Here is a 144,179-nt window from a genome sequence, read left to right on the forward strand (position 1 = left end):
GAAAAAACAAAAGTTGGATTCAAAATGGCCAACTTCAGAATGGCCGCCATGGTCACCACCAATCTTGAAAAGGTTCCCCCCCCCCCTCACATATACTAATGTGCCACAAACAGGAAGTTAATATCACCAACCATTCCCATTTTATTAAGGTGTATCCATATAAATGGACCACCCTGTAAATTAAAATTACCTACAGAACCACATGTGGGAAAGACTCCACAGGGGTCTTTTAGCTATTGAGGACCGCCCTGCCTATTTTTTCACTTTCCAGTTTATACTTTTATGGTCGCTTTGGGTATTAATGCCTCGTACTTGTCAACCAGAAGAAGCACGCAAGTGTGAAACGGTCGTTGTTGTTTTATGCGCACCTGCTTGTACCCTACTTGTGTGAATAAAGTCTGAAGCATTGGTGAGTAACCGCTCTATTCTCTCTCTTTGGATTGTGGATTTGCATGAACTGTGTCCTTCCGGAGCAGAGCACCCCCATTATCACACATTTCACACCACAGTAGTCACATACCCACCTCCACTAGAAGAATAGGAGCCCCCACCTTTTCTGGATACTGGTAGTGCCAGCAGAACTCTTTTTTTATAGCCTCGTACTGTTAACCTCCAGCTAATAAGTTGTGAGCGGCACATCCTACCACTTATTGCACATTAAGTTTTGCATTACTCTGATATTTGTATATACGGGCATCGGATTTTCATCCATCTCTTAGGAAATTGCCAGTTAGCAATTTATGAAGACGTCTTTGTAATATTCTAGTACATTAGTCATCACATTACACAGACAAGGAAACTGTCTAGATAAAAGCCACAACATGGACCGTCACACCTTCATATCACCTGTTACCTAACCGAATGCGTATCTAGGCTGGAATGTGTTGCCTCATATCAAAATCATCAAACCAACCTAAATGTAAATTCAAGAAATTAAAAGTTTTTTTTTTCTTCTTTTTTTTTTACATTGAGATGACAATGCAAAAATTCCAAAATATATAATGTTCCACACCTGAGGGTTTATCACCTTGCTGTTATAATTAGCAAAAAAAATTATTTAGTTTACAAAAAGGGACACTGATGGAAAATAAAATGCTTTTAAAATCAACTGGCCACAGAAAATTATACAGATTTGTAAATCACTTCAATTCAAAAATCTTAAAAGGGAAACTTCATGGAAATGATATAATATAGAAAGTATTAAAGGGGTACTCCGGCGCTAAAACATCTTATCCCCTGATTACTGGCGATCACGGGGGCCGGACGTACTCCGGGGACTGATTCTAACAGGGATAAGATGTCTTAGCGCTGGAGTACCCCTTTAAAATAGCTAAAAAGCCACCACACAACCTAGATGTTTCATGTAAACCATCCTGCCTAATATCCTGTGGCCCCTGTTGTCTTCTTTGCCATCCTTCTCTTCCCTTGCCCAGCAATCATTGCAGCTCTGCCATCTCCCATCCTCTGCAGCAGAGAGAGATTTAGGCCATGTTCACACAGGGGAATGTCCGCATGGAAAATCTCTGTGCAGACATTCCCCTGACAGCGGAGTGCAGGCAGAACAGGTTAGTGCTAGGACTGCTGGAAAATATGCAGTTTAATAGACGGCAATGCATTTCCGTGCAGAAAGAATAGACACGTCTACCGTGTTTATCCGAAAATAAGACCGGGTCTTATATTAATTTTAGTCCCAAAAAACACACTAGGGCTTATTTTCAGGGTAGGGCTTATTTATTTATGGGGGGGGGCTGCAGGAGTGTGGAGGATGCCGCACAGCTCCCATCTTCCACACTGCTACAGCCCCTCACCCTCCACACTCCTGCAGCCCCCCCCCCATCCATCCTCCCCTTCCCCCGTCGTCCTCCACACTCCTACAGTGCCCCTCCCACCCCTCTGAAATAATTAACTACGGTACCTTATACATTTCATCCCCAGCGGACACCAGCACTTCCCCACCTTCGTCCGTACCGTAGCGTCCGCAACTTGTACTGTGTTTGTACTGTATGGGATCTCCTGTTGCCCGTTGCTTAGCAGCCGGGGCAGGGACACCTCCGTGACGTCGGCCGCGCGGACGTTTTAAAGCGACAGCGTCCCTGTCCCAGCTCAATTACGGTACTGGACCGCCAGTTGATTACCCCTGGCCTAGGTCTTATTATCGGGGTAGGGCTTATATTGCAGCCCACCCTGATAATCCTGCTAGGGCTTACTTTCGGGGAAGCACGGTATTCTTTTTGTGGACATCGGTATTTGAATTTCCGAAGCAGATGTTTCTGATGCAGAAATACTGCTACGTGAACTGTGCAGCAGAATCCTTTTGAGATCAAATGGGACTCCTCTTCTGTGGAATCTCTGTGCCAAATAGCCTTAGTGTCTGATTAGCTGAGACCATACACACCTCCCATTTCTCAGAACTAAAGGGAACATAACTAATCAGTGGAGGGCAGAAACCCCATGGTCTGTCTCGCTCAGGAGGGTGGGGGCTGCTTTCAGAGAGGAATTTGGACAGAGACAAAGTGGATAATGTCATTCCCTCACTTCATGTATGTATGTAAGTGACAACCAAAGAGGGGAACTGCTCTATATAGTTAATGATTGATATTTAGACAATAGGTTGATTAGAGGGAAAGGATGGGCAAATTGTTTAGTTCTCCAGAGTACACACTTAAACCTTCCAGTACTTGGCTGACGTATGCTCCAAAGTTGTGTAGTTCTTTTCGGTCTGACCACAGTGCTCTTGGTTGCCACCTCTGTGTCAGGAACTGCCTGGAGCAGGAGAGGTTTGCTATGGGGATTTACTAATGCTGTGTAGTTCCTGATACATACAGAGGTGTCAGCAGAGAGCAGTGGTCAGACTGGAAAGAACTACAAGTTCCTCTGTAGTATACAGCAGCTGATAAGTACTGGAAAGATTAAGATTTTTATATAGAAGTAATTTACAAAACTATTTAACTTTCTGACTAGTGGATTTGAAAAAAAAAAAATCTACTTGGGAGTACCCCTTTAAAAGAAGTTCTCAATACTAAAAGTTATCCCCTATGCACAGGATAGGGCAGCATTTATGATTTCGCAACCAGGGTAACTGCAACAGCTGGAGGAGCCTAGTTGGGAAACATGGGATAGGGGGATAACTAGCTAATTGTTTTTTGGGTGATGGGACTCACCACTGGGATCTTCATAGATGAGACTGGAGGTCAAAGGGAATTAGGGGGATGGGGAGGGAATGAAGCTCCTAATAACCTTCCCCCCCGCCACAGGGGTGTCTGGATAAAACGTCCTACTATTCACTGCTTTGACTGGCAGAATCTACATGTCAATGAGAGAATAAAGACTGAAAAGTTGCACAAGTCCAGCAGGTATCTTCAGTCTTCCTCACCTTGACCCCGTTCCGTCCCGCCATCAGGCATTACCATTCACTAGCACATCCATCGCAATTCAAGGAAGATAACCACAGACGTAATTTGCCGCTATTTTTAAGCTCCAAGAAAATCTACATGATAACCTTTTGGAGATCAGCGGATGGAGTTTTATTATGATGCATAAATGTATCAAGGAAGACGAGTCTGATGCGGTCGCTGGATACACAGAGCGATGATGCTATGAATTTAAGATGTTCGGAGTGTTTCCATATACCTGGAGAGGTTTCTAATGAGACCCTGTCAGACTGCAGTTAATTCACCGGTGACAGTAAGTACCGGAATACTTAATACACCCTATATATATTAGTTAGGAATGACACCGAAAACTAATTGCTGTCTGAAGGGCATGCAAATAAGATGGGGTTTGGGTACAAAGTTTACATTTACAATCCCCCCCCCCTCCCCGTGTCAGCACAAGCCCATGAAGAATGGAAGAGAACACTACATCTCTTAAAGGCACTATGGGAGGTTGTCGTGTATGACTTGTATACAGCAGTCCCTCAAGTTACAATAAAATTTGGTTCCAGGATAACCATTGTATGTCAGGGCCAGAACTCTATAAAAACCTGGTAAATGGTTCTAAATCCACAAATGTGCCATCCAAAAAAATAATAAATAGTGAGGATTAAAAGAAAATAAGTAGATTAATACAGATAAAGCAAGTCCTTCCATATAAAAGTAAAGATAAAGATCTGCTGGGAGCTGTAATCACTGTCTATATAGAGGACAGGAGCTTCTTCAGGGTTAGGTACAGTACACACTGTCCAAAAAGGTAAAATGAAGCTGCCATCACCTGGTGTCCAAAGGAGCAGCTAATCCTGGCATAGGTAAAGAATGGTACAGAACATGTAATACCTCCCCTGTACTGTAGGAGGCGCTACCAGACAGCCAGCCAGAGACATGGAGGAGGCTGTAGGAGGGCAACAACCCAGCAGCAGGACCGCTACCTCCATCTTTGTGCAAGGAGGAGCACTGCCAGAGCCCTGTAAAATGACCTCCAGCAGGCCACAAATGAGCATGTGTCCACTCAAATGGTCAGAAACAGACTCCATTTGGGTGGTATGAAGGCCCAACATCCACAGGTGGGGGTTGAGCTTACAGCCCAACACTGTGCAGGACATTTGGCATTTGCCAGAGAACACAAAGATTGGCAAATTGGCCACTGGCACCCTGTGATCTTCACAGATGAAAGCAGGTTTACACTGAGCACATATGACAGACGTGACAGAGTCTGGAGACGCCGTGGAGAACGTTCTGCTGCTTGCAATATCCCCCAGCATGACCGGTTTGGCGGTTGGTCAGTAATGGTGTGGGGTGGCATTTCTTTGGGGGGGGGGGGCGCACAGCCCTCCATGTGCTTGCCAGAGGTAGCCTGACTACCGTTAGGTACCACAATGAAATCCTCAGACTACTTGTGAGACCATATGCTGGTGCGGTTGCCCTGGGTTCCTCCTAATGCAAGACAATGCTAGACCTCATGTGGCTGGAGTGTGTCAGCAGTTCCTGCAAGAGGAAGGCATTGATGCTATGGACTGGCCCGCCCGTTCCCCAGACCTGAATCCGATTGAGCACATCTGGGACATCATGTCTCGCTCCATCCACCAATGACACATGCTTTAGTCCAGGTCTGGGAGGACATCCCTCAGGAGACCATCCACCACCTCCTCAGGAGCATGCCCAGGCATTGTAGGGAGGTCATACAGGCACGTGGAGGCCACGCACACTACTGAGCCTCATTGTGACTTGTTTTAAGGACATTACATAAAGTTGGATCAGCCTGTAGTGCGGTTTTCCACTTTGATTTTGAGTGTGAGTCCATATCCAGACCTCCAGGGGTTGATAAATTTGATTTCCATTGATAATTTTTGTGTGATTTTGTTGTCAGCACATTCAACTATGTAAAGACGAAAGTATTTCCTACGATTAGTTCATTCATTCAGATCTAGGACGTGTTATCTTAGTGTTCCCTTTATTTTTTTGAGCAGTGTATTTTAGTTGATATATAATGAATGGGTTATCTGCCATCTAGATCCACTATTTTCTCTCTGATAAAGTTTCTTCATGTAGCTTACTTTGCCTATGATGCTTATGGCTTTGCAGAGACATAGGCCTCAGAGTCTCTTCACTTAAATATAAATTTGAAAGCAAGTACAGTGAAGTGATAGATTGGTGACACAGAACCTCCGTCCCCTCTCTCACACACTAGTCCCCTATGTAACAGCTGCAGGTTGTCTCCTTTTCTCCCTCTCAGCTCTTACACTCACAGGACAGTGAAAGTGCTGAAAGTCTCATAAGTGATCATGTAATCCTGCAGTTCACAGAAGAGGCTAACCTCCTATCTACACATTTTGTTTTGTCAGATTGGTGGTCACATGACCCAGTTGACTCACTCCCTGCCTCTAGTGAAAGCAAATGTGGGGGCAATCCACACAGGGCCGCTGCAGGCAGGCAAATCCTGTTAATCCCCAGCTGCTCCAGGCGTGACGTCACAAGAGGGGTGTGGGCATAGCAGACCCCAGGCCATGCCTCCCGGACACTTGGGGATCTCATAATAAAGCCATCAAATGCCCCTAAAAACAGTACACCTTGAAAGAGGCCACTAATCCCTTCCAGACTGTGATGGCGGTTTTACAGGTACCAATCAAGTGACAGAAGCTCTTTAACTATAAGGGTATGTTCACACTACAGAGTGTGAACGGAATCTCCGCGAGCGGAGATTCAGCCTGGCAGCCGACGGCGGCGGTAGGACCGCGCAGCACTGCACCGTCACCATTGACAGCTATGCAGTACTCGCGGACTTCCAAGCAAAGAATGAACATGTTCTTTCTTTGCGCGGAACAATTTCAGCGGCGGAATTGTCCGCCGCTGAAATTCCGCAGTGTTAACGGGTCTCGGAGACCCATTCACACCAATGTTAAATTCACACCGCGGAATTCCGTAGTGTGAACGAACCCCAACAGGGACGTGCCTGCTGTCAACCCCCCACCTAATGCCACAAAATCTATGCAGTGTGCACCGTGACCAGGTATAAAATATATAAATAGATAGTGTTTTAGACCTGCAGAGAAATCATAAAAAACAGATCGGCAACAAATGAACTCAAAGAAGGGGTTAAAAGGAATCGTAGCCAATTTTATTCTGAACACACTTGAACCTTACACCGAGGTGGGAATGTGTAAGACAATGGATATATATAATAGAGGAATCACAGTTATAAGTTATTAATAGAACCCGGAGTCCTGGGCCCCCCAGTTTGGCGTCTGCAAGAGAAAAAGAAAAAAAAAATTAATGACATTTTTGTAGGACGCATAATACAGAGAACACGGCTCAGGATCAGTGTGTTACATGTTTGGGAAATTGTACTGCCTGCTATCTACCTAACTGTGTTCAGAAAGAGTTGGTCTAGGGCAGTGGTCTCAAACTGTGGTCCTCCAGATGTTGCAAAACTTCAACCCCCAGCATGCCCGGACAGCCGTTGGCTGTCCGGGCATGCTGGGAGTTGAAGTTTTGCAACATCTGGAGGACCACAATTTGAGACTTATGGATAAAAAAAGATACAAAAATGAAGATCGCTCTTCTATACTATGCCCTGTGTGACCATCCCCTTTTGTCACAGGAAATATGATGCAATGCTTAAGTAGTCTGCTAACCAATTAGAATGCTTACACAATGTGCTATGCCCTACTGAAGGATATATCTTGTCTGTACGCAATACAATAAACCAGAGAACCATTTTGATTCAGTCCTGTGTCGATGTGTTTTTCTCTGTGCACGTATTCTCTAATTTGAAGCAGGACATCAACCTAGAGCGGTCACTTGGAACGCATCCAACACAAGACCACTGATCTAGATTATATATGAGAGTGTAAAATTTTTGTTCGTCTTAACAGAGGAAGGAGCTTTAACTAAATAGAAATGTTTCTTCGGTATTGGGAACCGGTCAGGTATACAGCCATGCTTTAACCTCTTTTCTTTTAGGCACATTGCCAATCCATCTTTGTGGCACCAATACACATGGGATAGCTGCTGGCTGTCTGCTCTCTTCCCTGATCCCTGCACACACATGAATGTTGGGGCTCAGCCAAGCGTTCTTGTGTTTTAAAGGGAACTGGTCATCAGATTTTACCAGATATAACGTGTGGAAACGTGTTATGTATGGTAAAATCTTCTTCCTTATTGGCCCCAGGAGATGTTCCTGCCCACAGGGATAGTGAGGATAGAATGTTTGAAAGTGGGCCCTGTCAGCCCTTTAAGTAGTCTTCTGTGTGGGGGAGCTATACTTACCTAGTCCTGTCTTCTCCGGCTGTAATGATGCCCTCTAAGCATAATTGCCAGCCAGGTCACAGCCCACATCATGGTTTTGCTTTGTCTGCTTAGGAAGCAGAGCAGTGTTAAGGCCTGTCAATCATGCTGAGGGGGTGTGATTACAGCTGGAGAAGACAGGACAAGGTAAGTATAGCACCCTGCCCAGGGGACTGCTAACAAGGCCAGCGAGGGACGGTAGTTTTAAACATCATATCCTGACCATCCCTGTGGGCAGGAATGTCTCCCATGGGATGGTGAGGAAGAAGATTTTTTTATTATATATAACGTGTTGCCATGCATTATATCTGGTAAAATCTGGTGACAGGTTCCCTTAAATGGACAGAGGAGGGGTAAGCCGAAGTCCCAACAGACTTATGACTGGTATTTACTGTACTGGAGACCACTGAAGTGGCAAAATTTGGATGGTGAAGAGGTGCAATACCAATCAAAGCCCATGGACAAAGGGGGCACTCTCATTTTAAGTCCGGACACTTTATAGTTTTTCTCACCTCAGCTCTGGTGCTCTGGTTCATCTTCTTTTCTATATTCATCGCCAGCATCTGACTGCGAAACGCCAGACTCTTTGTCTTCTCAATGACTTGCTGATAGGGCGATACAGCATTGTTTCCCATTACAACATGACCCTAAAATAAAAATGAGAGGCGCATTAATGCAGGGACAGACAGTATTTATGATCAGTCAGGAAGAACAGGCTGTTCAAGCCGATGGTAAATCACAGGACTGTCCTAAGGACGGGAACGGCTGGGGATTACTAAAATTATGCAGGGTGCGAGGCTTTAGAAAAAAAAAAAAAAAAGTGGCGGATGATGGCGTAATGGTGGGAGACGTTACGCAACAAGTTTAAAATAGAAAATCTGTAAGGAATGACGTGAACATTTGTGTGACAGAAGAGGAACGGCTCAAAGTTAAAAGGGTTATATACACCCCCCCCCCCCCCCCCACACGTCTATCTGGGCAGGAGACTGGATTGGGATGTTCTGTGTAGTAAAGGGCAGTGTAGGTCAGCAGAGCGCCATCACTTGACAGTCAACGTCTGAGCTGAAGTGTCCCGGCTGCAATACAAAATCAACTGTAGAAATAGAGCAAGTGCTTACCGCATCCAAGGACAAGCTGACTAAGAGCAGATCACCTACTGAAAGCACCTTAAAGGGGTACTCCGCTGCTCGGCGTTTGGAAAGAATTGTTCCGAACGCTAGAGCCGGGAGCTCGTGACGTCATAGCCCTGCCCCCTCAATGCAAGCCTATGGGAGGGGGCGTGACAGTCGTCACGCCCCCTCCCATAGACTTGCATTGAGGGGGCAGGGCGTGATGTCATGGGGGCGGGGCTATGACGTCACATGCTCCCAGTGCCGGCTCCAGCGTTCGGAACAGTTTGTTCCAAATGCTGAGCAGCGGAGTACCCCTTTAAGTGCACATTTACATCACATGACCCATTTGCTGCGAGTTAAAAAGTTTAAGGGTAAAAGAATAGGATTGGGATGGCAGCACAGCTGGCATCATACCACCCTACTTTTTAGTTCGATATAGAAAGGAATATTGAACACGGGTCCAAAATCGTTGGAGTCTTTCTGCAGCAATAAATCTGCACTGCAAACCTGCACCAAACAACGCAGATATGCCCGTCTGGATTCCATTAAAACGTAACAACATTTATACATTTAATTAAAACCCACAATTGCAGCTCTATGGATTTTGACTGCCAAAACCTGTGACACAAATTGACACGCTGAATCTGAAGCGCTGGCCAACACAGAACATTTCCGTGACATTGTGTACATTGGTTGGAATGTTCTCCACATGGCTTATACTGTAAGCATCTGTGCGCATATCTGCAGCATGAGTATTTATCATTAGGGGTCCATACATATTAAAGGAGTACTGCAGTGTAAGACACTCATCCCCAATCCGCAGGATATGGGATAAGTGTCTGATCGCATGCCGTCTGACCGCTGGGACCCCCAATCTCCTGTATTGCCTGTCATGCTGCAGCCATCACGCCTCCTGCATGGGGAGGGCCGCGACAGAATCGGGGCCCCGTACAGGAGATCGCAGGGGGGCCCAGAGTTCGGAGCCCCCGCGATCAGACACATCCCTTTTTCCTGTGGAGAGGGGATAAGGGTCTTAAAATGCAGATCTCCTTTAAAGTTCTCACCACTGGTTAAGTTGGCTGAGAAGTTTAAAAGAGATGTGGGATATAGGCCGCTCCAGTTCCAGACAGGTCCTTCAGGTTACATTCACGTCATGATTTTCCAAAAAAAAATAAAAATAAACTGACAAAACCGTATGAATTTTAGGCTTAAATGGGCACTGTCAGATACAAAAACTTTTGATATGTTGTAAAGCATGTATAACCAATAGGTTTTGCAATTGCTTTCATTAGAAAATTTTCAGTATTTCATAGTGAAAAAGTCAGTCAAACAACTGCCCCCCTGCCTGCTTGGACACATACTAGTCCTGCTGTGTCCATGCGTCATCACCTATGTCATGGACACACTTCCTTGATTGACAGCTGTGAGTGCAGGGCCCAGAGCTGGAGGAAAAATCCTCCCGCTGTCAGCTTGTGTCCCCCTACTGTCAGTGAGGACAAGCTGGGAGTTGTAGTTTTTCTAATGCTAGGGGAGCTGGGAGCAAACAGCATACTGAGGGAGGGGGCGGAGACCTGCACAGTGAGGCCACGCCCCCTCCCTTTGAGAGGAATTCAGACTAGTGAGTTAAATTAAAAGTAATAATAAAATAAATAAAGGTGCTAGACACAAAAATTAGATGTACATGGTCAGGGTTAGGTACTGAGTGATATATAAAAAAAATTATTTTGTTGGATCTGACGGGTACACTTTAATACGTTTTGCATTGACTAAAATGTTATAAAAACCGTATACGGGTGATATACAATTTTTATAAACCATTGTAGACTAAAAAAAAAAGAGGACAGAACTGGGAACAAAACCGTGGTTGACCAGTTTTGTGCACAGGAAAAAAAATGCAAAAAAATGCCTGGATGTGCGGAAAGTCAATGGGTACGGCAAGCAATACAGTTGTATACAGTCTTCAAATACAAAAACAGTATGGTAAAATTGTGATGCGAATGCCCCTCGACAAGGGAGGCCATGGCTTTAGCATTTGTAGAACTCTTAGGGTCAGTTTACACGGGCTGCAGATTTGCTTCAGCAGAAGTCAATGGGCAGCAAAATCTGCAGCAGCAAATCCGCAGCAAAAATACGTACGTGTGAACTGACCTTTAAAATGGATTGTCCAATTGGTTTTAAAAACAAAACGCAGGCAGATAAGGCAGTAAAGTATCTATGCCATCCTCCCCCCTCCTGGTTCAGTGCTGGGAATCCGTTCAGACTTCATCTCTTTATTTACTAACCATGACAATGCGCTGTCCAGCATCTCCTAGCCCATTCTGATCCCACAGCACAGGAGCGGAAAAGAGCCCCGACGCTGGACCGGGAGAAACTCGTATGACAAAGTTCATTATTTTACAGCCCTAGTTGGCTACCGCTCACTTACTTTACAAATCGGACCCTCCCTTTAGGCATATCAGTTTATCTAGATAAAATCTTACCAATTTGGAGTCGATCTTGGCGTCCAGTCTGGCGTTCCGAATTAAATTGACGATCCACCTCTCGGCTTCTTCAGGGCTCATATTCAGCTTATCGGCCAACATGCTGCAAAAATAAAAAATGTCCGCTATTACATGGAAGCTTCATTTAAATAGTTTATGGCTCACATTTCAGGGTATATCTGTATTAGGGTATGTTCACACTGCGGAACTCCGCACAGTGAACGTTACCATCAGTGTGAATGAGTCTTCCGCGAGACCTGTTCACACTGCAGAATTTCAGCGGGGGACTATTCTGCCACTGAAATTGTTCCACGCAAAGAAATAACATGTTTGCTCTTTGCGCGGAAGTCCGCGAGCTCTGCATAGCCGTCAATGGTGACGTTGCAGTGCCGCGCGGTCCTAACGCTGAAGTACTTTCTGCGCAGTGTGAACATACCCTTACACTAACATTGGGGTAAAAATGGAAAAATTGGGATTTCCAACCCAATTTATAAACAGCTCTGTGAATGAACAGCATCTCGCAAATTGGCGGCATCATTGACCTCCAACTTCTATACACGTCACAGGCACAAACAGCAGCTCCTTATTTACATTTGTCACCAGAGCAAAAATCACACACTTAGGGGTCTCCAGGCCGTGTTCACATATGTCCAGCAATGCAGAGCCGTCCTAGACGAGAAGGCCTAATGCAGAACGATGAATTCAACCCATCCGAACTGGGAGTTTTTTTTTATCTGGCCCAACAACACCGGATCGCAGCTTGTTTGGACCGCTCAACATAAGTGGTCTTGTAAAACATTTTTAAACTCTCACTAACCGGAACCGGGGTTTAGATAGATATTCTGTATTACAGTCGTGAAAAACAATATAAAAACTAACTTGTAAAGGTTACGTTTAGAGATGAGCGAACTTACAGTAAATTCGATTCGTCACGAACTTCTCGGCTCGGCAGTTGACGACTTTTCCTGCATAAATTAGTTCAGCTTTCAGGTGCTCCCGTGGGCTGTAAAAGGTGGATACAGTCCTAGGAGACTCTTTCCTAGGACTGTATCCACCTTTTCCAGCCCACCGGAGCACCTGAAAGCTGAACTAATTTACGCAGGATAATCATCAACTGCCGAGCCGAGAAGTTCGTGACGAATCGAATTTACTGTAAGTTCGCTCATCTCTAGTTACGTTCACACTCTTTTGGGGCCTTATTTTTGAGCCACAAAGGGCTGAAAAAAAAAAAACATAACAAAAGCAAAAAAAAAAAAAAAAAAAATTCAAACACATTTATTTCCTTTTTGGACCTTATTTTGGTCATTTACAACAAAAAAAAAAAAAAAAAAAATAACTGAATGAACTTAGCCTTACACCTTGTAAATTTTTTTAACGTGTTTTCATTAGTAAAAAAGATAAAAACAAATAAAATAAATAAAGTACAAAAAAATAATAAATTTTTTACTGAAAACGCTGCTTAATTTTACAAATTGTGAACCTGGCCTAGTGGTAGAGCAGCGTCTCAACCAGAGTGCCTCCAGCTGTTGCAAAACTACACCTCCCAGCATGCCCGGACAGCCGAAGGCTGATGTAGACACACAACTGAGAAGGGGAATGGTAACCGAAAGCTTTTAATGTATCCATACATTTCCAGGAGGAACAATGGGGCAACTGCACATCAATGGGGCAACTCCAGATTTTCTAACTTTCTGGGGCAAAGCAGTATTTAGTATCAGACAGTTAAAGACTGGGCATGCTGGGGGAGGGGGTTGTTGTTTTGCAACAGCTGGAGGCACCCTGGTCGGTAAACCCACTCTGGTTGGCAATAACCCCCAACTGTGGGGCTAAAATAGGCACCGACTAATGTATCGACACGATCATCCTCAAATCTGTAGCAAACTCCCCGCGATTCGGTGCGGATTTTTCCACGCCGTGCGGCCGTACCCATCAGTTTCCAATCCTGCCGGAGCTCTTTGCATAACCCCCCATCAGGCGTCCAAAGAATTAACCCCTTCAGTGCCGCCAGCCTTCCGACTATTTATTGCCGTCAGGGTTCACTTAAGATTCTGTCCAGACTAGAGAAGCCGGAGGGGGATAAGTGTTTCTCATTAAGTCACTTGGTAGGATAGTAGCGCCCAGCTGGGGACGTCGGCTTTGATGTGCTTCGTCACGACACTTGTTCCCAAAACATCACAAGCCGCCCCCCTCGTACATCAATGCGGCTCTAAAACCACCATCCGTCCCACGCGAGAGGGCTTACGTTTCCATATTCTTACCCCAGCCTCATCAGTCATTGAGGAAGCCTAAAAATACACCCAAGTGTTTCCTGACAGCTAATGCCACCGGCCTTGCGCAATTGTTTGATCAGTCGAGGACATGAATATGCAAATGACCCGGCGCACAGTCATCGCTTTCTCGCCTGTTTACCGCTTCCTGCTATATTTAATGTAAACTCTTTGCTGTCTAAAAAAACAAACAGTGAGTAAGATTAAGGCCGCAGCAGCAGACGGCTTCAGTCTCACGCTAGACATGTGAGTACATAAACTATAAAGCGGCCACACAACCCTGACTCACTCCGTGGTCTCCGGCCCCGATCAGGTTTCCTAAATAGAATTTTTTTCACCCCCCCCTCCCCTAATTTTCACTTGCATGAAAAAGGATACCATGACAGGCAGAGGGAAAACACTGGAGGGAGAGCGGAGATGTAGAGGGTCATTTGGGTATATGGAGGGGGATCGGAAGTGCTTAGAGGCGTATAGACTAATGTAAGGGAATGAAGAGAGAGATTGTACATGGGCTGAAGGCAGAGAATTCGACATGTCGAAAGTGACCTGGTGAGGTGAAATGGTCTTCATTTTTATTTTTTTATTTATTTAATCGGTCAAAGAAAAATAGGGAAAAAAATACACACTGGCTAAAAAAATATCTAGATTAAATGATAAAGACATAATATAGTGATAGACTCTTATATACTGGACATATTCAACAGAGAAAAGAGGGACCTAGCTACAGATAGAGAATGTAGGGGCCACCGCTCCTTGGTCACACTGCAGATAAACTTAAAACGTATTATAAAAACTTATTGGGGAGGAAAAATCCGGTCTGGGATTATGTATTAAATGGGAGAACAATTGGGACGACTGATGTGGAAAAGGACTTAGGAGTCTTCGTTAACAGTATATTTAGCTGTGGTGACCAGTGTTGGGCAGCTGCTGCCAAGGCAAATAAAATCATGGGGGACATCAATAGTGGCATAGATGCCCACGACAAGGAAATTATTCTACCGCTGTACAAATCACTAGTCAGACCACACATGGAATACTGTGTACAATACTGGGCACCAGTGTACAAGAAAGATATAGTGGAGCTGGAGAGGGTTCAAAGACGGGCAACCAGAGTAATACAGGGAATGGGAGGACTACAGTACCCAGAAAGATTATTAGGAATTAGGGTAATTTAGTTTAGAAAAATGAAGGTTTAGGGGGAGACCAAATAACTATGTATAAATATATCAGGGGACTGTACAGAGATCTCTCCCATGATCTATTTATACCCAGGACTGTATCTATAACAAGGGGGCCTCCTCTACATCTAGAGGAAAGAAGGTTCCTACACCAGCACAGACGGGGGTTCTTTACTGTAAGAGCAGTGAGACTGTGGAATTCTCTCCCGGAGGAGGTGGTCATGGGGAACTCTGTAAAATAGATCAAAAGGGTCATGGATGCATTTTTGGAGAGTAACAAAATCACTGGTTATGTATACTAGATTTATAGGGACAGAACCTTGATCCAGAGATTTATTCTGATGCCATATTTGGAGTCGGGAAGGATTTTTTTACCTCTAGTATGAGTTTTTTTTGCCTTCCTCTGGATCAACTCAGTAGGGACTCATTAGGGATATAGTATGAACTTGATGGACTCTGGTCCTTTTTCAACCTTATGAACTATGTTACTAAAGCTAAATGTTCAGATGTACCAGCAAAGGGCATGGCGAAATAAAGGCTTTTAAAAAGACACAAACCTCAGGCCAAAGCTGTGGCAAAACTACAACTCCCAGCATGCCTGGAAAGCACATGGCAGCTTTAAGCAGCTTAAAGGGGTACTCTGCCCCTAGACACCTTATCCCCTATGCAAAGGATAAGGGATAAGATCTCTGTACACAGGGGTCCTGCCGCTAGGGACCCCCCGCAATCTCCCTAAGAATTCACTTAGGTTTAGCGCCGGAGGCTCGTGATGTCACGGCTGTGCCCCCTCAATGCAAGTCTATGGGAGGGGGCGTGACTGCCGTCACACCCCCTCCCATAGACTTGCATTGAGGGGGCGTGGCAGTGACATCACGAGCCTCCGCCCTGCATCACCAGTAATCAGGCATGGAGCCAAGTTCGCTCCAGGCACTGGAAATCTGGGGTGCCGCAGCAGAGATTGCAGGGGTCCCCAGTGGCGAATCCCCCCCGAGATCATACATCTTATCCCCTGTCCTTTGGATAGGGGATAAGATGTCTAGGGACAAAGTACCCCATTAAGCATGATGTCCCCTTAAAGAAGCAAAGTATCTTCTCTTCCCAATACCAGGGCTCCGGGGCCAACTTCCCATGACCAGATGTTACATACTGGTAAACGTGACAAGCTGTGGTATGAACCCCTTCCCCTCCCATAGAATATCTGTGGTCATTACAGAAGACATTTCAGCCAACTTTAATGCAGATTACTAACCATTAAGCCGTCCCCTATCCTGAATACGGCACGGAACCCCCCGCAAGGCATTTCTGGGCAACAAATGTACATATAATACTCATATGTATAAAACACTTTGTGAAGAATTGTCTGTTTTACAAAGTAATTCCTGGAAAGAAGTAATGACAAGCGAGAGACGAGCGGCTATATATAATTAAAATAAGTGAGCGCCGCCCAACACCACCGCTCGCAGGAGAACACGGATTGGACCGCGATCATCGGGATGTGTCATGGGGAAAATATGAGACGCAGACAAAGGATGGAGAATGTAGTGTGTCAGATCTGCTGCTTTCTAATACAATCTATACATCACAAGAGAAAAGAAATGTAATTAAAGAGAAGCTACAGCGCAGGACATCAGAAGCCAGATGTGAAGGCACGCGGATCCATACTGGACACCACCGCAATGTACAGGGCACTCACATCTGGCCGCTACATATACATATGCATTATATTTACTGCCATAGCCAACGCTCCGATTTTATTAAAAACCGAACCACCAGCTGATTCTGACATGAGAACGCTCCATTACAGTGCGTCAGACCTCCTCCAGTCTAATAACTACTGGCATCGGGGGATGCTGCTCTTATGGCCTATTAGGACCATGATGCACCAGCTAGGCTGGGACAAGACTACTGACCAGGACAAAATGGCAGCACACCTTTACAAAACTCATCGCCTCATCCTAATCCACTAGTAAAAATCTTCTCTTAAAGGGGTACTCCACTGGAAAAAAATTATATTTTTTTTAAATCAACTGGTGCAAGAAAGTTAAACAGATTTGTAAATTACTTCTATTTAAAAATCTTAATCCTTTCCAGTACTTATCAGCTGCTGTATGCTCCACAGGAAGTTCATTTCTTTTTGAATTTCCTTTCAGTCTGACCACAGTGCTCTCTGAGGACACTTCTGTCCATGTCAGGAACTGTCCAGAGTAGGAGCAAATCCACATAGCAAACATCTCCTGCTCTGAACAGTTCCTGACATGGACAGAGGTGTCAGAAGACAGCACTGTGGTCAGACAGAACGGAAATTCAAAAAGAAAAAAACTTCCTCTGGAACATACAGCAGATCATAATTACTGGAAAGATTTTTAAACAGAAGCAATTTACAAATCTGTTTAACTTTCTGGCACCAGTTGAGTTAAAATATGTATTCCAGTGGAGTACCCCTTTAAGATGTGCAGCTTTTAGGTTTGCTGAGATCAGGTTACAACTGCTGCCTATAGAAGTCTATGGAGAGACAGAGCAGCTGCAGAGAGATGCACACTATACTGCTTTTAGGAAGTGTTCTATTGCTTCACATCAGTGTTTTCCAACCAGGGTGCCTCCAGATATTGCAAAACTACAACTCCCAGCATGCCTGGATAGCATGTGGAAACACTGCCTCACATGCACAGATGAAGTGTAAATCCAGTTCTGGGCTGAGGCAAGCAAATTTGCCTCCCTTTCTCTGCAGTAAAGCTTCAGTAAAGCTTAAAACTAATCTCTTCTCTGCCTTGTGTTCATTTTATCAATGAATTCTGGGTGAGGAGTAGGAGATAAGTATTCAGGTTTGTTGAGAGGTCAAGTTACATCTGCAGCCTATAGAAGTCTATGGAGAGAGGTAGTAAATAGCTGCAGAGAGAGAGAAAGACAAAAAAAAAACTACTTCTAGTCTTACACCAGCACTGGATTTCCAACACCACTACGTGTGTATGTGAGGTAATAGAACACTTACTAGAAGCAGCAGTGTGTGTGTGTGTGTGTGTATGTGTGTGTGTGTGTGTGTGTATGTGTATGTGTGTGTGTGTGTGTGTGTGTGTGTGTGTGTGTATATGTGTGTGTGTGTGTATATGTGTGTGTGTGTGTATGTGTGTGTGTGTGTGTGTGTGTGTGTGTGTGTGTGTGTGTGTGTCTCTCTCTCTGCAGCTGCTCCCTTCTCGTTCCTATAGACAACAGCTGTAACCTGATCCCTCAGTGTAGCTAAAAATCCATCTTATCTCTTAGTCATGTGCATAGGATTTCATCTGTGAATTCTGAGTAAGCGACCAGGACAGGAGGAGAGAAGTGAAGAAACAGGCATATGCACCAAGATTATATACAAAACTTTCTTATGACCACTTGTACTGTAAGGCTGTGGGAACTTACCTGATACTGATACACTGATGGATGCGGCAAAATGTCTCAAATATAAAAAGTCTGGCGTTTTCTATAAAATCTTCTAGACATGCCACAAGGAAGAAGTCGTTCACAAGCACCTAGGAATAAGAGAGGGTTAGGCAAAGATCTATGCAAAAAAGGGAAATCCTTTTTGACAAGAGTTGGGGCTTTATGTACACTGCTCAAAAAAATAAAGGGAACACCAAGATAACATCCTAGATCTGGATGAATTAACTAATCGTATGAAATACTTTCATCTTTACATAGTTGAATGTGCGGACAACAAAATCACACAAAAATTATCAATGGAAATCAAATTTATCAACCCATGGAGGTCTGGACATGGAGTCACACTCAAAATCACAGTGGAAAAACCACACTATAGGCTGATCCAACTTAGATGTAATGTCCTTAAAACAAGTCACAATGAGGCTCAGTAGTGTGTGTGTGTGTGTGTGTGTGTGTGTGTGTGTGTGTGTGTGGCCTCCACGTGCAACGTATGACCTCCCTACAACGCCTGGGCATGCTCCTGATGAGGTGGCAGATGGTCTCCTGAGGGATGTCCTCCCAGACCTGGACTAAAGCATCCGCCAACTCCTGGACAGTCTGTGGTGCAACGTGACGTTGGATGGATGGAGCGAGACAGGATGTCCCAGATGTGCTCAATCGGATTCAGGTCTGGGGAACGGGCGGGCCAGTCCATAGCATCAATGCCTTCCTCTTGCAGGAACTGCTGACAGACTGCAGCCACGAGGTCTAGCATTGTCTTGCATTAGGAGGAACCCAGGGCCAACCGCACCAGCATATGGTCTCACAAGGGGTCAGACTACCTCTGGCAAGCACATGGAGGGCTGTGCGGCCCCCCCCAAAGAAATGCCACCCCACACCATTACTGACCCACCACCAAATCGGTCATGCTGGAGGATGTTGCAGGCAGCAGAACGTTCTCCACGGTGTCTCCAGACTGTCACGTCTGTCACATGTGCTCAGTGTGAACTTGCTTTCATCTGTGAAGAGCACAGGGCGGCAGCGGCAAATTTGCCAATCTTTGTGTTCTCTGGCAAATGCCAAACGTCCTGCATGGTGTTGGGCTGTAAGCACAACCCCCACCTGTGGAGGTCGTGCCCTAATACCACCCTCATGGAGTCTGTTTCTGACCGTTTCAGTGGACACATGCACATGTGGCCTGCTAGAGGTCATTTTGCAGGGCTCTGGCAGTGCTCCTCCTTGCACAAAGGTGGAGGTGGCGGTCCTGCTGCTGGGTTGTTGGCCTCCTCCACATCTTCTGATGTACTGCCCTGTCTCCTGGTAGTGCCTCCATGCTCTGGACACTATGCTGACAAACATAGCAAACCTTTTTGCCACAACTCGCATTGATGTGCCATCCTGGATGAGCTGCACCACTTGAGCCACATGTGTGGGTTGTAGACTCCGTCTCATGCTACCACTAGAGTGAAAGCACTGCCAGCATTCAAAAGCATAGGAACCGAGAAGTGGTCTGTGGTCATCACCTGCAGATAAATTCCTTTATTGGGGTGTCTTGCTAATTGCCTATAATTTCCACCTGTTGTCTGTTCCATTTGCACAACAGCATGTGAAATTGATTGTCAATCAGTGTTGCTTCCTGAGTGGACAGTGTGATTTCACAGAAGTGTCATTGACTTGGAGTTACATTGTGTGGTTTCAGTGTTCCCTTTATATTTTTAAACAGTGTATATTTTGGCATTACAGCAAAAATAATTGATGCTACCCCCAACGTATTTTTCTAGCAAGGAAGAAGTGATTTGTAGCTTTAACAGTTTTGGATGAGCATACTACAGAGAAGAATCTTCCAATAGCGGACACTCACGAAGAATTAAAAAAGTTTTAGTTATTGAGAGATGGGGAAAAAAGGCTCTAAAATCTTTTTAAATGACAGAATACTGTTCTGTACTCACTGTAGAGTGTAATCACCTATAAAACATGATAAAAAGCCAATATTACAGTAGAATCTCCTAGTGCCGTTTTATCACCTCTTATAACCCCCCCTCTTGTACCATTTCATCCCCCTTTACACCCTGTGCCATATCAATCCCCCATTACTACTCTCTGTGTAATTAATCTCCCCCCCCCCCCCCCAACTGTTTAAACTTCGGTCTTTTGCTTCTGTGCGGGGGCCTGGGCCCCTTACTGGGGTATTGGCTGTGCCCCTCCTCATGGTGGTCCTGTGTGCAAGGTAGTGTCTATGCATAAGCTTGGTTTTCAACCATTGCGAGTGCTTCCGCCCCCCCCCCCCCCATTGCGAGTGCTTCCGTCGCCCCCCCCCCCACCATTGCGAGTGCTTCCGTCGCCCCCCCCCCCACCATTGCGAGTGCTTCCGTCGCCCCCCCCCACCATTTCGAGTGCTTCCGTCGCCCCAACCCCACACCATATCGAGTGCTTCTGTCGCCCCAACCCCACACCATTTCGAGTGCTTCCGTCGCCCCAACCCCACACCATTTCGAGTGCTTCCGTCGCCCCCTCCCCCATTGCGAGTGCTTCGTTGCCCCCCCCATTGCGATTCCTTCCGCCCCCCCCCCATTGCGAGTGCTTCCGCCCCCCCCCCCATTGCGAGTGCTTCCGCCCCCCCCCATTGCGAGTGCTTCCGCCCCCCCCATTGCGAGTGCTTCCGCCCCCCCCCATTGCGAGTGCTTCCGCCCCCCCCCATTGCGAGTGCTTCCGCCCCCCCCATTGCGAGTGCTTCCGCCCCCCCCATTGCGAGTGCTTCCGCCCCCCCATTGCGAGTGCTTCCGCCCCCCCCCATTGCGAGTGCTTCCGCCCCCCCCCATTGCGAGTGCTTCCGCCCCCCCCCATTGCGAGTGCTTCCGCCCCCGCCATAGCGAGTGCTTCCGCCCCCCCGCCATAGCGAGTGCTTCCGCCCCCCCGCCATAGCGAGTGCTTCCGCCCCCCCCGCCATAGCGAGTGCTTCCGCCCCCCCCGCCATAGCGAGTGCTTCCGCCCCCCCCCGCCATAGCGAGTGCTTCCGCCCCCCCCGCCATAGCGAGTGCTTCCGCCCCCCCATAGCGAGTGCTCCTGCCCCCCCATAGCGAGTGCTCCTGTCCCCCATTGCGAGTGTTTCTGTCCCCCCCATTGCGAGTGTTTCTGTCCCCCCCATTGCGAGTGCTTCCGCCCCCCCATTGCGAGTGCTCCTGTCCCCCATTGCGAGTGTTTCAGTCCCCCCCATTGCGAGTGCTTCCGCCCCCCGATTGCGAGTGCTTCCGCCCCCCCCCCGATTGCGAGTGCTTCCGCCCCCCCCCATTGCGAGTGCTTCCGCCCCCCCCCCCCCCCCCCCCATTGCGAGTTGTCCACTAAGGGAGATTGTACTATACATACATGGCCGTACTGCAGGTCTAATGAACTACCAGTATAAAGCTATTGGTCTGGGTGCCGCAGATGTTTTATAGATACAGAAATATGGTCAAATTACTCTCGCCTGAAACAGACCAAATCTTCACAAGACAACATGCTGGACTCCCAAAACATAAACCTTATACATCGAGCAAGGACTCTGCCGGCCGGCCTATCTACTAGCCGCTCTTCCCCAGTACTACACACAGCATGTAATGGCCGTCAGGGTTATGTATTCTCAGTGGAAGCTGCAAACTAGGAAGGTTCAAATCAATCATAACTTATGAGTAGAGATGAGCGAACTTACAGTAAATTTGATTCGTCACGAACTTCTCGGCTCGGTAGTTGATTGCTTTTCCTGCATAAATTAGTTCAGCTTTCTGCTGCACCAGTGGGCTGGAAAAGGTGGATACAGTCCTAGGAAAGAGTCTCCTAGGACTGTATCCACCTTTTCAAGCCCACGGGAGCACCGGAAAGCTGAACTAATTTATGCAGGAAAAGTCATCAACTGCCGAGCCGAGAAGTTTGTGACGAATCGAATTTACTGTAAGTTCGCTCATCTCTACTTATGAGAAGTCAATCGCATTTACTCCATGTTATTGAGGGAACAAGAAGCGGCACATTCATAAACGCAAAACACTTCCACATGTGACTTTCAGATAGTGTAGTGTTTTAGCTTCTCTGCATTGCTCTAAAGTGGTGTTTCCCAACCAGGGTGTCTCCAGCTGTTGCAAAACTACAACTCCCAGCATGCCTGGAGAGCCGAAGGCTGTCCAGGCATGCTGGGAGTTGTAGTTTTGCAACAGCTGGAGACACCCTGGGTGGGAAACGCTGCTCTACAAGGGATTACAGGCTGACATGAGTTACTAGGGCTGGACACAATCCAGCAGAGAACGGGATTGACAAGACAGCGACCCGGGACCGAGCTGCGCCCCTCCGCTGGATTCTTAGAAAAGTTAAGTAAACAATCTTGGTGTTTGTGACTAACTATTCGCAACGTATCTACCCAGATGAGTCACGAATCGCTGACATTAGTAAGTTCGTTACGAGTTCTCCACTTCAATAAAGGACTAATCTGTCAATATCATTGTGCCCTTTGTGCAGCTGATTTATAATGTTATTTTACCGCGTATATATGACTGGGAACGCTGAGCTGCTTCCTTCCGAGATTGGTCACTGTTATTTACACGACTGTAGCTAAATTGGTTTGTCAGCAACATCAAAGCAGCAATATTATATACACATACACATATATATATACACACACATATATATATACACACACACATATATATATATACACACACACATATATATATATACACACACACACACACACACATATACATATATATATATATATATATATATATATATATATATATATATATATATATATATATATATATGCACATACACATACATATTAACAGCTACCCGGGACCTCTATATACAAGGCTGGATGCACTCGTGTGACTGTACAGAGCGCAGCAGATGCTCGCCGGGCCTGAGAACGTATGCTTCTAATTACAGGACATTACTGCTACATGTGTACAGGCTCTTAGGCTGCGTTCACACCACGTTTTTGCCATACAGTTCTGTATACGTTTTCAATTTGAAAACCGTACGGAACCGTATTGAAATCTGTACGCATTGACTCTCCATTGAAAATCATATGCCAAGCGCAACATCCGCTTGTGTCCGTTTGGTTCCCGTACCCAAAACTCTAGCCAACCACTGTTTTTAATCCGGCTGAAAACTGTATTGACATCGTATGGGGGTCTACAGGAACGGTATGTGCGGTTTTTCAGTTTGCACATGCGCAAAACCGCCGGCAGTTGCCTCTGAGCGCCCCACGCAGATGTGTTGGCCACGTCCTCCGGTATCACCACTTTTGGAGTCGTCAGTCCAGCGGTGAGTGCAGGATTCGTGTTATCGCGCAGATCTTACGTGTATTAAGTTGTTGATTCGTATCATTCCTAGCACCTCCGGAGTACTTCACTATTGGATTAACCCCATTCACCTGCTGACCAAAGTCGTCGTTGTAGTGCCGCCCAACCTTCTTATAGTTACATACGTACAATGTTATAGTCTTTACTGATCTGACAGAGACATCAGCACGCTGGACAGGACAGATGTGTAGACAACAGTATGAATCCCAGCAGGTCCCATGCACGATACCCGAGATGGGTGTGTGATGTCCCAGTACGAGATATAGTCCTGTACAGTACTTAGGCCCTGTCAGGCTGAGTCCCTCTGTGTCCTAGTGGATCTCCTGCAGAGTCTCCCTCATAGTAATATATGAGTTATGTATAAAGGACCTTTGAGTTAGTCACATGATAATGTGGTCACATGTTCAATTCACGTTGGTTACCCAGAGAGCACCAGCTAACCAGGTGACCTGCAGCTTGACCTATGGGCTCCTTGCTCAGCCCCCTTTATAAGAGGGGGAGGTACTACCATCGCTCTCTTTGATCATTCATTGCTCTTAGATCCTGAGGTCAAGTCCAATCCACATGTCTCAGAGCCAGTGTCCAGCACATCTGGAGGCCTCAAGCCTAAATTACAGCCACAAGTCAGTAAGTCATCTCTGTCTCCTGTCACTATCTTCAGTCAAGTCTATTATAGTCAGCACGGCTGTGCTAAAAGTCTTCCAAGTCACTGCAAGCCCCAGCAAGCTGCAAGGTCCTTCTGTGTTACTGGTCCTCTCTCTGGGATCCTGGCCTAGCTGTAAAGACTAACATCTGTCTACCTCAGTAAAGCTACCGTTAACCCTGACCTGGCCTTAGACTCCTATTTGCCCTGTCTAACTAGGACTAAGAGTGCTCCAGTTTGGGTGGTTATCGGTAAAACCACACCCTGGCATCACGAACATTTAGGTGTTAATACCATCTGCCCCATACACCTCATCTTCACACCCCTGTGGCACACCACAGGTGCAGTATGGCTACCTCACTGAGCATGCAGATGTGTCTCTCCGCATCACAAGTAAGATCAATTATTAAATATTTTTTTTTTAAGTAAGGAAAGCAAAGCATATGTATTATATTCAATGGCAGGTTACGGGTTAATATTTTTAGCCAGAGTAACCATGCAAAACCATGTGCCTCTACTTACCGATTCGCACTCTCTTAATTTCTTCTGTGCTCCATCAAAGTCAAAATTAACGTATAAACACTCCACAAATTCAGTAATTGGGTCCTTGTAGGTATAGGATTCCTGTACAGGTCGAACAATGGTAAAATGTAAACAACGCTTTCACATAACACTTATCAGCAAGTCAGAGCCCACGGTAACTACACTGGTGTGTGGCATCAACCTCACCTGGAAGGAGTATGAATTTCTAATACACAGACATTTTGCCATCCCCACTAGAGATGAGCGAACTTACAGTAAATTCAATTCGTCACGAACTTCTCGGCTCGGCAGTTGTTGACTTTTCCTGCATAAATTAGTTCAGCCTTCAGGTGCTCCGGAAAAGGTGGATACAGTCCTAGGAAAGAGTCTCCTAGGACTGTATCCACCTTTTCCAGCCCACGGGAGCACCTGAAAGCTGAACTAATTTATGCAGGATAAGTCATCAACTGCCGAGCCGAGAAGTTCGTGACGAATCGAATTTACTGTAAGTTCGTTCATCTCTAATCCCCACCATTCAAATTTGTCACGTACAATCTGTATGATGATTTTACAGATAATTTAGACTAAGAGTAGCGTCACACACACCGCATATGCTATGAGAAAACAAAGGGTTGACATTTATCAAAACCTGTGCATAGGAAAAGTTGACCAGTTGCCCATAGCAACCAATCAGATAACTTCTTTCATTTTTCAGAGGGCTTTTAAAAAATTTAAAGAAGTTATCTGATTGGTTGCTATGGGCAACTTGTCAACTCTCCCCCAGCATACGTTTTGATAACTCTCCCCCACAGGGCTTTTCCCGTTGCAGCCCTGTGTGGGCAGGTTTGGGGGGCGGGCCTGGCGATGTAATGGATACACAACCCGCCTCCGAACCTTACTGCACACACAGGGCTGCGGCGGGGAAAGCCCTGCGTGTCCTAGCGCATAAGCAGTATATTTACCGCTGCCCTGCAGATGTGCTGTGTATACGCTGTGTGTGATCCTACCCTTAAAGTGATACTCTGCCAGGCGCTTGTATTAAAAATTACTATGGGGACGGAACTCTTAAGAGGATAAATTAAAAAAATATATAAAATATATACTAAATGGCATATACTTACCTTAGTTGGGATTCCCATGGCTCCTGTTAAACTCCCTAGATCTTCAGTCTTTTTCCTACTTCCAAAATGACTGCTTGCTGACCTACCCTCATCCAGCCACTGACCAAGATGGGACAACACAGTGGCCGAGCAGGCAGGTCCTACGCAGAGCATTTTGGAAGCAGGAAAAGGTTTTAAAATCGGAGGACTGAACAGAGCTTAACATGAGCTGCAGGGGACCAGGACCAGGTAAAGTTTGCATTTTTCTTTAACTTTATACAGACTTCAGCACCAGAATAACCCTTTAATGCAAATTAATTGCAGCAAGGTGTTCTCAGAGCCTCTGTTCTCTGAATGGGTAGAGCAGAGGGGCTGTACCAGTGTTTCCCAACCAGGGTGCCTCCAGGTGTTGCAAAACTACAACTCCCAGCATGCCCGGACAGCCGAAGGCTGTCCGGGCATGCTGGGAGTCGTAGCTTTGCAACATCTGGAGGCACCCTGGTTGGGAAACACTGGGCTGTACTGTGGTCATATACACACTTACCTGTTGAATCACTTTTACCAAATCTTTCAGGACTTGTCGTCTCTTCCTTACGTCTTTGTTGGTGATGACCGCTGTGGTCAGGTATCGGAGGATATGTGGGCACATGGTCTGAATGGAATTAAGGTATCTATAGGGGGGGGGGGGGAGAATAAAAATAAAAAATAAATAATAAGTTTAAACGACAAAGTGTTTACACAATACACTCTCTTTAAAGGGGGTACTCCGCTGCTCGGCGTTTGGAACAAACTGAACGCTGGAGCCAGGAGCTTTTGACGTCATAGCCCCGCCCCCTCATGACATCACTCCCCGCCCCCTCAATCCAAGTCTATGCATAGACTTGCATTGAGGGGCTGGACGTGACGCCATGAGGGGGCGGCTCCAGCGTTCAGTTTGTTCCAAACGCTGAGCAGCGGAGTACCCCCTTTAATGGTTCTGTGCATATAAGTGAAGTTTTGACATCTTGCACATGCAGTAGCCAGGGACATCTCGTGAGGAGGCTCCTTGACACATACCAAAGGTGCCATCTTGCAATAGGTGCCACTGTACTGAATACAATAGAATGGGTAGACTTTGCTTTATCTCTAGTGCCATTTCTGTACAGTATTTTTTACAAAGCCTATTTCTGCTTTAGTAAATACTTGTTCCCCATAAAGAATTCTAAGTTTCAGATATCTATATGGTGCCTGTCCGCTTCCTGTGATTCATCCTGAAGATGTATGAATACCCCGACAATAAGGTGCCAGCATTCTTGTCAATGGGGATTGTTACTACAAAGTCTTTAGGTGGCCGTACACCTCCAATAGCTGTCAACAGAACACTTGAAGGGGTTATCCAGGAAAACTTTCTCAACTGGCTGCAGAAAGTTAAACAGATTTGTAAATTACTTCTATTAAATCTTAATCCTTTTAGTACTTATGAGCTGCTGAAGTTGAGTTGTTATTTTTTTGTCTAAGTGCTCTCTGATGACATCTGTCTCGGGAAACGCCCAGTTTAGAAGCAAATCCCCATAGCAAACCTCTACTACTCTGTGCAGTTCCCGAGACAAGCAGAGATGTCAGCAGAGAGCACTGTTGTCAGACAGAAAAGAGAACAACTCCACTTCAGCAGCTAATTATTGAAAGGATTAAGATTTTTTTAATAGAAGTAATTTACAAATCTGTTTAACTTTCTAGAGCAAGTTGATAGATATATATATATATATAAAAAAAAATTTTCCTGGACTACCCCTTTATTTATTCAATCGTCCCCTACATACATGCATGCTTGGTTTGGCTGAGCGTGTACGTGTTCTCAAAGAGTACCTCTCATGATCTTGTTAAATGTTATAATCCTCCCAGTTTACTTCCCCAATCATGATAAACCACCCCCTGCCTTGATTTTTTTATTTTTCTACCTTGATATTGCTCTGTATTTTCTGCTCAGTCTCAGTCAGATTCACAGAATGAGAAGGGGCGTTCCCCAGCAGGCAGGTCATCATCTGAAGCCATACAGGGAGAACTTCCTCCCTCACTCTGCTACATACAGCCCAGGGCAGTTCAGTGTGTGAGATGAGCTATGATTGGCTAAGGCAGCACACACCCCCTTCAGCATTTCCTGATTTTGGACTTCTGCCAGGCTAGCAGGAGTCCAAAGTCTGTGATAGAGATTGGGGGGAAATATGCTCTGGACAAGTAGGGAGACACAGTGGCAGCTTTTTTTTTAAACACAAAACATAGAAAACTTCATTATTATGTAAACAAAGTACATTAGAAAGATGTTTTATTTACCATAAAGAGTGTAATAGCAAAAATAAATTTTAAAGACAGTGTCCATTTAAAGGTGCCCATACAAGTTATACTAAAGTTGGTCGAACACACCCACTGCAGTCAGTGGCCTCCCAACTAAGGTGATGTTGGGGGAGAGATGAGCTGGGTGTGATGGATTTTTGCCACCGGACCCTATTGTTCCCATCTTTCTGGGGAGAGAAATTAGAGCTGGGCGGTATGAGCAAAAACGTGCATCACTGTATTTTTGTAAGTGATAGCTAGAGATGAGCAAACTTACAGTAAATTCGATTCGTCACGAACTTCTCGGCTCAGCAGTTGATGACTTTTCCTGCATAAATTAGTTCAACTTTCAGGTGCTCCGATGGACTGGAAAAGGTGGATACAGTCCTAGGAGACTCTTTCCTAGGACTGTATCCACCTTTTCCAGCCCACGGGAGCACCGGAAAGCTGAACTAATTTATGTAGGAAAAGTCATCAACTGCCGAGCCGAGAAGTTCGTGATGAATCGAATTTACTGTAAGTTCGCTAATCTCTAGTGATAGCGTTTCCACGGTATTTAACGGTATTCCCCCCCCCCCCCCCACCAAACATATCCTGGGCGCCGCTTCTCTTAAAAATTTCGGTATGAACCGGTATACCGCCCAGCACTAAGAGAAATAAGCAGCTGCTAGGCTGGTGAGGGACTATGTCCCCTGAAATAGTCAGCCAGTAAAGAAATTCAGCTGCTTCGGCCATCTAGGTCTTAATCTGTACGGGCAGTATATAAAACTGTAAGCTTCTGGGATAGTGGCAGAATATGAAGATCATTGTTTTCCCAGCCAGTGTGCCGCCAGCTTTTGCAAAACTTCAACTCCCAGCATGCCCGGACAGCCAAAGGCTGCAGTGCATTGATTTTAAAGCATTGATTTAATGATCTGCAGCTGTGTCGAGGGGGGATAAATAGCCGATAACTTATACCGGAATATCGGTATAAGTTATCAGCTATCGGCCCTAACCTCCACCGATTATCGGTATCGGCCCTAAAAAACGATATCGGTCGATCCCTACTGCACATAGCAGGGTTCTAAAAGAGATCCTCCAGAATAGAATGTCTGTCTCTCTGGAGCACCGAAGTATTAAGTACCACAGACGTTTCAGGAGAGCCGACAGCTCCTAGTTAAGCTCCGGCTATTTACAGCAAAAATAAGGTGAAGATGACAATTTCACGCATAGTATAACATTTATCCTAAAAATAAAAGCCAAATGTGACCCCGGTGCATTTCAGTAGCACGTGGACATCTGTAGGCTCTCTCCTCGCTCTGACAAAAAAAAAAAAAAAAAAAAAAAAGGCATAATATATATATATATGCAAACAGATGTTTTGTAGAGCAGGGACTCCGAGCGGAGAGCTCAGACTTTGATGTATAGAGTACTGTAGAGGAACCTGTCCTACTGCATGATGGAAACTACAGAGAAGAATTAGTTGGTATAACACAAGGATAGGAATACAGCAAAGTTTATATGTATGTATAGTCAGGGCTGTCTGGGCATGCTGGGAGTTGTAGTTTTGCAACAGCTTAACCCCTTAAGGACCCAGCCAAGTTTTTTCGTGACATATTCTACTTTATGTTAGTGGTAAAATTTTCATCTATACTTGCATCATTTCTTTGTGAAAAATTCCAAAATGTTATGAAAAAATTTAAAATTTTACATTTTTTTTTTTTAGCTTTGAAGCTCTCTGCTTATAAGGAAAATGAATATTCCAAATAAATGACATATTGATCCACATATACACTATGTCTACATTATGTTTGCATCATAAAATTGACATGTTTTTACTTTTGGAAGACATCAGAGGGCTTCAAAGTTCAGCAGCAATTTTTAAATTAAAAAAAAAAAAAAAAAATTCTAAATCGAAATTTTTCAGGGACCAGTTCTGTTTTGAAGTGGATTTGAAGGGCCTTCATATTAGAAATACCCACAAATGACCCCATTATAAAAACTGCACCCCTCAAAGTATTCAAAATGACATTCAAAAGGTTTGCTAACCCTTTAGGTGTTTCACAGGAATAGCAGCAAATTGAAGGAGAAAATTCAAAATCTTCATTTTTTACACTCGCATGTTCTTGTAGACCCAGTTTTTGAATTTTTAAAGGGGTAAAAGGAGAGAAATCTTCCTAAAATATGTGTAACCCAATTTCTCTCGAGTAAGGAAATACCTCATATGTGTATGTCAAGTGTTCTGTGGGTGCAGTAGAGGGCTCAGAAGGGAAGGAGCGACAGTGTGATTTTGCAGAGTGAGTTTTTCTGAAATGGTTTTTGGGGGGCATGTTACATTTAGGAAGCCCCTATGGAGCCAGAACCACAAAAAAAAAAAAATAAACACATGGCATACTATTTTGGAAACTACACGTCTCAAGGCACGTAAGAAGTGGTCCAGTGAGCCTTAGCACCCCACAGGTGTTTCACGACTTTTCGTTAAAGTTGGATGTGTAAATACATTTTTTTTTTCCACTAAAATACTAGTTTTCCCCCAAATGTTTATTTTTTACAAGAGGTAACAGGAGAAAATGCCCCCCAAAATTTGTAACCCCATCTCCTCTGAGTATGGAAACACCACATATGTGAAGTTCAAGTGCACTGCTGGCGCACTACAATGCTCAGAAGAGAAGAAGAAGGAGTCACATTTAGCTTTTGCAAAGCAAATTTTGCTGAAACTGTTTTTGGGGAGCATGTCCCATTTAGGAAGCCCCTATGGTGCCAGGACAGCAAAAAAATTTAAAAATAAACCCCACATGGCATACTATTTTGGAAAACTACACCCCTCAAGGCACGTAACAAGGGGTCCAGTGAGCCTTAATACCCCACAGGTGTTTCACGACTTTTCCTTAAAGTTGGATGTGTAAATATATTTTTTTTTCTCCACTAAAATGCTGGTTTTCCCCCAAACTTTACATTTTTACAAGGGGTAATAGGAGAAAATGCCCCCCAATATTTGTAACCCCATCTCTTCTGAGTATGGAAATACCTCATATGTGCACTGCTGGTGCACTACAATGCTCAGAAGAGAAGGAGCGCCATTGAGCTTTTGGGGAAAAAAAATAGTTTGGAATGGAAGTCAGGGGCCATGTGTGTTTACAAAGCCCCCCGGACAATAAATTATTGTTATCCGTTATTGTTCAGTTAATAAAAAAAATATTTTTTTTTGTTTTGAGCATGCTCAGAAGTAGAAATGGATTGAAGAAAAAAAAAAAAAAAAAAAAAAACAGATGCAAATGGATGACATTAAAGGCTCATCCGTTTTCCATAGACTTCAATGTTAAATTTACTGTATCCGTTTTTTTTGATGGGAGAAAAAAAATACTGCATGCGAACGGGTACAAATGGATGTGAAAGGATTGTAAAAATTATTTTTAGGATTATTTTACAACCGTTTGGAATCCGTTTTACTAGCAGCAACAACGGAAACTAAGCGGGGAAAAAAAACAAATTTAAAATAAATAAAATATGGGGACAGACAGCACCCTAAAATAGAAGATATGCGCATTTCTCTCCCCGCTCTGGGTCTAGACTGACGTTATGGGTCCCATTTAATTCGGTTCCCATATAAAAAGTCCACATTACAATAGCAGACACAGCCCAGCACCTGCTCTATAGGAAGGGTTGAACAAGTCCTTACGGGAGCCTGTGAAACCCCATAAACTAGACATGTAATGGATAACACTTTACTAGCATCATACATGTGCACGCGGCAGGACAGTGGCTCACAAGATCCCCGGCGGCCATGCATGTGGCCGATCAGTCAGACAAGATGTGAGCAGGTTACGATGAAAGCCTATATCAGCATTTACCCTCCTTACAATCAAGGCCTGAGCCCGGCCCGGGGGCAGAGGATATACGGCACATTTGGAAGTAGTTATAGGAGCAGAGAAGGCTGGACGGAGTTGTGAAACAGCAGATGCACTTTATTTCCAGCTCTCAGACAGCAGATTTACAGCCGCTCATCTAGGACTGAGTAATGGGGATGTTTACGGGGGATATTCTCCTTACAAATATCGTGGAGTTTGGGCAATTAAGAGTCTGATAGACGGTCGGCTTTTATGTCCTAACCGGCCGGGTTTGTTGGGAGTCATCGCAGTCCTTAAGAGATGTAACGAATATAAAGTGAGCTCCACATATGGGAGAAGCCACAGGATCTGACAATTACCCATCAAAGGTCTAGAACAGTGGTCTCCAACCTGTGAACCTCCAGATGTTGCAAAACTACAACTCCCAGCATGCCCAGACAGCCTTCGGCTGTCTGGGCATGCTGGGAGTTGCAGTTTGGCCTTCCTAGTGGTTGCCACAGTAGAGATCACTTTACTTTCCCTTTGGTGCCTTAGCCAATCATAGCTCATCTCACACTGAACTGCTCTGGGCTGTGTGTAGCAGAGTGAGGGAGGAAGTTCTCCCCTGTATGGCTTCAGATGTCACGCCTGCTGTGGAACGTCCCTTCCCAGTCTGTGAATCTGACTGAGACTGAGCATGCTGGGAGTTGTAGTTTTGCAACATCTGGGAGGTCCGCAGGTTGGAGACCACTGTTGTAGAACTTTGTGCTTTATCACATACAGCCACATTGCAAACTGTACGCACACCCGTCCGCTCATCAATGGCAGAGATAGTGATGTGGAGGGGGACACATCAACCCTTCCTATAGAGCAGGTGCTGGGCTGTGTCTGCTATTGTAATGTGGTCTTTTTATATGGGAACCGAATTAAATGGGACCCATAACGTCAGTCTAGACCCAGAGCAGGGAGAGAAATGCGCATATCTTCTATTTTAGGGTGCTGTCTGTCCCCATATTTTATTTATTTTAATTTTATTTTTTCCCCTCGTTTAGGTTCCGTTGTTGCTGCTAGTAAAACACATTACAAACGGTTGTAAAATAATCCTAAAAATAATTTTTACAATCCTTTCACATCCGTTTGTACCCGTTCGCATGCAGTATTTTTTTTTCTCCCATCAAAAAAACCGGATACAGTAAATTTAACATTGAAGTCTATGGAAAACGGATGAGCTTTTAATGTCATCCGTTAGCATCAGTTTTATTTGTTTTTTTATCTGTTTTTTTATCCATTTTTACTTCTGAGCATGCTCAAAACAAAAAAATATTTTTTTTGTTTATTAACTGAACAATAACGGATAACAATAATTTATTGTCCGGAGGGCTTTGTAAGTGACATTAGTCATTTTACCCAAAAATCCAAGGCGAAACGGAAAAAAAATTAATAATTGTGAGACAAAATTGAAGAAAAAACACAATTTGGTAACTTTTGGGGGCTTTCGTTTCTACACAGTAATTTTTCGGTAAAAATGACACCTTCTCTTTATTCTGTAGGTCCATATGATTAAAATGATGCCCTACTTATATAGGTTTGATTTTGTCGTACTTCTGGAAAAAAATCATAACAACATTCAGGAAAATGTATACGTTTAAAATTGTCATTTCTGACCCACTGGACCACCAGGGACGGGATAAAGGCACCTTTAGACGCCACTGTCAGCTTTGGCAGTGGCGATCTAAAGGGTTGATGGCCACATGTCGGCTATTAACGCCGGCCCCCAACTACAGGAATCAGCTGGGGGCCAGCCGGTATGACGCGGGCTCGAGTCGGGAGCCCGCACCATACCCGGTTAACGGCACATGGACGAGCATAGACGTCCATGGTCGTTAACAGGTTAAAGATAACACTGCAGCGGCATTTGGAAACCATTGAGGAGATAGGACAAGACCTTTAGGTGTTTTCAGCACAGTGGACATTTATCAGCCATGTACAGTAGGGATCGACAGATGTTTTTTTTTTTTTTAGGGCAGATACCGATACTCTGTGGAGGTTAGGGCAGATAGTCGATAACTTATACCGGAATATCTGTATAAGTTAACGGCTATTTATCCCCCCCAGCGACACCGCTGCAGATCATTGATTTAAAGGGCGCTTTAAATCAATGAACTGCAGCGGCTTTTGCGGTGCCAGAGACCACCGCCGCCACCCGCTCCTCTCCCCTGCCTGTCCTGGGGTCCTGAGTCCTATCACTGCAACAACAAACACCCCCCCCCCCCCCCCCACCACCACCACCACCACCACCCCGGCCAGAGACCGCCGCTGCCCCATTGCCTCCCCCATCCCCGGTTTTATAATTACCTGTTCCCGGGGTCCACGCTACTTCTGCCTCCGGCGGCGGCGTCCTGAGCTTTCACTGTACGCACTGATTGTGACGTTGCATTGAGGACATCACTCATCATTGCGCTGCGCAGCGCACAGCGTAACACAGGACGCACAGGAGCCAGAAATAGCACGGACCCCGGTAATGATAAAACAGAGGATGGGGGAGGCAATGGGGCCACGGCAGCCTCTGGCCGAGGCGGTGCGGCGCTTTATCAGCAAGGTAATCGCCGATAACGTCCAAAATCGTGAATATCGGCCAAACCGATAATCTGTCGATCCCTAATGTACAGGATAGTCCCACAGATCACTAAAACTGAAGGCAAGGTCGAGTTTTAGAAAGGTTTGTGTCACTTACTGTGGCTGGTAGAGGAAGAGATCAATGATGTTGTCTCGCCCCTTTGGGTGGTTAAAGAAGACAAAGAGAGACCAGTGGATGAGCCAAGTTCTGTGCTGGAGAGACTGGAGTGGAGAACTGACGGACTGGAAGATAGAAAAATAAGACATAAGTAATGTATCACTTCCATTGATTGACAACAGAACAGGGAAACATATATCTTTACAATGAATGGGCTGTGCAGCTCGGTAAAATATCAATATGAAGCTTTGCAGGACACAAAATCCCTGCACTGAACTCTTGTAGTCCTGCACAAGTCTCAGGCAGCGGCATAAAAACAGAAGAATATATCCCGAGCCATTACTGGATGTACGCGTTAAAGGGGTACTCCGGTGAAAACCTTTTTTTCTCTTAAATCAACTGGTGGCAGAAAGTTAAACATATTTGTAAATTACTTCTATTAAATAATCTTAATCCTTCCAGTACTTATTAGCTGCTGAATGCTACAAAGGAAATTCTCTTTTTGGAACACTGACGACATCACGAGCACAGTGCTCACTGCTGACATCTCTGTCCATTTTAGCAACCACGCATAGCAGATGTATGCTAAGGGCAGCATGGTGGCTCAGTGGTTAGCACTGCTGCCTTGCAGTGCTGAGGACTTGGGTTCAAATCCCACTAAGGACAACAATAAATAAAGCGTTATTATTATTATAACGTCAGCAGAGAGAACTGTGCTCGTGATGTCATCAGAGAGCATGCCAAAAAGAAAAGAATTTCCTCTGTAGTATTCAGCAGCTAATAAGTACAGGAAGAATTAAGATTTTTTAATAGATGTAATTTACAAATATGTTTAACTTTCTGCCACCAGTTGATTTAAAAGAAAAAAAGGTTTTCACCGGAGTACCCCTTTAAATACCAAGTGTACAGAGTCTGGCTATACAAAGACTTTAGGGCAGTTTTTCCAAACCAGAGTGCCTCCAGGTGTTGCAAAACTACAACTCCCAGGCTGTCCAGGCATGCTGGGAGTTGTAGTTTTGCAACACCTGGAGGCACCCTGATTGGGAAACACTGCTTTAGGGGGTTGCAGTATAGAGGGGTCTTGCAGGAGACTTCTGGCATGCAGCCCCCTTTAGGAAGGTGAGGCCACTTACATTGTTATCTATGGTTTCCTTCAGCCGGGTGAGGTCCTCCATAGCAGCATCCCAATTCTGCATCAGGATTTCTGAAGCCAACTTTCCCCAAAGGGAGCTGAGGGCGTTCCTGTCTGTGGAGGGCACCTATAAGAGAAGAGGGTAACAAATGTTAGTGAATTAATATCAGATCATCCATTACAAATAAGATTTGAGCGACAATGTCCAGTGGTGAAGGCTTGCTTAACGCAACACGTCGTCTTAAAGTGGTACTCTAATGGAAAACTTTTTTTTTTTTTTTTTTTTTTTTTTTAAATCAACTGGTGCCAGAAAGTTAAACAGATTTGTAAATTACTTCTATTAAAAAATCTTTACCCTTCCAGTATTTTTTAGCAGCTGTATGCTCCAGAGGAAATTCTTTGCTTTTGAATTTCTTTTTTTGTCTTATCCACAGTGCTCTCTGCTGACACCTCTGTCCGTGTCAGGAACTGTCCAGAGCAGCATAGGTTTGCTATGGGGATTTTCTCCTGCTCTGGACAGTTCCTGATACAGGCATTAGGTATCAGCAGAGAGCACTGTGGACAGGACAAAAAAAATTCAAAAAAGTAAGAATTTTCTCTGTAGAATACAGCTGCTAAAAAGTACTGGAAGGGTACTGTGAAATATATTGCAATACGGCTATATAGTGAAAAACAGAGGTTCTTAGCTTACCATTTGGCCAAATAGTGTGTGCCATCCCGCCGTGATAAGGTGACCGCAATTGGGACGGACCATAAACTATGAATATGCCTCTCCTAGACTAGCACTGAGCCTCAATATCTGGACATTTAAAGGGTTACTCCGCCCCTAGGCATCTTATCCCCATCCAAAGGATATGGGATAAGATGTCAGATCGCGGGGGTCCCGCTGCTGGGGACCCCCGGGATCTTGCACGCAGCACCCACCTGTACGGCTTCCAGCAACGCTGGAGGCTTCGGATCCCGACCACTATGGCGGAAGAGCGTGACGTCTCGACTCCGCCCCGTGTGATGTCACACTCCGACCCCTCAATGCAAGTATATGGGAGGGGGCGTAACGGACCTCCCATAGACTTGCATTGAGGGGGAGGTGCGTGACGTCACACAGGGCGGAGTCGTGACTTCACGCTCCTCTGCCATTGTGGTCGGGATCCAAAGCCGTACAGGTGGGTGCTGCGTGCGAGATCCCGGGGGTCCCCAGCAACGTGACCCCCTTTGGATAGGGGGTAAAATGTCTAGGGGCGGAATACCCCTTTAAGGTCTAGCACATTCCTCACCTAGTGGAGGTTCAGCCCTAGCCTAGGAGAAGCATATTTATAGTGTAGGGTCCATCCCAATGAGGTCACCTTATCGTGGTGGGATGGTACACACGATTTGGCCAAATGGTAAGCTAAGAACCTCTACTTTTCACTATAGCAGTATTGCAAACTAAAACATGTCATTTCACATACAGCTTAGCACTAGCAGTGGCTGCTGTTATCCTCTTGTTTTATATCCTTATCTAGTCAATAGTCTTGTCTATTCACCAGGATGGAGCGGTGCTGTAATATTACATACATTTGTATTCCTGTTAATACTGCTTCAGTAACTATAAGTCCACGATTTGTCCTCTATCACTTTGTTCTAACCTACGCAAATAGTCATAGGAAAAGCTGGATGACGCTGCCATCGTCCCTTTGGGAGAGGATATCACCCATCTCACTCACATCTCCAAAGCAAATTCCCTAACTACATGCAACACTGGAGAATGAGACGTATCGTTGCGTAGCCAAGCGGATGTGCCATTTACGACTGAAGAAAAGACGACATTGGCTGCAAACAGAATTCATTATAGGAGGCATTGCCACTTATCAGGTCTTCCCTAATGCACAGATAAGCCTAAGGCCAGTATAACAAGGCGGCATCTTCTCACTTTCATGCACCTTTATATGGACAGTGCGTCAGGAGACATTAGGACGGTGTATTACATCAAGGTGATCGCGCTGGCGCTGCCACTGTGCCCAGTTATGGCTGCATGACGGTACATTCCCATAATTGGAGAGAATTACGTTTGGCATTTAACCCTTTCAGTGCTGCAGTCAAGCACAGTCAATACACTGTACATGAAGGTGAAGGAGAAAGCCCCTAGACCAGGGTTGTCCAAGGTTTTTCCTGCAGTGGGCCACTACGTCAGAAATGTATATGGGCTGCACTCATTTTTAAAAGGAGATCTCTGGCAAAAAATAACTTAATGGGGTATTCCAGGAAAAAACTTTTTTTTTTATATATCAACTGGCTCCAGAAAGTTGAACAGATTTGTAAATTACTTCTATTAAAAAAATCTTAATCCTTTCAGTACTTATGAGCTTCTGAAGTTAAGGTTGTTCTTTTCTGTCTAAGTGCTCTCTGATGACACGTGTCTCGGGAAACGCCCAGTTTAGAAGCAAATCCCCATAGCAAACCTCTTCTAAACTGTCCGGTTCCCGAGACACGCGTCATCAGAGAGCACTTAGACAGAAAAGAATTGTCTGCTTTCTGGAGCCAGTTGATATATTAAAAAAATTTTTTTTCCTGGATAACCCCTTTAACCCCTATACACAGGATAAGGGGATAAGTAGCTGATTGGAGGGTTTGACCGCTGGAACCCCACGTGATCCGGCACTCAGTCATACCTGTCATTTCAGGATAATCTACCCTTCATGTGTACATGAGGAACAGCACTATTTTTGGCCATTATATAACTGTTTCCTCAACCAGTGTGCCTCCAGCTGTTGCAAAACTACAACTCCCAGCATGCCCGGACAGCCATAGGTTTTGCAAAAGCTGGAGGCACACCGGTTGGGGAAACACTGTTATAACTTTTATTTTATTAACTTGGTATTAATCAGCAGATTTCTGCTCTGCAGGCTTAACTTCTAATTTGCAGTTCTCCAAGAGCAGGTGGGTGGAGCTCCCTGTTCCATAGACTTGTATTGCTTGTCTTGCAGACACAGGAAAAAAGCAGAGCTGAGAGAGAAAGATTTGAGCAGCAGAAGAGAGGGAAGAAGCTCGATAACCGGAGAAAGAAGCATTTTTGTCTAATAAGATAGATTACAATATTACTTATATTCACTTATATTGATTTATGCAAAATTTGATCAAATGACAGCGTTTAAGAAAAAAAATGCAATATTTAGGTGTGGCAGCCATGATAATAAGGATAAAGCGCAACCATATCCTGCAATTTCGAGGCGATGCTCTGCATCCTGATCACTAAAAATAGCCACCATAATTAGAAATCCTGGCGTAGATGGTCCGACCGCTAGGACTCCCGTGATCTCCCTGAATGGGCCCTGGCGCTTATTGAGGAGGCGGCACGCGATCCATTCACTTCTACGGGAGCGCCGAAGAGTCCTTAGTACAACACTACGGCACCTTTGGCGCTCCCATAGAAATGAATGGAGCGTATGCTGTCTACCAGTAGACGACACACACTCCCTCACAAAGAGCCAGGGTCCCATGCAGGAGATTACGGGGGTCCAACTGCAGTCGGACCCCTGCGATCAGCTACTTATCCCCTATCCTGGGGATAGGGGATAAGTTAAAGGGGTAATCCAGTGTAAATTTTTTTACATTTTTTTTTAAATGAACTGGTGCCAGAAAGTTACAGATTTGTAAATTACTTCTATAAAAAAAAAAAAAAAAAAAAAAATTAGCCTTCCAGTACTTTTTAGCAGCTGTATGCTACAGAGGAAATTCTTTTCTTTTTTAATACATTTTTTGTCTTGTCCACAGTGCTCTCTGCTGACACCTGATGCTCGTATCAGGAACTGTCCAGAGCAGGATAGGTTTGCTATGGGGGATTTTCTCCTGCTCTGGACAGTTCCTGATATGGGCATCAGGTGTCAGCAGAGAGCACTGTGGACAAGACAAAAAAAGAAATTCAAAAAGCAAAGAATTTCCTCTGCAGCATACAGCTGCTAAAAAGTACTGGAAGGGTAAAGATTTTTTAATAGAAGTAATTTACAAATCTGTTTAACTTTCTGGCACCAGCTGATTTAAAAAAAAACTAAAAAATAATATGTTTTCCACCAGAGTACCCCTTTTATTTTGATTTTTTTGCAGGAGTTCTTTAAGATGTAGAATAGCTATAGGGATTTTCTGCAATATAAGAAAAACAAAAATTCTAGAAGCCTCATAGCAAACAATTCATTATGAAACCGAATACCTGTATCCCCCCTAAAACCAACAAAAGCTCCCACCACCCACTTCGCTTGGTCTTGAGAACAGGTCTAGTCATTTTATCTAGTTCAGTTCAAGTCTTCTGAAAGCAAGGGTAACGCCGGGGTCATAAAGCTGTAATTTATACAAGGCTGAACTACACTAGGTCATTGAGAGTGTCAAATTCTAATCTCAGAGAGGGCGCACAATGGGCCTTTCATGGCTTCTGTTTCTCCAGCCATCACTTTAAATGAATCTTCACCCGGCAAACGGGTCCCAGCGTAGAGAAACTCCGAGCAGACACCGAAGCCCGTCTTACTTTCCGATTCCCAAGGGAACGCGAGTGTGTCGGCTTTCCAGTGCACCCACGAATATTATACGCCCATCGCACGCCAGTCATGAGCGTCTATAGAATATTTCTCCAATGCTCATTCACGTCCAAGCTAAATATTTGGTCAATGTCACTAGTCATCTACTGTATAAAACTGTTTCCCAAGCCTCCAGCTGAGGCACTAATGAGTTTTTTTTTTTATTTATTAAATTTTTTTTTTTACTTTATTACTCCACTTTGTACAGTTCTTTGAGTTTTCCTGCAACTTTTTTGTGTCACATGCGGTCTACAGCAAGTTTTGTAAGCCAGGTTAGGGCTGGTGTAGATTAACCATGTGATGAATTCTCGACTAGGGATCGACCGATATTGTTTTTTTTTTAGGGCCCATACCGATAATCGGTATTTATCCCCCCGCGACACTGCTGCAGAGCATTGATTTAAAGTGGGCGCTTTAAATCAATGCACTGCAGTGGCTTTTGCGGTGCCATAGGCCGCCGCCACCACCCGCTTCTCTCCCCCTGCCTGTCCGGGGGTCCTGAGACCTATCACTGCCACCGTTCCCCCCCGCCGCACTGCACCTAGGGGTGCCTCCAGCTGTTGCAAAACCACTACGCCCAGCATGCTGGGAGTTGTAGTTTTGCAACAGTAGGAGGGCCTCAACAGCTGGAAGGCCTACTGTAGGTATAGTATATTATACAGACCCCTGTCCATCCCAGAACCCTGACTCACCTTCCCAGTTGCTGCAGGGACCGTCCGGGGAGGGTGGTCCAGGCCATCCATCCTTCCTGTAGTGTCCGGCGGCATTCCGGGTGGAGGGTGAACCGGTCCGGGCTGTCCTTCTCCGGGGGTCCTCTTCTCCACTCCGGGCAGGCTCCGGCCTAGTAACGCTGCATAGACGCCGCTGCGCAGCGACGCACCTGACGTCACGGAGTCTATGCAGCGTACTAAGCCGGAGCCTGCCCGGAGTGGAGAAGAGGACCCCCGGAGAAGAAGAAGGACAGCCCGGACCAGTTCACCCTCCACAAGGAATGCCGCCGGACACTACAGGAAGGACGGATGGCCCGGACCACCCCCGGTCGCGGTGCGGCGGGTCGGTGCATTATCGGCTTATCAGCAAGGTAATTGCCGATACCGATAATGCCCAAAATCGTGATTATCGGACAATAATATCGGCCATACCGATAATCGGTCGATCCCTATTCACGACCACTGCAAAATGACAACCAGATTAAGGCATAGCTACACAATTTTAGAAAAAGCTTCTACAGTAAATGTCGCAAAAAAAATAAATTTCTGCTGTTTTTTTCCACCCATAAGTCTATGGGAGAAAAAAAAATAAAAATAAAGAAAAACTAAAGCACACCGTACCTAGAGTGTGCAGGAATTTCTGCTGGCGATCACTCGGGCGGCGCATGGACTGCATTGCCGTCCGCATAGATGCCAATGCATTTGAGTGGATATGCCAAAAGATGTAATCAAAGTCTATGGGGACGGCCAAACCGTCCGCGCAGTCCTAGCACCGCCCGCGGGATCTCCAACGGAAATTCGGCCCGGAGATTTCAAACTGTGAACCCAGCCTAAAAATGCCACTAAAAAGGATTTAAAGAGTACCTCTCATGATCTTATTAAATTGTATAATCCTCCCAGTTCACTGCCCCAATCATGGTAAACCACCCCCTGCCTTTATTGTTTTTTCATTTTCTACCTTGATATTGCTCTGTATTTTCTGCTCGGTCTCAGTCATATTCACAGACTGGAAGGGGCGTTCCCCATGAGGCATGACACCATCTGAAGCCATACAGGGGAGAACTTCCTCCCTCACTCTGCTACACACAGCCCAGAGCTGTTGAGTGTGTGAGATGAGCTCTGATTGGCTAAGGCTGCACACACACCCCTCAGCACTCCAGACTGCATTTCCTGATTTCGAGTCCTAAGTCTGTGCAAGAGATGTGGGGAAATATGCTCTGGACAAGTAGGGAGACACTTAGTGGCAGCTTTTTTAAATACAAATAAAACATAGAAAACTTCATTATTTTTTTAAACAAAGTATATTAGAAAGATTTTGTATTTACCATAAGGAATGAAATAGCAAAAATTACTTTTAATGAGAGTGCCCATTTAAAGAAAAAAAAAATAAAAAAAATAAAATGCTTAATAGTCATGGGTGTATGGGAAACCCCACAAGTATGGCACTTTATTTTTCACAAAAACCACCATGTGCATTTCCAGCCTTATAGCGGTGATTTGGAGAATTATTCACCAATACAATTCTTAAAATGACGGAGTAACCCGACTGCCCCCCTTGTCCACACTGCCAGTGTACGGGCCTTCTCTGCATATTTTGGTCGTCTCGCTTCCTTTTTTAAGGCTAGGGTTCATGTGAGCTCCTTGGCCCGGCTCCATGTCATTACAGTTGGCTCTGCATTACTAACCTTTCAGGCGAGGATATGCTAGAATAGTTTCAATATCTGGATTTTTACAGGGGTTACCTAAAGTTTCCATTTGCTGGGGGAACGGCACAGTCAGTCACTGGCCAGCAACAATAAATTTACTGTGCTGAGCCCCGAACAAGACATTAAATCTTCATTCTCAAAATTCACTCCCAGCATTAACAAATGATATGAATAAGCAGCTCTTTTCAGGGGCTTGTAATGAAGCCGTGCCTCAGGTTTTATTAACCTCATTTAAGCTGTTTACATTTCCCCAGTAAATGACTCTTACTCTCTTAAATCCGTAGTAATATTCCAGCGGAGGCAGATGGAAGTGGCCGATAAGGGGAGGCCGGGACCGCTGCGGGACATTACTGGCCATTACCTTCAATTTGCCGTCTGCTTTTCAACATTTGAATTTTCTGCTGGGGCTTTAGATTACAATCACTGATGTCCTCCACCTTTTCCACAGAGCTGCCCAGGACTCAGCAGGTTAGGGCTGTGTTCACACAGCGAGTTTCCTACACTTTTTTTTACTCTGAACTACAGCCAAAAGTTTACAGTATAATAATAATAATAATAATAATAATAATAATAATAATAATAATAATAATAATAATAATAATAATAATAATAATAATAATAATAATAATAATAATAATAAATATATATATATATATATATACACACACACACACATATATACACACACACACACACACATATATATATATACACACATATATATATATACATACACACACACACACACACACACACACACACACACACACACACACACCTACATAAGCAAATTATAAAAAACAGCAACAGTGTAAGGTTGCAATCGGAAGAATTTCCAAGCAGAATCCAGTAGTTTAAAAAAAAAAACAGCTCCTTACCCCAGAAACAGTCCTAAAATCTTAATCACTAGGTGACTCCCTTCTGTAAAATCTGCTGTCCATTGCCTGTTGTCAGGGGATTTCTGTCTGGGGCAACAGAGCGACTCAGGACAAAAACACAGGAAGTGGGGCGGGGTTTACCAAGTGCAAGGAGGAGGAGAGAACATGAGAAAGTGTGGGCTGTGTACCCACTTGTTGAGCCGATCTGCTTGCTTAAGATTAGGGATCAACCGTTATTGATTTTTTAGGGCCGATACCGATAATCTGGGGACTTTAAAGGGGTACTCCTGTGAAAATCTTCTTTCTTTTAAATCAACTGGTGGCAGAAAGTTAAACATATTTGTAAATTACTTCTATTAAAAAATCTTAATCCTTCCAGTACTTATTAGCTGCTGAATGCTACAGAGGAAATTCCTTTCTTTTTGGAACACTGATGACATCACGAACACAGTGCTCTCTGCTGACATCTCTGTCCATTTTAGCAACCATGCATAGCAGATGTATGCTAAGGGCTGCATGGTGACTCAGTGGTTAGCACTGCTGCTTTGCAGTTCCTGGGGACTTGGGTTCAAATCCCCCTAAGGACAACAATAAATAAAGCGTTATTATAATAGCGTCAGCAGAGAGAACTGTGGTCGTGATGTCATCAGAGAGCATTCCAAAAAAATGAATTTCCTCTGTAGTATTCAGCAGCTAATAAGTACAGGAAGGATTAAGATTTTTAATAGAAGTAATTTACAAATATGTTTAACTTTCTGCCACCAGTTGATTTAAAAGAAAAAAGGTTTTCACTGGAGTACCCCTTTAAGGCCGATAATTTATACCGATATTCAGTTATCGCATATACAGATAACGTCCAAAATCGTGAATATCGGCAGATAATAATCAGCCAAACCGATAATCGGTCGATCCCTACTAAAGATGATGCACACTGTTCCTAAAAGGTAAATCAAGGCTTCTCTCTCATCTCCCACCATTCATTCAAAGCTCAGGGGGCAGTTGTCCCTTGTGTAAATACCAGTGTATCTACTGCTTCTCAAAGCACAACACATTGCAAACCCAGCAAAGTAGCAACCGCTTCACCCTCCACGTGCCATATAGTACTGTACAAATCATCACCCAGCACAAGCAGCCTATTAAGTGCAGTTGCACCAGCACCATGTCATGGCATAGCACTAAGAACAGAGTGTTGCGCTGTGCTGTGATTAACTAGAGAAGTAAGGTAAAGGAAGTAGCTGTATGTATACTGCTGGCAAACAGTCCAGTGGAGAAATGCAGAAAATCAGAAATAAATGTGCACCATCAGACGCAATACCAGCAGTGAGTTCATTAAAAGTCACCTTGTCGCCACTCTAAAGGGTTAACCTAACAAACCCAGGCAGTTTAAAAAAAAAAAAAAAGTTTTTGATGCGACAGGTACACTTTAAATCTTACAACTGTGGAAACTCTAAAGGAACCCTGCACGGGCCCACTATATAGCCAATAGAACATCTACAGCAGGGAACTTTCAGATGTTGCAAAACTACAACTCCCAGCATGCCCAGACAGCCGTTTGCTGTCTGGGCATGCTGGGAGTTGTAGTTTTGAAACATCTGGGAGTCCTCAGATTGTAGACCTAGGATCTACAGGATAACAGCTCCTCAGGAATTTATTATGAGTTGCCACAATAGGTCGGTGCAGTAGGGAGAGGACTGGAGAGCCAACCGTGCAGACACTCTCCATTATAGTCTATGGCACCTAGAGATACGGTTCACTGCATGCGCTCAGTGGTTTGTCATTAGTATACGGGCTGCAATTCAAGCTAGAGTGTTCCGCACTATACAGTATGTCATGACCCTACAACACATAAAAAAAAAACTTTTGAGGGCCAGTGCCCATTTAAATACTTTTCCATAAGGAATCATTGCTTTAAACCCAAGCAGACTTACCAGCACCCTGAAGAAGTATAAGTACTCCGCCGCTCCAGAGTAGTTACCGCACTCGTATTGAAACTTGGCATATCTGTAGAGTGTGTCCAGGTACTCCTGTCTGAACTGGAACAAAATGTAGATTTAGTAACTATACATAGCAAGACATACAGGCCGGCATTTATCATTGTAGGTGTAAGTGAAGCATTTATCATTGTAGGTGTAAGTGAAGCATTTATCATTGTAGGTGTAAGTGAAGCATTTATCATTGTAGGTGTAAGGGAAGCATTTTTCTACACCTTTCTTTGTGTGTGCTGGTGAAGAGTAGGAGCACCACGTTTTTGCAATAAAGTTCCCGTATCAGGTTTTTGATGAAAAACGAATTCCTGAAAAAAATTGGACTAAACTGTAGGGCCGGGCGGTATGACCAAATCTGCTTATCACGGTATTTTTGCAACTTTTGGCGGTTCCATGGTATGTAAGGGCATTTCCTACCCCCCAAATTAATTATCAGCCCCGCGCTGCGCTATTATGCCCACCGCCAACAAAAATGTATTATCAGCCCAGCGCTACGCTATTCTGCCCCTCCCCCCCCAACAAAAATTAATTATCAGCCCAGCGCTGCCCCCATCGGGGTAAATATTCACACCTCACCCACTGCCCTCCTCGTGCTGTTTGTTGCCGCTGAGAGTTGTAGTTTTGCAACATCTGGAGGTCTGTAGTAGGGATCGACCGATATCGTTTTTTTAGGGCCGATACCGATAATCGGTGCAGGTTAGGGCCGATAGCCGATAACTTATACCGATATTCCGGTATAAGTTATCGGCTATTTAACCCCCTGCTACACCGCTGCAGATCATTGATTTAAAGCGGGCGCTTTAAATCAATGATCTGCAGTGGCTTTTGCGGTGCCATAGGCCGCCGCCGCCACCCGCTTCTCTCCCCTACCTGTCAGGGTGGTCCGGGCCATCCATCCATCGTTCCTGTAGTGTCCGGGGGCGTTCCGGGTGGAGGGTGAAGCGGTCCGGGCTGTCCTTCTCTGGCGGTCATCTTCTCCACTCCGGGCAGGCTCCGGCCTAGTACGCTGCATAGACGCCGCTGCGCAGTGACGCCCGTGCGCAGCGACGCACCTGACGTCACGGCGTCTATGCAGCGTACTAGGCCGGAGCGGAGAAGATGACCGCCGGAGAAGAAGGACAGCCCGGACCGGTTCCCCCTCCACCCGGAAAGCCCCCGGACACTACAGGAAGGAAGGATGGATGGCCCTGACCACCCCCATTACGGGTAAGTTTAATTTTTTTATTGACTCGGAGGGTGGGGGAGGGGCCCGACCAGTATAGCGGTATGGGCAAAAATCCATACCGGTATACCGCCCAGCATCACGGTGGGGGGTGCGACGCGGTGCGGTGGGTCGGGGGTGCGGCGGGTGGCGGTCGCTGCATTATCGGCATATCGGCAAGATAATTGCCGTTACCGATAATGCCCAAAATCGTGATTATCGGCCGATAATATCGGCCATACCGATAATCGATCGATCCCTAATCTGTAGGTTGAAGACCACTGGTATAGAGTGTCAGCGCCGGCGGCCGCAACAAAACAGGAGGATGGGCTGGTGTAGTTTATGACTTTTCAGTGGTTTTGACCCTTTTTTTGCGCCTTTTCACAAAAAGGCACAAGTCATAAAACCCTTCCATATTGCAAATCAAAATCAGCATAAATGTGTAAACCAAAAGGCGGAAAAAAAAAAGGACACTTGTGCCAAAATAGTGACAAATATAGAAGGAAAAACACAATGATAAATGGGGGCTACAATGTCTGCACCACCCGGAGAACATACAAGGACATATTCCTTACCCCATGTTTATCAGCAAGGTAGTCAAACAGCATCCGGCCATCCCTGAGAGAGAGAAAAAAAACATGGAGACTTAGGTTCGGAAGCAGTAAAGACGGGGATTTTAGGAAAAACTAATAGTATCAGTCAGTCATGGCTGACTACTAGCGCCCGATACCGGGTCCTCTGTAAAACTATAGACCAGGTATAGGCCACCTTCAGCACTGCAGATGTTTTGAACTACATTTCCCTTGATCCTCTTACAGCCAATATGCTGCCAAAGCATCATGGGAGATGTAGTCCCAGACATCTGCAGTGCTGAAGGTCGCCTATACCTGCTATAGACAGATATACAAATCTCAATGGTAGAACCTCAAAAAATCCTAAAACAGATAAAAGCTCCACACTGAGCAGAGAAGGTTCTGACAAAAGGTCCATGTCCAAGACATCTTCTATTTCTATCGTTTCTACAGATCTCTGCCCATCCTAAATGTTTGGCCACTTAAAGGGTTAACCCCAGCTTGCAAAAACATATCCCCTATCCCAGGATAAGGGATTAAAGGAGGAGATCTGCAGCCCTAGATAGGGGATAAGTGTCTGATCACGGGGCTGGGGCTCCATACCTGAGATCACTGGGGGCCCAGCAGTCAGACTCCCCGTAATCTAAAACATATCTCTTATCCTGTGGAGAGTGGATACATTTTCCCCCCTACTATACTACTTTAATCCTGGGTGGTTCAGTCTTTGAAAAACGTTGCTTCTTTTCTTACAAAACAGGCACCACTCCTGTCCACAAGGTTGCGTCTTGTATTGCAGCCCAGCTCCATTGAATTTAAAGTGGTATTCCAGGAATATTTTTTATTTGACTATGCTACAGGGGCTGTAAAGTTAGTGTAGTTCACAATATAGTGTCTGTACCTGTGTGTGACGGTTTTCTCACAATTCTGTGATTTTTACCCCAATTTTTATTTTTAACAGCATACAAAATGACTGTTGTCTCAGATTTTTCCCAGCTTGCAATGCGGCCGAGACCTGACTGACTAGTCAGCTGATGACAGGGAGCCTGTCTGCTTCAATGGGTGGAGGGATCGCTTGGTGGGAGAGAGATCAATCTGCAACTAATGCAACAGCTGTAGGCACCCTGATTGAAAACCACAGGTCTTTTGAATGGATGCAGCTCATTTATGTTTCAATGGGTGGGGTGGCTGATGTGTGGGAGGGAGGAAAATGGAATTATGGGATTTGTAGGCAAAGAAGAAAACTCAAAAAGGAAATACCAGTTCACAAAAAGCTAGCCACAGTGTTATGGTAATCTCACAACATAGTCATTTATCCCCAAGACAAGCACAGATCCTTCCTAAGCATGTCCATTACTGTCTGCCAGGTACGTACTAAAATCACCTTATGGTGGATGACCCCTTTAATGGGATTGAGCTGCAGTACTACACGCGACCTGTGGACAGGAATGGTGCCGTTTGCGCAAAACGAAAAATAAAAAAAATAAAACATTTTTTAATACTGGTCGATCCCTTTAAAGGGGTTATCCAGGAAAAAAAACACACACAAATATAATATATATATATTATTATATTATATATTAATATATATATATATATATATATATATATCTATATATATATATCTATCTATCTATCTATCTATCTATCTATCTATCTATCTATCTATCTATCTATCTATCTATCTATCTATATCTATCTATATCTATCTATATCTATCTATCTCTATCTATCTATATCTCTATCTCTCTATCTCTCTATCTCTCTATCTCTCTATCTCTCTATCTCTCTATCTCTCTATCTCTCTATCTCTCTATCTCTCTATATCTCTATATCTCTATATCTCTATATCTCTATATCTCTATATCTCTATATCTCTATATCTCTCTCTCAACTGGCTTCAGAAAGTTAAACAGATTTGTAAATTACTTCTATTTAAAAATCTTAATCCTTTCAGTACTTATGAGCTTCTGAAGTTGAGTTGTTCTTTTCTGTCTAAGTGCTCTCTGATGACACGTGTCTCGGGAACCGCCCAGTTTAGAAGAGGTTTGCTATGGGGATTTGCTTCTAAACTGGGCGGTTCCCGAGACAGGTGTCATCAGAGAGCACTTAGACAGAAAAGAACTACCTTAACTTCAGAAGCTCATAAGTACTGAAAGGATTAAGATTTTTTTATAGAAGTAATATACAAATCTGTTTAACTTTCTGAAGCCAGTTGATATATATAAAAATGTTTTTTCCTGGATAACCCCTTTAAGTCTGAGTGCGAGTCTTTAAAGGGGTATTCCAGGAAAAACTTTTTATATATCAACTGGCTCCAGAAAGTTACAGATTTGTAAATTACTTCGATTTAGAAGATCTTAATCCTTTCAGTACTTATGAGCTGCTGAAGTTGAGTTGTTCTTTTCTGTCTAAGTGCTCTCTTATGACACCTGTCTCAGGAACTGTCCAGAGTAGAAGGAAATCCCCATAGCAAACCTCTTCTACTCTGTGCAGTCCCTGAGACAAGCAGAGATGTCAGCAGAGAGCACTGTAGCCAGACAGAAAAAAGCAACTCAACTTCAGCAGCTGATAAGTATTGGAAGGATTAAGATTTATTTTTTTTTTTTAATAGAAGTCATTTACAAATCTGTTTAACTTTCTGGAGCCAGTTGATATATAAAAAGTTTTTCCTGGAATACCACTTTGATGCAACAGTTTCTAACGTCAGCTTTATATATCCACTTATGTTCCATAATTGGAGATGAGCGAATTTGCAGTAAATTCGATTCGTCACAAACTTCTCGGCTCGGCAGTTGAGGACTTATCCTGCATAAATTAGTTCAGCTTTCAGGTGCTCCCGTTTGCTGGAAAAGGTGGATACAGTCGTAGGAAACTCTTTCCTAGGACTGTATCCACCTTTTCCAGCCCACCGGAGCACCGGAAAGCTGAACTAATTTATGCAGGATAAGTCATCAACTGCCGAGCCGAGAAGTTCGTGACGAATCGAATTTACTGTAAGTTCGCTCATCTCTATCCATAATATTTGCACAAGTGAAAGGAAACTTTTCACGCAAACCAATGTGCCTCCAGCTGTTGCAAAACTACAACTCACAGTATGCCTGGACAGCCGAAGGCTGTCCAGGCATACTGGAAGTTGTAGTTTTGCAACAGCTGGAGGCACATTGGTTGAAAACTACCGACGGACGCGAGCAAAGCAAAATGTTGCTCTATTGGCAGGCGCAAAAGTGACGCAACCTCAGATGCAAACAAAGGACGGTGACGCCTGAACTGTTCTCTAACATCCCAGACCATGTCAGAGCAGCGAGCGGGGGAGGAAGAGACCCGAAATAGGACGGTTTACAGATCTACTTCAGTCCCCGTTCTGAGCCAAGTTCTAATAACACATCTTTATTGGCCGTGATGCCCCCGGGGCAGCCGGACGGCTCTTCTCTGGCCTCGTGGTCTCCATCGCCTTCTCAGAACCCGGGGTCCAGAGCCAACTCGTGAATTCCTTCTGGTCTGTCCACCTGGGATTTCCCGTCATCCCTAATAACTTTAGAGCGCACTAAAAGCCTGAAATCTCATTAGGCCATTTTACAAGGTGACGTCCAGCAGCTCTTTCGCTCCTCAAGGAGGTTTAGATGCCTCGGAGCGGGGGGGAGATGACTTGCATTTTAGAATACGCTGCCCTTCCTCTCAGCGGTCCCACCACTTATGGACATTAACCCCTTAAGGACTCAGCCCATTTGGACCTTAAAGGGGTACTCCACCCCTGGCATCTTATCCCCTATCCAAAGGATAGGGGATAAGATGTTAGATCGCCGCGGTCCTGCTGCTGGGGACACCAGGGATCGCCTATGCGGCACCCCGCCATCATTACTGCACAGAGCAAGTTCGCTCTGTGCGTATTGACGGGCAATAAAGGGGCCGGAGCAGCGTGACGTCACGACCAGTCCCCTTAATGCAAATCTATGGCAGGGGGTGTGACGACCGCCACGCCCCCTCCCATAGACTTGTATTGACGGGGGTGGGCCGTGACGTCACGAGGGGCGGAGCCGTGACGTCACGATGCTCCGGCCCCTGTATTGCCCGTCATTACGCGATCTCGCTCTGCGCAGTAATGATAGTGAGGTGCTGCAGCAGCGACCCCCGGGGTCCCCAGCAGCGGGACCCAGGTGATCTGACATCTTATCCCCTATCCTTTGGATAGGGGATAAGATGCCAGGGACGGAGTACCCCTTTAAGGACTCAGACAATTTTATTTTTACGCTTCCGTTTTTTCCTCCTGCCCTTCAAAAAATCATAACTCTTATATTTTCATCCACAGACTAGTATGAGGGCTTGTTTTTTGCGCGACCAGTTGTCCATTGTAATGGCATCACTCACTTTATCATAAAATGTATGGCGCAACCAAAAAAATACTATTTGTGTGGGGAAATTAAAAAGAAAACCGCAATTTTGCAAATTTTGGAAGGTTTAGTTTTCACGCCGTACAATTTATGGTAAAAGTGACATGTGTTCTTTATTCTCTGGGTCAATATAATTAAAATGATACCCATGATTACGTATATACTCGAGTATAAGCCGAGTTTTTCAGCGCGATTTTTCGTGCTGAAAACACCCCCCCTCGGCTTATACTCGAGTGAACTCTCCGCCCTCAGTGGTCTTCAACCTGAAGATCACTGCGGCATTCAACATCATCCAGCCCCCTCTCACCCCCTTTAGTTCTGTACAGTACTCGCCTCCGCTCGGCGCTGGTCCGGTGCTGCAGGACTGTGCAGTGGGGAGGTCGTCCGGTGGGATAGTGGTTCCGGGCTGCCATCTTCACCGGGGGGCCTCTTCTCCGCGCTTCGGGCCTGGAATAGTCACGTTGCCTTGACGACGACGCAGAGGTACGTTCATTACCAACGTACCTCTGCGTCATCGTCAAGGCAACGCCTCTATTCCGGGCCCGAAGCGCAGAGAAGAGGCCTCCCCGGTGAAGATAGCAGCCCGGAACCACTATCCCACCGGACGACCTCCCCACCAGACAGTCCTGCAGCACCGGACCAGCGGCGAGCGGAGGTGAGTACAGAACTAAAGGGGGTGAGAGGGGGGCTGGATGATGTCGAATGCCGCAGTGGTCTTCAACCTGTGGACCTCCAGAGGTTTCAAAACTACAACTCCCAGCAAGCCCGGACAGTCGATGGCTGCCCGGGCTTGCTGGGAGTTGTAGTTTTGAAACCTCTGGAGGTCCGCAGGTTGAAGACCACTGAGGGCGGATAAATGACGATGACACGGGGATGATGACACGGGGATGATGACACGGGGATGATGACACGGGGATGATGACACGGGGATGATGACACGGGGATGATGACACGGGGATGATGACACGGGGGTGTGGGATGATGACACGGGGATGTGGGATGATGACACGGGGGTGTGGGATGAAGGGGGGGGGATGATGACAGGGTGATGATGATGATGAGGGTGTTAATGGCGGGGGTTTGGATGATTACATGGGGGGATAATTTATTTCCCACCCTAGGCTTATACTCGAGTCAATAACTTTTCCTGGGATTTTGGGGTGAAATTAGGGGCCTCGGCTTATATTCGGGTCGGCTTATACGGTATACACTTTTCTATTACTGTTTCGCTTAAAAAAAAATAAATAAATAAAAAAAAAAATCGCAAAGTTTTAACCAAATTAGTACGTTTAAAATCCCCCTATTTTGAAGACCTATAACTCATTTTTCCGTATAAGTGGTGGTATGAGGGCTAATTTTTTGAGCAGTGATCTGTACTTTTTTTTATTAATACCCTATTTGCTTATACAAAACTTTTATTAAATTTTTTATACATTTTTTGGGGAATAAAATGTTATAAAAAAGCAGCTATTTTGGCCTTTTTTTTTTACGTACGTTCACGGCGTTCACCGTACCGGATCATTTACATTTTATTTTAATAGTTTGGATATTTATGCACGCGGCGATACAGAATATGTATATAAAATAATATATATATATATTTTATTTTATTTTTTTTACACTTTTTGGGGGTAAAATAGGGAAAATGGGACAATTTACCTTTTTATTGGGGGAGGGGTTTTTTCACTTTTTTTTTTTTTTTTTTTTTTTTTTTTTTTACACTCTTATATAGTCCCCATAGGGGACTATTTATAGCAACCATTCGATTGCTAATCCTGTGCAGTGCTATGTATAGGACACAGCCCTGATCAGCATTATCGGTCATCTTCTGCTCTGGTCTGCGGGAAGGCAGATCAGAGCAGAAGACTCCCAGAAGGCAGCGGAGCCAGGTGAGGGGACCTCCGTCTGCCGCGCAGGACGATCGGATCATCCTGTTAAGTGACCGCGATGCTGCAGATGCAGTGATCTGTATTGATCATGGCATCTGAGGGGTTAATGGCGGACATCCGCGGGATCGCGGGTGCCCGCCATTACCGGCGGGTCCCTGGCTGCGATCCACAGCCGGGACCTGCCACGCGTGATGCCGGCATCGCTCCGATGCCCGCGGTTATGCTCAGGACGTAAATGTAAATATGCGTTAAGTACCACATCACCAGGACGTACATTTACGTCCTGCATCGTTAAAGGGGTTAAAGGGGTACTCCACTTGAAATTTTTTTTTTTTTTTTTATCAACTAGTGCCAGAAAGTTAAACAGATTTGTAAATGACTTCAATTAAAAAATCTTAATCCTTCCAGTACTTATCAGCTGCTGTATGTTCCACAGGAAGTCCTTTTCTTTTTGAATTTCCTTTCTGCCTGATCAGTGCTCTCTGCTGACACCTCAGTCCATTATAGGAACTGTCCAGAGTAGGAGCAAATCCCCATAGCAAACCTCTCCTGCTCCTGAGGAGGTGTCAGAGGTGTCAGCAGAGAGCACTGTGGTCAGACCGAAAGAGAATTCAGAACTTCCTGTGTATTATACAGCAGCTGATAAATACTGGGAGGATTAAAGGGGTTCTCCACCATAAGGTGATTTTAGTATGTACCTGGCAGACAGTAATGGTCATGCTTAGGAAGGATCTGCGCTTGTCTTGGGGCTAAATGGTTATGCTGTGAGATTACCATAACACTGTGGCTAGCTTTTTGTGAACTGGCATTTCATGTTTGACGGTTCTTTTTTTTTACTACAAATCCCACAATTCCATTTTCCCCCTCCCACACATCAGCCACCCCCCCCATTGAAACATCCCACACACCCCTTCATCATCCCCTACCCCCCGTCATCATCCCCCCCCTCCATCATCCCCCCCCCCCTCCATCATCCCCCCCCCCTCCATCATCCCCCCCCCTCCATCATCCCCCTGTCATCATCCCACACCCCCCTTCATCATCACCACATGTCATTATCACCAGATGTCATCATCCCCACCCCCCCTTCATCACCATCACATGTCATCAGCCGCCGCCCCCCCCTTCATCATCATCACCGCTTGTCAATGTCCGATACAGTGGTCTTCAACCTGCGGACCTCCAGATGTTTCAAAACTATAACTCCCAGCAAGCCCGGGCAGCCATCGGCAATCATGCTGAAAAACTCTGCATATACTCTAGTATATACGGTAGATACTTGCCTAGGAGCAAAGGGAAAATAGGCCTCTAACTAGTCAGCAGCTCCCTGCACTCTACTGATGAGGGGCAAAAACCCTGAAAACTATTTTCAGTTGGGTATTTTTTCCTTCTGGAGAGAGATCTGTCTTGGCATACATTCCCAGTCATGTTCTAAGGCTCCAAGTTGAAGTATAACACTAAAACCAAGGAAAATCTACCTGGAAAAGGTGGTGCGAGATCTGCTTTACATATCCTTTGTCAGAAGAGGACACATTCAGTTTGGTAACATGGATATTGCGAAAACCGAAAATCAATTGCGCTGTATTTTTCTGCTCTGCAATTGGCCACAGCAAATCTGCCACTAAACTGGATGCAGTGTTGCTACACGTTTCACGTATATCTATGAACTTATAAACCCTACCAAAGAAATAAAGTGGTGTATTTGATCAGGTGCGGTATATATGGAGCATTACATGTAGATGAGGATGGCTCTGTGTATAAGGCACATGTAGATGGCCTCTCTATTGCTTTTGCTATATTGAGTGAATAAGAGAAAATGGTCCAGATTTGCATCTGAGGGGCTCTAAGGTTTGCCTACAACCCCTTAAAAAGGAGTTCTCCGGAATGTAAAAATTCTATTTCAGAATGCAGGCAGAAAAAAAAAAAAAAAGGGGGGGGGGGCTACATACCTGCTGCCACTCCCCCCGGTTACCCACTACGGTCTCCACCATCCTCTTCCTAGTTGCTGGTGGTCGGCGAATCATACTGCACTCCCGTCTTGGCCAGCGATAAGCCGACCAGCAGCGTGACATTTTCGGCCCTGGTACTGGTATTCTTCCTGGTGCAGGGACTGAAGAGGTCACACTGCCGCTCAGCTACCGCTATACAAAGGCAAGACTCGCTGCGGCCGGTGATTGGCTGACTGCAGTATGACTCACCGACCACCAGGAAGACTATCGCGGTGGAGGCCGGAGCGGGTTACCGGAGGAGCGGCAGCAGGTATGTATCCTTTTAATTATTTTTTAAATGGAACTCCTGTAAGATCTACTAAGCAACTGCTCTCCATCCCTCCCCAACCACAACAGAGGAGAGGACCCGGCCTGTATCACCAGGGAGTATCTGAAGTGTATCTGAACTTGTTCTTTTAATCTAATATCACGTATGATGCACAAGAACAATTTCACACGCTCAGGAAAGAGATAACCTTTCATTGCGGTAAAGAGCAGGGTGGGGGAGGGGGGGGGTTAAAGGCCATAATAAAGTGTGTAAGTGGTCTGCACATTGCACAATGTCTAAAACACCCCGTGTTATTAAGCTCCCGAGTGCTGCAGGCTCCCGACCATGAAAGGCTGGTGATCTCCCATAACCCTTAATAATAGTAACTAGAGAAATCCTCACATTTGGAGATCATTACACGGAACCAACAATTTCCTCATCCTCATTAAAAAGGACAAACTAGTGACTACTAACTACAGGCGGGAGGATGACTACAGCGCCGAGCACACATGGAGGCCATTTACAGGCGGCTTTGTCCCTCCTACACCAAAAGGGGCGAAAAACACTGCGACACGTTCTTCTGCCGTAACGTCTCCTCCTCTTACCTGCTGCTGGAGTGTTTTTCCAAACAGTGGGGGGAGATTCTCAAAGAATTTTGTGCCCAAAAAAATACATTTTGCGCCAAAATTTTGGCACAAATTTTTTTTTTTTAAGTGCAAAATTCTTTGAGAGTCTCTCCCCCGCCCCCCCACTGTTTGGAAAAGCATCGACCACATTTTCAAAGAGCTTTGTGCCGTGGTTTACACTCTTCACGTCAGTTGTATATGATATTTTGAAAGGGGTGAGAGCTCAGTTTACGTCAAAAATTTCACACCAGCTTTTTGAAAAGAAGAAAAAAAAAACACAGAAATGGTTGTATTTTTTTTTTGGGGGGGGGGGGGAAAGGTGTTCTAATTATAAAAAAAAAAAAATTATTGAAAAATGTTAAAAAATGTATAATTTTTATTTTCTTGGTCACTGCACCTGCACTCACATTTAAGCTCAGAAATGTTTTATTTATACAATTATCGCTTGTCTGGGCACTAGAAACAATGGAATATTTGGTGAGATGTTTCCGCCAGAATTGGTGCGAAAATCTGCAATTTTGCCGCAAAAAAAAAAAAAAAAAAATTGGATATGGCTGCAAAAAAATTTTTTAAAAACAAAAAACAAGTGGCGTGAACATTAAAGGGGTATCCAAAGGATAAGATGTCTGATCATGGGGGGGGGGGGGGCGCTGCTGGGACCTCCCCGCGATCTCCCTGCAGCACCCACTTTCTATGCAGGTGCTGAATCTCCAGTTCCGGAAACCTCCGGGTTTCCGGGACTGGGGATCTGACGTCACACCCCCTCTATTCATGTCTATGGGAGGGGGCGTGACGGAGATTCAGCACCCGCATAGTTTTTGAGAATCTCCAGCTGTTGCAAAACTACAACTCCCAGTTGGGAGTTGTAGTTTTGCAACAGCTGGAGGCACCCTGGTTAGGAAACACTGTCCCAAACATATCCATCCTGCAGGTGACTGGAGTTGCCAAACTAAAAAGTCAGTCCAGGCATGCTGGGAGTTGCAGTTTTGCAACAGCTGGAGGCACCCTGGTTGGGAAACCCTGCTCTACTGGAATCTGCTGTGGATATTATCTGCACAAGCCCACAGGCAAAAATTGACACAAATCTGTCATCCCAAAGACAGATCTCACACAAGCATATTACATGCACTTTGTGCCTCAAATTTTAACGAAAACCTTGCCGAAGCGTCTCCTCGTGACAATATGGGACCAAAGGGGTAAGGTTTCTCCTCCAGGACAGTGTCAAACACATTCATTATTTAGTTTTTCCTTTACAGTAAGTGTTTACTCCAACTCCAGCCTTAGAGACGTCAGAACTCATCAGAAGAAAAAAAAACTAAATACCTAACTGTAGACAGCATTTTCAGAGGTATTGCCCCTCAGTCCAGAGAATGGTGCTAGCTGGCTAGTGAAAGGTCTATTAACCTGGAGCTGAAAGGGAAAACAGGCCTTTAACTAGCCCACCAGCAACCTGCATTGTACTGATGAAGGGGCAATAACCATGAAAAAGCCGTCTACAGTTGGGTATTTTTTCTTCTAGAGAGATTTTTTGCTTTGGCATACATTCCCAGTCATGTTCTAAGGCTCCAAGTTGGATTGAAACCCAGATCCGAGGAAAAGCTACCTGAAAAAGGTGGTGAGAGATCCGCTTTACATATCCTTCCAGGTCACAATTTGATACAGTTTGGTAATCTAGAAAACCAAAATTTCAGTTGTCCCGTCATTATCTGCGACGCATTTTACCACAGCAAATCTGCCGCTATATTTTTGTTATATGTGGATTCGGATGCGGTTTTGCTACGTGTTTCACGATATTCATTGCAAAAGGGAGAGACCTGCAGGAAGTCCTGAGCAAATCTGTATATAAACGTTTGCTGCAGACAAATTCCCCTCATATGGCTCTCCCTAAGGCCGGGTTCACACCACGTTTTTGTAATACAGTTTCCGTATCAGGTTTTCGATTAAAAAAACTGTTCCTCAAAGCCGAACTAAACTATCAAAACGAGTACACATTTTGATCCATATACTGTTTTGAAAATTATGTCCGGTTGCATCTTTTAAGAAAAAAAACGTACATTTTTTACTTTTCACTCCATTATGAATAAAGTTTCACTTGTTCGATTGAAATTCTAAGAAAAAAACTGCGCAAAGGCAAAAACCGGATGGAACTGTACGCACATACAGTTCTCTACAGTTCCCATTGACTCCCATGTTAAAGGGGTTTTCCAGGAAAAAAATTTTTTTTATATATCAACTGGCTCCAGAAAGTTAAAAAAAAATTTGTAAATTACTTCTATTAAAAAATCTTCATCCTTTCAGTACTTATGAGCTGAATTTGAGTTGTTCTTTTCTGTCTGAGTGCTCTCTGATGACACGTGTCTCGGGAAACACCCAGTTTAGAAGAAATTCCCCATAGCAAACCTATTCTACTCTGTGCAGTTCCCGAGACAAACAGAGCTGTCAGCAGAGAGCACTGTTGCCAGACAGAAAACAACTCAACTTCAGCAGTTGATAATTATTGAAAGGATTAAGATTTTTTAATAGAAGTAATTTACAAATCTGTTTAACTTTCTGGAGCCAGTTGATAAAAAAAAAAATAAATAAATAAAAAAAAAAGTTTTTCCTGGAATACTCCTTTAAGAAAAAAAAAAAAACGTGTGTGTCATTACAGTTTTCCACCCGGACCAAAAACCATGGTAGGCTGCGGTTTTGGGTACAGGAAGAAAAAAAATGAAAACCGTCCAGGATGCAAAACGGACACAAACTGATGCATCATTTGGAGAGTCAATGCATATGGTTTTCAATTTGGTTCCATACGGTTTTCAAATTGAGAATGTATCCGGGAACTGTATGGCAAAAATGTGGTGTGAACCCGGCCTTATATGGATATTGTGAGGACCCAAGTCACCGTCTATATGCTGACTGACTGGAATATCAGCAATAATTCATCATTCCTGCGCAGCTTTCTGGAATCTCTACTGAAGTTATAAGAAAACTACAAACAGTGACGTTTTCGGCCCCGGCAGCAGGTGCCGGTGTAGTGAAGAATTTTGGGTCCTGAAGCGCTCACACTGCCGCTCAGCCTACCGCCGGCCGAGTAGGGACTTCGCTGCGGCTGGTGATCGGCTGAGTGCAGTATGACTCGCCGACCACCGGCAACCACGAAGAGGATGGCGGCGGAGACCGGAGCAGCGAAGGAAGGTATGTACCTCTTTATTTTATTTTTACTGCCGGCAGTATAGGGGGCAATTTTTATATTCTGGAGTTCTCCTTTGAAAGGGGTACTCTGCTGCTCAGTGTTTGGAACGCTGGAGTCGGGAGCATCGTTACGTCACAGCCCCCCCCCTCAATGCAAGTCTAAGGGAGGGGCGTGAAAGCCGTCACGCCCCTCCCATAGACTTGCATTGAGGGGGTGGGGCATGATGTTGTGAGGGGGCGGGGCTATGACGTAACAAGCTCCCAACTCCAGCGTTCCAAACACTGAGCAGCGGAGTACCCCTGGATATCTGGGTGCGTTCACACGCTATTACAAGCAGTGGGTTTGCGAGTTACGCTACCGTTGATTTGAATGGGTCCACATACAGTCCGCAATGGTGTCAGATTTGTGGACTGTCCGCGGACCCATTAAAAACCATGGTAGCGCAACTCACAGCGGGAAACTCGCTACTAGCGTGAGAAAATACCCTTAATCTGGGACTTAATTAGAAAATAAAGTTATAACCAATTCATCAGTTATTAGTGTATAGAAGACATGGAGCTCCCACCAAGGTTTATATGAAAACACTTAATGGGGACACCTACCTAGTCGACTGCATCTGCCGAGTTGTTTCAGGGTCTTCAAACATCTTCACGATGGGCTCGGTCTCAGCTTGAAGCTGCTTCAGCTGTGCCACAACCGTGGTTCTCTTCTCCCTCAGAGCTATAAGAGAAAAAGCTCCATTAGGGATAATGCAGAAGGAAGACATTGAGGATTGGACTAAGAGCAGTGATTAGAGATGAGCAAACTTACAGTAAATTGATTCGTCACAAACTTCTCGGCTCGGCAGTTGATGACTTATCCTGCATAAATTAGTTCAGCTTTCAGGTGCTCCGTTGGGCTGGAAAAGGTGGATACAGTCCTAGGAGACTCTTTCCTAGGACTGTATCCACCTTTTCCAGCCCAACGGAGCACCGGAAAGCTGAACTAATTTATGCAGGATAAGTCATCAACTGCCGAGCCGAGAAGTTCGTGACGAATCAAATTTACTGTAAGTTCGCTCATCTCTAGCAGTGATCTTTAGCTATAATAGGAGTGATACTAAGGATTTTTTTTATTTCATTTTTTAAGTGTACCATTACTGTTCCATGGTCTCTGTAAAGGCAACAAACCAAAACACCTAATCCTGCCTGTTTCACCCCCTAGAAGCCTCAGTCAATGAAAGACACCACAAAGATTAAAGGGGCACTCCAGTGTTTTTTTTTTTTTTTTTTGTTTTTTTTGTAAATCAACTGGTGCCAGAAAGTTAAACAGATTTGTAAGTTACTTCTATTTAAAAATCTTAATCCTTCCAGTACTTATCAGCTGCTGTATACTACAGAGGAAGTTCCTTTCTTTTGGAATTTCCTTTCAGTCTGACCACAGTGCTCTCTGCTGACACCTCTGTCCATGTCAGGAACTGTCCAGAGCAGGATAGGTTTGCTATGTTGATTTCCTCCTACTCTGGACAGTTCCTGACAGGGACAGCGGTGTCAGCAGAGAGCACTGTGGCCGTGACAGAAAAGAAGTACACAACTTCCTCTGGAGCATACAGCAGCTGATACATATTGGAAAGCTGAATATTTTTTAATAGAAGTAATTTACAAATCTGTTTAACTTTCTAAGTTGATAAAAGGCCCCTTTCACACTATAAATTCATCCGATTTAAAGATCCATTATAATGTTCTGTTTTGAAAACCCTTAAAATCGGCCGTAACAAAATCCCATATAGATTATCCTTTTTAACCTGTCACAGCTCGTTATTAATAACGGACATTATTTTGTGACGGGAGAAAGAACGGAAGAAATAGTGCACGCATGCTTACTGTCTCCCGTCACAAAATAAAGTCCGTTATTAATACCGGGCTGTGACAGGTTAAAACGGGTTATGTAGAAATCCCATAGACTATTATGGGATTTTTTAACGGCCGATTTTAAGGGTTTTCATAACGGAACATTATAACGGATGAATTTATAGTGTGAAAGGGGCCTAAGAAAAATGTGGAGCGGTTGCCCATAGCGACCAATCAGATCAATTAATGTCTCAGAGGCCTCTTTAAAAAGTAAAGAAGAAATCTGGTTGCTATGGGCAACTGCACCACTTTTCCTCTGCACGGGTTTTGCCAAGTCTCCCCCAATGTCTGTGTGTAACAATGAACACTCACAGTGAGGGATCTCTTTGTCAGGATACAGGTTCTTATAAACATCCATGGCGAAGTCCACCATGTTGGTGTCGCTGAGCAGGTCCAGCTTCCCTTGCAGCAGTTCCTTCTCATTGTAAATCTGGGGAGATAAAAGGTCACAAGAGGTAAGTGAGTGGGTAAGTATAAGCCAACCCTGCTCATAATTACATGACCTGTCAACCATCTAAGGGCGAGGACGGGGCGAGGACGTGGCGAGGACGTGGCAAGGACGTGGCGAGGACGTGGCAAGGACGTGGCGAGGACGTGGCGAGGACGTGGCGAGGACGTGGCGAGGACGTGGCGAGGGGAATTTTTTTTTTTTAGCACTGACTTCAATTGGATTTTGCTCACGGATTCCGCTTGAAGAATGAACATGTTATGAATTCTGCTAGCGGAATTTCCGCAGTGTGAACAGGACAGCAGAAATAACATTAACCCCTTAAGGACACATGACGTTCTCATACGTCTCCATTTCCGAGTCCTTAAGGACACATGACGTATGAGAACGTCATGTGTTTTACCGGCCCCCCGCAACCATCTGGAACGGAGCCGGTCCCCGATGCCTGCTGAAATCGTTCAGCAGGCATCGGGGCATATCGCCCAGGGGGGTCATTATGACCCCCCATGTCGGCGATGGCCGCAGATCGCTGGACAATTCAGTCCAGCGATCTGCGGCGGATTCCGGGTCAATCGGGTCTCCAGTGACCCGGTGACCCGGAATTATTGGCTGATCGGGGCCGTCAGAGACGGCCCCGATCAGCCAGAGCCAGCAGGGGTGAGGTGGCACTGGTGCCACCTCACGATCGCCCTGATTCGTCGGCCGGATTACCGGCCGACCAATCGGGGCGCCTGCTGCGGGTGTCACTCCCGCAACCCGCTCCGCCCCTCTTCCGGAGGACGTGAGCGGGTGCAGGACGTGCACCCCGGGTGCTGGGGACCCCGATCCCCGGCGCCCCTGTTGGGATCGGGGCCCCAGGAGCAGCGGCGGCGGCGGAGACGACGAGGGACTGACCTGATGCGGCTGGAACGTTGGAGGTGAGTGACAGCCTCCTGCTGTTGCTTAGCAACAGCTCCCAGCATGCAAAAAGGGCATGCTGGGAGCTGTAGTTATGCAACAGCAGGAGGCAGACCACCACAACTCCCAGCATGCCCTTATGGGCATGCTGGGACTTGTAGTTTTGCAACAGCTGGAGGCACGTTCTTTCTATGGAAAAGTGTACCTTCAGCTGTTGTATAACTACAACCCCCAGCTTGCACAATCAGCTAAAGTGCATGCTGGGAGTTGTAGTGGTGCATCTGGTGGTTGCATAACTACAACTCCCAGCATGCCCGTTGGCTGTCGGTGACTGCTGAGAGTTGTAGTTTTGCAACAGCTGAAGGCACACTGAGTTAAGTAGCAAACCAGTGTGTCTCCAGCTGTTGCATAACTACAATTACCAGCCAAAGTAGTATGCCTCCAGCTGTTGCATAACTACAACACCCAGCATGCCCTTCCGCTGTCCGTACATGCTGGGGGTTGTAGCTTTTGCAACAGCTGAAGGCACACTGGTTGCAAAACACTGAGTTTGTTACCAAACTCGGTGTTTCACAACCAGTGTGCCTCCAGCTGTTGCAAAACTACAACTCCCAGCATGCACTGATAGACCGTACATGCTGGGAGTTGTAGTTTTGCAACAGCTGGATGTTCCCCCCCCAATGTGAATGTACAGGGTACACTCACATGGGCGGAGGATTACAGTAAGTATCCGGCTGCAAGTTTGAGGTGCGGCAAAATTTCTGCCGCAGCTCAAACTGCCAGCGAGAAACTACTGTGAACCCCCCGCCCGTGTGACTGTACCCTAAAAACACTACACTACACTAACACACAATAAAATAAAAAGTAAAAAACACTACATATACACATACCCCTACACAGCCCCCCTCCCCTCCCCAATAAAAATGAAAAACGTCTGGTACGCCACTGTTTCCAAAATGGAGCCTCCAGCGGTTGCAAAACTACAACTCCCAGCATGCACTGATAGACCGTACATGCTGGGAGTTGTAGTTTTGCAACAGCTGGATGTTCCCCCCCCCCCCCCCAATGTGAAAGTACAGGGTACACTCACATGGGCGGAGGATTACAGTAAGTATCCGGCTGCAAGTTTGAGCTGCGTCAAATTTTCTGCCGTAGCTCAAACTGCCAGCGAGAAACTACTGTGAACCCCCCGCCCGTGTGACTGTACCCTAAAAACACTACACTACACTACCACAAAATAAAATAAAAAGTAAAAAACACTACATATACACATACCCCTACACAGCCCCCCTCCCCAATAAAAATGAAAAACGTCTGGTACACCACTGTTTCCAAAACGGAGCCTCCAGCTGTTGCAAAACAACTACTCCCAGTATTGCCAGATAGCCGTTGACTGTCCAGGCATGCTGGGAGTTTTACAACAGCTGGAGGCACCCTGTTTGGGAATCACTGGCGTAGAATACCCCTATGTCCACCCCTATGCAAGTCCCTAATTTAGGCCTCAAATGCGCATGGCGCTCTCACTTTGGAGCCCTGTCGTATTTCAAGGCAACAGTTTAGGGCCACATATGGGGTATCGCCGTACTCGGGAGAAATTGGGCTTCAAATTTTGGGGGGTATTTTCTGCTATTACCCTTTTAAAAAATTTAAAATTTTTGGGAAAACAAGCATTTTAGGTAAAAAAAAAATATTTTTTTTACATATGCAAAAGTCGTGAAACACCTGTAGGGTATTAAGGTTCAAATTACCCCTTGTTACATTCCCCGAGGGGTCTAGTTTCTAAAATGGTATGCCATGTGTTTTTTTTTGCTGTCCTGGCACCATAGGGGCTTCCTAAATGCGGCATGCCCCCAGAGCAAAATTCGCTTTCAAAAAGCCAAATGTGACTCCTCCTCTTCTGAGACATGTAGTGCGCCAGCAGAGCACTTTTCACACCCATATGGGGTGTTTTCTGAATCGGGAGAAATTGGGCTTCAAATTTTGGGGGGTATTTTCTGCTATTACCCTTTTTAAAATTGTAAAAATTTTGGGAAACCAAGCATTTTAGGTAAAAAAAATATATATTTTTTTACATATGCAAAAGTCGTGAAACACCTGTAGGGTATTAAGGTTCACATTACCCCTTGTTACGTTCCCCGAGGGGTCTAGTTTCCAAAATGGTACGCCATGTGTTTTTTTTTTGCTGTCCTGGCACCATAGGGGCTTCCTAAATGCGGCATGCCCCCAGAGCAAAATTTGCTTTCAAAAAGCCAAATGGTACTCCTTCTCTTCTGAGACCTGTAGTGCGCCAGCAGAGCACTTTTCACCCCCATATGGGGTGTTTTCTGAATCGGGAGAAATTGGGCTTCAAATTTTGGGGGGTATTTTCCGCTATTACCCTTTTTAAAAATGTAAACATTTTGGGAAAACAAGCATTTTAGGTAAAAATTTTTTTTTTTTTTTTACATATGCAAAAGTTGTGAAACACCTGTAGGGCATTAAGGTTCAGGTTACCCCTTGTTACGTTCCCCGAGGGGTCTAGTTTCCAAAATGGTATGCCATGTGTTTTTTTTTTGCTGTTCTGGCACCATAGGGGCTTCCTAAATGCGGCATGCCCCCAGAGCAAAATTTGCTTTCAAAAAGCCAAATGTGACTCCTTCTCTTCTGAGACCTGTAGTGCGCCAGCAGAGAACTTTTCACCCCCATGCAAGGTGTTTTCTGTATCGGGAGAAATTGGGCTTCAAATTTTGGGGGGTATTTTCTGCTATTACCCTTTTTAAAAATGTAAAATTTTTGGGAAACCAAGCATTTTAGGTAAAAAAAATATATATTTTTTTTACATATGCAAAAGTCGTGAATCACCTGTAGGGTATTAAGGTTCACTTTACCCCTTGTTACGTTCCCTGAGGGGTCTAGTTTCCAAAATGGTATGCCATGTGTTTTTTTTTTTGCTGTCCTGGCACCATAGGGGCTTCCTAAATGCGGCATGCCCCCCAAAAACCATTTGTCGCTCCTTCCCTTCTGAGCCCTCTACTGCGCCCGCCGAACAATTAACATAGACATATGAGGTATGTGCTTACTCGAGAGAAATTGGGTTTCAAATACAAGTAAAAATTTTCTCCTTTTTATCCCTTGCAAAAATTCAAAAATTGGGTCTACAAGAACATGCGAGTGTAAAAAATGAAGATTTTGAATTTTCTCCTTCACTTTGCTACTATTCCTGTGAAACACCTAAAGGGTTAATACACTTACTGAATGTCATTTTGAATACTTTGGGGGGTGTAGTTTTTATAATGGGGTCTTTTATGGGGTATTTATAATATGAAGACCCTTCAAATCCACTTCAAAACTGAACTGGTCCCTGAAAAATAGTGAGTTTGAAAATTTTGTGAAAAATTTCAAAATTGCTGCTGAACTTTGAAGCCCTATGGTGTCTTCCAAAAGTAAAAACTCATACATTTTATGATGCAAACATAAAGTAGACATATTGTATATGTGAACCCAAAAAAAATATATTTTGAATATCCATTTTCCTTACAAGCAGAGAGCTTCAAAGTTAGAAAAATGCAAAATTTTCATTTTTTTCATCAAATTTTGGGATTTTTCACCAAGAAAGGATGCAAGTTACCATAAAATTTTACCACTAAGTTAAAGTAGAATATGTCACGAAAAAACAATCTCGGAATCAGAATGATAACTAAAACCATCCCAGAGTTATTAATGTTTAAAGTGACAGTGGTCAGATGTGCAAAAAACGCTCCGGTCCTTAAGGTATAAAATGGCTCGGTCCTTAAGGGGTTAAAGTCAATGGGCAGAGGAGATGAGCATTAATTTGGAGGAGAGAATTAAACAGGAATTACTCAGTGTGAAGGCACCTTTAAGCAGTGTTTCCCAACCAGGGTGCTTCCAGCGGTTGCAAATCTACAACTCCCAGCATGCCCGGACAGCCGAAGGCTGTCCGGGCATGCCGGGAGTTGTAGTTTTGCAACAGCTGTAAGTCACTGCTGCCTGTATGATATCGCAGCTAGATGGAAGCTGTAACGCAATATGTAGGTATGCTGCGCCCCTGAGGAAGGAGCGGGAGCGCTCTCGGGGTCCAGCACGCAGCGACACTATAATATGGGTAAGTTACATATCCTGGCACTAGTCACTTTATGACTAAACAATTGAGGGGGGCAATACTTAATTTGATATTACTTGATAGGGGCGAGTTGCAATTTTTGGAATGAGTAACTTTATATGAACAGACAATAGAGGGTGATCTATTGATCTATTGAATCTGATTAGGATTCTATTTTAACCCGCAAGCGGTGGTTCCGTACGAGTGGTATATTTTTCACCTTTTTGAACACAACTGTGCAATTTATCCTTCCATCCGAATATATAGGTTTTGCTTTGGGGATTTGTAGCCAACCCTATTGTGCAATATTTACCCACATCATTTACTACATGCGCTGGTTTTTCTGTATCTTTGTAAACATCTGAGGTGATTTTTTTTTTGGTACAATAAAGATTGTTATATTTTATATGGCATGTGGAGCAACTGATTATTTTTATCTTTGTATACAATATATTGCTCAATAAAGTTGCCTAAAATGGTTTCTCGCAAATGTCCAGATACCATGTACTACAAGGGCTGCGGAGAGAGTGGGCGTAGCCGGTGTGAGTTTTGTGTTTTAAAAGGGGTACTCCGGTAGAAAACTTAAATCAACCGGTGCCAGAAAGTTAAACAGATTTGTAAATTCGTCTATTAAAAAATCTTAATCCTTCCAGTACTTATTAGCTGCTGAATACTGAGGAAATTCTTTTCTTTTTTGGGACACAGAGCTCTCTGCTGACCCCACGAGCACAGTGCTCTCTGCTGACATCTCTGTCCATTTTAAGAACTGTCCAGAGTAGGAGAAAATCCCCATGGCAAACATATGCTGCTCTAGACAGTTCCTAAAATGGACAGAGATGTCAGTAGAGAGCACTGTGGTCATGATGTCCGCAGAGAGCTCTGTGTTCCAAAAAGAAAATAATTTCCTCTGTAGTATTCAGCAGCTAATAAGTACTGAAAGGATTAAGATTTTTTAATAGAAGTAATTTACTAATTTGTTTATCTTTCTGGCACCAGTTGATTTAAAAAAAAAAAAAAAAGAAAAAAAAGGTTTCCCACCGGAGTACCCCTTTAACGATGCAGGACGTATATTTACATCCTGCACTGGCTCCCGCATCACATTACGTCGGTCGCGGCGCTCATCAACGGCCGGGACCCGCAGCTAATACCACACATCACCGATCACGCCGATGTGCGGTATTAACCCTTTAGAAGCTTCTAAAGCGAAAGTGAAAGTATCCCAGCTAGTCAGTCGGGCTGTTCGGGACAGTCGCGGTGAAATCGCGGCGTCCCGAACAGCTTGCAGGACACCGGGAGGGCCCTTACCTGCCTCCTCGGTGTTCGATCGGCGAATGACTGCTCCGTGCTTGAGATCCAGGCAGGAGCAGTCAAGCGCCGATAACACTGATCACAGGCGTGTTAATACACGCCAGTGATCAGCATGAGAGATCAGTGTGTGCAGTGTTATAGGTCCCTATGGGAGAGATCAGTGTGTGCAGTGTTATAGGTCCCTATGGGACCTATAACACTGCCAAAAAAAAAGTAAAAAAAAAAGTCTAAATAAAGATCATTTAACCCCTTCTCTAATAAAAGTTTGAATCCCCCCCTTTTCCCATAAAAAAAAATAAAAGTGTAAATAAAAATAAATATAAACATATGTGGTATTGCCGCATGCGTAAATGTCCGAACTATAAAAATATAACATTAATTAAACCGCACGGTCAATGGCATACGCGCAAAAAAATTCCAAAGTCCAAAAAAGCGTATTTTGGTCACTTTTTATACCATTAAAAAATGAATAAAAAGTGATCAAAAAGTTCGATCAAAACAAGAATCATACCGATAAAAACTTCAGATCACGGCGCAAAAAATGAGTCCTCATACCGCCCTGTACGTGGAAAAATAAAAAAGTAATAGGGGTCAGAAGATGACATTTTTAAACTTATAAATTTTCCTGCATGTAGTTATGATTTTTTCCAGAAGTACGACAGAATCAAACCTATATAAGTAGGGTATCATTTTAATCGTATGGACCTACAGAATAATGATAAGGTGTAATTTTTACCGAAATATGCACTGCGTAGAAACGGCAGCCCCCAAAATTTACAAAATGGCGTTTTTTTTTTCCGATTTTGTCGCACAATGATTTTTTTTTTCCGTTTCGCCGTGCATTTTTGGGTAAAATGACTAATGTCACTGCAAAGTAGAATTGGCGACGCAAAAAATAAGTCATAATATGGATATTTAGGTGGAAAATTGAAAGGGTTATGATTTTTAAAAGGTAAGGAGGAAAAAACGAAAGTGCAAAAACGGAAAAACCCTGAGTCCTTAAGGGGTTAAGGAGGAAACTGGCTTTTTTTTTTTTCCTGGACTACAACTAGAGATGAGGGAACTTACAGTAAATTCGATTCGTCACGAACTTCTTGGCTCGGCAGTTGATGACTTTTCCAGCATAAATGAGTTCAGCTTTCCGGTGCTCCGTTGGGCTGGAAAAGGTGGATAAAGTCCTAAGAAAGAGTCTCCTAGGAATGTATCCACCTTTTCCAGCCCATCGGAGCAATGGAAAGCTGAACTAATTTATGCAGAAAAAGTCAGCAACCGCCGAGCCGAGAAGTACGTGACAAATCGAATTTACTGTAAGTTCGCTCATCTCTAACTACAACCACCAATTGGAATTTCCTTATATTTTTCGTGCTGAATTTCCGCGCAAATTCCACACGGAAACAATTTCAGGCGCAATTTTTTATTTTGACTTCAATGGACTTCTGCTCGCGTCTTCCGCAAGAAGAATGAACATGTCCTTTCTTCTAGCGGAACAGAATTCCGCAAGCCGAATTTACGCAGTGTGAACAGCGCAGACTAAAATACGTTGAAGTCACCAGCAAAGCAGATGTTAAAGGGGTTCTCCGGTGCTTTGACATCGTATCCCCTTATCCAAAGGATAGGGAAATAAGATGCCGGATCACGGGAGTCCCGCCGCTGGGGACCCCCCGGGATCAGGCATCTTATCCCCTATCATTTGGATAAGGGGGATAAGATGTCTAAGCCCCGGGGTACCCCTTTAAATATTTCTAAGCGGAGAATTCAGGAGGAATTACTCGCAGTGTGAACTAAGACAATCACCTACCTGCTGCCACGCAAATCCTTCAGCAAAATAACGTGGCGCTAAGCAATGATGTAACTGTTGGGGGAGGGGGGTCATGGTGGTGGTATCTTAGGTGGAGTGTCCCTTTAATAGACCCAAGTAACCAGGGCAAACTAAAGGGCAACACTAATTACCATGGCAACAAGACAGTAAAAGGATTATTATAACAGAAGTCAGTGTTTCCCAAGCAGTGTGCCTCCAGCTGTTGCAAGACTACAACTCCCAGCATGCCCGGACAGCCTTCGGCTGTCCGGGCATGCTGGGAGTTGTAGTCTTGCAACAGCTGGAGGCACCCTGCTTGGGAAACATTGATATACTGTCCATAGATATGTTCTCCCGCCGGGGCCCATCACATGGTCGCAGACAGTACAGGCCCCGGCCGCCCCTCACACACAGCCCCCTCCGCCGATCACACACAACACTCACCTCCTTCACCGATAGAAACTCGAGCAGCGGGAAGACCAGGTGCCGGTCCAGAAAGTGAGCGATCTTGGTGGTCAGATCGTAGTCCGCCATGGTTGCCGGTGATGGCGTGAAAAGAAGGAAGGGGAGGGCTTCAAAATCCGGCGAACTTTATTAAACGAACAGGAAACAGAAGGAGAACACGCGGAGGAACACTGTGGTCGAAGCGCGCGGTGTAGGCGTGGCGACGTATTCGAGCGCGAGAGTTGGCGTTGTTTATTTTTATTTAGCGAGGAAAGTGTCCGTGAGTGCGGCGCCATTTTGTCGGAGTCCAACATAGTGTTTTTTTTTATTTTATTTTATTTTTTATCTCTTTAGTTCTGAACCTTGCAAAATTTAGAAATGTGGGTGAAAATATAATAGAATAAATTATATATATGAATTATATAGTGGAAGAGATTGGGAGCATAGGCTGCCAGGGTCTGTTTAAGGCTAGAAATCCACGTAAATAGTTTTTGGTAAAAAATAAATAAAGAAATAAAGAAAAAGAAAGAAAAACACCCCCATTCTGCAACACATAATTTTTTTATTATTGATTATTGCTGCAAGTCAATAGGGAACTACAAAATGCAATATCTACTTGGTGTTTTTACGTTTGTTTTTCTTTTAACCTCTATAAGTACAATGGACGTAAATGGACGTCCTGATGCGTTGATGCTTCGTGCGCCAGGGCATACATTTACGTCCCGTAATAACCGTCATGTACGGCAGGTCCTGGCTGTTATCAGCAGCCGGTAATGGCGGACATTAGCGATCGCGCTGATGTCAGCCATTAACCCTTCAGATGCCGTGATCAATACAGATCACTGTAGTGAAGTTGCTAAATCTGAAGAAGGGGCTTGTATACCCTGAAACGCGTCGTTTTATGTTTGATTCCAATAAACTGCAAACTTCATCCTACCTCCACTATCTGATTGTGATTCCTCCTATGGACACCTGAGCACCTGCTTTCAAGGTCATTTTCTTCAGCCTATATCAATACAGATCACGGCTTCTGCGGCTGTGTGGCTATTGTAATAGCTGATCTGATCGCCAGCGACACGGCCGTGGGGATCAGATCAGCTAAGATGGCGGCCAGAGGTCCCCTCACCTGGCTCCGCCACTCTCCCAGGGTCTTCTGCACTGATAAGCCTTCCAGCAGACTAGAGCAGAAGATCGCCAATTATACTGATCAGTGCTATGTCCTATGCATAGCACTGGACAGTATTAGCAATCAAATGATTGCTATAGATAGTCCCCTATGGGGGCATAATGAGTTAAACGAGTAGTGTAGTGCAAAGTATTTTGTCTCTGTTGTGCCCGGGCTGCAAAAAACCCAAAACTTTAACTCTCCTTCCTCCGGTCCCCCGGAGCGCCGCTACAGCTGTTCAGTCCTCCGGTCTGGTCTTCTTCCTACTTCCGTGTGCACGGATTGTCACACTGAGCTCAGCCTATCACCAGCTGGAAATACTTTTCAGAAGACTACTCCTTTAATCCTTTTGGCGTTTATCAGCTGTTTTAGGTACAGTAGGCGATTTTCAAAAGCAACCTCATTTTAAGACTTTGCCTTTTCTTTATTGGGTAAATTGTGCCTTTTTTCTCCCATATGGGAGTGAAAAAATGCCATCAATAAAGCCATGTGGGTTTTAACATTGGTGTTTTTGCGGGTGCTTTTATTCCTTTTTTTTACTTTAGCGATCTAAAAAATGGATGGAGTTAGCTTTTTTGATTACCGTATATACTCGAGTATAAGCCGACCCGAGTATAAGCCGAGACCCCTAATTTCAACCCAAAATCCCAGGAAAAGTTATTGACTCGAGTATAAGCCTAGGGTGGGAAATACCTCATCCCCCCCTGTCATCATCCAGACCCGTCATTAACATCCTCATCATCATCCCCTTGTCATCATCCCACACATCCCCCCTTCATCATCCTCTTATCATCCCACACATCCCCCCTTCATCATCCCCTTATCATCCCACACATCCCCCCTTCATCATCCCCTTGTCATCATCCCACACATCCCCCTTCATCATCCCCTTATCATCCCGCACATCCCCCCTTCATCATCCCCTTATCATCCCACACATCCCCCCTTCATCATCCCCTTGTCATCATCCCACACATCCCCCCTTCATCATCCCCTTATCATCCCACACCCCCCCTTCATCATCCCCACCCCCCTTCATCATCCCCACACCCCCCCTTCATCATCCTCTTCTCATCATTCGCCCTCAGTGGTCTTCAACCTGTGGACCTCCAGAGGTTTCAAAACTACAACTCCCAGCAAGCCCGGGCAGCCATCGGCTATCCGGGCTTGCTGGGAGTTGTAGTTTTGAAACCTCCGGAGGTCCGCAGGTTGAAGACCACTGCGGCCTTCAACATCATCCAGCCCCCTCTCACCCCCTTTAGTTCTGAGTACTCACCTCCGCTCGGCGCTGGTCTGGTCCTGCAGGGCTGTCCGGTGAGGAGGTGGTCCGGTGAGGAGGTGGTCCGGGCTGCTATCTTCACCGGGGGCGCCTCTTCTCCGCGCTTCCGGCCCGGAATAGAGGCGTTGCCTTGACAATGACGCAGAATTACGTTGGCAATGAACGCACCTCTGCGTCGTTGTCACGGCAACGTGACTATTCTGAGGCCGGGCCCGAAGCGCTTAGAAGAGGCCTCCCCGGTGAAGATAGCAGCCCGGAACACTATCCCACCGGACCACCTCCTCACCGGACAGTCCTGCAGGACCGGACCAGCGCCGAGCGGAGGTGAGTACTCAGAACTAAAGGGGGTGAGAGGGGGCTGGATGATGTTGAAGGCCGCAGTGGTCTTCAACCTGCGGACCTCCGGAGGTTTCAAAACTACAACTCCCAGCAAGCCCGGACAGCCGATGGCTGCCCGGGCTTGCTGGGAGTTGTAGTTTTGAAACCTCTGGAGGTCCGCAGGTTGAAGACCACTGCGGGTGGGGGAGTTCACTCGAGTATAAGCCGAGGGGGGTGTTTTCAGCACGAAAAATCGTGCTGAAAAACTCGGCCTATACTCGAGTATATACGGTATATTTCATAGGGTATTTAAAAAAACAAATGATGCCGTAGTGATGGCCGAATTTTTACAGAACAAATTTTATATATACATTTTTTTTTTTTTTTTTTTTTGAATCAGGGAATGATTTACATGAGTGGGCAGGGACCTGACAATGCAGCTGGCAATATTAAAAATGAATAAGGGGTCCGTGTGATTTAAAAAATAATTTTTTTTGTTCTAATTTTATTTTGACATTTTTTTTTTATTAGTAATGTATTTTGCCCATTTGTTTTTGTATTTTGCCCATGATTAACACTAAATACAATGTAATGTGTAATTCTAAAAGCAACCATATGTCCCTCATTATTGCGGTACTACCATTACTCCCAGCATGGAACAGAGTCTCTTCCATGTTGGGAGCAGTAGAGACTGCGCTAAGGGACAGATCACTCCTGGTCTCACTCCTTAGACCCGTTGCAATCTCATAATGCTGAGAAGCAGACACCTCCGCATCCCTGCTTTGTACTCCAGCCAGCTATGTGAATAGAACTTCACATCACTGATTCATATTTTCCGCCAAAAGCCCTGATTGGTCGGCACCGTCTGGCCAATCACGGCTCTCAGCAGGAAATGTGAAAGTACAATGATGTGATTTTTTTTTTTATATTTCCCACTTTTTTTTTTTGCCTAAAAATACGCCAGAGCAAAACCTCAGTGGAATTCTAGCCTTAAAGGTCTTTCAGAATGAAGTGCTCCCTGATTTAGGCTACTGTTCACACTAGGGGTGTGCTGCACAATATGGTATAATTTACCAGTTAAACCCTGGAATTATTCATTGTCTAGACCAGTGTTTTCCATCCAAAGGACATGCTGCGAGTTGTAGTTTTGCAACAGCTGGAGGCACATGGGTTGGGAAACACTGGTATACACTTAAGAACGAGGACCTGAATTTCCCATTAGAATGCATCAGTGCATGCCACCGCTCCATTCTAATAGGAAACTCATGTCCATGTTCTTAAGATGACGGGGGACTACAGTGGTTAGTTAAGATAGTGATAGGGGAAAACTTTACCAGTAAGGAAAACCCATTTATGGTGTCCCGGTACCGTATTCTATCCGGTACCTTTGTATATAGGTCCCCTTAACCAGAGTCCCTAGGATGTCGGGGTCCTTATTGTTTTGTTCACCCCTAGTCACCTCTCATCCAGATAGTAATTATCCAGTAACCATTTGGGATTTATATCTATAGGATTGTATAAATGTAAATAAATAGTTAATTACCTGTCTATAGCGTAGCAGGACCTGCGGGTCACGTGGTCAGGTGAACTCTATGGTTTTGTGCTTCAGGACCTTTGGAGGCCCCTATGACGTATATCTCCCATCACTCCTTGTAACGGTGAGTGACAGTTAATTGGACCAGTGAAAACAGCCCTGCCCCTGCCCATATAAGGGAGCGGCGGCCATTGCTCTTTCTCTTTGCTCCTGCGCTCCTGACGAGGAAGGACCTGTACAGATATCTCCCGCAGTGAGTTAGGCCCGAGCCTTGTGGCAACGGCTAATCGATTCTAAATTGAAAGTGTATCAATCCCTAAGCACACTGCATCTAAAGTCAAGGTCCGCAGTAACTGTCAGTCATTGCACTATATAGAGACTGTATTCTTGAGACTGTTATTGTGCATTGGATGTACCGCAAGCCGTTCAGTAAAGTTATCCAAGTTCAAGTACCTTGTGGACCTTCAGTCATTTTATACATGCACCTATCGTTACTGGGAAGGGCGGCGATAGGCCGGAGAATTAGCTCAGCATACTAGCCCTCAGCCTGGCGTCACGAACTATAGGGTTAACATTAACCCCTCATCTACCGAATACCCCAACTACCATACACCCCCGAGGCGTACCACAAAGCATTTTTGGCGTCACAAACAGGATTTGGGTGTGTGCCTATTACAGTTGCCACTAGTGAAAGTGTACTCCCCCCCAGAAAAAGAACTTTATTCATGTGCTGTAAACCGTGTTGCTGTGTACGGGAGCAGTGTCCGTGGTGCACCATACAAGGGGGCCACAAGAAAAGTAAGGGGGGAGGCGAAGAGTTATCTGCAACTGAAATGTGTAAACTGCTCAATGAGTTCATGCTGCGATCCTTTGGTCCGGTCGGCACAGGGGGAGCCGAACTGCTGCCGGAAAAGCGCGCAAAGAAAGCCTGCGCTGCGCCACGCCCCACCCCTGGGCGTGGCCACCAAGGTGCGGTGTCGCAGCCGAAAGGGAACTCAGAGATACAGGAGTCATCTCTGGAGGGACCGGAAGTCGGGGCTGCACCGATAACGTCCTTCCTACCGGGCGCCATTTTGGAGAAGCCCACTATAAAAGACACCACGCAGAGCAACCTCTTCAGTCTGCACAGAGAGCCGAAGAGTAGAGACATGGCGGAGAGCAGCGTTCCACGTGGTGAAGTTGGCAAAATGGCGCCAGAAAAGCGGAAAGTTGTGGCAGTCGCAGCCCGACTTTTCCAAGAACTTGCTGACCGTATGCAGCGGTTGTCATTAGACGAAGACGGGGCCTGCAATCTTCCCCCACTGCCTGATGATGACGACGATTGGCCAGAGACACCTCCAGCGGACAGCGCAGAGACACCTGGAGGTGCATCATCAGTGAGATTGTCCCCTCGCCACAGAACCTGGGGCTCGTGGGCCGAGATCCTGTCGGAGGGGTCAGCTGTGAGTACCCCGCCAGAGGCGGCCAATTCTTCCTCCTCCAGCCCTGAGGTCATACCTCGATCAAGCTTGCCAAGTGCACGACCGTGCTCACCAAAATTGCCGCAATGGGTGTTCGGAGATGAGCCGGAGCTGATCGAGTACATGCACAGAGTACTTCAACCATTACCTGGGAAGCCACTTCCACCAATCCCAACTGCAGAAAGAGAAAGGGCCCATCAAGAAGCCGAGCTGGCCGAGTTGATGGAAAAGTTAAAGGCCCGACAGAAAGAACTCTATGCCCCCAAGCATGTGCATTTGTCTTATGAAGAAAAAGTGCGGTATCAAGAAAATACCAAAGAAATGGAGGCATTGTACATACGCAAATGGGATCACCCCCGAGAAGGGGAGGAGCCATTAGAAAGAAGAAGAGCAACTGTGGCCAAGTTCGACAAGGTCAGAGGTTATGGGACACTCCTTGACTGCCACACTGGGCAGACCATCCTCGTAAACCAGCGAGCAGTGCAAAGGCCATATCTCCATAAGAAGTTCTACTCCTTGGAGGTGGGTGAAATTGTGGAGTACACCCCTGTCCAGAGCCTTCGTGGAGAATGGGCTGCGGCGGTCACCAGACCAACAGCCCCAACACAGTTTCCCGTCAAATATTTCTCGTCAACAGATTGGGAGTCCGATCCCTTCAACTTGAGGCCGAAAAGGTCTGCTCCTAAAGCCTCCACCAGCGTACCCAAGGAGGAGGAGCTTCAACAGTCAAGTTCATAATCTTCTATGTGCAGCAAAGAGTCAAGTTCATCATCTTCTATGTACAGCAAAGAGACAAGTTCTTCATTTTCTACAGATCATCGAGAGTCAAGTCCTGCTCAAGTTCAGGAAAGCAAGCCCAAATTGCGGGCACCAAAGACCGTACCTAGACCCTCTCGGAGCAATGAGATGTTTGCCTCCTGCACAGGTACCAACGTATGTACCAAGGCTCTCTTCTGACATGGAGAGTTTGCCTGTTTCCAGGGTATCAACGAAAGAGTAATGGGTCTATCCTAGTTTGGAGATGGTACTCAAGCCCTATTGCCCCACTTTGATTCCGGATAGTAAGCCTATAACCCCTGCTAATGCTGCTTTTCACCACTCCATCTTCACCAATGTGGTGTGGCAAAGCTATGTCAATTCTAATCCTGCCCCTGATGTTGGCAGATACAGAGGAACCCAGAGAGACACTAGAAGAGTAAAGAAGATTATTCTTTAAAGAGACTCTAAAGTAATGTCCTATTGTTTCTTATGTTAACCACTTAATGTTTTGCAGCAACCAAGTTCAAGACTTGTGCCTAGCAGGACTGTGCTAAGATTGTTCCAGTTCAAAGTTCAGCAATGTAACCACTAAGCTTGTGCCTGACTATTAAGTCAAGAGACTCCTAGCCTGTAGGAGATTCATTAAGGACTGTACCCGGCTGATTTGTGGTAAGGCCTTGTTTACCTTTCCCTTCCTATGAACTCTTAGTGTAGGTGGACTGCTGATCCTTACACATCACTTTGTATATTTCCCTTTAATTGGACTCCTAGTATAGGTGGACTGCTGATCCTTACATGTCTGTTTTGTGTATATACCAGCAACTTCATAAGAACTCTTATGCTAAATGTTGCACTTTTCAGGTGAATGCGCCTGAACCATGTTGGAGTGTTTATAATTGTGTAAGGGTGGGTTCACACTACGTTTTCTCCCATACGGGAGCGCATACGGCAGGGGGGAGCTAAAACCTCGCGCTCCCGTATGTCACCGTATGCGCTCCCGTATGTCATTCATTTCAATGAGCCGGCCGGAGTGAAACGTTCGGTCCGGTCGGCTCATTTTTTTGCGCCGTATGCGCTTTTACAACCGGACCTAAAACTGTGGTATCCTCGTGTCTGTGTACATAAAAAAGAGGTAAGGTTTGTACAAAGATAAATAGTCCAATATTTATGTACATAAAAAGTAAGTCAGAGCTGTACACAGAAAATATTGACGTACTGCACGTGTACACTCAACACTAAAAATATAAACAATTCCTGTACATACAAATGTATAGAATGCTAAAGGTGTTTAGTAGGTAACTCAACAGGTGACACCCCGGCTTCTCCGTGGGTATTATTATTGCTGTCGCCCATCGCTAGCACCTGTCTCAACAAAAGAATAGGGAAGATTCCCCTTCAAAATAGTACTTGCGCACATAGTACTCTAGATTACTGACTTAGATGTACTACCTCAAGTTTCTCTAGTACATACACCAAAATAAATATCTCACTTAAGAAAACACTTTAGAGATTGTAGCATATTGATACCCAACTCCTGCCACTCTTAGGTACACTTCTTCTTCTCCTTCATTGCGTGTGTGAGATGCTCTGCCTGGCCAGTAGGTGCTCTTGCGAATATAGAATTAAACACGTAATTCCAAGAATAACCTACTTAGGTTGTTTTGAAAGTGCTCTAGGGATAGCCAGTATACCTTTTGTGTACCAACTGGTAACTTATTGTTGGCGAATAAAATGTGTGAGATAATAAAAAAATGTCTATTTAGCTTGAAACTAAACGTATATAGAGCTGTACTAATGTTCAGTTTAGCCTCATAAAGATGTGTAGAGAGCTAATACAATGTCTAAGAAGCTAGAAACTAAAGGATAGATAGCTTCATTAATGTCTAGATAGCATTAATGTCTAGATAGTACCAATGTCTAGATAGATTTCTAATTGTCTAGTTCAGATACTAAGTAAGAGTGTCAGAGAGTGTAAATGTGTTCCATGTTTACTTTGCAAAAGCAAATTTATAGATCATCCTGTTCTAGTCCTAGTCCCTCTGTCTTAGGGGACAGGCATCGAGCTCGACTTATCTTAAGTAAGGGGGTTTGTGGTGTCCCTGTACCGTATCCTATCCGGTACCTTTGTATATAGGTCCCCTTAGCCAGAGTCCCTAGGATGTCGGGGTCCTTGTTGTTTAGTTCATCCCTAGTCACCTCTCAGCCAGATTGTAATTATCCAGTAACCATTTGGGATTTATATCTATAGGATTGTATAAATGTAAATAAATAGTTAATTACCTGTCTATAGCGTAGCAGGACCTGCGGGTCACGTGGTCAGGTGAACTCTATGGTTTTGTGCTTCAGGACATTTGGAGGCCCCTATGACGTATATCTCCCATCACTCCTTGTAACGGTGAGTGACAGTTAATTGGACCAGTGAAAACGGCCCTGCCCATATAAGGGAGCGGCGGCCATTGCTCTTTCTCTTTGCTCCTGTGCTCCTGACGAGGAAGGATCTATACAGCTATCTCCCGCAGTGAGTTAGGCCCGAGCCTTGCGGCAACGGCTGATCGATTCTAAATTGAGAGTGTATCAATCCCTAAGCACTCTGCAAGATCACCGGACCTTATCTATCCCCTAAATCCGGACGGATCTGCAAAATTACCCTAAATTCAGAGACTGTATCTAAAGTCAAGGTCCGCAACAACTGTCAGTCATTGCACTATATAGAGACTGTATTCTTGAGACTGTTATTGTGCATTGGATGTACCGCAAGCCGTTCAGTAAAGTTATCCAAGTTCAAGTACCTTGTGGACCCTCAGTCATTTTATACATGCACCTATCGTTACTGGGAAGGGCGGCGATAGGCCGGAGAATTACCTCAGCATACTAGCCCTCAGCCTGGCATCACGAACTATAGGGTTAACATTAACCCCTCATCTACCGAAACAATACCCCGACTACCATACACCCACGAGGCATACCACACATTCACCCCCTCGGATAGGGTTGTCCATGCTTAAAATTTTCACTATATGTGTGGGTCTGACCAGTGAAGTCTACAGTGAAGCATGGTGATTGCGCAGTGAAGCTCTTTTGTCTGCTTTGCTGCCTTTCTTTGGCACTGGAAACTTGCAGCCTGTCGAGAGAAAGATGGATATAATCAGGTGTCACTAGTAAATCTTTGGAGAAAGCTCATGCCTTCTATTAGGTAGTTGAAGCTTAGGCGTCACTGAACCTTCCAACAGCACAATGATCCCAAGAGTCCACCAAGGCTTGGTTTCAGAAGAAGTCCTGAAAGATTCTGGAGTAGCCATCACACTTGCCTGACTAGCCTCACCCCATAGACCAGGGGTTCTTAACCAGGGGTACACCAAGGGCTATGTGGGGGTACGGCAATTCTCTGACAAATACAAATGCATGGGCCAGTATTTGTCAGCGCAGAGCAGGGATTTGACGCCGCGGCAGCTCACTGTATTGTACCTGCGGCTTTACGTGAGCTGCAGTGTCTGCCGGGCCTTACGTGTGACCTCCCTTACCTTGGGTGGAGGTGCCGACACAGCGCAGAAGGACGTCACCCGTCAGTGTGCCCCTACGGCTCCCACTGAACGGGATAGACACAGGCCTGGTAAGCATGCCAAACTAAGTGTAACACCACAGTATGGGAGGGTATTATTGTATTTATCTCATATATTGGCCCAGGGAGATGGGAGGGGGGAATAATAGCACAAGGGGACTAAGATGGAAGGGGGGGGGATAATGGCAAAAGGGGATTAAGATGAAGGGGAGCTAATCTTTATCCCCCCCCCCTCCATCTTAATACCCTTGTGCCATTATTCTCCCCTCCCTCTGATCCCCTTTTGCCATTATCCGATAATGGCAAAAGGGAATCAGAGGGAGAGGGGAATAATGGCACAAGGGGATTAGGATGAGGAGGGAATAATGGCGCAAAAGGATTAAGTATCGCATTAGTATCACATTATAAAGGTAAGCACGCGCAATTATGAAATGAAGTACTTTTATTACTTATTTTGTCCGTGGGTACCCCTCGCGCGTAAGTTCCACGTGGGGGGGTACCTGCGGACATACTTTCACCCTTTAGGGGTACGGTCGCGAAAAAGGTTAAGAACCAATGCCATAGACAATCTTTGGTGAGATTTAAAGAAGGCAACGTGCAAACCCAACACTATTAATGAACTGGAGGCCACTGCCTATGAGTGGGCTCAGACTCTTCAGGAACACTGCCAGAAGTGGTAGTACAATTAGTCAAGCAAAAAAACAAGCCCTTACATGGGGCTGCAGATGGAAACATAAGAAAGTTATGGTTTTTAGGAGATCTTGAGGAAAAACTGAAAACCCAAAAGCATAAATTGGCTTGGTAATCAAAGGGTTAAAAATAGTTTCTTAATTTTGCCTCTGTAGCTTGGTTTGTGTGCTTTATTTGCTCTCTATACTTATACCTGGCCTATATGATTCTCCCCTGCAAACTAGATTTTGTTAAATGTATACACAAGGTTATGTCTTCGCTTAAAGGGGTACTCCACTGGCCAGCGGTCGGAACTACAGTAAATGTTCCGAACGCTGTTTTCGCGCAGCGGGGGTCGGCCACGCCCCTTGTGCGGTCATGGCCATGCCCCCTCAATGCAAGTCTACGGGACTCTCATAGACTTGCATTGAGGGGGCATGGCCATTACATCACGAGGGTTGTGGCCGACCGCCACAGCGCAAAAACAGCGTTTGGAACATTTAGTTCCGAATGCTGGCCACTGGAGTACCCCTTTAACAGATGCCATGATGGAGCCATATGTAGGACACATGGATAGTTTTTACTCAGGTTCGCTTAGACTAGTAGTCTAGTTCTTTAACCCCTTAAGGACTCAGGGTTTTTCCGTTTTTGCACTTTCGTTTTTTCCTCCTTACCTTTTAAAAATCATAACCCTTTCAATTTTCCACCTAAAAATCCATATTATGGCTTATTTTTTGCGTTGCCAATTCTACTTTGCAGTGACATTAGTCATTTTACCCAAAAATGCACGGCGAAACGGAAAAAAAAATCATTGTGCGACAAAATAAAAAATAAAACGCCATTTTGTAACTTTTGGGGGCTTCCGTTTCTACGCAGTGCATATTTTGGTAAAAATGACACCTTATCATTATTCTGTAGGTCCATACGGTTAAAATGATACCCTACTTATATAGGTTTGATTTTGTCGCACTTCTGGAAAAAATCATAACTACATGCAGGAAAATTTATACGTTTAAAAATGTCATCTTCTGACCCCTATAACTTTTATATTTTTCCACGTACGGGGCGGTATGAGGACTCATTTTTTGCGCCGTGATCTGAAGTTTTTATTGGTATGATTTTTGTTTTGATCTGACTTTTTGATCACTTTTTATTCATTTTTCAATGTTATAAAAAGTTACCAAAATACTTTTTGGACTTTGGAATTTTTTTGCGCGTACGCCATTGACCGTACGGCTTAATTAATGATATATTTTTATAGTTCGGACATTTACGCACGCGGCGATACCACATATGTTTATTTTTTTTTTTTTTACACTGTTTTATTTTTTTTATGGGAAAAGGGGGGTGATTCAAACTTTTATTAGGGAAGGGGTTAAATGACCTTTATTAACACTTTTTTTTACTGTTTTTTTGCAGTGTTATAGGTCCCATAGGGACCTATAACACTGCACACACTGATCTCTTATCCTGATCACAGGCGTGTATTAACACGCCTGTGATCAGCATTATCGGCGCTTGACTGCTCCTGCCTGGATCTCAGGCACGGAGCAGTCATTCGTCGATCGGACACCGAGGAGGCAGGTAAGAGCCCTCCCGGTGTCCGATCAGCTGTTCGGGACGCCGCGATTTCACCGCGGCGGTCCCGAACAGCCCGACTGAGCAGCCGGGATACTTTCAGTTTCACTTTAGAAGCGGCGGTCAGCTTTGACCGCCGCTTCTAAAGGGTTAATACCGCACATCGCCGCGATCGGCGATGTGTGGTATTAGCCGCGGGTCCCGGCCGTTGATTAGCGCCGGGACCCACGCGATATGATGCGGGATCGCGGCGCGATCCCGCTTCATATCGCGGGAGCCGGCGCAGGACGTAAATATACGTCCTGCGTCGTTAAGGGGTTAAAGGGGTAATCCAGGCCAAAACTTTTTTTTATATATCAACTGGCTCCGGAAAGTCAAACAGATTTGTAAATTACTTCTATTAAAAAATCTTAATCCTTCCAATAGTTATTAGCTTCTGAAGTTGAGTTGTTATTTTCTGTCTAACTGCTCTCTGATGACTCACGTCCCGGGAGCTGTGTAGTTCCTATGGGGATAGTCTCCCATCATGCACAGCTCCCCGGATGTGACATCATCATTGAGCAGTTAGACAGAAAACTTCAGAAGCTAATAACTATTGGAAGGATTAAGATTTTTTAATAGAAGTAATTTACAAATATGTTTAACTTTCCGGAGCCAGTTGATATATATTAAAAAAGGTTTTGCCTGGAATACCCCTTTAAGTTATGTCACGTGGCAGAGTGATGTAGCTAACTTTGGACCGAACTAACTTTGTCAAATGAGTTGTTTCTGTAGTGTAAAGTGCAGGAATAGGACCTCTGGGGGCACTTGGATTCTGTAAAACAACTTTACCAAATTTCTTGTGCAAATTCAATATAATACAGTGGCTTTAGCATTGTATTTACAACTTTTTGAGTCAGATCAATGGATATTTGGTCACTGTCCCTTTATACTTTATACTTTTTAGCAGCTTTACTGAATTTAGCAATCTTTGTGGGGCTTTTTAGTACTTGTATGTATAATGTAATTGCAGATGTGAACGTTCACAGCTAAATATGTTCTCAGTCCAATTTACTGAAACTAATAATGAGGATCTTCACAGGTTGGCTTATTGAGGTGCATTACAATGACTGTTCCTTACTCACCCAACTCTGGTTTGGGACAAAATATCCATAGGGATGTGGGCAGGAATATTTACACCAACTCTCACCAATATTTACACCAACAACCTGAGGCCAATGAAGAAATTAATGTATTGCAGAAATACCCATGTTTAGCCTCATTCTCTCCGACTAAGACAGTAAACTCGTCGGAGATGAAGACTGGAGCACTTTATCCTCACAGCCGTGGACCAGAATAGAAACAGTGACTTGATGGAAAACAGGATTCCAAATAGTGTGGTCTAGACATGGGGTCTAGGCATAGGTATGCTGAGCAAGACTGCATCTTGTTGACACACAGGACTACCCAGTAAGAGCAGGCCTGGTAGATATTGCTCTGGTTATAGCCAGCTTACAATTGACTTACAGGTTTTGGGCCTTCACCTTCTCCACGGAGATGGAGGCTGGACTAAGGACTTCTCCCACAACCATTGGTTGGAAGAATCAGGTGACCAAGGCATCATCCATCGGTGTGCAGTAAATGCAGATTTTAAGCCTTTTCACTTTGAATGTGTGGTTACCCTGGGCTCCTGATATCCTGTCAGGCAGCCTCTCTTAGTGTCCCCAAGGCCCCCTGCACTTGTTTCCCCATTGTAAATATGTTTTACCATGTAAAGTGTTATCAAATGTAATGATGCTTTAATAGTTATACCATGTGATATGTCATGTGATTCTTATCCAGGAGGTACCAGTGACCAGGTGATCCCAAAAGTGACCAATGGGCTCCCTGCTAGTCTACCCCATATAAGCCCTGGGTGGAGTTAGCTTTGCTCTCTTTAAGCTCTGCTCTTCTGCTAAGCTGAGGTCCAGTGCAGTCGCCTAGTTTGTGTGTCCAGAGTGTTGGAGACCTCAAAGTAAAGTCCGGCAGCCACCATCAAGTCAAGTGAGCTAGCTTTATGTCACAGTCACAGCTTTATGAGTCAAGTCAAGTCAGTCCTTGTCATCTGTCAAGTCAGCGTGGTCTGCATTCAGTCGTGCAGTCCTACTACAATTCCCAGCAAGCCCTTAAAGTCTCTGCGTCACTGGCCACCTCCTTGGGCCCTGACTGAACTGTATAGACTTTACCAATTGTCTACTCTCAGTAAAGCTACCGTTGTCTGTAACTTGGTGTCAGAGTCTTTATTGCCCCCGTGCCTAGCCCAAGATCCAGCGGTATACCTTCGGGTGGTTTTAGACTAAACCATGCCCTGGCATCACAAATACAAGGGGTTAATGCCATCTGCTCCTAGGGTAACAACATCTGCCCTCATCACACCCCGCTACCACAACTTTTGGCGTCCTACGAACAGGATACAGGTGCCACAATTCCTCCCTCCTAGTCTGAACTGTGTCCAATATTGTCTGCAAAAATTGCATGCCGATGTGATTTAAGTCTGTGCCAAAAAGTGTACGGGACTTTGTCTATGAAATGTGTTTTACTCGAGGCGCTTGTGAAATAGTGGGGAGAGGTGTAGAAAAGTTTGTTGCCTGCTATTTGGAACAGTACTGAAGTTGTGAAAACCATGTGGAAGATCAAATCAGAAACTATGTTATGTTCCAAGTATTGGCTGTACCTGCAAGGGTTAAAGATGTGCTGGAGAAGCGCGTGAAAATGTCCCGTGCTGGTCAGCGTCCTGCCCCTGGGCGTGGAAACCATGTTGTTGTATCGATGCCGAAGTGGAACTGTGAAGATCCGCCTCTTGTTCCATGGTGAGCGGAAGTCAGCACTGCACCGCTGACGCACTTCTGGCCATCGGCCATTTTCCCGAAGCCCTGCATAAAAGGAGCAGCGCCTCCGGAACCTCTCAGTTTGCAGGAAGTCAGTAAGAGGAACAGCATGGCGGAACAGGCAAGCACATGTGCAGAGAGTCCCAAGATGGCACCGGTGGCCATTAAAGTTGCTGCGGCCATGGCGCAAATGTTTCAGCGCATCTCCATCGGGGTCGAAGAGGCCTGCTTCCACATTCCGCTGCCCGAGGACGATGGAGACCAACCCCAGAGGAGGGAACGCCAGCATCTTCTAGTGCATCATCACCGTTGAGGCTGTCCCCTCACCACTGGACCTGGGGGTCCTGGGTTGAAATCCACACCGAGGAGTCAGAAGTGAGTACCCCGGCTGAGGCCGTGTTCTCTAACCCTCCTTTTACCCATAGCCCAGAACAAACCCCTCAGGCCCAGATGTCTGTCACCCATCCCCAGTCACCACCATTACCTAAGTGGTTGTTTGGCCATTAGCCTGGACTGATCCGATACATGTGGGAGAACCTTCTTTCCCTGCCAGGGAAGACCCATCCCCTAGTCCCTCCGGGCAAGTCCGAAAGGGCCAGAAGAGAGGCTCAGGTGGCCGATATTGTAGAGAGACTGAGGGCACAGAGAATGGAGAGACATGGGGCAAAGCTGCTGCCATATGAGATGCGACAGGCGCAGCAACAGGACACCAAAGCACTAGAGGCCCAGTACATCAGAAAGTTGGAGCATCCCTGAAAGGGAGAGCCAACCCTGGAATGGGGTGGAAGTTCGACAAGGTGCTTTGGCACCCTCATGGACTGTCGTCATGGTGGGACCATCTTGGTCAATCGTCGGGCAGTACAGAAAGACTCTCTTCCCCCACCACTACATTCTCTAGAGAGCAGGGAGATCGTGGAGTATACTCCTGTACAGAGCTTGAGAGGAGAGTGGGCGGCTGTGGTGACCCATCCAAAGAATCCAACCTAGATTCCGTTTGCCTACTTCCCATTGGACGACTGGGATGCTGATCCCTTTGGTTTGCTGCAGCCTAAAGTCAGAGGTACCATCCAGGAGGAGGAGGTTTACACGTCCGAGGTGCCTGTTACGGCACCAAAGTACCTACCAAAGTCATCTGTGACTGTGCCCAGGCCTACTCCTATGGTCGAGGAGGTTTGGCTTAACCAGCAGGTACCAACTGAAGTGCCTCGGCCTACTCCTGCAGAGGAGGTTTGGCAGGCCCAACAAGCACCAACCGTTGCAGTGCAAATGGTGGTCACCATCAGCCCCACCATTACAGAGTCCACGTTGTCCTGGGTGAACTGGAACACCCGAGTGAGTCCATTAGAAGGGGCACAGTCCCGTGGACCCCGCTACATGTCCCAGTCTCAGAAGCAGTCCGATCGGCGAGGCTAGGATGGCAAGGTCCTAAAGTTAGGGAAGTCTACCCGTGATAATTCTGATATACATCATTAACTTTCTTTGTGAAGTACTTTTGTTCTCCACAGGTTATTCAATGTTTAAGAAAAGTGCCTTACCAGCTTTTCAAGAAGTTTATTTGTAACCAATTGTGTAAGTGTACGTGCCTGGCTTCTAGCCGTGATTCTTTACTAAGAACTTTAAAATGTAGCAGGACTGTGGAGTGGTACAATGAAAATATGTATATACCGTTCGAGTAGTATATTTTTGCTTATTACTTTATACAAGTAAATACTTATATTGGTGTATTATAATGGTTATGGTGTGCTGTAATATAGTGTGTATAATATGTTTGTACAGGTATGTCCAAGGGTATAGTGTTGTTTATTCATGGCAATCTATGTGGGAGTTATCCTGACCCAGTCAGGAGAAGCGTAGCCACTACCTTACCGCCATGACAAATTCCCACAAGGTACAAAGATTAACTCATAATGTAAAGTTATGTACCACACATAGTCAGTTCACACATGGTAAAAGTTGTCCACACATATAGGTCTGTAACATTATTTGTCGTCCCAGTCCAGTTATGTGTCTAAAGTTTTCTCTCATGTCCACGTGTACAGGGTACTCTACTGGCCAGAAGGTTCACCTGATATCTAGATAATGCACAGAGAGTGACAGAATTGCTAAATGTAAAGGTAACACTGTTGTATAGTGTAACAATGTATATTGAGTTCTGGGGAGAAGAGTTGAGAACCGAGGGGCCCCAGCAGCCTCTGGCAGCCCAATCTGTGAATTTATGTATATTGATATGTACAGTCATGGCTGTAAATGTTGGCACCCCTGAAATTTTTCTAGAAAAGGAAGTATTTCTCACAAAAAAGGATTTCAGTAACACATGTTTTGCTATACACATGTTTATTCCCTTTGTGTGTATTGGAAGTAAAATAAAAAAACGGAGGAAAAAAGACAAATTGGACATAATGTCAACCCAAACTCCAAAAATGGGCTGGACAAAATGATTGGCACCCTTTCAAAATTGTGGAAAAATAAGATTGTTTCAAGCATGTGATGCTCCTTTAAACTCACCTGGGGAAAGTAACAGGTGTGGGCAATATAAAAAAAAAAAATCACACTTGAAAGCAGATAAAAGGAAAGAAGTTCACTTAGTCTTTGTATTGTGTGTCTGTGTGTGCCACACTAAGCATGGACAACAGAAAGAGGAGAAGAGAACTGTCTGAGGACTTGAGAACCAAAATTGTGGAAAAATATCAATAATCTCAAGGTTACAAGTCCATCTCCAGAGATCTAGATTTGCCTTTGTCCTCAGTGTGCAACATTATCAAGATTATCAAGTTTGCAACCCATGGCACTGTAGCTAATCTCCCTGGGCATGGACGGAAGATAAAAATTGATGAAAGTGTCAAAGCAGGATAGTCTGGATGGTGAATAAGCAGCCCTAAACAAGTTCCAAAGATACTCAAGCTGCCCTGCAGGCTCAGGGAGCATCAGTGTCAGCGCAAACTATCCATCGACATTTAAATGAAATGAAACACTATGGCAGGAGACCCAGGAAGACCCCACTGCTGACACAGAGACATAAAAAAGCAAGACTACATTTAGCCAAAATGACCTTGAGTAAGCAAAAATCCTTCTGGGAAAACGTCTTGTGGACAGATGAAAAAAAACTTTTTTTTTTTCTATCCCCTTTTGCCCTATTAGATTTCTCCACAGACCCAAATTTCATGGATCCGGAATACTGAGCGCCCTCCTTTAAATTGGATATATGAGAAGCATATGAAGTTCTGCTCATTGCACTATACGTTGATTCTGGCTCTCAGGTGTCTTGTGGGAACTCATCCATTCTGGGTGTAGTTCGCCGCATACACCGGGTGAGTTCATTTTATAGATATTTTTAAGGTGAATGGTGTTGGATCTGAGCGCTATCTGGATTTTTCTCTGATATATATATATATATCTCTTGTGGACAGATGAGACCAAGATAGAGCTTTTTGGTAAAGCACATCATTCTATTGTTTACCGAAAACGGAATGAGGCCTACAAAGAAAAGAACACAGTACCTACAGTGAAATATGGTGGATGTTCAATTATGTTTTGGGGTTGTTTTGCTGCCTCTGGCACTGGGTTCCTTGATTGTGTGCAAGGCATCATGAAATCTGAGGATTACCAACGCATTTTGGGTCGCTCTGTACATCCCAGTGTCAGAAAGCTGGGTTTGCGTCTGAGATCTTGGGTCTTCCAACAGGACCCCAAACATATGTCAAAAAGCACCCAGAAATGGATGACAACAAAGCGCTGGAGAGTTCTGAAGTGTCAGCAATGAGTCCAGATCTAAATCCCATTGAACACCTGTGGAGAAATCTTAAAATTGCTGTTGGGAAAAGGTGCCCTTCCAATAAGAGAGACCTGGAGCAGTTTGCTCAGGAAGAGTGGTCCAACATTCCGGCTGAGAGGTGTAAGAAACTTATTGATGGTTATATGAAGTGACTGATTTCAGTTATTTTTTTCAAAGGGTGTACAACCAAATATTAAGTTAAGGGTACCAATAATTTTGTCCAACCCATTTTTGGACTTTGATGTGACATTATATCCAATTAGCTTTTTTTCCCTCTCTTTTTTGGTTTAGTTCCAATACACACAAAAAGACTAGACATGTGTATAACAAAACGTGTTACTGCAATTCTTTTCTGTGAGAAATGCTTCATTTTCTTGAAAAATTTCAGGGGGGCCAACATTTACGGCCATGACTGTATAATGTTGTCTTGAGTGTCTTCAGAAAGCAGTTACAAAGTCAAATTTACCCCATATTTTTAATAAACATGTATGGACATTCACCATGCCACATGGACTCATCCTTATCTTATTTCGTAATCCAGACCTGAGAAGGACATTGTGCATAAATGCCCCAGGAACTGTCACTAGGCCTCAGTGGCCACTTCAGTCCTCCGCCCTCCAGGACTGGGCATTGAGGACAACTTTAATTAAGAGGGGGGGTTTGTGGTGGCCCAGTACAGGAGGTGTTACCCCGTGCTTCCGCTGTCAGGCAGCCTCCTTCAGTGTCCCCAAGGCCCCCTGCACTTGTTTCCCCATTGTAAATATATTTTACCATGTAAAGTGTTATAAAATGTAATGTTGCTTTAAAAGTTATACCATGTGATATGTCATGTGATTCTTACCCAGGAGGTACAAGTGACCAGGTGACCCCAAGAGTGACCTATGGGCTCCCTGCAAGTCTCCCCCATATAAGCCCTGGGTGAAGCTTCGCTCTCTTTGAGTTCTGCTCTACTGCTAAGCTGAGGTCCAGTGGAGTCGTGCCTAGTGTGTGTGTGTCCAGAGTGTTGGAGACCTCAAAGTCCTTTCCTGCAGCCACCATCTAGTCATGTAAGATAAAGTCACAGCTTTATGAGTCAAGTCAAGTCAGTCCTTGTCATCTGTCAAGTCAGCGGGGTCTGCATTCAATTGTCCAGTCCTACTACATGTCCCAGCAAGCCCTTAAGGTCTCTGTGTCACTGGTCACCTCCTTTGGCCCTGGCTGAACTGTATAGACTTTACCAACTGTCTAACCTCAGTAAAGCTACCATTGTCCGTAACTTGGAGTCGGAGTCTTTATTGCCCATGTGCCTAGCCCAGGATCCAGCTGTATACCTTCGGGTGGTTTTAGACTAAACCACGCCCTGGTGTCATGAATACAAGGGCTTAATGCCATCTGCCCCTAGGGTAACCAGATCTGCCCTCATCACACCCCGCTACCACAAATGCAATATTCATGATGTAATGCACACCAATACATCTGCAATAAACTTCCAATACACATATACATTTATGCAGTTTGCAAAACCCCTTTTCCCTCAGCCACACAACAACCTGGATAGTAGTTTGACCATTGGTGCTGGGACACTACACATACAGTGGCAAATGTTATCTATAAGGACCCATTGTAAAAAAAAATGTATACTGAGTGGTTTATGTTTCTTCAAATATAAATTTTATCTATGAGGTATCTATTTAAATGGGCACTGTCAGATAGAAAAACTTTTTATATGTTGTACATTTTGGCAAAACATTAACCTAACATACTTCATAAGAAATTTTACGAGAGATCACAGAGGAGTGCTATCAGACAGGAGAGAGCACAGAGGAGTCCTATCAGACAGGAGAGCACAGAGGAGTCCTATCAGACAGGAGAGAGCACAGAGGAGTACTATCAGACAGGAGAGAGCACAGAGGAGTACTATCAGACTGGAGAGAGCACAGAGGAGTGCTTTCAGACAGGAGAGAGCACAGAGGAGTGCTATCAGACAGGAGAGAGCACAGAGGAGTCCTATCAGAAAGGAGAGAGCACAGAGGAGTTCTATCAGACAGAAGAGAGCACAGAGGAGTGCTATCAGACATGAGAGAGCAAAGAAGAGTATTATCAGACAGGAGAGAGCACAGAGGAGTATTATCAGACAGAAGAGAGCACAGAGGAGTCCCATCAGACAGGAGAGAGCACAGAGGAGTACTGTCAGACAGGAGAGAGGACAAAGGAGTACTATCAGACAGGACAGAGCACAGAGGAGTACTATCAGACAGGAGAGAGCACAGAGGAGTACTATCAGAAAGGAGAGAGCACAGAGGAGTACTATCAAACGGAAGAGAGCACAGAGGAGTACTATCAGACAGGAGAGAGCACAGAGGAGTACTATCAGACAGGAGAGAGTACAGAGGAGTACTATCAGACAGGAGAGAGCACAGAAAAGTCCTATCAGGCAGGAGAGAGCAAAGAGTAGTACTATCATACAGGAGAGAACACTGAGGAGTCCTATCAGACAGGAGAGAGCACAGAGGAGTGCTATCAAACAGGAGAGAGGACAGAGGAGTCCTGTCAGACAGTAGAGAGCACAGAGGAGTACTATCAGTCAGGAGAGAGCAAAGAGTAGTCCTGTCAGACAGTAGAGAGCACAGAGGAGTGCTATCAGACAGGAGAGAGCACAGAGGTGTCCTATTAGACAGGAGAGAGCACATAGGAGTGCTATTAGGAGTGCTCTGATAGCACAGGAGAGAGCACAGAGGAGTGCTATCAGACAGGAGAGAACACAGAGGAGTGCTATCAGACAGGAGAGAGCACAGAGGAGTGCTATCAGTCAGGAAAGAGCACAAAGGAGTCCTATCAGACAGGAGAGAGCACAGAGGAGTCCTATCAGACAGGAGAGAGCACAGAGGAGTGCTATCAGTCAGGAGAGAGCACAAAGGAGTCCTATCAGACAGGAGAGAGCACAGAGGAGTTCTATCAGACAGGAGAGAGCACAGAGGAGTGCTATCAGACAAGAGAGTGCACAGAGGAGTGCTATCAGACAGGAGAGAGCACAGAGGAGCGCTATCAGACAGGAGAGAGCACAGAGGAGTACTGGCCCACCCTCACTCACTTATTAAGCTTCAGTTTAGACAAAGATATGATTTTCTAAGCCATGATTTATATAAAAAGGAAATAGAATTTTCTTATAAAGTATATTAGAAAGGTTAATGTTTTGGCAAGATGTACAACATATAAACATTTTTGAATCTGACTATTTAAAGAATGCCTGTGATAGATACCATAGTGTCACATTTATTACTTATAGGGCCTGATTGTAAATAATGTTTTACATGGAACATACAATACCAATGTTTTAAAAGGCACTGTGGACACATGTAGCATATAGGGACACTGAATATATATCATAAATGTGATGTAAGCAGCCTTCTTAGATTACAGCTAACATGTTGAAGCGCTTGTCTCATTACAGACAATTCTTTTAGTGTCAAAAGGAGAAATATATTGAACAAGTAAGATGAATACAATACAAAACAGTCAAACAACAGACAATGCAATGCCAATAAAAAGTAAATATAAGCATTAGAGAATAGATAACATATCATATGGTCATATAAAGACATAAAAGGGTAGCCAGACAAGGGGGAGACAGAAGACAGGGGAGGGGATATAAGGGAGGTGTGAATGTGGGGTAGGTACCAGACAACAGAAGAACAATCGGGTCCATATTAGTCACAGTAAGAATAGAACATACCAAGAAAACCCCAGTCAATCAGGCCATGAGCATAATCATAATTACGCGTGGGAGGAGGAGATCCAAGGATCCCACACTTTCAAGAAGTTGTCCATTTTGTCAGCTCTAATAGCATTTAGTTTCTCAGACAGGAGAATATTGTTGATTCTTGATATTACCATACTAAGGGAAAGGTTTGAGGAGCGCCATTTTGAAGCTGGATGAATGTGTTCTGCTAGGAGTATAAATTGAATAAGGCGAAAGGAAGCAAAGGTAAAACCTGTGGGTTTGTGTCCCAGGAGACATACTTTGGGACACAAGGGATATTGTGTCCCTGTGACAGTAGAGATAAGATCAAGCAACATGGGAGCAAGACCACCAAATATGGTGCATAGATCCCGGATCAGTACAGCCACGAAAGCTCTGGGAATATAATGTGAAGTCTTGTCGGTACATAATAGGTCCTGTGTAAAATTTTGAGCGCTGTCTCAACTAATGAAACCTGCCATCTACCTTTACTAAGGCACTCACAGCATGTGTGCTATTCGGATATAGTCAACGAGTCCTGGATGTCCGCCTCCCATTGTAACATAAATGGCAACTTCCTATCTTTAGGTGGTTGATTTAAAAAGGCATGAATAATAGAGAGAGGCAGTGCGAAAAGGTGTGTATAAGGCTTGGGTTTCATAAAATGTAGAGTCATGAACGTTTTTTGGGATAGTAATGGAGCACAAAAATGAGAAGACTTGTGTCAGTCTAAAATGTTCTGAGAAAGTGGGTGAAAAACGGGAAATGAATAGGTCAGAAGTCATGAGTTTCTTAGCCACAAAAAAATGGTGGATAGCATGTAACCTGTTCGCTGTCCAAGCGAAATCCGACTGATGCAATGCGTGAGGGAAAGCAGGGTTAGAGAGCAGAGGGGTGACTGGGGAAATGGGAGATTTCAGAGATAGTTTGAACCTTACCACCAACCACAACAGGAGGGTGTAGAGGGATATGGAGGCCGTCAGAGGGACATGTTGCATGATCAGACCAGGATGCCACATTAACCTTTTAAAGACGCCGGGCGTATGCATTCAGCAGGCATCCCGGCACATCGCCGAGGGGGGTCCTGAGATCCCCCCCATGTCGGCAATCGCAGAAAATCGCATGTCAATTCAGACATGCAATTTTTTCAAAAAGCAAAAATATGTCCATTTTACGATGCCAACATAAAGTGGACATATTGTATTTGTGAATAAAAATAAAATTTATTGGGAATATCCATTTTCCTTACAAGTAGAGAGCTTCAAAGTTAGAAAAAAGCAAAATGTTCAAAATTTTCATGAAATTTTGGGATTTTTCACCAAAATCGGATGCAAGTAATGCCGAAAATTTACCACCAAAATAAAGTAGAATATGTCACGAAAAAACTATCTCAGAATCAGAATATTCGGTAAAAGCGTTTTCGAGTTATTAATTCGTAAATCGATGGTGGTCAGAATTGCGAAAAAAGGGCTCAGTCCTTAAGGTGAAAAAGGGCTGCGTCCTTAAGGGGTTAAAGATGAAAGAGTGTAAGGGGTCAGGAGATTATTTTCTAACCACACCCATCTAGGGCAGGAAGCAGAAGCATTTTTAGAGAAGCAACTGAGACAGTCTTGCAGCCTTGAAATAAAGCACAAAATTGGGGACCGATAGGCTGCCCATTCTTTTATGGAAAAACATTAAAGACCTGGGAATACGGGCATGTAGACCCCGCCAGAGGAACCTAAAGACATCAGCTTGCAGGGCTCGCAGGTCAGTCATACAGACCGGGATAAGTAGAGTCCGAAACAGATACAGGAGCTTCGGTAGCACCACCATCTCAATGGAGTGTAAGCGACCCAACCAGGAAATGTGTGGCAAGTTCCATCTGGCAAGGTCTGCACGTATGGATCTGTATAAGGGAAGATAGTTAAGACGATAGAGGGAAGGAAGGGAGGAGGGAAGTGAGATACCTAGGTAGGGAAGATGGGAGGTAACAAGTTGGAGAGGAAAACTTTTTTGGATGAGGTTTTGAGTGTTCCTCGGAATACTGCACAGGAGGATTTTTGACTTGTGCTTGTTGACAACCAGACCCGAGATGGCTGAGAATCTATCAAGAAAAGCAAAGAGATTAGGTGAGCATAGTAGCGGTTTTGTGAGCATTAAATGGGTACTCCAGCCCTAATACCCCTTATCCCCTATCCAAAGAATAGGGGATAAGATGTCTGATCGCCGCTTGGGACCCCCCGCAATCTGTCATTCAGCACCCACCTTTGAGAGCTCTCCGCAGCGCTGGAGGCTCCGAGTGTGTGGCATGACGACCACGGGGCCGGAGTATAGTGAAGTCCCAACTCCGCCCCCGTGTGACGTTATGCTCTGCCCCCTCAAAGCAACTCTATGGGAGGGGGCCGTCATGCACCCTCCCATAGACTTGCATTAAGGGGGCGGGGCGTGACACCACACGGGGTGGAGTCATGACATCACGATATTCCGGCCTTGTGTTCATCAGGCTGCACACTCGGAGCCTCCAGTGCTGCAGAGAGCTCGCAAAGGTGGGTGCTGAATGACAGATAAGGTAAGGTAAGGTAAGGACAGGTAAGATTGCGGCAGGAGAGCTTGAAACAGGGTGGTCACCGTCCCCGGTAAATCAGTCACCGACTCAGGTAAGCCGCATATACAGACATTAGCCCTCCTGGACCTGTTCTCAAGGTCTTCTATCTTCAGTTCTAGTAGATCCTGTCTGTCTGTGTGCTCCGAAGTAACATGGTGGTCGGCTTTAATGGCGTCTGCTAGCTCGTGCGCTCTGATCTCTAAGTATGCCACTCTATGTCCCAGTTCGCCCACCTGTCTCGTGAATTATATAACCACTTAGGCCAGTTCAGCTTTAAACATGGCTTGAATATTGTGGAACAGGTCTGTGGGGTTAAGCGGGTTCGCCGGAGAGAGTAGCAGTGGAGAGGAGTCGGCAATGTCCTCCTCTTCCTAGGATCCCGGGTAAGGCGTGCATCAGGGAGTCGGCGCCATCTTTGCTTTAGGCCCCGTTCGGAACATGTCCGGAATAGTCTCTAATAACGATATCGGAGAGGTGCCAGAAGTAGACGGTGCTTACTTGGCCATCTTAGGAAGGTGTAGTGAAGAAATCACAGCTGAGATGCTGCATTAACAGCGCTTATAGAGGCCCGTTCTCGGTAGGTGGCACGGAACTCACATAGTACAAGTCCTCACCAGTGAGCTGGACAATTCTTTTAATATGTGGGGATCACAAGCCTTCAGTGCCTATTGTTCCCATCCTCCCTATACATATGCATAAGTAAGGCCTTATGTGCATTATTTCTTAATTTAGAGAGAGGAATAAGCCTCTGCCAGACACCTAGTAAAAACAAAAGAATCAGGTGTTGAAATTTAACATGTTTTTTCCTTTTTTTCCCCAGCATCATCTTTAGGGGTAAAGGTGGGACACCCCATTACAAATAAGATAACTGTCTGTTACCTTTACAGAGTCCAGCTTCTGCGACTCCCAGCAAACAGCCGATATTGCTGGGGGTGTTTACAAGGGTGTACCTAGAAATCATGGGGCCCCTTGCAAAAATCAGAATTGCAGACCCCCCCACCCCTCATTTTACTATGGGGCCCTACTAACCCTCATTTCCTCATGTTGATATGGGGCTCCACTAACCTCCCCTGCCTCTATAGTGAAGCCTTGATTCCTCACTATCTACACACTGGGTGGGTAGGGCGGTGTCACAGCCACAGTGGCACTGGCCTACCAAACATGTTCATTGGCCAGCCGAGTCCTGAGGCAGCAGTTACCAGGAACATGGGAGTTTGCGATTGGCAAGGCAGGGGTCCATAGAGGCAGACCACACAACCACAGTTGGCCCCCTTGACCCATGGGAACCATAACAGTTGCATAGGATGCCTCTATGGGCGGTACGCCACTGGGTGCAAAAAATTTCCACTAATGTAGAGGAAAACCTGCTGCCTATTAGCAACCCCCCACTCTGGCTTATACGAAGAGCTCCCAACCAGGGCATTCCCTGCCACTATTTCAAGTGCTGAGATTTTCCGTGTGGATGTCCACACGGAAAATCTCAGCACTTGAAATAGTGGCAGGATTAGACTCTGGATCCGCCACTGCCTCCATGATGACCATATGCCTTAGGGCATGTGGACAAAAGTTGTCCTGATGAGACAACTCTTTAAAACCCCCGAAACCCTGTAAACACTACCAGACCATGTTAAAAATAGCCAATACTTAAAAATACTCTAGAGATCACATAAAACCATTGCAGTCCAGATTCCTGTACTGCACAGATTCTGGTTTCCCAAGCTTCCCCAAACCGGCTGTCATATTTTGTATGTGCGAGAAAACGTGGAATTAATCACCTTCCCCATATAAACAATATAGGTGTGATCCCAGCAGGTTAGCACAATTAATTTCCACACAAAATGTAATGAAATCTGAAAATATGCCAGTGTTTTTTTTATTTTTTATTTTCCGCAGCGTTGGCAAGATCACAATGAAAAATTGTCACTTAAAGCACAAAAGGTAACATTTGGAAAGCATTAAAGGCTTCTTCTGGTTAGTAGGATTGTCTCTCCCGGCCATCACGAACACTGTGCTTGATGGAACCTTACAGCAATTTAATCTGATCTGTGTGGACACAGAGATTAACCTATCACTTTTGCAAATTGCACCTCCCTGCGACTTTTCAAATTGAGTGAGTCATTCAATTTATGGATGCCTGGAAGATTAGAAACATGGGGAATGGGAAGGCTGCATTGGTCCCTGCTGACGGTGCAGTTCAACAAAAGAATGACATATTTCATACATTTTAAAAAGGAAATTAACGCCCCAGGGAACCTGAACTGGTGTTGAGTGTGGAAATATCTAACATGAGGCATGTTCCAGAAATACGATCCACAACCAAGACTTTAAGAGCCATAACTTTATTTTCGAAAGGAGAAGTAACACGTTTACAGTATCTTAAGTGGCTTAGGAATCTACCATTTATTGGCCCGCTTCGCTGGCAGGAGACCAAATGAGTCCAGGGAGGAAAAATAAAAATGTATTACTACTGGAGAAAGTTCTCAGCTTTTGACATTTGTGTGTGATAACAAGCTGAATGGAATAATGCAGAATACACAGGAAAATTCCTCCGATCTGGAGCTTGGGAGTGGACAATACCAGCATCTATTAAAAGTATGGAAACACCATTTTAATCTGGCATCAATGGGACCTGATAGGTGCTGGATTAATGGTTCATGTTATGTTTTGGTACTTCTGGATAGCATCTAAGGTTAAGTTATCATCAGGGTCGGGGACTCTGTTCAGAGCCTGTGTCACATATGGGCAGGGAAAAGGTGAAGTGCTGCACTCACCCACAACCTTTTTACCTTCCCATTGCGTATCCGCCCTAACTGACAGATCCACAACCACAAAGACAGTCCCTGCCTATTACATGATGGGACTTCAATGTTAATATAACTCCTTAAGGACTTAGGACGTACCAGTACGTCCTGAGCCCGCTCCCGGTGTAAAAACGGGGTCACGCCGTAACCCCGCATAACACCGGGTCGATCCCGACTGCTAATCAAAGCCGGGACCCTGGGCTAACAGCGTGCAGCACCGATCGTTGTGCCGCGCCCTATTAACCCTTCAGACGTGGCGATCAAAGTTGACCGCCGTGTCTGAAAACAAAAGTAAACGCTTCCCGGCAGCTCAGTCGGGCTGATCGGGACATCGCGATAAAATCGCGATGTTCCGATCAGCTGGGACGCAGGCGGAGGTCTCCTTACCTGTGTCCGCGGCGTCCGATCGGGGTTTGATTGCTCCAAGCCTGAACTACAGGCTTGAGCAATTGAGCCCCTATCTCGCTGATCCGTGCAGAGCTATGGCTCTGCAGGGATCAGCATAGGAGATCAGTATGTGCAGTGCTATAGCTCCCTATGGGACCTATAACACTGCAAAAAAAGTGAAAAAAAAAATAGTTAACAAAGGTCATTTAACCCCTTCCCTAATAAAAGTTCAAATCACCCCCCTTTTCCCATTAAAAAAACACCATGTAAAGAAAAATAAATATAAACATATGTGATATCGCCGCGTGCGTAAATGTCCGAACTATAAAAATATATAATTAATTAAACCGCACGGTCAATGGCGTACGCGCAAAAAAATTCCAAAGTCAAAAATAACTTATTTTTGGTCGCTTTTTATATCATGAAAAAATGAATAAAAAGCGATCAAAATGTCCGATCAATATAAAAATTGTACCGCTAAAAACTTAAGATCACGGCGCAAAAAATGAGCCCACATAATGCCCCATACGCAGAAAAATAAAAAAGTTACATGGGTCAGAAGATGACAATTTTAAACATATACATTTCCGTGCATGTAGTTATGATTTTTTCCAGAAGTATGACAAAATCAAACCGATATAAATAGGGTATCATTTTAATCGTATGGAACTACAGAATAAAGATCAGGTGTCATTTTTACTGAAAAATGTACTGCATAGAAACGGAAGCCCCCCAAAGTTACAAAATGGCGTTTTTTCTTCAATTTCGTCGCACAATGATTTTTTTTTCCGTATTGCTGTAGATTTTTGGGTAAAATGACTGATGTCACTGCAAAGTAGAATTGGTGGCGCAAAAAATAAGCTATCAGATGGATTTTTAGGTGCAAAATTGAAAGGGTTATGATTTTTGAAAGGTGAGGAGGAAAAAAACAAAAGTGCAAAAACCGAAAACCCCTCAGTCCTTAAGGGGATAATAAACTACAAAAATACTCAGTGACAGGTCAGGGAATTTGTGAGAAATACAAAAGGCAAATGATACACTAACAATACAAAGGGAGACAAACAAACCAACAGATAATTCAGGGTCAGCAAGCCGAAGTCAGAACCGAAAGAACAAGAGAAATGCCGAATCAGAAAGCAAGGGGTTAATCCAGGAAAACCAGACAAAGTCCAAATACCAGATAGCAAAATGCAATACAGAAAGCTAGCTATGGAAAATATCTTCTTTCTGAGGGCGGAGCCTAGCCGAGTGAACCTTCAACTCTCCTGCCGTACACAAGCCCAGAAACCAGGCTCTCAAGCCAGTTCTGTTGGAGCTGACGGTTATAAAGACGGAAGTGCAGGCTATAGGCTTCCGCATAGAGGCTCTGGAATCTGTGCTCTCCGATTTGGCATCCCACTCTGCGGCACATGCCACCAGGACAGAGCAGCTAGAGGCACATGTCAACGCAGCTCTCATCCTCATAGAGGACCAGGAGAAGCACAGTAGGAGTAAGAAAATAAGGATTAAGGTGTTTCCGGAGTATTGCACCAGCCGTGGCCACAGAGATTTTTACCAGCCTGTTGAGAAATGACATGGTGAAGCAAGTCAGACCCGCCTTCGTGGGTCTGAGGGTCTAGGTTTAGGGTGGAGAGCTGTATGAATCCTCTCACCACCCTAAGCCTAGACCCTCAGACCCACGAAGGATGTAATCTGTGGATTGCTGTCCTTCGTAGACACTGCTGCTATACTGCAGGCCTCAAGAGAATGAAAATCCATTAATTATGGAGACGCTGAGATCAGGACATTAACTTTATTAGGACATTACTCCGTTCACCTTAGCAAAACGTCACCTGCTGAAACAACTTTGGGATAAGAGTCTGACGTACATCTGGCTGTTCACTTTGAACTCTCTGTCATAAAAATGTAACGGCACATGATCATCCACACTGCGGAAGACCTCGCTGCAGCCTGGAAGACTCTTGACATAGAACTTGTGTTCTATGTCCCATCCTGGCTACCAGTCTCCAACCTAAGCACCTTGCCTCCCATCCTCAGGGTGGAAGACTGGGAACAAGTTGTTTGTGGGAAGCACTCCAAGAACAAGAAGACCCCAGTAAAGGAGGCTCCTCCGCCACGCTGAAATCATGGTACTTTTGCTCGTAGACCTGATTCCCAGAGGCCGTGATCTAATTGCGCTGGCTTGCCTGGTGAGAATTGCTGTGGCTAGCGGTTAGCTACAGCAGAAGTTCTCCAAGCATGTTTTCCCTTTTGGGCCCTTTGCCCTGGTTGCCAACAGATACGGTAAGGTTTTCCACTCACCCAGTTTAAGCCTGTTGTGGACTATGCAAGGTACTGTTAACCCTCCCCCCCCCCCAACACACACACACACACATACACCCTCCAAACCTCTGCCTCGTTGAAGAACTACAGAGAACTTTACTTATCTACAGTTCAGCATCATACTCATAATCCCCCCCCCACCCTTTCACTGATACTATACTCTCTTTTTTTGTACAAGACCATATGTCTAACACAACCTTTGTCTCATTTAATGTTAGGGGTTTAAATACGCCTAACAAGCATTACTATGTTCTAGATGTTCTACAGCAGCATAAGCCTTCTGTTTTTTCAGGAAACTAATTTTAAGTTAAAAATACCATGACTGCCACAGAAACATTACACCCAATGGTTTCCTTCCTGCCATGGTGCCTCAGCATCTAAAGGCATCTCTATAACCATCCACAAAGATTGCTTGGTCAAGGTATTACAGACTTACTCTGACTCTGTAGGTAGAGTCTTATTCCTTTGCATACAGCTCTATTCCTCTAAACTGACACTAGCAAACATTTACGCTCCCAACCACGCACAGGTACCATGGCTCTTGAAAACCCTTGATGACCTTAAAGGTTTCGCAGATGGTCCAAATATTCTTGGAGGAGATCTCAATGTCCCTTTAGATACAGAGTTTGACACGTCCACCTCGCACTCTACTATCTCTCAGAAAGTACATTCTAAATTCTCTGATTTGTCTATTACAGATGCATGGGGACAGGTGAATCCTTCCGTTCAGGAGTACTCACACTATTCTTCTGTACAGCCCACCTACCATAGACTGGATTATCTCCTGGTGCACACCTCCCTTCTTCCGTCTCTCACGGCCTCAGCTATAGACTCAATCATGCTCTCTGACCACACTCCAATCTTTTTCTCTCTCTCTTTTTCTAACTCCCCTTCCAACTCGTGGCGCTGGCACCGAAACGAAAGCATCCTTGATGACCCTCAGGCCCACAGGGATATTTAATCTCAATTAAGCTCCTATTTTAGACTTAATGCCTCCTCTGGCCCCTCTTCACCCTTGGTTTGGGAGGCGCACAAGGTGTTTATAAGGGGGATCTTTATCTCCTGGGGTGCAAAACTTAAAAATTAACGCCAACACGAGATGGACACATTAGTTACTAAAATTGCAACATTAGAGCGCACTCACAAAAGGAATAGAGCCACATCCCTTCAGGAGGATCTTAAACACCTTAGAGAACAGCTTCGAACGCTTCTCAACAACAAATCAGCTAAGTCCTATGTTCATCATAGACACAGAATATATGCCCAAGGGGACAAAGGAGAAAAGCTCATGTCTTCTTTGATAAAGATGGCAAAAGTGAAGAACATACATGAAAATGAATACATGATATTATATATGCATATGGGACACTGCATACATCCACACAAGCTATAGCTAAAAATTTCCAACAATTTTATTTCTCATCATATAATGTAGCAGATGCAGACCCCCTTGGAGTTGGCAGGGCAAACCCCCTTAAGATTAAAGGATAACTCTGTGATGTATCAACGTATCCCCTATTCTAAGAATAGGGGATAAGTGTTAGATTAACGGCTCCCCGGTTCCCTGCATGAAATTAGCATTTTTGACCACAGCACGAAGCTGCGGCCGACACGCCCCCTCCTTGTAGTTCTATGGAAGAGCCGGAGATTGCTGAAAGCAGCGCTCCGGCTCTCCCATAGAGCTGCATGGAGGGGCATGTTGGCCGCCACTTCCTGTGGTGGTCGAAAATGCTTGTTTCATGCAGGGAGCCTGGGCGCCGATAGGGAGGTCACAGGGGGCCCCAGCGGTCGGACCCCCGTGATCTAACACTTATCCTCTATGCTTAGGATAAGGGATAAGTTGTGACATCCCCGAGTTATCCTTTAAGGACTTCTTAGCAGACTTAGACCTCCCATGTCTAGACGAAAACATGAGACGTGACCTCTTAACCCCTGTCTCGGAGCACGAGACTCAAAAAGTAGGTTCCTCTTTTCCACCAGGAAAAAGCCCGGAACCCGATGGCCTCCCACTAGTTTACTATCGTAAGTTCTATGATACTCTTAGCCCCCATTTTGTCAATCTGTGCTCCTCTCTCTTTCAGGGTACCCCCCTGCCCAGACAGTCACAGGAAGTCTACGTGACATTAATTGGTAAGGAAGGCAAGGATCCCAGAAAATGTGGTAGCTATAGACCCATCTCTTCATTAAACCTAGATCTTAAAATATGGGCCTAGATTACTTTCCTCATTTAGCAGGCAATGAACAGTCTGGTTTCGTTCCTGGGAGGGAGGGCCGCATGAATACGACGAGATTACTCACTGCTATTCACCAAGCTCATGCAAAACAACTGCCACTTACTCCTTTGGTGTTGACGCCGAGAAGGCATTCGACAGAGCCAACTGGTCTTTTATGGAGGAGACTCTGCGAAGATTTTGTTTTCTGGAGCAACTCATAAGGGCATTTCTGTCTTTATATGCCCAACCCTATGCCTCCCTTCTAGTAAATGATTGCATCTCCCCCCCCCCCCTTTCAGATCACCAATGGGACTAGGCAGGTTTGCCCCCTTTCACCAACCTTATTTTTTCTCGCCATTGAGAGACTGCTTCAAAAGATTTGTCAGCTTATGGATGTTAAAGGTGAATTGAAGGTTCTAGCTTTTGCTGACAACCTTCTCTTTCTGATCACTGATCCTGATCGGGGTCTCACCTGCTTGGCCTATTTGTTCACTGAATTTGGCCAACTCTCCAATTTTAAAGTTAATATTTCAAAATCAGAGCTTCTAAATGTCACCTATGCTGCAGCAAAAGTACAATCCCTAAAACAGCTTACTCCCTTCCCCTGGTCCACTATCTCTCTAAAATACCTTGGAGTTAATATCCTAAACAAAGTAACTAAAATCTTAAATTGTAACTTTAAACCTCTTCTTGTGGACTTGAAACAACTGCTATCTGAGTATGATATCCCATTACTATTATGGATAGGTAGGAAAAATCTCCTTGTTATATTCTACCTAAACTATGTTATAATTTGCAAATGCTTCCTATAACATTGGCAGATGACTCCATTTTGTTTTGTGAGAGGTCAGAAAAACATAGAAAGAAAGTAAAATGCATATCTAAAGCGCTGTTTTCTTTATTACTGATGTCAATGGAAAAAAGATTAAAGGGGTTATCCACCATAAGGTGATTTTAGTACGTACCTGGCAGCAGGGCGGATCCAGAGTCTACTCTCGGGAGGGGCACTATTAAGGTATTTTGTGTTGGCGGACAGAAAATAAGATTACGGAACTTGCAATATTATTAAATGTATCATACAGTCCTAACCTTGTTTAACCCCTTAAGGACCCAGCCATTTTACACCTTAGGACCCGGCCATTTTTTGCACATCTGACCACTGTCACTTTAAACATTAATAACTCTGGAATGCTTTTAGTTATCATTCTGATTCCGACATTGTTTTTTTGTGACATATTGTACTTTAACATAGTGGTAACATTTTGTGGTATCTTGCATCCTTTCTTGGTGAAAAATCCCCAAATTTGATGAAAAATTTGAAAATTTTGCATTTTTCGAACTTTGATGCTCTCTGCTTGTAAGGAAAATGGATATTCCAAAAAAAAAAAAAAATTTATTCACATATACAATATGTCCACTTTATGTTTGCATTATAAAATTTACGTGTTTTTTACTTTTGGAAGACACCAGAGGGTTTCAAAGTTCAGCAGCAATTTTCCAATTTTTCACAAAATTTCCAAACTCACAATTTTTCAGGGACCAGTTCAGGTTTGAAGTCGATTTGAACGGTCTTCATATTAGAAATATGCCACAAATGACCCCATTATAAAAACTGCACCCCCCATAGTATTCAAAATGACATTCAGTCAGCATTTTAACCCTTTAGGTGTTTCACAGGAATAGCAGCAATGTGAAGGAGAAAATTCACAATCTTCATTTTTTACACTCGCATGTTCTTGTAGACCCAATTTTTGAATTTTTACAAGGGGTAAAAGGAGAAAATGTATATTTATTTTTGTAGCCCAATTTCTCTAGAGTAAGCACATACCTCATATGTCTATGTAAAGTGTTCGGCGGGCGCAGTAGAGGGCTCAGAAGCGAAGGAGCGACAAGGGGATTTTGGAGAGTACGTTTTATTGAAATGGTTTTTGGGGGGCATGTTGCATTAAGGAAGCCCCTATGGTGCCAGAAAAGCAAAAAAAAAAAAACACATGGCATACCATTTTGTAAACTAGACCCCTTGAGGTACGTAACAAGGAATAAAGTGAGCCTTAATACCCCACAGGGGTTTCACGACTTTTGCATATGTAAAAAAATAAAAATAAAATTTCACTAAAATGTGTGTTTCCCCCCAAATTTCACATTTTTGCAAGAGTTAATAGCAGAAAATACCCCCCAAAAATTGTAACCCCATCTCTTCTGAGTATGAAGGTACCCCATAAGTTGACCTGAAGTGTACTATGGGTGAACTACAATGCTCAGAAGAGAAGAAGTCATATTTGGCTTTTTGAGAGCAAATTTTGCTCGGGGGCATGTCGCATTTAGGAAGCCCCTATGGTGCCAGTACAGCAAAAAAAAAAAAAAAAACACATGGCATACCATTTTGGAAACTAGACCCCTTGAGGAACGTAACAAGAAATAAAGTGAGCCTTAATACCCCACAGGGGTTTCACGACTTTTGCATACCTAAAAAAAAAAATCACTAAAAGGTGTGTTTCCCCCCAAATTTCACATTTTTTCAAGGGTTAATAGCAGAAAATACCCCCCAAAATTTGTAACCCCATCTCTTCTGAGTATGGAGGTACCCCATAAGTTGACCTGAAGTGCACAATGGGCGAACTACAATGCTCAGAAGAGAAGGAGTCATATTTGGCTTTTTGAGAGCAAATTTTGCTCGGGGGCATGTCGCATTTAGGAAAGCCCCTATGGTGCCAGTACAGCAAAAAAAAAAAAAAAACACATGGCATACCATTTTGGAAACTAGACCCCTTGAGGAATGTAACAAGAATTAAAGTGAGCCTTAATACCCCACAGGGGTTTCACGACTTTTGCATACCTAAAAAAAAAATCACTAAAAGGTGTGTTTCCCCCCCAAATTTGACATTTTTGCAAGGGTTAATAGCAGAAAATACCCCCCAAAATTTGTAACCCCATCTCTTGTGAGTATGGAGGTACCCCATAAGTTGACCTGAAGTGCACTATGGGCGAACTACAATGCTCAGAAGAGAAGGAGTCATATTTGGCTTTTTGAGAGCAAATTTTGCTCGGGGGGCATGTCGCATTTAGGAAGCCCATATGGTGCCAGGACAGCAAAATAACCCCCACATGGCATACCATTTTGGAAACTAGACCCCTTGAGGAACGTAACACGGCGTAAAGTGAGCATTTACCCCCCACTGGTGTCTGTCAGATCTTTGGAACAGTGGGCTATACAAAATTTTTAATTTTCACAGCCCACTGTTCCAAAGATCTGTCAGACACCAGTGGGGGGTAAATTCTCACTGCACCCCTCATTACATTCCGTGAGGGGTGTAGTTTCCGAAATAGGGTCACATGTGGGGTTTTGTTTTTCTTGCGTTTGTCAAAACCGCTGTAACAATCAGCCACCCCTGTGCAAATCACCTCAAATGTACATGGCGCACTCTCCCTTCTGGGCCTTGTTGTGCGCCCCCAGAGCACTTTGCGCCCACATATGGGGTATCTCCATAGTCGGGAGAAATTGCATTACAAATTTTGGGGGGCTTTTTTCCCCTTTACCTCTTGTCAAAATGAAAAGTATAGGGCAACACCAGCATGTTAGTGTAAACAATTAATTTTTTTACACTAACATGCTGGTGTAGACCCCAACTTCACCTTTTCATAAGGGGTGAAAGGAGAAAAAGACCCCCAACATTTGTTAGGCAATTTCTCCCGAGTACGGCGATACCCCATATGTGGCCCTATACTGTTGCCTTGAAATACGACAGGGCTCCGAAGGGAGAGCGCCATGCGCATTTGAGGCCTGAATTAGGGATTTGCATAGGGGTGGACATAGGGGTATTCTACGCCAGTGATTCCCAAACAGGGTTCCTTCAGCTGTTGCAAAACTCCCAGCATGCTTGGACAGTCAACGGCTTTCCGGCAATACTGGGAGTTGTTGTTTTGCAACAGCTGGAGGCTCCATTTTGGAAAGTGTGGCGTACCAGACGTTTTTCATTTTTATTGGGGAGGGGAGGGGGGCTGTGTAGGGGGTATGTGTAAATGTAGTGTTTTTTTACTTTTTATTTTATTTTGTGGTAGTGTAGTGTAGTGTAGTGTTTTTAGGGTACAGTCACACGGGCGGGGGATTACAGCGAGTTTCCCGCTGCGAGTTTGAGCTGCCACGCAAAATTTGCTGCATTGCAAACTTGCAGCCTGATACTCATTGTAAGCCCCCTGCCCATGTGAATGTACCCTGTACATTCACAGGGGGGGACCTCCAGCTGTTGCAAAACTACAACTCCCAGCATGCACAGTCTATCAGTGCATGCTGGTAGTTATAGTTTTGCAACAGCTGGAGGCACACGGGTTGGGAAACACTGAGTTAGGAAACAGACAATGTTTTCCAACCAGTGTGCCTCCAGCTGTTACAAAACCACAACTCCCAAACATTCTCAGACATGCTGGGAGTAGTAGTTCGGCAACATCTTTAGAGCCAGATGTTGCCGAACTACAACTACCAGCATGCTTAGAGTTGTAGTTTTGCAACAACTGGAGGACTACAGTTTGCAGACCACTAATACAGTGGTTCCCAATCTGTGCCCTTCCAGATGTTGCAAAACTACAACTCCCAGTATGCCAAAACTGTCCAGGCATGCTGGGAGTTGTAGTTCTGCAACATCTGAAGGGCCAGATGTTACAGAACTACAACTACCAGCATGCCTGCACAGTAAGGGCATGCTGAGGATGTGTAGTTTTGCAACATCTGGAAGGGCACAGTGGTCCCAAAACTGTGGACCTCCAAAATTTGCAAAACTGCAACTCCCAGCATGCCCAGACGCCAAGGGCTGTCAGGGCATGCTGGGAGTTGTAGTATACAGGGTCCCAATACAGCAATGCATGTTGCTTTACGGCGAAGTGCATTGCTGTAAAGGGCCCGACCGCGGCTGAAGATCCACTCACCTGTCGCCGCCGTCTTCACGCCGGGATCCGGGTCTTCAGGGACGAGGTAAGTACCGGGGCCGGTCCCCAGCACTCCCCCGTCCCCCGCCGCATCCTCCGGTCTTCCTCCTGACCTCTCCGGACTTCAAGGGGCCGGGCAGGGCGGGAAGAAGTAAGCGCCCCCCCTGCGATTGGTCGGTTAGTTAACCGACGGATCGCAGGGAATAGGAGGAGGTGGCAGGCTTTCCACCTCGCTCCTATACTTTAGCATGGTCCTGGCTGTCTGTGACAGCTGGGATCATACAAAATTACCGGGCAGTCGGGTCCCAGAGACCCGATCAGCCCGGTATCGCCGCAGATCGCAAGGGCGATTTCCCTTGCGATTTGCGGCTATCGCCGACATGGGGGGCCTATACGGCCCCCCTCGGCGTTTGCCCTGGATGCCTGCTGAAGCATTTCAGCAGGCATCCGGTTCCGATCTCTGCCCGGCGCACGGCAGGGACCGGAAAACGCCAGGACGTACGGGGACGTCCTGGCTCCTTAAAGCCCAGGGTGTGGGGACGTCCCCGTATGTCCTGGGTCCTTAAGAGGTTAAGACTCTTAGGCCATGCTCACATTTCAGAATAATAATCAAATATACCAATTGCCACAGAATGGGAAAGTGCTAAATAAGTTTTTACCATTTAAAACTACAGCTCCCAGTATGACCTAAGCAGTGGTGAGGTTATGCTGGGAGTTGTTGTTTCACCCATCATAACTGTAGAACTTACAAGTGACTTCAGCTGTGATGGGACATAGTGAGGAGGATACACAATGATATCAGTGATTACAGGTGACGTCTTCTCTATAGTGAGGAGGATACATAATGATATCAGTGACTACAGGTGACGTCTCCTCTATAGTGAGGAGAATACACAATGATATCAGTAACTACAGGTGACATCTTCTCTATAGTGAGGAGAATACACAATGATATCAGTGATTACAGGTGATGTCTCCTCTATAGTGAGGAGAATGCACAATGATATCAGTGATTACAGGTGACGTCTTCTCTATAGTGAGGAGAATACACAATGATATCAGTGATTACATGTGACGTCTTCTCTATAGTGAGGAGAATACACAATGATATCAGTGATTACAGATGATGTCTCCTCTATAGTCAGGAGAATACACAATGATATCAGTGATTACAGGTGACATCTACTCTATAGTGAGCAGAATACACAATGATATCAGTGATTACAGGTGATGTCTTCTCTATAGTGAGGAGACGTCACCTGGATCTGCCACTGCCTGGCAGACAGTAATGGACATGCTTAGGAAGGATCAGCACTTGCCTTGGGGCTAAATGACTATGTTGTGAGATTACCATAATACTGAGGCTAGCTTTTTGTGAACTGGCTATTTTCTTTAGGAGTTCCCTCTTTCCAACTACAAGTCCCATGATCCCTTGTTTGTAAATGTGAGGTCACTTCTCTCTCTCCCACACATCAGCCACCCCACCCATTGGAACACACCTGTAATACCTTCAATGAAATTGACCAGTGTTTTCTAACTAGGATGCCTCCAGCTGTTGCAAAAATATAATTAGTTGCAGAATGATCTTCCTCCCATCCAGCAGTCGTTCCACCCAGTGAAGCAGAACAGGCTCCCTCTGAAGACATGACCAGTGATGTAATGTCTCGGGCACTGCAACCTGGGAAAACCTAAGACGACACTCACTTCAAAATGACAGATGAATTGTGAGACCACCATGAAACACAGGTACAGACACTATATTATGAACTACACTAACTTTACCACCCCTGTAGCATGGTCAAATAAAAAAAATAAAAAATGGAATACCCCTTTAACACTAAGTTCAAAATCCCTGGTGAAGAAATCCTGGACCCCCTATGATCTATGAGTGTCCTGAACCCAACTATAAGATTAATGAAAAAGTGAGTTTCCATCAGTTTATTTCAACCCGTCACCTAATGACCTCAATGATTTAAAAACAGGCCATGTGGTAGAATAAAGGGATCATGATGGAACCAATGAGGGCTGAAACAGCAGCCCCAGAGAAATTAACAACATCTGTCATTTTTAACAAGAAAAAAAAAATACCATACCACAAAAATGTTGTCAGATCGAGTCTGCTGACTAATCCTATTAATTTCCTTAAACCAAGGCCGAGTGCAGCAGCTTCTTGTATCAGTCTTCATCAGTTGCATCTTGTTCAGCCTTCTTACAGGATCCTCTAAGAGATTTTAGGTCATTGGGTAATAGATTTATCATCTGCTTTTCAATTATTTGAGATTAAAATGCTCAAAGAAAAATATTCTGGAAAGGTAAGACTCAGTCACGGCCACACTCCCTCAATGCAAGTCAATGCCCCCTCCTATAGACTTGCATTAAGGGGGCGTGGCCATGACTTTTTCAAGCCTCCCCCCGCATCACCAGTCATCCGGCACAGAGCGAAGTTCGTTCCGTGCACCAGGTGTCTGGGTGCTGCAGCCGAGATGGGGGGGGGGGGGGGGTCTCCCCTGCGACGGAACCCCCAAAATCAAACATCTTGTCTAGGGGAAAAATACCCCTTTAACTTCAATTTTGAAATGTCACTGACAGTTCCAAAAAATACATCAGATTGCAGGACTGCCCAACCCACATTCATTCTGGGGACTTGCTCCACATGCGTTCTGGGGACCTGCTGCACAGCTTATCCTGCCACTAGTAGTATCACAGCCTTACATGTGAAGTACACGTTACCTGACTTCACCAATGGAGTAACTATAGGGGGTGCAGAGGTAGCAGTTGCACCAGGGCCCTGCTGCCTAAGGGGGCCCCAAGGCACATCTGCCCCATAAGAGAGCAGTATTATATATGGCACATGGGGCCCTGTTGCAGATTTTGCATTGGGGCCCAGAAGCTACAAGTTCCACCTCTGGACATCACCATTGAATGCCATTAAAAGCGCCTATCAAACCAATTCTATAATTTGTCAATCACACCATTTTTTCCCACCAGTACACCCAAACTTAACACCCATCCAGTTGGTACCATAAGCTCCCCATCCCTCTACTATACATGACCATGAGGCAAGCACCATTCTTCTGGCCCAACAACAAAGATTGAATGAACCCCCCCCCCCCCATAGTACCGAGCCATGGTCACCAATGGTGTTGCTTTCACTATGACAACCCTATGAACCCTGTGTCTCTCTTTAGCAGTGTGAAATATAAAATTTTTTACTGTGCATTCTATTTCTTGTGAAATGAAATGAAGTCAAGAACCAATATGCTTTTCATTCTCACATGTCAATATCCCATCCACATATGAAACAAAAGAAAAGCTTGGATTATCTTGGACCATTGATCTAGAGCCAGTCAGTGGTGGATTGTACTTGTAGCAAGGGGCTTGGCACAAAAATATTCTGGAGATAATTATTCTACAAAACAATCTTTACATCAAGACATAAAATATCACTTTGCAAATAGCACCCAGGCTTCTCAGGGAGGCTCCTTATGTCATATTACTATGTAGCTGATTAGGAACCAGGGATTTGGCGGTGGAACAGGACAAGGAGGACTTTAGCCAATTTGGACAACACAGAGAAGTTTATGAGCTTCTTTCATAGACATAAAAGACTTCAGTTTCGGTAATAAAAACTGGTAAATCAGATTATTAAATCATACTACATAATGTGAAGCACAATTGGAAACTGCTGCATGTTTGATGAGAAGGGGAGGGGGAAATTTGGGTAGTGGGCTAAAAAAGAAGGTCAACGCCATTTTGGGGCAACCAACCAGGAGAGTACTCCGATCTCGAATATTGAGATCTTGAGAACAGATTTTTGTTGTCAGCATTGATTGGTTCACTTCTGCATTCACATTTAGGCAGCTCTGGGTCCATCATATGACAAACACCAACTGTGCTCAAGTCACCCCATGTACTTATAATGGGTTCTTCTTTGGGTTTTGTCATGGTGTCCTTAATTTTAAGGAAAAACGTAGTGCAGCATCAAAAACAGGACCACGAATCAGGGGTAGGTAAGTATCTTTATAGTCAGTGCCACCCGCACTACCTGCCTGTACTAACATGTTAGTGTGACACTGATGACCATTTCCCTTTAAAGGGGTACTCCGGTGGATTTTTTTTTTTTTTTTAAATCAACTAGTGCCAGAAAACTAAACAGATCTGTTAATTACTTCTATTAAAAAACCTTAAAGGGGTTCTCCACCATAAGGTGATTTTAGTACGTACCTGGCAGATAGTAATGGACATGCTTAGGAAGGATCTGTGCTTGTCTTGGGGCTAAATGGCTATGTTGTGAGATTACCATAACACTGTGGATAGCTTTTTGCGAACTGGTATTTCTGTTTGACTTTTTTTTTTTATTACAAATCCCACAATTCCATTTTCCTCCCTCCCACACATTAGCCACCCCACCCATTGAAACATAAATGAGCTGCATCCATTCAAAAGACCTGTGGTTTTCAATCAAGGTGCCTACAGCTGTTGCATTAGTTGCAGATTGATCTCTCTCCCACCAGGTGATCCCTCCACCAATTGAAGCAGACAGGCTCCCTGTCATCAGATGACTAGTGAGGTCAGGTCTTGGCCACATTGCAACCTGGGGAAAATCTGAGACAACAGTCATTTTGTATGCTGTTAAAAATAAATATTGGAGTGAAAATCACAGAAGAATTGTGAGAAAACCGTCACACACAGATACAGACACTATATTATGAACCACACTAACTTTACAACCCCTGTGGCATAGTCAAAAAAAAAATCCTGGAATACCCCTTTAATCCTTCCAGTACTTATCAGCTGCTTTATACTACAGAGAAATTTGTGTAGTTCTTTCCAGTCTGACCACAGTGCTCTCTGATAAAACATCTGTCCATATGAGGAACTGTCCAGAGCAGGAGAAAATCCCCATAGCAAACCTATCCTGCTCTGGACAGTTCTTGACTTGGACAGAGGTGACAGCAGAGAGCACTGTGGTCAGACAGAAATAAAAAAATAAAATTAAAAAAAGGCACTTCCTCTGTGGCATACAGCAGCTGATAAGTACTGGAAGGATTAAGATTTTTAAATAGAAGTAATTTACAAATCCGTTTAACTTTCTGGCACTAGTTAATTAAAAGAAAATAGTTTTTCACCAGAGTACCCCTTTAAGTCCAGATGTAAAGCCATCAAGAGAATGACCCAACCCCCACTGGAATCCATATGGTTTCTTATCTTCTTATTGGTCACCCATTTGGAAATTGATTTTTTTTCCCAACATTTTGAGTGCCAGCTTCAGGGAATTTAGTATGGAAAGGGTATTCCCACCTGAACATTTATGGCATAGCCACAGGATATGCCATAAACATCTGAGAGATGCTGGTCCCACCTCTGAGACTTGAACCTATCTTGAGATTAAGGGCCCCTTCGAGTCTGCATGTAGCCCAAAAAAGCAGAGATTATCTCCTATTGACATTAAAGGGGTACTCCGGCCCCAAGACATCTTATCTCCTATCCCGCCGCTGGGGAGTACTGCCAGAAGCGCTGGAGGTTGTCACGATTCGGCTTCCAGGTAGTGGATCCTCTGTGTCAGCAAGGGATTGGCGTGGACCGTGCTAGTGGACCGGTTCTAAGAGGCTACTGGTTTTCACCAGAGCCCGCCGCAAAGCAGGATGGTCTTGCTGCGGCAGTAGCAACCAGGTCGTATCCACTAGCAACGGCTCTACCTCGCTGACTGCTGAGAAGGCGTGGGACAGAAGGACTAGGCAGAGGCAAGGTCAGACGTAGCAGAAGGTCGGGGGCAGGCGGCAAGGTTCGTAGTCAGGATGGGTAGCAGAAGTTCAGGTACACAGGCTTTGGACACACTAAACGCTTTCACTGGCACAAGGCAACAAGATCCGGCAAGGGAGTGCATGGGAGGAGGTCAGATAAAGGCAGGGAGCAGATGGAAGCCAATTAAGCTAATTGGGCCAGGCACCAATCATTGGTGCACTGGCCCTTTAAGTCTCAGAGAGCTGGCGCGCGCGTGCCCTAGAGAGCGGAGCCGCGCGCGCCAGCACATGACAGCAGGGGACCGGGACGGGTAAGTGACCTGGGATGCGATTCGCGAGCGGGCGCGTCCCGCTGTGCGAATCGCATCCCCAACGGCCATGACAGTGCAGCGCTCCCGGTCAGCGGGACTGACCGTGGCGCTGCAGGGAGAAAGACGCCGTGAGCGCTCCGGGGAGGAGCGGGGACCCGGAGCGCTAGGCGTAACAGTACCCCCCCCCTTAGGTCTCCCCTTCTCTTTGTCCGGTAACTGCCTCCCCTGGGATGAGGACACCGGGAAAGAATGGAGGGTTTCCTCAACGGCAGGCAGTACAGCAGGAGTGGGGATGGGGAGGGAGGGCAGAGGGCGAGGCCTGGCACGGGGCAGTGTGACACCAGGACGGGGGCCATGGGGAGGCACAGAGGCTTGCCTGACGGGACTGGGAGGGGGGGAGAGGCACTTCCTGTGGCAGGCAGAGTCCCAGTTCCTGATCTCCCCGGTGGTCCAATCAATGGTGGGGGAATGAAGCCGGAGCCAAGGCAGACCGAGGAGGACCTCAGAGGTACAGTTGGGGAGAATGAAGAACTCAATCCTCTCAAGGTGGGGTCCAATAGACATGAGGAGGGGCTCTGTGCGGTAACGCACGGTGCAGTCCAATCTGGCTCCGTTGACCGCGGAAATGTAGAGCGGCTTGACGAGACGGGTCACCGGGATGCTGAATTTATTAACAAACGACTCCAAAATAAAATTTCCAGAGGCACCGGAGTCCAAGCAGGCCACGGCTGAGAGGGAGGAGTTGGCTGAAGAAGAAATCCGCACGGGTACCGTGAGACGTGGAGGAGCAGACTTGGAACCAAGAGACGCCACACCCACGTGAGCTGGGTGCGTGCGTGCGTTTCCCAGGCGTGGAGGACGGATAGGGCAATCCACCAAGAAATGCTCGGTACTGGCACAGTAAAGACAGAGATTTTCTTCTCTACGGCGATTCCTCTCTTCCTGGGTCAGACGAGACCGATCCACTTGCATGGCCTCCTCGGCGGGAGGCCCAGGCGAAGACTGCAAAGGATGCTGTGGGAGAGGTGCCCAGAGATCTAAGTCTTTTTCCTGGCGGAGCTCTTGGTGTCGCTCAGAAAAACGCATGTCAATGCGGGTAGCCAAATGGATGAGTTCTTGGAGGTTGACAGGAATCTCTCGTGCGGCCAGCACATCCTTGATGCGACTGGATAGGCCTTTTTTAAAGGTCGCGCAGAGAGCCTCATTATTCCAGGATAGTTCAGAAGCAAAAGTACGGAATTGTATGGCGTACTCGCCAACGGAAGAATTACCCTGGACCAGGTTCAACAGGGCAGTCTCGGCAGAAGAAGCTCGGGCTGGCTCCTCGAAGACACTCCGGAGTTCAGCGAAGAAGGCCTGGACTGTGGCTGTGGCAGGATCATTGCGGTCCCAGAGCGGTGTGGCCCAAGACAAGGCCTTTCCTGAAAGAAGGCTTACTACGAACGCCACCTTAGACCGTTCTGAAGGAAACAAGTCCGACAACATCTCCATATGCAGGGAACACTGAGACAAAAATCCACGGCAGAGTTTAGAGTCCCCATCAAATTTGTCCGGCAGGGACAAGCGGAGGTTAGGAGCGGCCACTCGCTGCGGAGGAGGTGCAGGAGCTGGCGGAGGAGATGGTTGCTGCTGTAGCAGAGGCAGAAGTTGCTGTAACATGGCGGTCAACTGCGACAGCTGCTGTCCTTGTTGGGCAATCTGCTGCGATTGCTGAGCGACCACCGTGGGAAGATCAGCGAGACTTGGCAGCGGCACCTCAGCGGGATCCATGGCCGGATCTACTGTCACGATTCGGCTTCCAGGTAGTGGATCCTCTGTGTCAGCGAGGGATTGGCGTGGACCGTGCTAGTGGACCGGTTCTAAGAGGCTACTGGTTTTCACCAGAGCCCGCCGCAAAGCAGGATGGTCTTGCTGCGGCAGTAGCAACCAGGTCGTATCCACTAGCAACGGCTCTACCTCGCTGACTGCTGAGAAGGCGTGGGACAGAAGGACTAGGCAGAGGCAAGGTCAGACGTAGCAGAAGGTCGGGGGCAGGCGGCAAGGTTCGTAGTCAGGATGGGTAGCAGAAGTTCAGGTACACAGGCTTTGGACACACTAAACGCTTTCACTGGCACAAGGCAACAAGATCCGGCAAGGGAGTGCATGGGAGGAGGTCAGATAAAGGCAGGGAGCAGATGGAAGCCAATTAAGCTAATTGGGCCAGGCACCAATCATTGGTGCACTGGCCCTTTAAGTCTCAGAGAGCTGGCGCGCGCGCGCCCTAGAGAGCGGAGCCGCGCGCGCCAGCACATGACAGCAGGGGACCGGGACGGGTAAGTGACCTGGGATGCGATTCGCGAGCGGGCGCGTCCCGCTGTGCGAATCGCATCCCCAACGGCCATGACAGTGCAGCGCTCCCGGTCAGCGGGACTGACCGGGGCGCTGCAGGGAGAAAGACGCCGTGAGCGCTCCGGGGAGGAGCGGGGACCCGGAGCGCTAGGCGTAACAGAGGTTCTCAGTCTTTTGCCTCCCGACCACGGGGACGGATTATTGTGATGTCATGACTCCGCCCCCGTGTGATGTCACACCCCCTCAGTGCAAGTCTATTGAAGGGGGCGTGACGGCTAGGGGATAAGATGTCTTGGGGTCGGAGTACCCCTTTAAAGTATACATGTCATCAACAAAAACTTTTTATATAATGTAGATAATACCATTATATGTATATTTGTAATATACATTGGTTACAAAAATTTGTATATTTTTGTCCCTGAAGCCATTGTCTGTGTGTCTCTATAAGGAGTCCAAATACAGGAAGTGAGGGGGGGGAAAGCAGGGCTCTGTGCAGTGAGGCTCTGTGACATGCTATGGGCTCACACATGAGGCTGATTGACAAGCCAGGAGCCTGCACAGAGTCCTGCTTGTCCCGCCCTCACTTCCTGTATTTGGACTCCTCATAGAGACACACAGGCAATAGCTGCAGAGCTGCATTTTTTTTTACACAAAAAAATACATATTTTTTAACCAATGTATATTAGAAATATACATATAATGGTATTATCTACCTTATATCTAAAGTTTTTGTTGACAGGTACACTTTAATAGTGTTGCTCGCGAATATTCGCAATGCGAATGTTATACGCGAATATCGCATATTTGCGAATTCGCGAATATTCGCGAATATAGCACTATATTCGTAATTACGAATATTCTTTTTTTTTTTTCACAGTAAACATCACAGTGATCATCCCTCTCTGCTTCCAGCTTGTGTGGTGTAAAGAAGGCTCTAATACTACTGCGTGTGACTGGCGTACAAATTTTCGCATATGTAAATTTTCGCATATGTTAATTTTCATATACACAAATTTTCGCATATGCGAAAATAAAATGCGAATATTACGAATATGCGAATTTAGCGAATATATGACGAATATTCGTCCATATATTCGCGAAATATCGCAAATTCGAATATGGCCTATGCCGCTCAACACTACACTTTAATGTAAGTTGTGTAAACTGCGTAACCGAGTCCTAAATATGGAAACATCATGTCTTGTAGCGCTACACTGTTTACACAAATCCCATAAACCTCTATTGGAGTTATATACACCGTATTTTCATATACCCTGTTAGGAAATTTTGCGTTCATAGAAGGGGATCCTTATTCAGGATCTTTAGCAAAGAGTTATAAAAAGTGTACACAAAGAGAAAATCGAGTTCAAACAACTCCTTAATTAAAATCATGATTTTATTAGTACAATTTAAAAGACATGTAAACAGACGCCAATAATTGAAAATGGGATTAAGGTTAGCTTTCAGTACAAAAAAAATAGGGCTACTGCCAGCTGCAATGGGCTAATATGATGTAACAAGTAATTAATATAATATCTCAGTCTCTAAGAGAAATGCACTGTATATCAATTATTACTACTAAAGTGTGAATTCAGGTAGAACAACAGACATGGTGCACATCTACAATCTTGTATAATGATCTAATTGCTTCTCAGCATAATATCAAAAACTAACTGGTTGTTAGTATACATTTTTGATCAAAAAGTACAAGCCCACTCGCCACGTCAAGGCCACCTATTTAGAGTGGGTCCCTAACGTCCCTAGCATAAAATGGCGCAGCACCGAGCGGCGACCACCACCGCCGCGACACCAATGCCCACAGGGGGGGAACGACCCACCGGCAGAGCGGCCCCAACGCCACTCAAACCAGTCCATGGGCCGCACCCCCCCGCAGACACGGCGCCACGGCAGCAACGGACACCGCCCAGCACCACACCAGTGTGAACAAGATGTAATGGCTCACTTACCATGCTCTCCCAGTCAGACTGGGAGGCTGTTGGAAAGAAATGACCCATGTGTAGCTAACTACTACTTATATAGGGTTGGGCTGAGGGGGTGGGGAAGAGTGCAGACAACATGTTAAAAAAAAAAAAAAGAGGGGATAGAAATCACAGTGTGAATTCAGGTAGAAAAACAGACATGGTGCACATCTACAATCTTGTATAATGATCTGATTGCTTCTCAGCATAATATCAAAAACTAACAGGTTGTTAGTATACATTTTTGATCAAAAAGTACAAGCCCATTCGCCATGTCAAGGCCACCTATTTAGAGTGGGTCCCTAACGTCCCTAGCATAAAATGGCGCAGCACCGAGCGGCGACCACCACCGCCGCGACACCAATGCCCACAGGGGGGAACGACCCACCGGCAGAGCGGCCCCAACGCCACTCAAACCAGTCCATGGGCCGCACCCCCCCCCGCAGACACGGCGCCACGGCAGCAACGGACACCGCCCAGCCCCACACCAGTGTGAACAGTAGTCAGCTGCACATGGGCCATTTCTTTCCTAGCTGCCTCCCATATCTGACTGGGAGAGTATGGTAAGTGAGCTATTACATCCCTGTTCACACTGGTGTGGTGCTGTGCGGTGTCCGTTGCTGCCGTGGCGCCGTGTCTGCGGGGGGGGGGGGGGGGGGCGGCTCATAGACTGGTTTGAGTGGCATTGGGGCTGCTCTGCCGGTGGGTCGTTCCCCCCTGTGGGCATTGGCGTCGTGGCGGTGGTGGTCGCCGCCCGGTGCTGCGCCATTTTATGCTAGGGACGTTAGGGACCCACTCTGGATAGGTGGCCTTGACGTGGCGAGTGGGCTTGTACTTTTTGATCAAAAATGTATACTAACAACCTGTTAGTTTTTTATATTATGCTGAGAAGCAATCAGATCATTATACAAGATTGTAGATGTGCACCATGACTGCTTTTCTACCCGAATTCATTACTACTAAAGTGCTCTATATACGGTATTATAATATACACTGACCACAATTGTGGGTATAATAGAATATAAGTTAGTGCAAACAAGTACCAAAATAGATTGCAACTCACATGTGCATGTACATACAAAGATACAATATTGCGCAATAATAGTGTGATGATATAGTAGTAGCACAAGCGCTTATCTATGGATCCATGCAGACTACAGAGAGACACAGAGACTAGTAAGATAAAGTGCATATAGTAAGCTTACCCATATTAAGCTGCAGAGCCCAGACCCCTACGATCGTTTCGGTTTCCCTTTATCAGTACCTCTTGATAAAGGGAAACCGAAACGATCGTAGGGGTCTGGGCTCTGCAGCTTAATATGGGTAAGCTTACTATATGCACTTTATCTTACTAGTCTCTGTGTCTCTCTGTAGTCTGCATGGATCCATAGATAAGCGCTTGTGCTACTACTATATCATCACACTATTATTGCGCAATATTGTATCTTTGTATGTACATGCACATGTGAGTTGCAATCTATTTTGGTACTTGTTTGCACTAACTTATATTCTATTATACCCACAATTGTGGTCAGTGTATATTATAATACCGTATATAGAGCACTTTAGTAGTAATAATTGATATACAGTGCATTTCTCTTAGAGACTGAGATATTATATTAATTGTTACATCATATTAGCCCATTGCAGCTGGCAGTAGCCCTAGTTTTTTGTACTGGAAGCTAACCTTAATCCCATTTTCAATTATTGGCGTCTGTTTACATGTCTTTTAAATTGTACTAATAAAATCATGATTTTAATTAAGGAGTTGTTTGAACTCGATTTTCTCTTTGTGTACATGGTATTATGAGTTCTCCTGTGTCTATGCAGGAATTAATGTGCCCCCGATTGTATGCCATAGAGGCAAGGGGTGATCACGCACATTTCATGCTAGAACCTGTATTAATGAGTTATAAAAAGTGTCTCCTGCTCTGGAGGACCTGTCCTGCCCTGCATTACACAGACAGCCCATTGATTTCAACAGGGACTGTGCGATACTTAATTTTCCCTTGGTGTCGCTAAAGGGTAACACTTATTGTTAGGTTTAAACTATTGTTTTTAAATCAACTGGTGCCAGAAAGTTAAACAGATTTGTAAATTACTTCTATTTCAAAATCTTAATCCTTCCAGGATTGATCAGCTGCTGTATGCTCCACAGGAAGTTCTTTTCTTTTTGAATTTCCTTTCTGTCAGACCACAGTGCTCTCTGCTGACACCTCTGTCCATGTCAGGAACTGTCCAAAGCAGAAGTGGTTTGCTATGGGGATTTGCTCCTACTCTGGACAGTTCCTGACATGGACAGACAGAAAAGAAATTCAAAAAGAAAAGAACTTCCTGTGGAGCATACAGCAGCTGATAAGTACTGGAAGGGTTAAGATTTTTAAATGGAAATAATTTACAAATCTGTATACATTTCTGGCACCAGTTGATTTAAAAAAAAATGTTTTCCACCGGAATACCCCTTTAACCTCTTAAGGACGCAGGGCGTATGGATACGCCCTGCATCCCGAGTCCTTAAGGACGCAGGGCGTATCCATACGCCCGTGGGAATTCCGGTCCCCACCGCTAGCCGGTTGGGGACCAGAGCCGGATGCCTGCTGAAATCGTTCAGCAGGCATCCCGGCATATCGCCCAGGGGGGTCATTATGCCCCCCCATGTCGGCGATCGCTGCAGATCGCTGGACAATTCAGTCCAGCGATCTGCGGCGATTCCGGGTCAATCGGGTCTCCAGTGACCCGGTGACCCGGAATTACTGGCTGTTCGGGGCCGTCTCTGACGGCCCCGAACAGCCAGAGCCTGCAGGGGTGAGGTGGCACTGGTGCCACCTCACGATCGCCCTGATTCGTCGGCCGGATTACCGGCCGACCAATCGGGGCGCCTGCTGCGGGTGTCACTCCCGCACCCGCTCCGCCCCTCTTCTGGAGGGCGTGAGCGGGTGCGGGAAGACGACCCTGGGTGCTGGGGACCCCGATCCCCGGCGTAAATGTTGGGATCGGGGCCCCAGGAGCGACGGCGGCGGCGAGGGACAGTCCAGCGATGAAGCAACAGCAGGAGGTGAGTGACAGCCTCCAGCTGTTGCTTAGCAACAGCTCCCAGCATGCAAAAAGGGCATGCTGGGAGCTGTAGTTATGCAACAGCAGGAGGCAGACCACCACAACTCCCAGCATTCCCTTATGGGCATGCTGGGACTTATGGTTTTGCAACAGCTGCAGGCACATTTTTTCTATGGAAAAGTGTACCTTCAGCTGTTGTATAACTACAACTCCCAGCTTGCACAAACAGCTAAAGTGCATGCTGGGAGTTGTAGTGGTGCATCTGCTGGTTGCATAACTACAACTCCCAGCATGCCCGTTGACTGTCGGTGACTGCTGAGAGTTGTAGTTTTGCAACAGCTGAAGGCACACTGGTTGTGAAACTTAGAGTTTTTTTTTTTACCTAACTCAGTGTTTCACGACCGGTGTGCCTCCAGCTGTTGCAAACTACAACTCCCAGCAGTCACCTTACACCATGCACCGTACATGCTGGGAGTTGTAGTTTTGCAACAGCTGGAGGCACACTGGTTTTGAAACACTGAGTAAGGTCACAAATTCCGTGATACATAACCAGTGTGCCTACAGCTGTTGCAAAACTAAAACTCTCAGCATGTACAGTCTGTCAGCGCATGCTGGGAGTTGTAGTTTTGCAACAGCTGGAGGTCCCCCCCAATGTGAATGTACAGGGTACACTCACATGGGCGGAGGCTTACAGTAAGTATCGGGCTGCAAGTTTGAGCTGCAGCAAATTTTCTGCAACAGCTCAAACTGCCAGCGAGAAAACTACTGTGAACCCCCTCCCGTGTGAGTGTACCCTAAAAACACTACACTACACTAACACAAAAAATAAAATAAAAAGTAAAAAAACACTACATATACACATACCCCTACACAGCCCCCCTCCCCTCCCCAATAAAAATTAAAGCGTCTGGTACGCCACTGTTTCCAAAACGGAGCCTCCAGCTGTTGCAAAACAACAACTCCCAGTATTGTCGGACAGCCGTTGACTGTCCAGGCATGCTGGGAGTTTTGCAACAGCTGGAGGCACCCTGTTTGGGAATCACTGGCGTAGAATACCCCTATGTCCACCCCTATGCAATCCCTAATTTAGGCCTCAAATGCGCATGGCGCTCTCACTTTGGAGCCCTGTCGTCTTTCAAGGCAACAGTTAAGGGTCACATATGGGGTATCGCCGTACTCGGGAGAAATTGGGCTTCAAATTTTGGGGGGTATTTTCTGCTTTTACCCTTTTTAAAAATTTAAAGTTTTTGGGAAAAGAAGCATTTTCGGTAAATTTGTTTTATTTTTTTTACATATGCAATAGTCGTGAAACGCCTGTGGGGTATTAAGGTTCACTTAACACCTTGTTACATTCCCCGAGGGCTCTAGTTTCCAAAATGGTATGCCATGTGGGCTTTTTTTGCGGTCCTGGCACCATAGGGGCTTCCTAAATGCGGCATGCCCCCAGAGCAAAATTTGCTTTCAAAAAGCCAAATGTGACTCCTTCCCTTCTGAGACCTGTAGTGCGCCAGCAGAGCACTTTTCACCCCCATATGGGGTGTTTTCTGAATCGGGAGAAATTGGGCTTCAAATTTTGGGGGGTATTTTCTGCTTTAACCCTTTGTATAAATGTTAATTTTTGGGGAAACCAAGCATTTTAGGTACATTTTTTTATTTTTTTTTACATATGCAAAAGTCGTGAAACACCTGTAGGGTATTACGGTTCACTTTACCCCTTGTTACATTCCCTGAGGGGTCTAGTTTCCAAAATGGTATGCCATGTGTTTTTTTTTTGCTGTCCTGGCACCATAGGGGCTTCCTAAATGTGGCATGCCCCCAGAGCAAAATTTCCTTCAAAAAAGCCAAATGTGACTCCTTCTCTTCTGAGACCTGTAGTGCGCCAGCAGAGCACTTTTCACCCCCATATGGGGTGTTTTCTGAATCGGGAGAAATTGGGCTTCAAATTTTGGGGGGTATTTTCTGCTATTACCCTTTTTAAAAATGTAAAACTTTAGGGAAACCAAGCATTTTAGGTAAAAAATGTTTTATTTTTTTTTACATATGCAAAAGTCGTGAATCACCTGTGGGGTATTAAGGTTCACATTACCCCTTGTTACGTTCCCCGAGGGGTCTAGTTTCCAAAATGGTATGCCATGTGGGGTTTTTTGCTGTTCTGGCACCATAGGGGCTTCCTAAAGGTGACATGCCCCCCAAAAACCATTTCACGCTCCTTCCCTTCTGAGCCCTCTACTGCGCCCGCCGAACACTTTACATAGACATATGAGGTATGTGCTTACTCAAGAAAAATTGGGTTTCAAATACAAGTAAAAATTTTCTCCTTTTTACCCCTTGCAAAAATTCAAAAATTGGGTTTACAAGAACATGCGAGTGTAAAAAATTAAGATTGTGAATTTTCTCCTTCACTTTGCTGCTATTCCTGTGAAACCCGTAAAGGGTTAAAACGCTTACTGAATGTCATTTTGAATACTTTCGGGGGTGCAGTTTTTATAATGGGGTCATTTATGGGGTATTTCTAATATGAAGACCCTTCAAATCCACTTCAAACCTGAACTGGTCCCTGAAAAAAAGCGAGTTTCAAAATTTTGTGAAAAATGTGAAAATTGATGCGGAACTTTGAAGCCCTCTGGTGTCTTCCAAAAGTAAAGACTCATCAATTTTATGTTGCAAATATAAAGAAGACATATTGTATATGTGAATAAAAAAAAAAATATTTGGAATATCCATTTTCCTTACAAGCAGAGAGCTTCAAAGTTAGAAAAATGCAAAATTTTCAAATTTTTCATCAAATTTTGGGATTTTTCACCAAGAAAGGATGCAAGTTACCAAAAAATTTTACCACTACGTTAAAGTAGAATATGTCACGAAAAAACAATCTTGGAATCAGAATGATAACTAAAAGCATTCCAGAGTTATTAATGTTTAAAGTGACAGTGGTCAGATTTGCAAAAAATGGCCGAGTCCTTAAGGTGAAAAAGGGCTCAGTCCTTAAGGGGTTAATCACATAACAACTGATCACTGGGAAGGGGACACCTTGTAAATAGCTTATTCTCAAAAAAACATTAGGGACTGCCTAAAGCAATGGTTTTAAACTCTGCTCCTCCAGATGTTGCAAAACTTCAACTCCCAGCATGCCCGGACAGCCGTTGGCTGTCCGGGCATGCTGGGAGTTGAAGTTTTGCAACATCTGGAGGGCCACAGTTTGAGACCACTGTTCTAAAGTGGAAATCCCTTTTAAAATGCCTTTCAGCATAAATAAAAAAAAAATCTAATAAAAAAAACTACTAAAAAAAACACTACTATAAAGAACCTTTCTGCTGTGTTTTGAGTTTTTGAGGTTTGGTCTTTTGGATGAAAAACTGCAAGTAACCTGCACGAGTGAACTCACCAATAGACACATAAAGGCTCCTCTGTTTATTTCTCCATTTCGGGTTGAAATAAGATTTGTGTTAAACAGACTTGTAAAAGCAAACAATAAATTTCCATTTTATTAGGCGCTTTCTGTCCAAATAATTTTTTTGCTTAGGTTGTTTTTGAACATCTTGCACAGAAAATGACTATAAATCAGGAGGACACATACGGCTCAACAGGAACGTGCAGTAAAAGCATGCAGACACTTAAAGAAACTGAACAGATATATCTTCCTCTACTGCTTTAATGGAAACATGTGTTACAATAAAAACCAAGCGTCTTCTTCTAGGGAGATCGTTTTTGCAAATACAGAAATTACACATTTATAACTTCTATTACTTCAAGTTATTTTTTGGCCAATACGACAAAAGGAAAAAAAAAAAACATTACTAATGCAAGAATATAGTTGTTACGTTATGCGCGAATGGTCCCCTTACCTGCTGCTGCCGACGGGGCTGGGACTCGCATCACGGGGCGCGCCCGCATGCGAGCCCCAGTCCGTCACTCTCCGGGTGTTTCACCTGCCTCTGCCTCTCTGCTCCGGCGAACGTGTCCCTGTTCACTAGGGCGCGTGTGTGCCGGAGCTTTAAGATTTAAAGGGCTCATTAGTGTAATTCACCTGTGGCTCAGTTATAAATTCCTCCACCCTCCTCACTCCCCTGCCGGATCTTTGTTGCCTTGTGCCTTAGAGAAAGCGTTCCTCAGTATTGCCTTGCCGTGTATCTGATCCCTTGCTTTGTGACTTAGACCTTGCTCCTCTGCCGCCTGCCTACTGACCTCCTGCTACGTCCTGACTACGCTACTGTACCACCTGCCCTGACCTTCTGCTACCCAGACTACGAGCTGCCTTATCCCTCCTGTGCCTCGCATCTCCTCAGCCGCCTGTGTGGTCGAGCCGTGCCAGGGGTAGCGACCTTGGTGCCGCCTGCTGCAGCAAATCCACCCCGCTTTGCGGCAGGCTCTGGTGAAAACCAGCAGCACCTTAGACTCCACTCCCTGGTACAGTCCGAGTCATCTGCCACACAGGTCCAGCGGATCCACCGGTGTTCCTGTCTTCTTAAACATGAGTGTTACAAAAATTTCTGTACTGCCCCCTATGTGCACGAATGTAACTTCTATTATACTGCCCCCTACCAGCAAAAATGTATTATACTACTGGCCTCTATGCACAATAATATAAGTACTATGATGCTGTCTTCTATGTACAAAAATTTTTTCATTAGCAGAAAAAGAGACTCGCATTTTTTGGACCGTCAGCTTATTAGGGTCCTATAATGAATGTAAATGGGTCCCTAGGTGACTTCGGGGTTACAAAGAACCCTCACAGTTTTCCAATAATCTGGATTTTCTGTTGGTATTGAAAAACATTCACCAAGAATATTCATTAAATGTGCTCAGAGCAGTCATTGACAAGAATGAGCAGGAATACACTAAGACTGGAGAAGAACTGGAATCCTCAGGTAAAAACTCAGCCGCAGAATTTATGTTGTTTTTATGTTGCTGGACTACAACCACCAATTGGAATTTTCCTTTTATTTATTTATTTTTGTACGGAATTTCCACGCAAATTTCGCGCAAATTCTGTGTGGAAAAGATTTAAGGCGGAAACTTTTTTACCATTGACTTCAATGGACTTCTGCTTGCGTATTCTGCAAGAAGAATGAACATTTTCTTTCTTCTAGCAGAACGGAATTCCGCGATCAGTAAATGACATTAAAGTCAATGGCACAGCAGATGTTAATTATTTCTAATTGGAGAATTCAAGAGGAATAAATCGAGTAAATTCCTCTTGAATTACTCAGTGTGAATGCACCCATAACCCCTTAAGAACAAAGGACGTACCGGTACGTCCTTGGTCCTGCTCTCCTGATATAACGCGGGGTTACACAGTAACCCCGAGTCATATCAAGGCGGGCCCGGCGCCATAGTGAAGCCGGGACCCGCCTCTAATAGCGCGCAGCGCCGATCGCGCCGCTGCGCGCTATTAACCCTTTAGCCGCGCGCTCAGGCTAAAGTGAAAGTGGCCGGCTAGCTCAGTCGGGCTGTTCGGGATAGCCGCGGCTAATCGCGGCATCCCGAACAGCTGAGAGGACAGCGGGAGGGACCCTTCCTGCCTCCTCGCTGTCCGATCGCCGAATGACTGCTCCGTGCCTGAGATCCAGGCATGAGCAGTCATGCGGCAGAATCGTTGATCACTGGTTTCTTATGAGAAACCAGTGATCAATGATGAAGATCAGTGTGTGCAGTGTTATAGGTCCCTATGGGACCTATAACACTGCAAAAAAAAAGTGAAAAAAAAGTGAATAAAGATCATTTAACTCCTCCCCTATTAAAAGTTTGAATCCCCCCCCTTTTCCAATAAAAAAAAAACACAGTGTAAATAAAAATAAAAATAAACATATATGGTATCACCGCGTGCGGAAATGTCCGAATTATAAAAATATATAATTAATTAAACCGGTCGGTCAATGGCGTGCGCGCAAAAAATTTCCAAAGTCCAAAATAGTGCATTTTTGGTCACTTTTTATATCATTTAAAAATGAATGAAAAGCGATCAATAAGTCCTATCAATGCAAAAATGGTACCGTTAAAAACTTCAGATCACGGCGCAAAAAATGAGCCCTCATACCGCCCCATACATGGAAAAATAAAAAAGTTATAGGGGTCAGAAGATGACAATTTTAAACGTATTAATTTTCCTGCATGTAGTTATGATTTTTTCCAGAAGTCCGACAAAATCAAACCTATATAAGTAGGGTATCATTTTAATCGTATGGACCTACAGAATAAATATCAGGTGTCATTTTTACCGAAAAATGTACTACGTAGAAACGGAAGCCCCCAAAATTTCCAAAACAGCGTTTTTTTTTTCAATTTTGTCGCGCAATGATTTTTTTCCCGTTTCACCCTAGATTTTTGGGCAAAATGATTGATGTCATTACAAAGTAGAATTGGTGGCGCAAAAAATAAGCCATCATATGGATTTTTAGGTGCAAAATTGAAAGAGTTATGATTTTTTAAAGGCAAGGAGCAAAAAACGAAAATGCAAAAACGGAAAAAACCCTGGTCCTTAAGGGGTTAAAGGAGTACTCCGCTGCTCAGTGTTTGGAACAAACTGTTCCGAACGCTTAGAGCCGATGTCATAGCCGGGAAGGGCTATGACGTCACAAGCTCCCACCGCCGGCTCCAGCGTTTGGAACAGTTTGTTCCAAAAGCTGAGCAGTGGAGTACCCCTTTAAAAGCAAAAACAGATCTGAGGGCACATCTAACTGAGAAACAATTCCAGTCTTTCTCTAAAAAGCTTGAGAAGAAAATTGTGTCCTTACAATCTATAATAACGGACCAAAAGAAAGACAATCTGAGATAAACTAGATTATGACGCAGATAAAGCATTTCTCCCAAAAGGGAACAGACGACAGCGCCCGAGACGATCCAGAGGAAGCAGCAGCAGGAAAAAGACCTCCGATTATTGGACCATGGTCAATGAGTCCAGCGGTAATGAAGAGCTACAGTCCACTAAAGAAAATGTGAATACTCCTCAAGGGTTTAATGGTGTGTCTAACAAAAAGACGGGTCCTCAACCACCTGCCGGCCCTTTAGGAGGAAATCTAGGAGGGGGCCGAGGAGAAAGAGCAGGTGGAGAAACTTTCAAGTCCAAGGAGGATCCACAAAAGAGAAAGAAGGTCACCTGGCACAATTAGAGGACTCTTCTGATGTCTGTGCAGTGATCAACCTTACAGACAAAGAATTAGACCCCGCTACCATTGCCCTACTCTCCAGAGGAGAGTGACACCTGTCAAAGGACATGCCGGAGGCAGGTAAGAGGACCTCCGCTCGTGTCCCAGCTGATCGGGACACCGCATTTTCACTGCGGTGGTCCCGATCAACCCCTACTGAGCAGCCGGGCAGCTTTCACTTTCGTTTTAGACGCGGCGTTCAATTTTGAACGCTCCGTCTAAAGGGTAAATAGCGCGCGGCACCGCGATCGCTGCCGCGCGCTATTAGCCCCGGGTCCCGGCTTCAGATACATGCCGGGACCGACCCGATATGACGCGGGGTCACCGCGTGACCCCGCGCTATATCGCGGGAGGCGGCTAAGGACGTAAATATACATCCTTGGTCGTTAAGGGGTTAAGATAGAGGAACTGGGTTTGGGCTTGTTTTTTGCGTGACCAATTGTACTTTGTAATGACTCCTTTTATGTTACCATAAAATGTATGGCACCTTCATTCTGAGTTTTGCATATATGTGACTTTTTCATCCCTTTTCATTAATTTTTTTCTTGCATGTGTTGTGACCAAAAATCTGTAATTCTGGACTTTAATATTTTTTTACATTTACGCCATTAACTGTACTGGGTCATTAACATTATATTTTAATAGTTCGGACATTCCTGCACATAGCGATGCCAAATAGGTTTATTTTTATAGTTTTACGTTTTTTTATAAGATAAGAAAAAGGGGGTGATTTCATTATGGGGGAGGGGCTTATTTCTGTTTTAAAAACAAAAACTTTTTATTACTTTCTTCTTTATTTTTTTTTAAGTCCTCACAGGGGACTATTTATATTAAAGGAGTACTCCCCTGGAAAATATATATATTTTTTTAAATCAACTGGTGCCAGAAAGTTAAACAGCTTTGTAAGTTGCTTCTATTTAAAAATGTTAATCCTTCCAGTACTTATCAGGTGCTGTATGTTCCACAGGAAGTTCTTTTCTTTTTTGAATTTCCTTTGTCTGACCACAGTGCTCTCTGCTGACACCTTTGTCTATTTTAGGAACTGGCCAGAGTAGGAGCAAATCCCCATAGCAAACCTATCCTGCTCCGGACAGTTCCTAAAAAGAACAGAGGTGTCAGCAGAGAGCACTGTGGTCAGACAGAAAGGAAATTCAAAAAGAAAATAACTTCCTGTGGAGCATAAAACAGCTGATTAGTACAGGAACGATTAAGATTTTTTAATAGAAGTAATTTACAAATCTGTTTAACTTTCTAGCACCAGTTGATTTAAAAAAAATTTTTTAATCTATTGATTGCTATTAGAGTTCAGTACTATGCATTGCATATCTGCGATCCACTAGTACAACCTGCCAGAAGGCAGACCATACAACTGGATTGCAGCAGAGAGGCATGAAGGAAGTTAGGAGACCTATGACTACTATCTTGACTCATTGGACCCCCGCAATCATGATGCAGGTGGTTTGATGAGTCTTACAAAGCCCCTTCCTATAAGATAGGGCCAGAGACTATTGATAGTATTCAGAAAATTGGCAGACATTCATGTTTCTATGTAACTCTTTAGATGCTATAATCAGTATTGATCACGGCATCTAAAGGGGTAATGGCAGGCATAAGTATCATCCCTGATGTCCATCAATAGTGGCGAGTTCCTACTGCTGATTAGTGTTGCTCTCGAATATTCGCAATTCGAATATTATTCGCGAATATCGCATATTCGCGAATTCGCGAATTTCGCGAATATAGCGCTATTTATTCGTAATTACGAATATTGTTTTTTTTTTTTTTTTTTCACAGTACACATCACAGTGATCATCCCTCTCTGCTTCCAGCTTGTGTGGTGTAAAGAAGGCTCCAATACTACTGTGTGAGACTGGCGTGCAAATTTTCGCATATGCGAACATGTGCATATGCTAATGTTCGCATATGCGAATTTTCGCTTATGTTAATTTTAGTATATGCTAATTTTCGCATATGTAAATCTTCGCATACGCAAATTTTTCGCATTTACAAAAATAAAGCGAGAATATTACGAATATGCGAATATTCGCGAATATATGACGAATATTCGTCCATATATTCGCGAATATTCGCGAATTCGAATATGGCCTATGCCGCTCAACACTACTGCTGATAGCAGCCAGGACCGGAGGCCTACGAATCGAGCGCAGCTCCTGCAACTTCCTCTGGAACTGCAATTACCAACTGTACCACCCACAATCCCAGTTTGAACTGCTCCAAAAAATATTTTGCTGATGTCAAAATAATATGGTTGTCACTCAATATGATGTTAATCAGCACAGAAGGACAGAGGGAAAAATATTCCCTTACAAGGAGGTGCAAATGGATTTCCTATGTCTTTTTTTTTTTTTTACAGAAGGTCAGGGCCCAACGTTAAAACTGACATTATAAACAGCAGCAATTAAAATATATTTACCCAAAAGTCATATAGGACTTGACGGAGAAGTGGGAAATGGCTTCCATAATTACACGAGACCTGGAAGTGCGGGCCAATCCAAATGAAACCCAATCTGCTGCCTTCACCAAGGCCCTAAATCCATTAACATGCCCTCCTGCCAAATGTATGCAAAATCTGACACGTGCAAGGATTACATTTTACTAATTTAGTCATGCCTTGGTTAAAATAACTTTAATTTTCTGTTTGTTTTTCCAGTCGCCAAGTGCATTGTGGGAATATTTCATTAAGGTAAATATTTAACATGTACTATACATTGCAGGATTTGCCTTCTCACGTTTTGTAACTTTTTTGACTTGTTATAAAGCACATGAGATGCCAGAATTCAATCGGGTTCACCCAGGTTTCAGCAAACCAGGAAAAATAAATATAAATACCAGTAATTCATATTGTATAAAAATAATTTTGGAGAGCAAACCTTGTACATGATGTGGCAGACCCTGAAAGGATTGAATAAAATAGACAAACCATTCATGATCAGCGTCTGGAAAGGTTCTAGTGAGAATCTTTTCAGATTTGGTTTCACAGCACAAAAGCCAAAAGCATTTAAATGTAATTACAGTGATCATCCAAAATATTTCATTCAGGGGTGACTAGGCTCACAAAGTTCACCTTCATTAAGAACTTTCTTGGTGTCATGCTGTAAAAAATGATGCAGTTGTAGAAGTTTATTGTTATGTAGGTTCAAAGTGAACCGATACTTATTAAGACACTCGACTCCGGCCCTGGATTTCCATCAATGAACGTAAACCAGCTAAAGTCTGCGGATGGCTAAAGGTGATGTTAGGACTAATAAAATGGTCCTGCCGATCTGTGTCTCCAACAAGGTGCTTCACACAGTCATAGTCATTGTATGAAGTGGAAGAATAAAGCGTACCTGTCATATTGTGTCGCCGCACTAGTAGTGACTATGTGCAGGGTGTATAGATCAGTTTGTGATGCCAGGGCACTGTTGACCTACATGGTGCAAGGTTAAGATAGCTTCTTCTGGGCCAAGCGCGAGGACAATGATGACACCGATGCAAGGTTACGGATAACTACCGTATTTATCGGCGTATAACACGCACTTTTTAGGCTAAAATTTTTGGCCTAAAGTCTATGTGCGTGTTATACGCAGATACACCCCCAGGAAAGGCAGGAAGAGAGAGGCTGTCGCTGCCTGCTTCTCTCCCCCTGCCTTTCCTGGGGTCTAGAGCCCTGCTGCCGGCCCTTCTCTCCCCCTGGCTATCGGCGCCGCTGCCCGTTCTGTCCCCCTGACTATCGGTGCCAGCGCCCCATTGCCGGCACCGATAGCCAGGGGGAGAGAAGCGGCACCGACAGCCAGGGGGAGAGAAGGGGCAGCGGCACCGTTGCTGTAAGGAGATCTGATCTTATCTAAGTACCCCTGGTACCGAACTTCGGTGGTTAGCTTGATTTAAGTCTTTATCTGGATCCAGGAGAATGAATCTACCAGAAATAACACGTAACAACAGTTTGTCTGGTCAAATTCACTCTAGTTTATTCAGTAGTCCGTAAGCACATAATATAGGGGGGGGGGGGGTTGCACCCCTCCTTCCGTCACTCAAATATTTGGTATAATCTCTAGCCTATAATATTAGGTATACGGAGGTTTCTGAGAGAATTCATGGGAGAGACAGATGATCGAGAAAGCCATAACACATGTAAGAATAGGAAGTCCTAATATGGTTAATTAACCTTCGCGGCTACATTCCTAGCAAGAGATAACATTAAATGCTGACAGGATAAAGACACTGTGTGATGGATACATACAATACAGTAACCCCTTCAATCCCCTCTTAGAACCTTATATTATTTTATACTATACGGTTCTCCTTTTTTTTAACTTCCTTTCTCTGTAGAGTTTTAGGTATTGCATGTATCCACTGGGTGTAGTGTCTTCATTAGCCAATGAGGGCGAGGCCTGGTAAAATGTGGCCGTGGCATTGGCGACTCCCTTTTCTAGCAACCTCCTAATACATGGTATCACACATAGAGAAAATGCAGCAATAACTATAATGATTACAAAAATTATAATGGCTAATTGTGTTAATCATGTTTCCAGTTAGTAAACCATCCAAAATATTGATCCCAGGGATCTGTAATACCTGAGTTCTTTTTTAGTTCGGCAGACAGGTCCTCTAACTTTTGTATTGCAATAGTTACTTTACCATTGGGACCAGTGTTGTTAGGTATGAAGGTGCAGCATGATGTAGGATCCACAAGCACTTTGCACACCCCACCTTTTTCTGCCAGAATCATATCTAAGACCATTCTGTTCTGGAATGTCATAATGGAATCAGCTTGGAGCTGCTCTGCAACACCTCGTAACGCATCCCTTGTGTAGTTTACAAACCTTTGTTGATTATAGTAAATGTAATTAATCCAGTCTACATTTTTGTTCACAGTGTTTATAGAAAGGATAGATTCAAAGCCCGCAGCGACTTGACTCCTGGCTTTGAACTCATCAGGGACCCCTCTTGGGACCCCTATTGTGTCTATGTATACATGTGGATCGAAGCTACCTGCAGGTGTTGACCTCTTTATCCTTTTTGTGGCAGAGTTTACGTGTTCTCCCCCTTCTGTGAATATGTGAATGTTCATAATGGCTTTAGCTAGAGCACACTCTCCTTTCCACTTGCCCTCTAGCTTGAACCTTATTCTACCATCGCCACAGATCCAGTAAATGTCACCTATTGAAAAAACTTGGTTCTGAGTGAGTGACACTTCTACAGAGCTATAACTAGCACAATATCCCTTTGTGAAGTTCTTTCTATTGACACCTTCCTTTTCTCCCCTATAGCATGTGTAATTCCCTGGGTATATGTGTATACCTGCCCCTGAGTGTGGGGTCTCTGTTAGCAAAGGGTATTTCATTTTCCAGGTTCCGCAATCAGTGTGTTACGCCTAGCGCTCCGGGTCCCCGCTCCTCCCCGGAGCGCTCACGGCGCCTTTCTCCCTGCAGCTCCCCGGTCAGCGCTGACCGGGAGCACTGCCCTGTCATGGCCGTTGGGGATGCGATTCGCACAGCGGGAAGCGCCCGCTCGCGAATCGCATCCCAGGTCACTTACCCGTTCCCGTCTCCTGCGGTCATGTGCTGGCGCGCGCGGCTCCGCTCTCTAGGGCGCGCGCGCGCCAGCTCCCTGAGACTTAAAGGGCCAGTGCACCAATGATTGGTGCCTGGCCCAATTAGCTTAATTGGTTCCCATGTGTTTCCTGGCTATATCTAGTCTCCTCCCTTGCACTTCCTTGCCGGATCTTGTTGCCCTTGAGCCTAGTGAAAGCGTTTTTGTGTGTTTATACCCTGTGTACCAGAACTTTGCTATCTCCCCTGACTACGAACCTTGCCGCCTGCCCCCGACCTTCTGCTACGTCCGACTTTGCTTCTGCCTACTCCCTTGTACCTCGCCCATCTTCAGCAGCCAGAGAGGTGAGCCGTTGCTAGTGGATACGACCTGGTCACTACCGCCGCAGCAAGACCATCCCGCTTTGCGGCGGGCTCTGGTGAAAACCTGTAGTGTCTTAGAACCGGTCCACTAGCACGGTCCTCGCTATCCCTCTCTGGCACAGAGGATCCACTACCTGCCAGCCGGCATCGTGACAGTAGATCCGGCCATGGATCCCGCTGAAGTTCCTCTGCCTGTTGTCGCCGACCTCCCCACACTGGTCGCCCAGCAAGCCCGACAGATTGCCCAACAAGATCACCAGCTGTCGTACTTGACCACCATGACTCAGCAACTCCAGTCGCAGCTACAGCAGATTCAGTCTCAGCTACAGCAGCAGCAACCATCTCCTCCGCCAGCTCCTGCACCTCTTCCGCAGCGAGTGGCCACTCCTAGCCTCCGCCTGTCTTTGCCGGACAAATTTAATGGGGACTCTAAGTTTTGCCGTGGCTTTCTTTCCCAATGTTCCCTGCATCTGGAGATGATGTCGGATCAGTTTCCTACTGAAAGGTCTAAGGTGGCTTTCGTAGTCAGCCTTCTGTCTGGAAAAGCCCTGTCATGGGCCACACCGCTCTGGGACCGCGATGACCCCGTCACTGCCTCTGTACACTCCTTCTTCTCGGAAATTCGAAGTGTCTTTGAGGAACCTGCCCGAGCCTCTTCTGCTGAGACTGCCCTGCTGAACCTGGTCCAGGGTAATTCCTCCGTTGGCGAGTACGCCATACAATTCCGTACTCTTGCTTCTGAACTATCCTGGAATAATGAGGCTCTCTGCGCGACCTTTAAAAAAGGCCTATCCAGCAACATTAAGGATGTTCTGGCCGCACGAGAGACTCCTGCTAACCTGCATGAACTCATTCATCTAGCCACTCGCATTGACATGCGTTTTTCTGAGAGGCATCAAGAGCTCCGCCAGGAAAAGGACTTAGATCTCTGGACACCTCTCCCACAGTCTCCACTGCAATCTGCGCCTAGGCCTCCCGCCGAGGAGGCCATGCAAGTGGATCGGTCTCGCCTGACCCTGGAAGAGAGGAATCGCCGTAAGGAAGAGAATCTTTGTCTGTACTGTGCCAGTACTGAACATTTTTTGGTGGATTGCCCAATCCGTCCTCCACGTCTGGGAAACGCACGCTCGCACTCAGCTCTCGTGGGTGTGGCGTCTCTTGATGCCAAGTCGGCTTCTCCACGTCTCACGGTACCTGTTCGGATTTCCACTTCAGCCAGCTCTCCCCTCTCAGCCGTGGCCTGTCTGGACTCTGGAGCTTCTGGGAATTTTATTCGGGAGTCCTTTGTGAATAAATTCCATATTCCGGTGACCCGTCTTGTCAAGCCACTCCACATTTCCGCGGTCAACGGAGCCAGGTTGGACTGTACCATACGTTTCCGCACGGAGCCCCTTCTTATGAGCATCGGATCTCATCACGAGAGGATTGAACTTTTGGTCCTCCCCAATTTCACCTCGGAAATTCTCCTTGGACTTCCCTGGCTTCAACTTCATTCCCCAACCCTGGATTGGTCCACTGGGGAGATCAAGAGTTGGGGGTCCTCTTGTGCCAAGAACTGTCTAAAACCGGTTCCCAGTAACCCTTGCCGTAACTCTGTGGTTCCTCCTGTATCCGGTCCCCCTAAGGTCATTAAGGACTCTGCCTGCCACAGGAAATGCCCCTCCCCCCCTCCCAGTTCCATCAGGCAAGCTTCTGTGTCCCCTCATGGCCCTCGTCCTGGTGTCACACTGCCCCGTGCCAGGTCTCGCCCTCTGCCCTCTCTCCCCATTCCTACTCCTGCGGTTCTGCCTGCCGTTGAGGAATCCCTCCATCCTTTCCCGGTGTCCTCATCCCAGGGGAGGCAGTTACCCGATAAAGAGAAGGGGAGACCTAAGGGGGGGGGTACTGTTACGCCTAGCGCTCCGGGTCCCCGCTCCTCCCCGGAGCGCTCACGGCGCCTTTCTCCCTGCAGCTCCCCGGTCAGCGCTGACCGGGAGCACTGCCCTGTCATGGCCGTTGGGGATGCGATTCGCACAGCGGGACGCGCCCGCTCGCGAATCGCATCCCAGGTCACTTACCCGTTCCCGTCTCCTGCGGTCATGTGCTGGCGCGCGCGGCTCCGCTCTCTAGGGCGCGCGCGCGCCAGCTCCCTGAGACTTAAAGGGCCAGTGCACCAATGATTGGTGCCTGGCCCAATTAGCTTAATTGGTTCCCATCTGTTTCCTGGCTATATCTAGTCTCCTCCCTTGCACTTCCTTGCCGGATCTTGTTGCCCTTGAGCCTAGTGAAAGCGTTTTTGTGTGTTTATACCCTGTGTACCAGAACTTTGCTATCTCCCCTGACTACGAACCTTGCCGCCTGCCCCCGACCTTCTGCTACGTCCGACTTTGCTTCTGCCTACTCCCTTGTACCTCGCCCATCTTCAGCAGCCAGAGAGGTGAGCCGTTGCTAGTGGATACGACCTGGTCACTACCGCCGCAGCAAGACCATCCCGCTTTGCGGCGGGCTCTGGTGAAAACCTGTAGTGTCTTAGAACCGGTCCACTAGCACGGTCCTCGCTATCCCTCTCTGGCACAGAGGATCCACTACCTGCCAGCCGGCATCGTGACACAGTGTAATTAGAAATATTCTTGAAAAGATTTAAAAAACATTTTTCTATATTTGAGGGAAGCGTGAATGGCACCGTACCCAAATGTGGTTTCGCAGTCCCGCAAATATAACAATTACTTTTATTGATGGAAGCTGCTGTGTATTTCATCCATTCTACCCAAAGATTGGCATCTGAGACTCCTGTTTCCATTGCTAAAGTGTCCTCATATGTTGAATCAGATACCGCTCTTTTATTCTTGAAAGCCATGGTGTGGGGTATTAGAGGATTCTGCTGCTTGTAATTTTGCTTATAGCTCTCCGTGTCACTACATGGCATAAAAGTCAATGAGATTGTTATCAGTATGATTTGGGGTGTCATTCTTGTCAATTAACTGCCAGAACTCATGGAGACTTTCGCTTAGTTGGGGGTCAGGGCTGTCTGCCCCCGTTTGTACCCCTTTTCCGCCTTTTTCGAGGTCAAGGCTGTCTGCCTCCGTTAGTACCTCTCTTTTCTTTAACAGCTTGATCCTTGTGGCGTGGATCCAGGTGGGTGACTGCTCTGTGAGGACCGCTGTTCTGGTGATGGCGACTACCTCGGTGGGTTGTCCGTAGATGAAGCTCCCCGGCTTCTTTCCCTTCTGGAGGGCCTTGACAATCACCTGGTCTCCTACCCGGAATGGGTGAGTTGGTTCCTGTGGAAGAGAGGGAGATTTACAAGCAACTTTTTCTTCAGTTTTACTGAGGACCTTGATCAGATTAATAACATACTCATCTCTGATCAGGTCCAAATCCCCTTCCTGTATCACTAGGGGGCGCTGTGCCCAGGGTGTAGGGAAGGGCCTACCCATTAGAATTTCAAATGGTGACAACCCTAGCTTTTTATTAGGTGTCATTCTGATCTCTGCAAGTATTATGGGCAGGATTTGTTTCCATTTTTCGAATGTTCCAGCAGTGGCCTTCCTAAGTTTGTCTTTCACTGTTCTGTTCATCCGTTCCACGACCCCTGAACTCTCTGGGTGATATGGAATATGGAATTTCCACTCCACCTGTAATAGTCTTGCTATCTCCTTGTTGAGCTTTGAGGTGAAGGCCGGCCCACGGTCTGATTCAATGACCAGAGGACAGCCCCACCTTGGGACTATCTGTTGGGTCAGGATTTTGGCTGTAGTTTTAGCATCCTCTGATTTTGTAGGAAAGACTTCTGGCCATCTGGAGAACATGTCCACTATCACTAATGCATATTCCTGTTTTCCTTTTGTTTTAGGTATATGCGTGTAATCAACCTGCAAGTGAGTGAATGGTGTAGTGGGGGTAGTCAAGGTGTTGGTGAGGAATCATCAATGGGTTGTTAGGGTTGTTTCTCAAACATGTGATGCATCTGTGTATGTAGTCTGTGACTAACTGCTTGGCATCAGTGATGTGGAAACATCAGTAGAGAGACTCAAGGTTGTGAAGGGAAAAGCATGTGAAGCAGTGTGAGTGTTACGCCGAGCGCTCCGGGTCCCCGTTCCTCCCCGGAGCGCTCGCCTCATCCTCGTTGCTGCAGCGCCCCGGTCAGATCCACTGACCGGGTGCGCTGCGGTACCGCCTCCAGCCGGGATGCGATTCGCGATGCGGGTGGCGCCCGCTCGCGATGCGCACCCCGGCCCCCGTACCTGACTCGCTCTCCGTCGGTCCTGTCCCGGCGCGCGCGGCCCCGCTCCCTAGGGCGCGCGCGCGCCGGGTCTCTGCGATTTAAAGGGCCAGTGCACCAATGATGGTGCCTGGTCCAATCTTCCCAATTACCTTGATTAGTTTCCACCTGTGCACTCCCTACTTAATTGGCTTCCATCTGCTCCCTGCCTTTATCTGACCTCCTCCCATGCACTCCCTTGCCGGATCTTGTTGCCCTTGTGCCTAGTGAAAGCGTTCCCTTGTTTGTTCCTAGCCCGTGTTCCAGACCTCCTGCCGTTGCCCCTGACTACGATCCTTGCTGCCTGCCCCGACCTTCTGCTACGTCCGACCTTGCTTCTGTCTACTCCCTTGTACCGCGCCTATCTTCAGCAGCCAGAGAGGTTGAGCCGTTGCTAGTGGATACGACCTGGTCACTACCGCCGCAGCAAGACCATCCCGCTTTGCGGCGGGCTCTGGTGAAAACCTGTAGTGACTTAGAACCGGTCCACTAGCACGGTCCACGCCAATCCCTCTCTGGCACAGAGGATCCACCTCCTGCCAGCCGGCATCGTGACAGTGAGGAATGTAGGATTAGCAGAGCTGAAACTGTATAAAAATGTGCAATGAAGACAGATGCGTTGTGTTTTGGTATGCACGGCTTCCCCTCTTTGCAGATCAATCCTGTTTTTGGATTTTTCTGCAAAATTGGATAGCACCAATCTTTGTGCTGACATGTGCTGTGTATGTACACCTTTAAGTAAGCCTACAACATCATGTGTGGTGTGCAGGAAAGTCAAGTGTCCCAGGGTAATAGGAGTTGTCAGTTCTACCATCATTGCACAGGCTGCAAGGGAACGCAGACATGCCGGCATCCCCTGTACAGAGGTGGGCATCACCTTTGAGAAAAATACACAAGGACGTAACTTGCCTCCATGTTCTTGTGTCAGTACCCCCGCCATGGTTTTACAATTTTGGCGTGCAAACATGTGAAAAGGCATTTTATAGTCAGGGAGGCCAAGCCCCGAACTCGACATGAGCGAACATTTCAAATAATCAAATGCATCATACATTCCAGGAGACCATTTCACCAAATCTGGACTCTGTTCCAGAGTGGCTTGCCTCAGAACATTGTCATAGTAGGAGCAATCAGGGATCCATTGTCTACAGTAGTTTATCATACCAAGGAAGGAAAGCATTTCTTTCTTGGTGTGCGGGGTGACCAGGCCCGCAATAGACTTGACCCTTTCTGTGCTGATTCTCCTTTCTCCCTTTGTGAGGACAAACCCTAAATATTTCACCTGCGTTTTACACCATTGCATTTTCTTAAGCGCCACTTTGTGACCACATCCTGATAACCATTGTAACAGTGATAAACCATCCTGAATGCTGGCCTCCGCTGACATGCTACATAACAACAAATCATCGACATATTGCAGCAGCACAGAACCTTGGGGGGGGGGGGGGTACCATGGTTTTAATGTGGCTTGGAGGACTATGCTGTACACAACAGGTGAATCAGCATATCCCTGGGGCATTCTGCACCAGGTCAGTTGACGTCCGTCAAAGGAAAAAGCAAAAAGTGGTCTGGTCGCCTTATCAACTGGGATAGAAAAGAAAGCATTTTTCAGATCTATCGCACTGAAATAGACAGCGTCTGCAGGAATGGCAGAAAGAAGTGAATTGACATCTGGGACAATAGGAGCAATAGGCACAATAATGTTGTTTATTGCCCTCAAATCCTGTACAAAGCGGGTAGTACCATCTGCCTTTGTCACTGGATTGACGGGCATGCTGTAGGGTGAAATCACCTCTTCCAGGATTCCTTTTTTTATTTCCTTCCATATCTTTTTCCGTCCTTCTTCTGTGTTACATACATAATTTGGGGCATCTATGTCTCCCTCTATTTCTGATATGGATGTTACATTTTCCCAATTCCATGCTGTATATTTGCCTACTATGCCATCTATAATAAGCCTTAAATCCTCCTGTGTATAATTCCCCTCCAGCGTGCGTCCCCTGCGTCGTTGCTATGCACGGCGCGGCGCACTGACGTCATGCGCCGCGCCGTGCAGCGCATAGCAACGACGCAGGAGACGCACGACGGAGGCCTGCAGCAGCGCGGACCCGACCCCGGCAACAGGTAATTATGCCACCAGGGATGGGGGGAGGCAATGGGTGCCGCTGCCCCTTCTCTCCCCCTTCTCTCCCGATAGTCAGGGGGACAGAATGGGCAGCGGCGCCGATAGCCAGGGGGAGAGAAGGGCCGGCAGCAGGGCTCTAGACCCCAGGAAAGGCAGGGGGAGAGAAGCGGGCAGCGACGGCCTCTCTCCCGCTGCCTTTCCTGGGGGTGTATCGGGGTATACACGCGCACACACGCACCCTCCTTTTACCATGGATATTTGGGTAAAAAACCTTTTTATAGGCCGGTGCGTGTTATAGGCCGGTGCGTGGTATACCCCGATAAATACGGTATCTTTACTGAGGCAGGAATTGTTAATCCCATAGAAATGAATAGAGCACATGTCGTCTACCACATGCGTTCCTCACTGAGAGCAAGGGTCCCAGATACTTATTCCCTATCCAGGGAACAGGGTATAATTTAATTTTGGCTGTAAGTAGACCATAGACCTTGGATTGTTCCCTAAACTTTCTATCCCCATCCCACCACTGAACTACCATTGTTATGTCTATAATCCCTAACACCCCTAAATATTGTGTTTTTTATAGAAAAACTAGCTGAGTACCCGGCGTTGCCCGGTTTTTCCTTCCTAATCCTTGTTGGGGAGGAAAATCAACAAAGGAGGAAGCTTTTGACTTCATATCCCATCCTCATATTTTGTTGTCATATCTCAACCCCATATCCCATCCCCACATCCCATCCTCATATCTCAATCGCACATTCCGTCCTCATATCTCGACCTTCAATCCTGTCCTCATATCCCGTCCTCATAGCCGAACCCATATCCTGACCTCATATATTGACCTCATATGCTGTCCTCACATCCCGTCCTCCTATCTAGACCTCATAGCCTGTCCTCATATCCCGACCTCATATTCCATCCTCATATCTTGACCTTCTATCCTGTCCTCACATCCCGTCCTCATAGCCCGACCCCATATCCCATCCTTATATCTTGACCTCATGTCCTGTCCTCATATCCCAACCTCATGTCCATTCGTCATATCTTGACCTCCTGTCCTGTCCTCATATCCCATCCTCCTATCCCGTCCTCCTATCTAGACATCATATCCCATCCTCATATCCCGTCCTCATATCCCGACCTCATATCCCATCCTCATGTCCCTAACTCATATCCTGACCTTATGTCCCATCCTTATATCCAGACCTCATGTCCTGTCCTCATATCCCGACCTCATGTCCATTCGTCATATCTTGACCTCCTGTCCCGTCCCCATATCCCGACCTCATATCCCGTCCTCATATCCCGTCCTCATATCTAGACCTCATAGCCTGTCCTCATATCCCGACCTCATATTCCATCCTCATATCTTGACCTTCTATCCTGTCCTCACATCCCGTCCTCATAGCCCGACCCCATATCCCATCCTTATATCTTGACCTCATGTCCTGTCCTCATATCCCAACCTCATGTCCATTCGTCATATCTTGACCTCCTGTCCCGTCCCCATATCCCGACCTCATTTCCCGTCCTCATATCCCGTCCTCATATCCCGTCCTCCTATCTAGACCTCATATCCTGTCCTCATATCCCAACCTCATATTCCGTCCTCATATCTCGACCTTCTATCCTGTCCTCATATCCCGTCCTCATAGCCCGACCCCATATCCCGTCCTTATATCTAGACCTCATATCCCAACCTCATATCCCGTCCTAATATCCCAACCTCATGTCCCATCCTCATATCCCAACCTCATATCCCATCCTCATATCCCATCCTCATATGCTGTCCTCATATCCCATCCTTATGTCCCATCCTCATATCCTGTCCTCATGTGGGACTGATTTGTCATGAAGATATTGTAAGCTGAAAATAGAAGGGGACGTGGCTTTGTGGGACTGGGTGTGATTTGCAAGCCAGACCGATGCACAAAAAGGGTAGATAATAAAAGGGTGGGGCTTAAACAGTGAGCGTGTCTTTGTGAGATGGGTGTGGCTTGCAAGCCGCACTGACACATTCACCAGGAGATGCAGAGCGAAGCTTTTGGAGTAAGCTAACAGAAGTCCCATATACTTGCATGGGACTTGAAACAGAAAACCATCATTTATATAAGGGTGTAGGTAAGGGTTAATTTAACTATCATATATTTTTATTTGACATATAAGTAACATGTGTACCAGGTAGTATTGAATTATCTCCAGCCGTACGGAAGTTATGTGGGAACATACATAGTTACATAGTTAGTATGGTTGAAAAAAGACATACGTCCATCAAGTCCAACCAGGGAATTGAAGGGAAGGGTGTAAGGGGATAAGGGAAAGGGATGTAGTTTTATAATTCTGCATAAGCATTAATGTTATTTTGTTCCAGGAATGTATCTAACCCTGTTTTAAAGCTGTTAATTGTTCCTGCGGTGACCAGTTCCTGAGGTAGACTGTTCCATAAGTTCACAGTTCTCATGGTAAAGAAAGCGTGTCGCCCCTTTAGACTAAACCTTTTCTTCTCCAGACGGAGGGAGTGCCCCCTCGTCCTTTGGGGGGGTTTAACCTGGAACAGTTTTTCTCCATATTTTTTGTATGGGCCATTTATATACTTATATACGTTTATCATATCCCCCCTTAAACGTCTCTTCTCAAGACTAAACAATTGTAACTCCTTTAATCGCTCCTCATAGCTAAGGTGTTCCATGCCCCATATTAGTTTAGTCGCGCGTCTCTGCACCCTTTCCAACTCCGCAGTGTCCCTCTTATGAACAGGCGACCAAAACTGAACAGCATATTCCAGGTGAGGCCGTACCAATGCTTTATAAAGGGGGAGTATTATGTCATTTCCCATTGATTTGCATGGGACTTTAAACAAAACCCCCAACCCTCACAATTAGGGTAGTTAAAGGGTTAAAGGGT

At 45.4% G+C, this 144,179-nt stretch overlaps 1 protein-coding gene across 2 annotated transcripts; it reads right to left on the bottom strand.

Moving 5' to 3' along the window:
• Positions 1-6,527: 6,527 nt before the first annotated feature.
• EIF3E (eukaryotic translation initiation factor 3 subunit E) lies at positions 6,528-103,636 on the bottom strand. Of its 2 annotated transcripts, none has more exons than XM_056522590.1 (13): positions 103,520-103,636; positions 61,866-61,983; positions 60,267-60,384; positions 47,331-47,373; positions 45,498-45,602; positions 35,733-35,858; positions 34,600-34,724; positions 26,294-26,420; positions 24,650-24,751; positions 18,155-18,264; positions 11,311-11,413; positions 8,231-8,365; positions 6,528-6,676 (listed from the first exon to the last, which is right to left on the bottom strand). In XM_056522590.1, exons 1-13 carry the CDS (start codon positions 103,526-103,528, stop codon positions 6,638-6,640), a joined length of 1,260 nt encoding a protein of 419 aa, XP_056378565.1. In that variant the 5' UTR covers positions 103,529-103,636; the 3' UTR covers positions 6,528-6,637. The 2 variants fall into 2 exon arrangements, with proteins under 2 accessions (XP_056378565.1, XP_056378564.1); XM_056522589.1 differs by lacking the exon at positions 103,520-103,636 and adding an exon at positions 70,548-70,733.
• Positions 103,637-144,179: the final 40,543 nt, after the last annotated feature.

Source organism: Hyla sarda, chromosome 5 (genome assembly GCF_029499605.1).
Source record: "Hyla sarda isolate aHylSar1 chromosome 5, aHylSar1.hap1, whole genome shotgun sequence".
Classification (NCBI taxonomy): Eukaryota; Metazoa; Chordata; class Amphibia; order Anura; family Hylidae; genus Hyla; species Hyla sarda.

What these genes read in the sequence shown, in the direction of transcription:
- EIF3E (XM_056522589.1), bottom strand. Translation starts at nt 70,637, where the DNA reads ATGGCGGACTACGATCTGACCACCAAGATCGCTCACTTTCTGGACCGG. An exon ending in TATACTTCTTCAGGGTGCTG is followed by an intron (nt 35,859 to 45,497) that starts GTAAGTCTGCTT and finishes CTTCTCTTATAG; the next exon opens with GTGCCCTCCACAGACAGGAA. An exon ending in AATTAAGAGAGTGCGAATCG is followed by an intron (nt 18,265 to 24,649) that starts GTAAGTAGAGGC and finishes TCTTATTCCTAG; the next exon opens with GTGCTTGTGAACGACTTCTT.